Below are 143,814 nucleotides of genomic sequence, written 5' to 3' on the forward strand. Positions count from 1 at the left end.
GCAATAACCGTGGAGGAAAGCCTTCCCCCTCTCCCGATCGGGACAAGGAACGCAGCCCCGTTCCACCTTCTCCCGGCCCTCGGGCTCGGAGCGCCCAGACCTCGGTCCGCCCGAGAGGCCCGGGCAGTGGCAAGGGCCCGCGCCGTCCCTCAGTCCGCGCCTCCCCACGGTAGCCTGGAGCCCGTGCCCGTCCCCGTTAGAGAGGCTGGGGGCGCACGGACTGCCCGGCTCCCTCTGCCCTGGGCAGCGCCCGGGTTCCGGCGCCCCACCCACCGCTGCCCGGGACCCGCTGCGGCTGCGCGCGGGTGCTGATTGGCCAGAGCGCGGCCCCGGAGCGGTGATCCCTCCTTCCCATCGGCGCCCACGTTGCATCATCCTCTGTCCGGAGATCTCTGCGGCCAAGCTGGGAGCTCCAGCCCGCTCCCAGCGCCTCCCCTGGCCTCTCTCTCCACACCTGTGTGTGCGCCCAGCCCGGCGGTCTCCCGAGGGGGTGGTTCCCAGAACCAGACACAGCTAGTGGATTGCGCCAGCTCCGCCTGAGCGAGCCATTCATTGAGAGTTCCGTCTTTTACTAGAGCCCAAGTCCTTCGCTCTTCCCCAGCTCTGAGCTGCAGCAACGTCATGGAGAAGAGCAGTGACACCAACGGCTACCTGGACAGCGCCCCGGCGGGGCCTGGGGCGCCCGGGCCCCCCGCGGGGCGCGCGCGGCGCTGCGCCGGCTTCCTCCGGCGCCAGGCGCTGGTGCTGCTCACCGTGTCCGGGGTGGTGGCGGGCACCGGCCTGGGCGCGGCGCTGCGCGGGCTCGGGCTCAGCCGCACGCAGGTCGCCTACCTGGCCTTCCCCGGGGAGATGCTGCTGCGCATGCTGCGCATGATCATCCTGCCCCTGGTGGTCTGCAGCCTGGTGTCGGGCGCCGCCTCCCTGGACGCCAGCTCCCTGGGGCGCCTGGGCGGCATCGCCATCGCCTACTTCGGCCTCACCACGCTGAGCGCCTCTGCGCTCGCCGTCGCTCTGGCATTCATCATCAAGCCGGGGTCTGACGCGCAGATCCTGAAGTCCAGCGACCTTGGGCTGGAGGATTCGGGCTCCCCTCCGGTCCCCAAAGAGACGGTGGATTCCTTCCTCGACCTGGCCAGGTAAACGACAGATCCTCCCCACACACACCCTCCTCCTTGGAGACGCCGGCTCTTCATGGCACTCCAGTTCATTCATAAACACACACCTTCATATACTCTTTCTAAAGAGTTCATTTTAATTGGTTGCTAATATTTTTATTTTTATATATATTTTATTGATTTTTTTTTTTTACAGAGAGAAAGGTAGAGGAATAGAGAGTTAGAAACATCGATGAGAGAGAATCATCGATCAGCTGCCTCCTGCACACCTCCTACTGGGGACGTGCCCGCTACCAAGTTACATGCCCCTGATCGGAATGGAACCTGGGACCTTACAGTCCACAGGCTCCATCCACTGAGCCAAACCACTTTCAGCAATTGCTAATATTTTTAAATATCAAAGTAACGTCTGGAGCTGCATGCTGACCACCCTTTTCAAATATCTGTCTTAGTACACCAGACAGTCTGCAGGAGTAGGGCCAATTTTTTTTTTTTTTTTTTTTTTTTTTTTTTTTGCAAGAGCCAGTTGTGCCGCTAAGTGTGAGTGCGCAGTAGGGCAGAGGCAGCAGCCTCACCTGCACTTGACTTCTTATGCTCTCGGGCTAAGTTCTAACCACACCTGGATAGCTTCACCCTATTTTCTCCAAGGTCCCCGAAAGCTTCCGGGCGCATTGGCTAGATTTGGCCTGTTGAGCCATCCTGGCCTGTAATCGATGGCCTTCTCTGCTTCAGCCCTTTGGCTGGTGATTTTTTTTTTAAGAGTTGTCCATCCAGGATAACAAGGTGGGCTTAGTGGTGTGGGGCCCGTTGTCCAGACTAGCCCTCCTGGGGCTTGGAACAGAGGGTCCTCCAACCCATAATCAGGCCGGCTGTGGAGTCCTATGAGTTTCAAGGGGCTTTATTTGTGGGAAGAGGTGAGTTCTAAAGGAGAGGGAGAGAAGTGTCTTCACTGAGCTGTGCCTGCTTCCTGTGACTTGTACAAGTTGCCTTTCATCCTTTAAGACGCAGGGTAGTTTCTCTGGTTTACCCAAGCCCGCCGCCTCTCCTGCTTTCTCCATTAGCTCAGAGTTCACAGACGGAAAACTGCAGCCTGGAGGCGCTTACTGACCTGGCCAAGTGCAGCCGGGAGAGGAGCTCAGCTGGCTCCTGCTCCAGGTTTCTGATCGGGAGCCTTGGAGAGGTCTGGTGAGTCTTAAGTCACTGAGGCAAAGCTCCTCATTGCTAAGGCTGTGCAAAAACAGCAGGCCCCGGGCAAAGGGCCTGGGCTTCCTGCTGTTTCCGTTCCTCCCTCTGGAAAATGTGACAGCGGTCTGCCACTGAACAGAAAGAGCGTTCATTTGACAGGACAGCGGTGACAACCAAAATCAAAGTCCAAGGCATGGCATTGAAAAAATAAAAATCTCTGATGAGGTGGACGTGAAAGTTCATACCAAAATGTCTTACCTAAAAGGCAGGTGGAGGTAGCCTGTTAGGATGTGGATGGCATCAGGGCCTTTGCTTAGGGTCAGGCAGCTTGATAGTTGGAGTCTTGAGAAATCCTTAAAGTTTGGGAGGAGTCACTTTGGTGTTGAAAACAGTCTAATGAGGTTGAGAGTGCCTTTGGCTCTTCAGTTTATCTGTCATCTGTCCCAGGAGAGGAAGTGGATATTGGGGTTAAAGTAAGGTGACCAGACGTCTCGCTGTTGGCGGGACAGTCCCGATTTTTAACAATTTGTCCCGCATCTCACGGCGTTTTAAAAAAGTCCAAAAGATTTAAAAGAATCTTTCCAAAAATCGGGACATTTTTTTAAAATGCCACGCAACGCAGGACAAATTGTTAAAAATTAAGTCGTCTGGTCAACGTCAGGTTAGCACATGTGTCAAACACAAGGCCCGCGGGCCAAATCCGTCCCGCCAGGCCTTGCAATGTGGCCCGCACCGCGCTGTCATCACTGCACTCCGCTGCGTTTCCATCACAATGACAGTTTATGACTGTTCAGTAAACCATTCGGCCCGCAATTTAGGCTGGATTTTAGATTTTGGCCCCTTCTCTGATTGAGTTCGACACCCCTAGGTTAAAGGGTTCTTCTTTGCAAGGATCCGTGGTCCAGGGAGGGAGTGTGGGTGCGCAGTTCTGACCTGCTGGGGGTGCCCCCGTAGGAGGCTCAGTAGTATTCTCATCTCTAAGAGAGGGGCAGTGGCCAAAAAACAGGGGGTGGGGGTGGCCCGAGGCCTTACCGTATTACTACCAGCCCCAGAAGAAATCTTTTATTTTCTGTTCGTGGCTTGCTAGTTTTAGATCCACGCCGCTTTAGCTCCTGCTTTTGAAGTGAATGACCACCCAGTATCGTGGCATAACAGCCAGTGTCGGTGCAGGCTTTTCGGGGGCTTGGGATTGCAGATTCCGGGAACGGCTAAAAGAACCTGTGTCGTGGCTTGTTGGGGATAGGTTAGTGTTTTCCTATTGCGTTCAACAGCCAACTCATTTGACTCCGCAGCTCACGGATCAAGGTGGTATGGGGGCGTGATCCTGTTTTACAGCTGAGGAAATTGAGCTACCGAGAGATTAAGTGATTTGCTCAAGGTCATGGAGTAAATTGATCCAAAGAGGGATTATAAGAACCGTGGGACTCCGGACTCCACCGTTCAGGGCTCTCGTTTCCCACCCTCCCCGCCCCTCCCCCAAGTCAGCATGCCATAGTAAGGACACCACAGCCTAGTCCCACAGCCTCAGAGGTGTTCGCTCTGCGGCGAAGAGGAACCAGGTAAGGGGGTGGCCGGGTCGAGCGGCTTGTGGGAGGAAACAGTCCGGAGCCACGTGGGAATACTTCCTGGGTCTGGGAAGACTCTGGGTGAAAATTTTAAAACTGCTGCTTTTAAGGAATCCTTGCGTAAGGTGACCAGGCGATTTTTAACCGTTTGTCCCGCGTCCCGGGACAAATTGTTAGAAATCGGGACTGTGCCCCCAAAAGCAGGACGCCTGGTCACCTCACCGTACAGATGTCCATTTTAAGTGATTCCGGGCATGTTCCGCGGCAGAGGCCCTTCCTGCCTGTGGGCGTGTGAACGAACCGAGAATCTGCCAGGAAACACCTGCTGTGCACCCGGCCCTCACCCGGTCCCTGCCCACACGCAAAACACCTGGAAGGAGTGGGCACGGTCTCTGGGGACTTGGTGCCGTGCAGGCTTTGCTAAAGTCCTTTGCCTTTCCTGGTCGGAGGGTGGCCCCAGATCCCACAGGGTCCCTCTGCCACATTTCTAATTTTTAAAAAAATATATTTTATTGACTTTTTTTTTTTTTTTTTTAACAGAGAGGAAGAGAGAGGGATAGAGAAGAGAGTTAGAAACATCGATGAGAGAGAATTATCGACCAGCTGCCTCTTGCATACCCCCTACTGGGGATGTGCCCACAACCAAAGTACATGCCCTTGACCAGAATTGAACCTGGGACCTTTCAGTCGGCAGGCCGACGCTCTATACTAGGGGTGTCGAACTCAATCAGAGAAGGGGCCAAAATCTAAAATCCAGCCTAAATTGCGGGCCGAATGGTTTACTGAACAGTCATAAACTGTCATTGTGATGGAAACGCAGCGGAGTGCAGTGATGACAGCGCGGTGCGGGCCACATTGCAAGGCCTGGCGGGACGGATTTGGCCCGAGGGCCTTGTGTTTGACACATGTGCTCTATACACTGAGCCAAACCGGTTTCGGCTCTAATTTGTGTTTTGAAGCTATAAGTACAAGTCAAAAAGAAATGAAACCAATCCATATTCATCGTGCCTTTTACAAAATTCAGAATGCCATTGCCCAGTGGTTCGATTTCCTACCACACAATGGATTGGGAATAACAAAGTAGATGGGAGTGGGTGTGAGGTGTCTGCCTGCACTAGGAGCAGCCCCTCGAGAGCTGAGAAGGGACAGTGGACAGTGGACAGTAGCTCTCAGGTGGCAGAGTTGTAGACAGTTCCTTCCTGAGCAGCCTGCAGCTTTTTTTTTTTTAATTTTAAAATATTTTATTGATATTTTACAGAGAGGAAGGGAGAAGGATAGAGAGCTAGAAACATCGATAAGAGAAAAGCATCAGCCAGCTGCCTCCTGCAACCCCCCATCTCCACCCCACCGGGGATGCGCCCGCAACCAAGGTACATACCCTTGACCGGAATCGAACCTGGGACCCCTTCAGTCCGAAGACCGAAGCTCTATCCACTGAGCCAAACCGGTTTCCGCAGCCTGCAGCTTTTACGCCTGAGGTCCCGGAACAATACAGAACTCTCCACGCTGGGTGTGACCCACGTAACTGAGCCATGACATTTCATCCAACACGAAATGATTTTGGCACCAAAGACACAGAATTAGCTTATCAGGAACCCAGTCATTGTAGAAGTTCGTAGTCCCTAACAATGCTTATTCCAGAGTTCTAGGGCTGTGGTGGGCAAACTCATTAGTCAACAGAGCGGCACACCGCGGCTGGAGAGCCGCAATTTGCCGACCACTGCTCCTAGGGCACGCCCATAACTTCCTGTGCCCTGGCTTCCTCCTTTTCCTAATAGGGATCCTGACAGTACCTACCTCACAGGATTGCTTTGAGGATTAAATGAGTTATGTCTGGCCCAATATTTGTTTGCCCTTGTTATAAATGGAGCCATATGGGGTTTACTCAACTAATGGGGATGGCCCTGTTTTTAGAGTTTGAAATAAATGAGAGTAAATGGGGGTGGGGGGGGAGAATTTTGGGGGAACTCAAGATGCCTTGCAGCTAAGGCAGTCTTTAGGTCTATTGGGAACCACGTGGAGCCTGGAGAAAAGGAAGTGAACAGTGACTGACTGCTGTGGACTAATAGAATCAGCACTATGGGAAATTTGGAAAATGGAGGAGGAAAGTCAAAACTAAACACAGATTTCTGAAATGGGGCAGAAGTCCTCACCTATGCTCCATGATGTTCCAGTTTCTTTTCTGCCTGCATTACCTGTTACGGTCTCCAAAACTGACTCCAGCTGTAGTCACTGAGGCAGCTGTAGATGGAAAGCACTAAACCTTCATCTGGCTTCTATTATAAAACCAAACTTCGTAGTTTTCAAATGGGGAACCAAAGACTTATCTGCAAAGGAGGCAAGAAGGACAGCTCCTGGGCTGAGGCTCTGTGTGCTCTGGCAGAGAACCGCCCGGGGCCTTGTCTTTTGCAGAAGTATAGCAGGCGCTCCCTGGGCCTGGTAAAAGCACCATTGAGATTTTTGCCTGTCGCCCTTTATTCAGCAGTTAACGTTTTTTTCTTGTGCTCATTTTGTCAACAATGGTCTGTGCTATGAGCCTTTCCCTTCACTAAGGGAGGAAATGAGGGACTTAATTTCCTCCCTCAAGGACTGGTGTGAAGAGGATGCCTCTCAAGCCGCAAAGAACACACATCTCAGTAGGTGCAAAGACGCAGAGAAACCTATTGGGGACTGAGCTCTGATATTAGCCTCCACATCACAGTCAAAAGAGTGAATGGTGCATAATTTCTTTTAAATGTTGGCTATGCAGGTTGTTTGATCTATGTCTAAGTATCTCTATTGGCAAGATGAAGACTCTTAGCAAATCTAACAAGGAACCAAATTCATGGACGTTTTTTTGCCGGCACCGGTCTGGCTCAGTGGATAGAGCGTCGGCCTGCGGACTGAAAGGTCCCAGGTTCGATTCCAGTCAAGGGCATGTACCTTGGTTGCGGGCACATCCCCCATGGGGGTGTGCAAGAGGCAGCTGGTCGATGATTCTCTCTCATCGATGTTTCTAACTCTCTATCCCTCTCTCTTCTTCTCTGAAAAATCAATAAAATATATTAAAAAAAAACAAAACAAAACAAATTCATGGACGTTTTTCAGCCAAACTACTCACCAAAATAGTAGCTTGTAATTAAAAAAAAAAAAATAAGAAGAAGAAGAAGAAAGGTTTTAACTTGACACCATTTCTTCTACTCAGGAGACTACCCGAACAGTTCGAGTACAGAAAAGAACATGCACCCAGAGAGACAGTGTGGGTAGTGATGGTGAGCAGGCACTGAAGACAATTCCCTGGATTTGAATCCAGCTCTACCACTTACTAGCTGTGTGGACAAGTCATTTAGCCTCTTGGTGCCTCGGTTTCCTTCACTGTAAAATAAGGCTAATAATAGTATCTACTACCTAGACTTGTTATGAGGATAAATATTTGAGTGTCTTGCTAATAGTCTAGTGCAGTGGTCGGCAAACTCATTAGTCAAATATCAACAGTACAATGACTGAAATTTCTTTTGAGAGCCAAATTTATTAAAACTTAAATTTCTTCTAATGCCACTTTTTCAAAATAGACTCGCTCAAGCCGTGGTATTTTATAGAAGAGCCACACTCAAGGGGCCAAAGAGCCTCATGTGGCTCGTGAGCTACAGTTTACCGACCACGGTTCTAGTATATTCCAGCCTCTCAAGCTACTTGATACAGAGAATGAGTGCTGTTCTTAGCCTTAGTTTCTTTTTCTTTTTTAAATATATTTTATTGATTTTTTTTTACAGAGAGAAAGAGAGAGGGATAGAGAGTTAGAAACATCGATGAGAGAGAATCATGGATCAGCTGCCTCTTCACACCCCCCACTGGGGATGTGCCCGCAACCAAGGCACATGCCCTTGACCGGAATCGAACCTGGGACCCTTCAGTCTGCAGGCCGACACTATCCACTGAGCCAAACCGGTTTCGGCTGTTCTTAGCCTTAGTGTGAAAAATGCAGGGGCCCGGCATGAACCTTTCCAGCTGGCATTTAAAACTAGATGTGGGACTCCCCCAACCCCCACTGTCACAATAGTGAGCCCATCACCGCAGCCCTTCCTCCGCTCCCAACCTCCTCGGCAGGGGTACCAAGATCAGAAGGAGCACATCCTGTTTACTGGCTCTAAGGATAAACACCAGGGGTAAGAAGTATCAGATGTATATGGTGGGAGCCATATCCTGTTCTAAGGAGTCTTTGAAATGTTCATAAATAAGGAAAGGATTTTTTAACTTAAAGGGAGTACTCTGGAACAAAAATATATACCCAAGCAAAAGTAAATAGTTTAACATTCTTAAAAATTGACAATAGGATCAGAAGAATAAATAGTAATGGATGTGTAAAGAAGGAACACTGAAGTTTTTCATCCTGTGAGCTGCATGAGTCTGTACAGTACCGCTAACGAAAGCGTTACCAGATCCACTTCGGCTCATACCAGTTTTCTAAGTAGTGCATCTACAGATTCCCATAGCTCTGGAAAGCATGACCATTTGTTCTTTCCCAATTTGGTCTGATTTGACTTAGTAGTATGGTCTTGGCATTTTTGCAAATGTTCTTGATTTCCACCCACTAAAAGAAATACATTTTTAAATATATATATTTTATTGATTTTTTTACAGATAGGAAGAGAGAAGGATAGAGAGCTAGAAACGTCAATGAGAGAGAAACATCGATCAGCTGCCTCTTGCACACCCTCTTCTGGGGCTGTGCCCGCAACCAAGGTACATGCCCTTGACCGGGATCGATCCTTTATCTACTGAGCCAAACCGGTTTCGGCAGAAATTCTTTTTTTTTTAACCAAAATATTTTTTTCTGGCCAGTTTTAATAAAGAATATTTTTGCGTGATTTACTTTTTACAATTTACCAGTCTGTTCTAGCATGTTTCTAATGATGTCGGAAACGGGTCACTGACAGCCAGTGAGCATACTCTGTAGAATTTTCCACATGCTGTGCCCAGTCCAGTATTGCTGCCACGACAGTGATGGGCACCAATCTTGGCTAACGTGGCCTTGTACACTATTTCAGATTGCCAAGGCTGGACAGGTGCTGGCAAAGATGATCAGTTTCGCTTTGCCGTTCTCTGGTCACCTTCAGAATTTGCTTGTACCCCAGCATGCACTTTCCACTTTTCATAACAAGGTGGATCCTAGAGGGGATCGATTCCAGCAACATTTTTCTCTTCTCAGCCACCATCTTCCTGCCTTAGCTGCAGGAAGATGGAAGACCTTAGCTGCAGGACAGCCCCCAATCAAACGCAGCCATCGAGATGAATTTAAATATGCCGCTGAAACCGGTTTGGCTCAGTGGTAGAGCATCGGTCTGCGGACTAAAAGGTCCCAGGTTCGATTCCGGTCAAGGGCATGTACATTTGTTGCGGGCACATCCCCAGTAGGGGTTGTGCAAGAGGCAGCTGGTCAATGTTTCTCTCTCATCGACGTTTCTAGCTCTCTATCCCTCTCTCCTCCTCTCTGTAAAAAATCAATAAAAATATATTTTTAAAAACTTTAAATATGTCATTTAAATTTTCAATGTACACATTTAAAATTCAGATTCTCAGTAGCATTAACCATATTTCAAGTGCTCAGTAGCCATATTGGACAGCACAAATGTAGAAAGTTCTATTGGACAGGGCTGGTCTCTGAGCTGTGGTGTCACCATGAGCTAACAGCGTGGGGGAAGGGAGGGGAGAGGAGGGTTGAACATGGTCACCACTAAAATTCCTTCCGCTCCTTATTTTAAAAGCCCACAAAGTTATTGTGTGAATGTGAGGAGTTGGAGGAAAATGCCCAAGACAGAGCTCTGGGAAGCAAAACTGCTTGGATGACGAGCAGCTAGTCCTTGGACACAGGAGAGTCAGGAGTAAGAAAAATCCCGAGCTCTCAGCAGCATATGTGTTTGAAAGGAGAGGGGGTAAGAAGAGTGCAGAGATAACAGAGTTGTAGAACTGACACTACCCGCCTGACCCTAAGATTTGTGATAAAGCTACTGTAATCAAGACTGTGATTTTAGTGAAAGAATAGGCAAATAGATCAATGGAACAGAATAGAAAGCCAGAGATAGACTCTTATAAAGATGGTCAATGGATCTTTTACAAAGGAGTAAACAGTGGCACAAAGATCATCTTTCCAACAGATGGTGCCAGAACAGCTGGACATCCAAATGCAAAAAAAAAAAAAAAAAGAATTGGGACACAGATCCAGCACCCTTAACAAAAATGAACTTGAAATGGATCACAAATCTAAATGTAAAATGCACAAACGATACAACTGCCAGGAGATAGCACAGGAGAAGACTTAGGTATCTTTGAGTATGGCAATGACTTTTCAGATACAATACCAAAGACACTGTCAGAGATTTTCTTGACTAATCCACAGGCTCAGCTCTTTGCCCTTTTGTGTAGGCAGGAGGGGACCACTCCTCTTCTTGGTCTGTCGCAACCAGGGGGACCAAGGGAAAGGAGTATGATTTTGTGGGTTCGTTTGCTCCCAGGCAATCCCTCCCCAGGGATTACTGTCTGAGAGCTAAGCTGTATAAGCTAAAGAAAGTTCAGTCACTCCATTGAATGTAAGTTGTTGTTTTTTTGTTGTTATAAAATCTCCTTTGCAGTTAGCACTATATGTTGTTGTTGTTGTTTTAACTTTTAAAGCAATTTGACTGATTTATATACAATGAGAAACACACCTCTTTTAAGTGTGCATTTCAGTGAGTTTTTTACAAATAAAGAACTCACTTACCCATCCCCACAATCCAGACACTGAACATTTCTGTCGCTCATGAGCCGTCTCAGCAATGCCCACTCTCTGCCCCCGGCCCCAGGAAATTTCGGGTAGAAAGTTCTGCTTTCTGTCACTACAGATTAGTTTTGCTTTTACTTGAGTTTCATAATAATAGAATCATTCAGCATGTGCTTTTCTTTGTCTGGCTATGTTTGCCCAGCACAGTGTTATTGAGATTACCCAGTTGCATATATTAGTAGTTGATTTCTTTTTGTTGCCAGATAGGATTCCGTTGTGCAGATTTATCATAATCTGTACATTCACCTTTAGGTGAACATTTGGGTTTGGGGCTATGAAGATTAAGACTGTTAACCATACAGGCCCTTTTTGCAGACATATTTTCATTTCTCTTGTAAATATCCAGAAATGGAATTGCTGGGTCATATGGTAAGTGTATGTTTAACTTTGTAAGAAACTGCAGGAACATATTGTTTTCTTCTAAGAAAATTGATTTTTTGGGGGGGTGGGGGAAGGGAGGGACAGTTGTTTTGCCTCTAGTATTGTCTGCACCTCTGTTCCTGTTGGATTTTGTAGACTAGATACCATAGACTGTCTGACAACAGGTCGGTGTGTTGATGGCTGTTTGGTCTAGAAGTTCTGGGTTAGGGTCATGGTCTATCTGGATGAGACAGTATTGGATTATTGCTCATGCTAAGGAGACCAGACAGGCTAACCACAGCAAAGTTTAAACAAATAGTATGGGCTCTTTGGAAAAGAGTGTATTTCAAGGCTGTGGAGAAGGCTGTATTTGCACCAACTGAGGAAACTGCTAATCCTTAAGGATGCAAGGTGCGTCCAGCAGAAGTTGTTCCCCGTAGAGATTGATGGGGAGGCTTCTAACCCAGCTCAGTCCTTACCTTCCTTGTCCTCTTAGGGAGAGAACCTGATGGCCAGTTCAGTCCTGGAACTACCAAGAGTTGTCCTGCAGTGCGGGTAGAATAGGAAATCCTTGCCTCAGGGCCAACTTCCGCTTCTAAGTAGTATAGCATATGGAAATGAGATACCAAACCTAATCCGTAAGTTTGAAATATATAAGAAAGGTGCTTTGTACTGGAAATAATAGGCAAACGTAAGTTGCTATTCATCCATACATTAAGGAATAGTCGATCCACATTGCTAGTCTTTTCTACCTTTTTTTTTTTTTAAAGTAAATATGCTTATGATAGAACTCAAATTTCTGATCACACTTTATTCAACTGATGATCACATTTTGTGTGCTTAAATGCAGGTGTGTACGGGGTGGTGTTCTCTTAAATATATTCAAAGCAATTCTGGTTTCCCAGACAAGTAGATTTGGAAAATGCTGTGTTGCGGTCTCTACCTACTGGTTGTCTTGTGGAAGCACCCTAGTGTAATGAAATTTTCTATTCTGTTAACCCTGTTGGCGCATTATCTCACAGAATCTGTGGGGTAAGAATCCTGGCATGGCTTAGCGGAGTCTTCTGCGTCAGTCGCTTACAGAGCTGCAAGCAGGTGTCGGCCACAGCTGAGGTCTCCTCCAGAGGCCTGACTGGGGAAGTATTCAGTTCTGAGGTCACACAACTTTGGGCAGAATTTGGATCCTTGAAGGCTAGTCTGGGAGCCCCAGTTCCTCGTTGGCTGTTGGCCAGCGGCCACCCTCAGTTTCCTGCCCTGTGGGCCTGTCCAACACAGCAGCCTGTCTCATCAAACATGCAAGCCCAGAGGTCAGTCAAGAGAGTCTTCTCGCATGATGGGAGCTACGATTTTATGTAACCAAATCACGAAAGTGACATCCATCACCTTTACTTTATTCTTTTGGGTAAAAGAAAGTCATAGGCCCCCACTCAAGGAAGAGGATATTACCCAAAGGTGTGGCCTCCAGGGACCATCTGTTTGTAGGGGTGGGTTGCAGTCAGACCTGCCTCCCTCTGAAACCAAACATATTGCACATAGTTGCCTGGAGACACCAGTGCTAGGTAAACAACTCAACTATAGACGTAAAAATGAGTGCGTAAATTTGGCACATATTATAAGGATGATCCAGAGTTGTTGACTCTCCTAGACTTATTCTTATAGGAAGTGGGTAGAAAAGATGGACTGTCAGTGGGATTTTTCTGATATTTTAAGGACAGAATCTTGCACAGAGCCTGACCCGAAGGAGGCCCTCTGTAAAGCTGTTTGCACGAATAGACTTTGTTTTCAAAACACAGCTTAACGCGGCCCTATTGCCCTGCTTTTGTAAAAATATTTTATAGCCTTCATCTTGAAATGAAATTCATAAACAGGATTTACCTAGATGCACGATTCAAAACATTGATAGGACTTAACTGCAATGTAAAAGTAAAAACAGTGATTTATAATAAAAGGAATGGTTTTTAATATGTAAATGCTCCTAAGCGAAGTGCTTGCTTCTGAATTTAGAGTCACTATTCATGACACAGCTATAAATACAGCCTGAAACTTGGTACCACGTGTGCCGTTCAAGACTCAGATCTTAACCATTTGCCACGGGCAATGTGATTTTTCCAGAAAGATGGACGATTCTTGGAAACATTCCGAACAGAGCAAAAGAAGATTCGCCCCAGATATTATGCAGTCGTTGCTCTCCTAGGAAATTCAGAACAGATTCAAATTATGCAAAAACTGCCTTGTTTGGGGCTCAGTTTAGGCTCAGGTAAATTATAATTTCATCTGCAGGTCTAGGACCTTGGAAGGCATGAGGACCTTGGGACCATTTATTGTCCAGGACTTGACTGTATGTAGCAGAATGAATGGCCGGGACCCGGCACATTCCCTTACACACACACCCCCAATTCCAGGAATGCCCTGCAATTATTCCCACAATAAAAACCCCCGTGGATTCCATGTGGAGCAGCACCACTCCCCATTGAAAACCTCTGCAGCGGGGCTTACCCTCTCGGGGAAATGAGAGTGATGCAGTTCCTCTGGTTTGGCTGCGCATGAATATCAAACAGGAGAGGAAGTAAAAATTGGGGCACTCAAGTTTGTACTGTGGCCCAGCAGCCGAGGCATAGGTGGGTGTCTGGACAAGCAGAAGACCATAGTAATTGCTGGAGAGAGGATGTGAGGCTGTCAGGAATGGGCCTCTGAAAGCAGATGCTTTGAATGCTGAATTTTAAGAATACTGATGAAATGCTTCCTTTTCCAACAGAAACCTGTTTCCCTCAAATCTTGTGGTTGCCACTTTTAAAACGGTAAGGCTGGATGCTTTGCTAAAACTATGGACCTTGGATGGGGGTGGAGGTGGTATAAATTATTGCCATAGAATTAGGTAAGGTGTTAGCAAAACTTGGTAACATCGGTCCAAGTTTCATAGATGGGCCCCTGGAATCAAACACACAAAACAAAACTCAGTGTTTTTCTAAAATATCCCACTGGTTTCAACATCTTTCCACATCACCTGAGAAATACACTCCAATCACATTTTGAGGCTCTCTTGAATACTTTAGAATATCTTTCAATTTTATATTTTTTCGGGTTATAAGGGTAGTATATACTCATTGCAAAAAAAAAGAGTAAAAGTAAAGTACAAAAAAGTAGGAGAAAGTAAAATAATCATCCATATTCACCACCTAGAGCTACCCATGGACATTTTGATATACATCCTTCAGATCTGTTTTTTTCTATTATGCATGCTCGTTTTAAAAATAATCATACTAAATATGTTGTTTGTAAACTCTTTTTATAATTTTAAGATTTTTAAGGTTTTTCTTTTGTTGATTTGAGAGAGAGAGAGAGAAACATCAATTTGTTGTCCCACTTATTTATGCATTCATTGGTTGATTCTTGTATGTGCCTTGACCGGGGATCAAACTCACAACTTTGGTGTAGTACCGAGACAATGCTCTAACCAGCTGAGCTACTGGCCAGGACTCTAAACTCTTTCTCAAAGCAGATTTTCTCATGTCAGTGAATCATCCGCCTGCACATGTTATTGGTTGTATTCCACTCTCTGAGTGTCCCCTGATTTTACCCCATCGGCCTCTTGTTGATGGACGTTCGGGTTGTTTTCAATTTTTCCCTAATTTGAGCAATACTCTAAGTAACACCCCTGTAGCCATGGTTTACACAAAGAAGAAATATAAAGGTCTAGATTAGATGGACTAACCTGATTGCCCTTTATAACCAAAGACTTTTCTGTTTCTAATTATAGCCTCTCTCTTTAAAAAAAAAAATTTAAAAAAATAAAAACAAAACAAATCTGCATATAAGCACAGTGTTGGCTTCTGTCTATCACATGAGGTAGGAGGAAAATAATAGGTTTATGGGGTTTCAGGGCCTATCTCATGTGGAGTGAGTTTTGTTTTTCCTGCCATCCTGGTCACAGGACCACTGAACCACCTCCGTGCGTCTGAAAGCTTGATCAGTCAACGCTGCGAGAGGACCAGAGCTCCACAGAGGTCAGCACAAAGCAGGCCTCCGGGTCCGTGCCTCCTAACATGCTGCTCTGGAGTGTTCAGAAGCAGCTGTCCTCAGAACAGGCCGGGAAGGGTGTTTCATAACAGATTCCACTCGATCGCCATGCCGCCCCTGGGAGACCCCTGCGCAGAAATGTGTGCAGTCGGCCGTAGGCCAAAGCTGGAGAGGTGTTTCACCTCAGAGGAGTGGGTCTCCCAGGAGACTCAGCCAGGAAACACGGGCTTGCCTGGCATCCTTTGCTTTGGAGAGGGGAGGCTCAGGCCAGTTAGAAATAGATTCTGAAAAGCAGTCATAGTCAAACAAATTCTGGAACAAAGTGAAGCATAAATAAACGAGTAAACGTAAGTGGAGACTCATTGAAAAGTGAATTTGGGCATTATGAAATTAATACCAAGGTTCTCCAAATACTGTGAAAACCAGCTGTTTGAAATATCAAGCTCTCAGCATGCAGTTGGGTAGGCTGACCAACCCGTTGTCCAAGAGGTATAAGGAAATTCTCCCTGGGTCTCTATCTAACCCAGAGGCCTCTTGTAGTACATGCTGCCTTAATGTGAAGGTACTTTTGTGTGGTTCTCAGAGTCCCCTGTTAGGCCAACTAATTGAGCAATGTCCCCCGACACTCAAAGTGAACAATGACAGACTAGCAAGAGGCTCAGCTATTCGCTCCCATCTTCTCCTGTGCCCTGACAGTTATTTTTCTTTCTCTCACAGTATGCAACTGATTATAAAATGGCCCTCCACAATATGAGCAATGGAAACGTAACTCTTGAAAAGGTAAAGCTCTTTGTAAGATCACTTGAGATGAATACTTACCAAGTAAAAAATGCTTTTTAATTGCAGGAGCCCACACAATGCATCTTTCCCAAGCAGGGCTGAAAACTTAGGGGTTTGGGTGGGCTATTCAAAGCACCTGGACTTGGTTTGTTTCTTTGGTTATTTACCAACATGGCCAAAGGCTAGTGTGTGTAGCTTTGGCATCTTTAGTGGATCTACTTCATCAAATTGGGACTAACGTCTCCTCTCAAAATATCTATATATATAAAAGCCTGATATGCTAAGTGTCTGACCAATTGGTCAACCACCAGCAGACAGACCCTCCAACTGATAGGTTAGCTTGCTGCTGGGATCCGGCCAATCAGGACTGGTCAAGATGGGCTGGGCATGCCCTTGAGCCCTCCTACAGTCCCTCTCCTGCCGGCCAACCTCCATCGGTCCCTCCCCGGCCAGCCATCCCCCATCAGCCCTGATTGGCCCCAGTGATCACTGGCCAGGACGAGGGACCCACTGGTGCATGAATTCATGCACTGGGCCACTAGTATTTTATAACACCCTCTGTTATCCTGAAATATACCTAACTAAAGACCTGGTGAATGAAATTTGAGCATGGGCGGTGGGGAGGTGGGGGAGGGTCCCTCAGCCCGGCCTGCACCCTCTCCAATCCAGGACCCTTTGAGGGATGTCTGACTGCCTCACACAATCCAGGAGCACTAGCTCCTAACTACTTGCCTGCCTGTCTGATCACCTTAAACTGCCCCCCTGCTGGCCTGATTGCCCCTAACTGCCTCTGCCTCGCCCCGCACCTGGGACCCAGGATTTCCTCCTCCAGCCGGTTGTGGGCACCCAGGACCCAGGCTTCCCTCCTTTTGGCTGGCCACAGGCACCCAGGACCCAGGCCAGCTTCACCAGGCCTGCCACAGCCGCCAGGGACGGTGAGCGGGCGGCTTAGCCCGGGCCACAGCCATAGGTGCCTGGGACCACGGGGCGTGCAGCTTGTCCCTCTCCTGGGCTGCAGCCTGGCTGCGCCCCATTCCTCTCTCACGAGCTGATTTGTGCCTGGCTGGTCCCCACTCCCCTCTCCCCAGTATTTGATGTCTGAGTCATTAAGGTGTGAGGTCATGATGACCATTTGCATATTAGCTCTTTATTATATAGGACTAGGCACCTGTTGCAGGAATATTCCTGCAAGACTTCCTGCAGGATCCCCCTCGCCCTGCCCTGCCCCCCACACTGCCAGTGTTTTCCCTCCAGCAGCTATAGCCACCTTGCTTTCTACTTTCCCTCCCTCTTCTTTCTTTTTTTTTTTTTTTTAATATATTTTATTGATTTTTTACAGAGAGGAAAAATGAGGGATAGAGAGTTGGAAACATCGATGAGAGAGAAACATCGATCAGCTGCCTCCTGCACACCCCCCACTGGGGATGTGCCCGCAACCAAGGTACATGCCCTTGACCAGAATCGAACCCGGGACCTTTCAGTCTGCAGACCGACACTCTATCCACTGAGCCAAACCGGTTTCAGCTCCCTCTTCTATGCTGTCTTCAGCCTTCATTCCTCCCTCCCTCCGTGTATGCAAATTAACTGCCATCTTTGTTGGGTTAATTTGCATACCTGCTCTGATTGACTGGTGGGTGTGGCTTGTGTAGCAAAGTGATGGTTAATTTGCACATTATCCTATTATTAGGTTATATAGGTGATTTACCGTACCCCTACACATAGAACTTGTCTTAGGGGCTTAACTTACTCTAGCCATTATTCATTCATACATATATTTTGAGTACCTATTGTTTCCCAGACACTGAGCAGAAAGGGACAAGGGACCACAAAGATTATTCAGTGGGCAGCCCCAGAGCAGTCTAGGAAGAAACGGGTACTTTGCCTTTTTCCACATGTATACCTCCTCAGGGCTGAGGGCCTCCGTGTGCTGCCAGCCGTTCTGTGATTGAAGGAAAAGTTCCACCCAAAAGAAGAAAGTTGAAAGCTACGAATCGAATCCAATTCACGTCATCTTGCCGACGAAGAACCTGAAGCTCGGAGAAGTTATTTAATATCAGAGCTGGGACCAGAGTCCGACCAGAGCTCTGGTAAAAATGCGCTTTCTGTTTCTCACCATGCTGACTGGCAGGTTCCTGCTCAGAATTTCATGTGTTTGATGAAGTAAAATGCCTGCCTAATACATATTTGTAGCCGTGAGATTCAGCATTATTGAATTAAAGAGTACATTTTACCTAATCATTTAAAGTCAGTGATTCATGAACCACTATCCTGAAGAGATCCATGTTAATCCTGAAAAATCCTTTGGGAAATTTGTCAGCTCGGAGGCCATCCTAACAGCCTCGCAACAAAGAATTGTTGATGTTTAGGAGGCGACGGTACAAGAATCAAGATCGATTCTTGATCTGAAGGGACTTTTCAGCCACAAGCTCTTCTAAAAGCAGCCCTTTGAAGTGACTGTCCAACCTCTACCTGAATGTAACCAGTCCCTGGGAGCTCACTGCCTTCTGCTTCAATCCATGCCGTCTTCGAACAGCTTTTAGAGTTAGCAACTAGGTGAAATGTTTGCCGACTTTCTGCATCCTTACACTACATCTCCCCCTTGACTTGCCTACCCCTGGGTTTGTGAAATCACTTAAGGTTAAAGAAAATGCCAATCTTTCCTCATTCTGGGCATAGTGTTTCAGCCTGGTGGAGACACGAAGCAAATGCACCTTCACAATCACAGGTTGTAAACTTGGACCCTATGTCCACTGTCCTACAGATCCCGATTGGCACTGAGATCGAAGGGATGAACATTTTAGGATTGGTCCTCTTTGCCCTCGTGTTAGGAGTGGCCCTAAGGAAACTGGGCTCCGAAGGAGAAGAGCTCATCCGTTTCTTCAATGCCTTCAACGAGGTGACGATGGTGCTGGTGTCATGGATTATGTGGTGAGTACGGCTGCCCTCCCCCCAGCTGCCTGCCCTCCCTCTTATCTCTCCTCCATCCAGAACAGAACTCGACTCTGCTGTTCAAGGTCACCACTGGGTCACCACCTGGCCCAGGGCTCTGTACGTGGTTGGGGCACCCAGGTGGGTCCTGGTACAGGGTGTGATGGAGGTGGAGGCAGTGTCTCCTCCTGTCCAGGACCTCAGAGAATCATCCATGGGCATGGTTACCGGTTACTTCCTCTGCACTCACCGGGACTCGATATGGTTCTATCATCAGTGATCTATTTATGGGTTTCTACCATAGTCTCCTATTATATGTGATGCCCATAGCGTCTTGCGGAGCAATGAATTCCAGAAGTTTGCTATCTGCTCTGTGAAATAAGGCTTATGTTATCTTAAACTGATACCATAGATGGACCTAAAACTTCAGAGGGGGCCCTTACTATATCGTATATCAATACAAGGAGGACAGCTTCACGCATATGTAAACTTGAAATAGCCTTGTGTGTGTGTGTGTGTGTGTGTGTGTGTGTGTGTGTGTGTGTGGTTTTTTTTTACCTAAATGTTTCTGTAGGTAGTATCGATGAAAGTGTAATTGTTTAATACAAAATTATTACATTGGTTTTTGGCTAAAAGGTACAATTTTGACCTGATCCCTCAAATCATACCAATTCCAATGGTCATCCCTCGTCAGCTTCATCCTGCTGTTTCACTCAAACCAGATTTATGTGGATTTTAGCTTCTGTCCTCTCATTATCAGGAAACTAGTTTGTCCTTTCACACTCAAAGCCTTTTCCTAACTGTCAGTCCTTAACCATCCCAGAACTTCTCTCTCTCAGTGGCACTGGGGTGGCAGCTGAGCTGGCGTTAGGAGAGAATTTGGTGGGAAAGTTTGGAATTGGGTGGGAGGCCAAGTCCAGAGCCCCCGCGGATGGGGTTTCTTTTGCTCAACCCAATTCTCTTGCTCAACCAGCATTCCAGAGGCTGGGTCTTATGACACTTTGTTCAGATGACTGTTGTTCTGGGGAGAGAAACAGTTCCAGGAAGGAAAAGTGTTGTCATCACACAGGCCAGGTTCTTTTCCTGGGTTTTGTTTGTTTGTTTGTTTTGTTTTGTCTAAAATCTTCCCAAAGTTTGGATGAAAAAAGACATGGTCACCATAGTGACTAGTAACCACACTACACAGAGGTAGATCTCTGCCAGGATCTGCCCCCTAGCCTTCACTTTTCTTTTTTTCCTTATGAAGTATTACTTACAGAAAAGTACTTTGGAAAAGTACTTAAAACATGTGCACAACTTAATGAATTATCACAAAGGAAACACTCACCCAGAGGTCCCCCTCCCAACCGCTGCCCCTCTGTCCACCTGAAGGAGGGAACTGACCTGGCTTCTCACCCTGCAGACCTGAAAGGTCACAGGTTTGATTCCAGTAGGGGGCAGCCGATTGATGTTTGGTTCTTACATCAATGTTTCTCTCCCTCTCCCTCACTGTCTAAAAATCAATTTTTTAAAAATTTATTTTAAAAAAAAAGCCAATGGTTCTAAAATTCTTCCTCAATTGAGATTAAATTCAAAACAACTGACTTTGGTTCTTTGTAGCTCCCCTGGTTTACTACTTCCCGTCCTTCCGTCCATCCTGCCATTAAAAAAAAAATCTCCACGCTCCAGGAGTGTCCCTAGAGGGTCATTCATCGTTAATGACTTTCTCCTGCGGAATCATGTTTTCCAAATCACAAGGAATTTTAAACCTCACAAAAATCCCAGCCTCGTTTCAAGTCTACAAAACAGGTGTTAAGTCTTTTGTGTTTCGAAGTTTTCAGAACAAACCTAAGCAAAGCTAACAGTCAGACTGCATTCCCAGCGGCTCTGAGCTTGAGCAGTTCCTTGCCTTCCCCTTGGGAGTCCATGTGTTTGGTGACATCCGCCTGTTAAGAACATCATATATCCCAGGGGAAAGAAGCCTGGGTTCTGGTCCCAATTCCATTACCCATGGAGATGTGACATGATCATTTTACTCAGTCTCACAGTCTGTACAATGGGCACATCCCTTTCATTCTCAGAGTCATCGTAGGGCAGTGGTCTGCAAACTCATTAGTTTACAGAGCCAAATATCCACAGCACAACGATTGAAATTTCTTTTGAGAGCCAAATTTTTTCTTTAAATATATTTTATTGATTTTTTACAGAGAGGAAGGGAGAGGGATAGAGAGCTAGAAACATCTACCAGCTGCCTCCTGCACACCCCCCACCGGGGATGTGCCTGCAACCAATGTACATGCCCTTGACGAGAATCAAACCTGGGACCTTTCAGTCCACAGACTGACGCTCTATCCACTGAGCCAAACTGGTTTCGGCGAGAGCCAAATTTTTTTTAACTTAAACTACAATATATAGGTAGGTACATTGTTATTCACTTAATTAGGGTACTCCTAAGCTGGCCTTTGCAAAAAACTCAAGGGCCAAGGAGCCGCATGTGGCTCACGAGCCGCAGTTTGCCGTCCATTGTCCAAGGGGGAAATGACGACAGCCTAGTTGAAAGTCCTCGTGGTATGTGGGGAAGGGCCTGCGTCTCCCAGCCCCCATGTCACATCACTCTTTCTGATGGGTACCTTGTGCTCATGCCCTAGGTATGTCCCTGTGGGCATCATGTTCCTGGTTGGAAGCAAGATTGTGGAAATGAAGGACATTGTCACGCTGGTGACCAGGCTTGGGAAATACATCTTCACATCTATCTTGGGCCATTTTATTCACGGAGGAATTGTCCTGCCGCTTATTTATTTTGTTTTCACCCAAAAGAACCCATTCAAGTTCCTCCTGGGCCTCCTCACACCATTTGCGACAGCGTTTGCCACCTGCTCCAGGTGAGTGGGTTCCGGGTGCCCTTGGTGGCGCTGAGCTGTGTTGATAGGAAACCAGGGGAGCCCGATGGTAGAGGCACAACTGGCCTCTTAAAATACTTAATTATTGGAAAACTCTAAATGGGCCTTATCGGGCTAATCCAGGGGGAGACGGCTTTGGAAAGGGCAGTGCTATTCTCTGTGCGGGAGTGTTGCCACGGCCACGGAGAGCATCTGGAGACTGACATTCAGCCGAGACGTGGTGTTGAAATGAGTAAGAGAACAGCTGGACACAAAACCAATCAGCCCCACAGCTCTTAGGGAAATGGATTTCTGGGATTGCTGAAAGGAGGAATTGCCTTGTTGCTGCTGCTTCTGGCTCCTTGACAGTCAACCTGATCATTATTTGGGCCATAGGCACTGTGGGTCCTCACCCAAATTAGTAAGCCCTTTGCCTGAGGGAAAGAAAATGCATTGTAGGGAAGCTTCTAGAATGTTACCTGTCCAGTTCTCCCTCTGGATGCATGCCTTAGAAAATAAGACCATGGCATCATGGTGAGGGATGCCTGCTCAGCTCTCCAGGAGTATCTATTTTAGCATAAAAGATGTGCCTGTTGTTATTGGAAATAAAAAAAAAAAAAAATCGGGGGCTTTCAGAGTCCAGAGTGCTAACCATTACACCATGGAACCAACTTCGGGGGCTTTCTAAATAAATACATGAAAGAAAACTTTCCAAGGATGGCAGCACATTGTTTCCCTCTCATGTGTAGCCTTTGCCTTTCCACTGTATGCTTCCTCCCATCCCGAAGGGCTAGTCACATGGCCGGGGAGTGGCGGTGGAAAGGATGAGGGAGGTGAGGTTCTCTGGCTCAGACGGGAACAAGCCTGCTCCCCAGCTGCGCCAGCCGCCCTCCTCGATGCCCGCAGCGGCCGTCGGAGAGGACGGCTTCCGCTACCCAGACATCTGTGAACACAGTTACTCTCTCCACCTTCTCTGAGCCCAACAGAAAAAAAGAAATCACCGTGGTTTTTTTGGCCTTGTACTTTATTAATTTTTTTGTGGGGGGGGGATTCAAAAGAGGAGATGCACATATGGAGTCAACAGTTCTTTGTTCTCTTGAGAACCTTTTGTGCCACAAGGTACCGCGTGGTTCTTGAGACGTTTGGAGCGGGTGCATCTGGGTAAAGAACACAGCAGGTCCATGTGGGGAGTCTGGTTTTGAACGCTCTGGGAGCTGACAAAACCCTGTGCGGTGACAGAAACATTAAAACCGTCGTGCTTTTCCTTTTTTATCCCGGGAGAGGGAGCCAGCAGCCTGGGTGGTGCTTTGTGGCTCCCGTCCAGGGCCCGCGCCGAGCGATACGTGGCCCCTGGAAGCCCTGTTCTCACAGGGTCGGCCGTTTCCCCATCCCCAGCTCCGCCACCCTCCCCTCCATGATGAAGTGCATCGAGGAGAACAATGGCGTCGACAAGAGGATCAGCAGGTTCATCCTCCCCATCGGGGCCACCGTGAACATGGACGGCGCGGCCATCTTCCAGTGCGTGGCCGCCGTGTTCATCGCCCAGCTCAACAACTTCGAGCTGAAGGCGGGGCAGATCTTCACCATCCTGTGAGTCACCCCGCCCTCCTCACCCCACAGGCCTGGGTCAGAACCTGAGGGATTGCTTCTTTCTTCTTTTTAAATTTATTTTATTTTTTTTTATTTATTTTATTTTTTTGTTTTGTTTTGTTTTTTTACAGTGAGGGAGGGAGAGGGATAGAGAGTCAGAAACATCGGTGAGAGAGAATCATCGATCAGCTGATCAGCTGCCTCCTGCATACCCCCTACGGGGGATGTACCCGCAACCGAGGTATATGCCCTTGCCCGGAATCGAACCTGGGACCCTTCAGTCCACAGACCGATGCTCTATCCACTGAGCCAAACCGGTGAGGGCCTGAGGGATTTTCTGTGATTTCCTTGGGGAAATCCTGATAAGGACCAATCCCGCCCGCCCGCCAGCACAAGTCATCTCCGCTATGAAGTGAGCACAGCGGGAACCCACTACTTGGAGAGAGTGCGATGTCTCTCGCAGGCTCTGCCGGCAGGATGGCGGGCGGGTGACGTGGCTTTCCGTTGCCCCGCCGCGGCTGCCTGCCGCGTTCCGCCCCTCTCTGTGCCCCCTGCGGGCTCTGTGCTCGCGGTGACCCTGCTGTGCCATCCCTAGCGTGACGGCCACCGCGTCCAGCGTCGGAGCGGCGGGCGTGCCGGCCGGAGGCGTCCTCACCATCGCCATCATCCTGGAGGCCATCGGGCTGCCCACTCACGACCTCTCCCTGATCCTGGCCGTGGACTGGATCGTGTGAGTAGCAGGTCCTGAGGGCATCGAACCGAGGAGGGTCTGTATGGAGCTCCCCAGGGGCTCGGCACTCCGCTGGGCCTGAGGCGCGTGGAGACACTTCCCTGCCTTGGGAAGGAGCCCACGGTTGAGCTGGCAAGACAGCACTTAGCGCTGGGACAAGTAAACAACATGAGTCAGAGGCTCCTGGGTGACCAGGCAATGTTATTACCGAGAACTCGCTCAGAGCATCCCGGAAAGCATGGGTCTCGGGGTGGGGGTGGGAGCCACTAAGATCTGTGGGAGTTGTTGGTTCTGCGGGAGTCATAGCCGTGGGTGCAGGGAGCCTTTGGGAAGGACAATCCTTGGCCAGCAATGCCCCGAGGGTGGTTTCTGTGCGGAGAGGGAAGGTGAACGCAGTTCCCGGGAATGCCTGGGGCTCAGGGGGGAGGTGTGAGGAAGGAGATGTGCTTTGGACTGCCATCGGCAAAGCTCCTGTAGGTGGAGAACAGTTTCTGAGTGTGGATTCCTGGAGTGTTGCATGATACCCTTCTCAGGTAGGGACGATCCCTATGTTACAGGGAAGGTTAGCTAGAAGGACTAGTGTTGGACAGGAGAGCACGTGGATAAGAAAAGGAGCCTCCGAGTCCAGGGACCTGGGTTCCAGTCCCAGCGGTTGCCATGACTAGCCGTGTGACAGGACTGCCGGCTCACCTGTGGAACGGGAACAGTCGCAGAACCCGCACCGAGGCTGTGGCGGAGACTGGGCTGGCCGATGCACAGCGCACGGGAGAGTCCCAGGCCCGTGGGAAAGCAGGGCACTTCCTCTGAGCTCCAGGAGGGAGGATGGCTATCGGGCTAATCCAGGGGGAGACGGGCTTCCGGAAAGGGCGGTGCTAGTCTCTGTGCCGGGTGTTGCCCCAGCCACGAAGAGTATCTGGAGATGGACATTCAGCAGAGATGCAGTGTTGGAGTAGGAGAACTACTGGACACAAAACCATATCTACTCTATCGTCCATCTCGGCTCTAGGTACCTTAGAGCAGTGTTTCCCAACCTTCTCTCATGATGAGAATCACCTGGTGGAGTTGTTAAAACACAGATTCCCGGATCCCAACTAAGAAGTGCTAAACTAGAATTTTTGAGAACATATAGGTAAAATTGCATACTTAACTAGTGCTCTTAGACAGAATTTATATACAGAGCACTAAGTTAGGTATGCAATTTTACCTATATGTTCTCAAAAATTCTAGTTTAGCACTTCTTAGTTGGGATCCGGGAATCTGTGTTTTAACAACTCCACCAGGTGATTCTCATCATGAGAGAAGGTTGGGAAACACTGCCTTAGAGGATGGCATCTTTAGACCCACAATGCATGCGTAGAAAGAGACTGGAAGGAAACCATCAGAATGGCAGTACTGGCTCACTCAGACTTGTGACATGGGGGGTGACTTTTGTTTTCTACTTTATACTTATCTTCCCCACCCCCAAGTTTTTAGTTTTTATTTTTATTTTTTAAATATATTTTATTGATTTTTTTTTTACAGAAAGGAAGGGAAAGGAAAGAGATAGAGAACTAGAAACACCGATGAGAGAGAGACATCGACCAGCTGCCTCCTGCACACCCCGCACCAGGGATGTGCCCGCAACCAAGGTACATGTCCTTGACCGGAATCGAACCTGGGACCTTTCAGTCCGCAGGCTGACGCTCTATCCACTGAGCCAAACCGGTTTCGGCCACACGCCCCAAGTTTTCTACAATGAGTATCTATTACTTTCCTAAGAAAAGACAATTACAAGGAAGGCCGCTTAGAGTAGCGAAGCCTTAGGCCCTTAGCAGCGTGCACTCTGGGAAAGAGCAGGGCCCACAGGGTCACTGCTTCCCCATGGCCTTGGCCTCTGTAGTGGGGCCGCCCCCGGGTGGCTGCCAGTGGCATTGCCTTTCTCTTCCCACCAGGGACCGGACCACCACGGTGGTGAACGTGGAGGGCGACGCCCTGGGCGCGGGCATCCTCCACCACCTGAACCAGAAGGCGATGAAGAAGAAGGGGGCGCAGGAGCTGAGTGAGGTGAAGGTGGAAGCCGTCCCCAACTGCAAGTCAGAGGAGGAGACGTCGCCGCTGGTGACACACCAGAACCCGGCGGGCGGCCCCGCTGCTGCCTGCGCCGTGGAGCTGGAGTCCAAGGAGTCGGTCCTGTGACGGGGCTGGGCTCCCCGCTTGCCGGCCTGTGGCAGTGCCCACCACCCTCACCGACTTTAGCCTCCGGGCAATGCGCTGGCCCAGTCAGCGGTGTGAGGATCCCTTTCTCGGCACAGGCAATGGCTTTCCAGCCAGAACTGGCTCCTGAGGACTAAGGTCACGGACATTCAGCTTGATTCCCCCATCTAGATGCAACCATGTGCGTGCACCAGGGTCTGTCGGAAGCACGCCCTGGAGCGGCCAGGCTGGGGGAGACAACAGGCTGGCAGGGACCTGCCGGTCAAAGCGTGGGAAAATGCAGAGGTGCCCTTCAACTGCACCCCGCCACTGCTTTCCAGGCAAACGTAGGGGGTTTGCAGTCATCTGTCACATTGCCTTGCTTGCGAGCCTTCATGACTGGAACATTCCCAAGTTCTTTCGCCTTGAATGGAATTCGCTGAGCTGGGACTCCGGGTGTTACAGTTTGTGCTACAATTAGGTGCCGCTGGCTTCTGGTTCAAGGGTTGCTGGTGGACTGGCGGTGCTGCACGCTGTCAAGTTAGAAATACTCCAGACGGTGGTGGGACTGCTGGCTTCTCTGGTCAGAGGCATTGAGTCAACAGTGTGAACTCGGAGATCAAAGGAAGGAGCAGGAATGCAGCCTGCAGGGGGAAGGGAAGCAACATAACCATGACAGGATGCACACACACACACACACACACACACACACACACACACACGTCCCCTTTCTCCCCCCAGCCCTGGGGAAGTTTGCGGCTTCATGACCCGGGCCTCTGACAATGCTGTAACTTCCTCGTCATCCCCTCTGATGCAGGACCCCGGTTGGTTTCTCCATCTACTATTTTTTGTTGTTGTGAATCCTCTTAAGGATATTTCTCCTCTCCTGATTTTTTAGAGAGAGTAGAAGGGAGTGGGGAGACAGAGAGACACATCAGTTGGTTGCCTCCCACAAGCGCCCAACCAGGGCTGGGGATCGAGCTTGCAATTTGACTGGAATCAGACCTGGGCCCTTTTGGTCTATGGGCTGACATTCTTACCACTGAGCCAAACCGGCCTGAGATTTTTTTTTTTTTTTACCTAAGTGATACCTCTCTTCACGAAGCCCTTGGTCTTCAGGTGAAGACACCTTTACGACTGGGGCTTTGCTTTCTGTGCATTAGCCACTTCCTCACGCTCTTGTTCGCTCGTTCTCTGTGCAGTTAGTTCCTCAGCAGCAGCAGAGGCAGCCTCTCCTGATGTCCTCCAAGATCTTACGAATTAGCCATCTCACCTGTCATCGCATTTCCGGTACCGACTTCCCTGTGCGTCCCAGACCCAGGCACCGTTCCTGCCACCCCCCAACAGGCCATCAAAGCCCCCCAGCTTTCACCCTCAGCCATCGCCTTGTTTTCCCTGTGGCTGGGGTTTTGCTGTCACCCAGGCCCTGGGTGATCTATTTTGTGATGTGTGTCCCATTGCGATGAGGGTGGGTGGATGGGACAGAGACGGTCAAACTCCTCTATCATAAACGAGGCCGGAGCCTAAGCAGAAGTGATGGGGTGAGGAGGAGCCATGAGGCACTGAGCTAACCCAGCTCCCCAACATCTCTAAGCCAGCTAAGCCACGCCCCTTTCCTGTGAGGCCTGGAGTGACCAGGAACTGAACTGAGCTGAGGTGTCTCAGAATTACCCACTGGCTAGAGCTAGCTGATACCCTTCCGTTTTCAAAGGGGGAGACAATCACATGGATTACAAACTGCAAATGGACATTCACTGCTTCTCAGGCTTTAGTATAGTTTGTCTTTCCCTCTTCCACAGATTTATGGCTGTATTTTGTGTGTGTGTGCGCGCGCACTATAGTTTATGCAAGTTTGAGCTTGGATAGAGGTGAGCTAACTGCAAGTTGAATGGCTTTGACATCCCAATTTTCCTGTTTCTAATGGTGGGTTTCACAAAACAAGGACATTTGAGCTGCACAGTGAGACACGCTGTCTGTGCTGTGCCTGGAAATGCAGTACAGAGGGTGCCCATCCTGAAGCTGGGTTCTTCCCAACGGTGATCACGCCCCTTCCCCCCAGACGGAGTAGGTGCTGATCTCCTGTCTGTTTCTCTGTGCACAAGAGCAATCAGACCGGGAGTGACCTGGCCGGAAAAAATCCCACTCATTGTCTGAAGCTGTCTCCCCACCCCAATTCTCTTGTAACGCATCCTAAGTACTGTTCAAGTGCCGTTCATCTCTTCTGTCTGTGTGACATTTGCCTTAAACATAGCAGTCTTCAACAATGAACACACTTTCTACCAGGATCTGCGCCTTCCTTTCTTCCTGTCTTGTGTGTTGAACTGGCATGTCCGAAGGGGCGCTTCCTGGGGAAGGGCCTGTGGGTGACGGAGGTGATTGATGTTCTAGCTGTTGGCCAGCAGCACCCCTGAGGCAGCTAGGCCCGTTCCGATAGGCAAAGCCGCAGCCGGCCGGCACTGATTTGGCTTCCGGCTGGTGTTGACCAGCTGCTTCTGGGCGTCTCCCATTCAACACCAGCAGGGCTCCACAAAGTTAAGTTCTGTTAAGACCACGAGGTCAGCGGGCCTGGACTGAGCACTGCGGTGAGCCAAGCGCTAAGCTCCATAGAATTACTCTCTGGAGTCCCTGCATCAGGCAGTTCCCGAGCCTACACCATCATCCCCGCCACACCCAGCCCTTTCTTTTATATATAATCCCATCTCAAGTGACGCCACATTCCAGCACAATTAGGGAGTTTAGAAACCTCTACTAATGAGATGCTCCTACAAGCTCACACTAAAGGCCAGTTTCCACACCCTGGGGCTCCTGACGGGACGAGTCCTCATCTGGCCTGGACATTCCCAGCTCTTCGTATTGTATGGACAATGTGATTTTAATTTCTAGGTAAGGCCCAGAGGGATGAGGAGGGAGTTTGCCCAGATCGAGGACCTGATGGGGCTTGTTGCTAATGAGATGTAGGTACCCGCTATGGGGCACAGCTGCCCTGATTCTCTGTTCTGGAGCGTGTTTGAGGCTGAGATTAGTACGTGGTGGTTCCGCTCTCACAAAGCCATATCAAGAGGAGCAATCCTGGAAGCTGCCTCCCCCGGCTGGTGTTGACCAGCTGCTTCTGCGCAGTAAGCACTGACCTGTGGGGTCACCTGAGCCTGCTCAGAGAGACTTCCGATGACACCTGTGAATGGCATAAGCCATGTCCAGTCCCCGCTTTGCCACTTGCTTGCTTGTGACCCTGGGCACAATAGCCTCTCTGTGCCTCAGTCTCCTCGTCTTGAAATGGGAACATTAATTGTACCAATGGCATAGGCCATTGTGAGGAGGAAAGGAGTTCATGTAAAGTGTTCCGAAAGGCACCTGGTACGTGGCACGTACTCTGTCAGCCTTGGCTCTCCAGTCAGACACGGAGTGAGCGGCAGGAGAGTTTCCGAACCCGCCTGTGTCCCTTTGCGTACGGGCCCACGTGGCATGCTCCTGAAGAGACAGAAGATATGTTTCCACTCCTGGGCTCCTCTGCCCACCCAGGCCTGTGGAGTAGGGGAGTGGGCCCATTTTGGACCTGCGTTCTAAAAATATTTGGATGGCGGCTTAGCAGGAACTGGGCTTTATGAACAGTTGTCAGGATGCACGTGAATGCCCTCACTCTCAAAAGAAGCCCTCCACACGAGCCTGCCTCTCTTCAGCTACCTCCTCCCAAGTTGCAATCCAGGAAGCAGCACCTCCCAACAGTGCCCTGCCTTCTGGAGAGGAGTGAGCTCTCCTGGCCCAAGGTGGACCCCTATTTACCACACTCCGAGGTGGGGGGGCGGGACAAAGGCAGGCTGAAGTGCGGGGGCTGTGGTCTGTCTCCCAATGTCAGGACCCTCCACCTGCAGCCCCTTTACTTGGGGCTCAGTGAGAGAGTCTGCACAGGGAGAGGGAAGAGCTTCATTCATCTGAAAGCAAACGTCCGCCTCTTAATAAAGGAAAACAGCCATGCATCCTCACTGGTTTTTCAGCGTTTCAGAGTAGAGCTGAGAATCCTAAAATGTATCAAATCAGTCTCAAACCTGATTTTTCCCCCCCGAAATAATATATCTGTTGGGCGGGATTTTAGCCGATTTAGGATGATTTGGAGCAAGATCCGAGATGGAGATGACAGCTTGGGGGCTCTCAGGGTGGTTTGGAACAGATGAACGACCTCAGGTCTGAGGGCACAGCTGTCCCAGGCTCCGCCTTCAGGGAGAAAGACAATCATGCCTGGAGCTCAGAGTGTTCCTTCTTTACGAGGACAGTTCCAGGGGTGCCCTGAGGCCAATACAGAGCATCTCTTCACTTTTTTTTTTTTTAATAATAACTTTATTGAGAACTAATCCGCACACCATAAAATTCACCCTTTTGAATTGTATAATTCAATGGCTTTTAGTGTATCTAGAGTTGTGCAACCACCACCACCATCTACTTCCAGAAGCGTTTTGTCACCCCCAAAAGAATCCCGGGGCTACTGGGAACACTAATCTACTCTGCTTGTATGGATTTGCCTATTCTGGACATCTCACATATACACCGAGTGGCCAGATTATTCTGACCTCTGAATGCATAATAATCTGGCCACTCTGTATGTGTGTGTGTGTGTCTGCGTGTGTGTCTGTGTGTGTGTGTGTGTGTGTGTGTATTAGAGGCCCGGTGCATGAATTTGTGCATGGGTGGGGTCCGGCCAGCCTGGCCAAGGGGAGGGCTCATGGGCAGTTGGCCGGCCGGCCTGCTGGTTGAACTCCTGGTCAAGGAGTTTGCATGTTAGCCTTTTATTATATAGGATATACACTGAGTGGCCAGATTATTATGCGTTCAGAGATCATAATAATCTGGCCACTCAGTGTATATCTAGCTGTTTCCTTTTATAAATACATCCCAGATAAAGAGAATGGATGTTCAAAAAGTAATCACCGCCCACCTTCACTACACGCACTCTTCCCACACACACTCAAAGAAGATCCTATAAAATCTTCTTGATTGCCAAATACAGACTCAATCAATCTAGCTTGTTGAGCTAAAAGGATGTCTGATTATAGGGCTAACAAGAACACTTAAATAATTTGAGGAGCCTCCTCCCCAAACATGTACAAGCAATGAAGGTCTGTGTATCTAGACCACATGCTAAGTTGAAATGTGGTCTGGATCCAGGTGACTTTTTCTGCTCACATCCTGCTCAGGGCACTGTGCACTCCCACATGGCACCGTCCACACCGTGTTCTGTGTAAGGGATGCCCCTGGGGTTGGCACAGTGCACAGCCTTCCCCGCTGCCTGCGGCAGCCTGAACTCCGGAGGCGAGCTGCAGGTAAGAGACTTGACTCACACACACACACACACATGTTTGCCCCATAAATTAATTTCTCCCTTTTAATAGGTGGAGGCTAATGAGCCTCAGAGGCAATAGGATTGATTTGAGGTCAAGAGGAACCTCCTTCATCAATGCCACTGCTCAAGTTGGTTTTCCTGGTGTTAGTGTGCCTGTCAAGAGGGACCTCTGGAAGTGCTGGCCAGTGCTGTTTCTTGATTGGATGAGTGTTTGCTTCGTGATAATGCATTACATTGTGCACATGTTTTATATACTTTTCCACAGGTATATGGAAATTAGGGGGGAAAAAGGTGAGGGCCAGAGGGCAGGACCTGACAGGAGACCTACCTCTCTGTAGGGGTTGCCAGTCACGGGTGACCATGTCTTTTCTTAGGTGCCCCCCTCACCTCTAGCCACGCCCCTCTCAGCTAATTTCATCTTGGTCATCTAGAGCAGGGTCAGCTGGTCATAACCCACCCCTTGTTTTTGTGTGCCCTCGACACTGCTCCAAAAGACAGCATTGGAGCCAGGCCAGGATGGCCCCTCCACCTGTATCAGGGCTGACTTACCCCTTAAGCATGGTACGTACAGGCTTATGACCCCCAAAACTTTTAGGGACCCACAGAAATATTTTAAAATCAGAAGGATATAATCCAATCTGGATTATATTGGCCCATAGATCAACACAGTTATAGAATACTAGATGTCCAGTGCTCAAAATTAGTGCATGGGGGTAGGGGGGTCCCCTCATCCCAGCCTGCACCCTCTCCAACCTGAGACCTCTCGGGAGATGTCCAACTGCAGGTTTAGGCTCACTCTCATGGAACCGGCAGTTGGACATTCCTCTCACAGTTCGGGACCACTGGCTCCTAACTGCTCACCTTCCTGCCTGCCTGATCGCCCCTAACTGGCCCCCCTGATGGCCTGGTCACCCCCAACTGCCCCCCTCACCAGCCTGGACACCCCATGCAGCTGCGGCTCAGTTGTTTGGTTACCCCTCACTAACCCCCCGCTGGCCTGGTCACTCCACGCAGTCTATTTGATCGTCCATTCAGTTGCAATGGTCACTTAGGCTTTTATAGATAGATAGATAGATAGATAGATAGATAGATAGATAGATAGATAATCTTTACTATATCTTAATGGAGGAAGTAGAGGAAGGGCCCATGAAGGCAGAAGTACCAAGACCCCAGGAAAGTCACATGCAGCCCTGGCACCTGCTCTGCCTTCCACTCCCAGCGCCAGCCTCTCTGGTGAAGGGTCACATCTCTTCACCATGCTGGTCACCACAGACATGCTGGGGACTTTGCTATTGGCACGGCTGGGGACCAAGGCATGGAATCCCAGTTCAGGAGTCGGCAACTCGGAGAATTGCTCCGCTCTGGCCAGTGGCTGAGATGACTGGACTTGTGCTCCAGGGTCTAGCTGACACTGGCAGAGTGAAACTGACTGGTAGCCAACTGTCCCACCCCCGCACTGTCCATCAAGCTCACCCCCCAGTGGCTCTTTGTCTCCATCTGATGGCAACTGGCCATCTCGTTTGTCCACCACTGGGGATGGCCCACCCCAGGCGAATGGGGGGGGGGGGGGCAGGGCAGGGTTTTCTCTTCTGCTATATAAGAACCGACTTCATATCTTTTGATTTTTACCTCTTGTCCCAGAAAGCCTAAGTAACTTATGATCTGGTCCATTATGGAAAAGTTTTGCTAACTCCTGCTCTAAAGAAAACATATCCCACTCTCCTGACCCATTTGCCACTGGGTATTGTTGGATGGGACCTGGAAAGCCATGTAAACTGTGCTACAATGCTCAGCCCAGGAAAGAGGGCTCAGCCAGCTCAGGCCTAGGACAACAGCCAGCCTGAGGTGTGCTGGTTGGCTGGCTGGAATTTTTACTGGCTGGAGGACAAAGTAAGACTTATCTGAGGAACACTCCAAGATGGCCCTCAGCGATCCCTGACTGCTAGTGTTTGGAAGGGTTCAGAACAAGCCACCCCAAGATGGGCCTCAGTGATATGCAGATTACTTTGAGATAAAGGCAATTATAGCTTCAGGCTTAAAAGAAACTTTGGCTCCTCCCTATAACTACTTTCTTTAAGACAAGGCAAACTTCTACTTACTAAATGTCTGCTTTTAAATATATATATTTATATATATTGATTTCAGAGAGGAATGGAGAGGGAGGGAGTGATAGAAACATCAATGACGAGAGTCATTGATCAGCTGCCTCCTGCCCTGGGGATCAAGCCCACGACCTAGGCATGTGCCCTGACCGGGAATTGAACCCTAACCTCCTGGTTCATAGGTGGACCTTCAAACACTGAGCCCCATTAGCTAGGTAAGTGTGCTCTTTTTGTCATCCTGCAATGACCCTTTGAAGCCCCCAAGACCCCTTACCTCATCCCTAGCTCACATGCCTTTCTTATATTCCTCAATCCCCCCTTCTACCTCTGAGCCACCCTGCATGTGGGACTCTCTGAATCTCATGTATGTGGGGTTCCCATACATATGTATTAAATTTAGCTCTTTTCTCTTGTCTATTTGATTATTCAAACAACCGGAAGAACCTTGAGGATAGAGGAAAGTTTGTTCCTCCCCCGTATTTTCATACTCTTGTCCAGCTCCCACCCCTACCGTCCAGGCCTGATCTGTGTAAGAGATAGCCTTTGAACAGGAAGCTGGCCTCCAGCCACAACCGCTATTTGTTAGAAAAACCTGTGTGGCTGCTTCATCGTAAGTCCTCAGATGTCCACAGAGAGAGGAGAAAAGCCACATTCACAGGAGAAAGTAGGGCAAAGTGGGAAGCCCCGCCCAGTGGTTCTCAACCTCGATGGCTCGTCAGGATTCCCTGAGCTTAACTAAAATGCCAGAGTCCTACCCACGGAGACTCTGATTCCATCAGTCTGGTTTGGGACCTGGTTATTTACTTTTTTTTTTTTTTTTTTTTTTTTTACAAGTTTCAGGTGATTCTACTATGTGAACCACTGAGCTAGTACAATATTTATAAGAAATATGTATTTGGTCTTTGCCCACAGTTCCTGGTTCACAGTTCCTGGTTCACAACTCCCCCAAACCTCACAATTTCCTGAGCAATTAGAGCAAGGGAAGCATCTTTTTTTTTTTTTTTTTTAATATATTTTATTGATTTTTTTTTACAGAGAGGAAGAGAGAGAGATAGACAGTTAGAAACATCGATGAGAGAGAAACATCCATCAGCTGCTTCCTGCACACCCCGCAACCAAGGTACATGCCCCTACCGGAATCAAACCCAGGACCCTCCAGTCCCCAGGCCGACGCAACCAGCTCCTTTCAACCATGACTGAGTTTTATGTTAAGGAGGCAACTTGTACCCAAGGAGGGGGTTGGTTGTCAGGAGATTCCACAATGTGACTGGCTGAAGGTTGGAACTTTCAGTCCCACCCCTCACCTCCTGGGAGAGGGGCCAGAGGTAGAATTGATTGCCATGATTTCATCTATCCTGCCCAAGTAATGAAGCCTCTGTAAAACCCCAAAAGGACGAGGCTCCCAGAGTTAGCAGGTTGGTCAACACATGGAGGAGTGGGGAGAGTGACACTTGCAGAGAGAGCATGGGAGCTCCTTGCCCTGGTCGTGGGCATCCCTTCCATCTGTGGATTCTGAAATTATATACACTGAGTGGCCAGATTATTATGATCTCTGAACGCATAATAATCTGGCCACTTAGAGTATGTGTACGCATGTGTGTGTATGTGTGTGTGCGTGTGTGTGTGCATATATATATATATATATTGCCCAGTGCATGAATTTGTGCATGGGTGGGGTCCAGCCAGCCTGGCTTGGGGAGAGGACTGGACAGTTGGCTAGCCTACCTGCTGGTCGAACTATTGGTCGAGGGAACAAGTTGCATATTAGCCTTTTATTACATAGGATATACACTGAGTGGCCAGATTATTATGCATTCAGAGATCATCTTAATCTGGCCATTCAGTGTATATCCTTTTCTAGCAAACTAGTAATTTAGTGAGTAAACCGTTTCCTGAGTTCTGGGAGCCACTCTAGCTAACTGGTCAAATGTGAAAACACCTAATATATAGCCAGTTGGTGTCAGCCTGCCTGGGCTTGCAATTGGCATCTGAAGTGGAGGCAGTCTTGTAGGCCTGAGCCCTACCCTGTGGGGTCTGATGCTATAGCCAGGTGGCTAGTGTCAGAACTGAGCTGAATTGTAGGACACCCAGCTGGCGTAGAAGAATTGCTTGGTCCTGTTGGAGGTTTCCCACACACACAGTGGAATTTGGTATTGGAGTTGCAGTTAGCCACTGTCTGTCCTTTCTTAGCACAGGTGCCTTCTGTCACTGTCTAGCAGATATCTCTCTCTCTGTGGCTTTCCATGCCTATATTCCACTTTCCTGCCATCTGCCCTTTTGTGCAAGAGAAATACCCTAGCAATGTCATATTTAAAGCTGAGGGTGCCATTCACATGAGGGATTGCAATATTGAAGAATAGAGTGGACAGATTTTTCCCCCCTACAATACCTATTAGCCAGTGGTGGAGCATTATTGTGTGCCCTTGGCCGATGCGAGCTCTCCCGGCATGCCACGCTGTCAGCTCCGGATCAATGAGCACTTGTGGTTTGTTTGTCCGTTTTGAGTTACGCAAGTCCATGTGTTTACTTCCTCCTGGTGTTTGCGTTCTCATGGGATCGCTGTCAAAAAGCCGCCAAGGGACAGTGCCATGAGGCAGCCCTTTGTGAACAGAAACCTTCTGGTCCTACAAAAGTGCCAAGGATGACTGAGAGGCTGAATGTCAAAATAAACACCTTTAAGGAACTGGATGAGAAAATGGGGCAAAAACCAGACATCAAGAAGGGAGTGCCGGAACCGTGCTGACGGATAAACGTCAGAGCGCCTGGGAAGAAGAGATCAAACCTGTGAACAGTAACTAGAAGAGAATAAAACAAGAGACAGGTCCCAGCTTCAAGGAAGTCCAGGGAAGTGGTGGAAGAGAATAATGTCACACCAGATCTCCTTGAGCCCAGGCGGAAAGCCTTGATTTGGGTAATCTGGTAAGAATTCTCAAGTTGGAGAAGCAGAACCCTTGGTAGAACACTCTACCATAGTTACGAAAATCTTTGATTACAGGGTCTGAGTAAGAAGCAGACAGAATTTCTGGGGATAAGAGAACAGATGGGCTGCCAGTAGCCATGAACAATGAAGCTAAGAGTTCTGAGAAGAACGGCACTAAGAAGTCCCATTGTGCCGGAACCGGTTTGGCTCAGTGGATAGAGCGTCGGCCTGCGGACTGAAAGGTCCCAGGTTCGATTCCAGTCAAGGGCATGTACCTTGGTTGCGGGCACATCCCCAGTAGGGGGTGTGCAAGAGGCAGCTGGTCGATGATTCTCTCTCATCGATGTTTCTAACACTCTATCCCTCTCTCTTCCTTTCTGTAAAAAAATCAATAAAATATATTTTAAAAAAAGAAGAAGAAGAAGAAGTCCCATTGTTGCCAAGCCCACCACCCCACCCTGGGGACACTAGGGACCAGGCAGTGGGAACCCACCGCCCAGCTCCTGCAACCTGACCTCCCTGGGTAGCTCTCGCCTACATTTCTCACTTCCACCTTCCCAGCCTCACCTTGAGTTTCACACAGGTGCCTCTGTCTGGCAGGGCTTCAAGGAAGTCCAGGAAAGTGGTGTCTAGTTCCCCAGGCTTTCAGTAGCTCAGCGAGGTGGAGGAGTTAGAATGGGCATGGAGGGCCATCGGGCAGGGTGGGGCACAGCTTCCACCTACAGGACACATCCCCCTCTTCCAGGCAAGGGCTGGATTTCCCTAAGTGCCTGTCACATGACAAACGCAGACTTTGGTGGATGAGTGAATACTTCAAGCCCCTCTCACAATGATGCCCGCCAGCCAGTGGATCTGTTTCTGTGTCAACGTCTTAGTTCGGCAATACTTGTTTTATGGCTATTTGAGTGTTTTATTGCACTTGCCCTTGTTCTTTTTTTCTCTCAAATGAGAGTAATGATATTTGTGTTGAGATATAGGTCTCATAATCCTATATAATAAAAGGCTAATATGCAAATTTCCCTCTCTAGAGTTCTACCAACTGGAAGTTCAACAGCTTGCTATGACATGTGCGGCACCAAGGGGTGGCACAGAACGAAGGAAGGCCCTGGCTGGCAACTAGAAGACCCCGATCAGCCCTGATAGCCAGCCAGGTCTAGGGATCCTACCTGTGTATGAATTTCATGCACTGGGCCTCTAGTAAATGTAATAAAACTGAAACAGTTTAAAGATTATTAGTAGTACCCAACTCAATCAATCTACCACCTCAACAGGACTGTTATCGGGTAAAAAGAACAAGTGCCTGTTCCCATGTACGGAGCATACGTAAACTGCTGAAACTGTATTGTTGAAAAATATGTCTAGCTGAAACCGGTTTGGCTCTGTGGATAGAGCGTCGGCCTGTGGACTAAAAGGTCCCGGATTCGACTCCAGTCAAGGGCATGTACCTTGGTTGCGGGCACATCCCCAGTAGGGGGTGTGCAAGAGGCAGCTGATCAATGATTCTCTCTCATTGATGTTTCTAACTCTCTATCCCTCTCTCTTCCTCTCTGTGAAAAAAATCAATAAAATATATTAAAAAGAAAAAAAAGGAAAATGTGTCTAATGCACAGGGTATCAGCAGGAACATTATAGCCTTGTTTACCTTTCTGGGAGTGGAAACCCCCTTGCTATATGGAAGTCTATATTTCACTTATGCACATTCTCACTTGGACGCGTTCTCCAGACTCCATTGTTGTATAAATCTGTGTTTCACTCTACAAAGAAAGAGAAGCAAGAGAACAGGTGTGCCAGGGCGATAGGGAAGAGCCGTACATAGCGTCCACACAGGTTGCCTCCCTGCCCCCCAGTTCCTCAGCCCTCATGCCATTGGCCCGTCAGCTGCCAGCCCAGCTCCTCCTCAGGTGCCAAGGTCATGCCCAGGAAGGCGGTGCCCAGGTCCTCAGTCCTGTTCTTTTCTCCCACTCTTGCTGTGCCCCGGACCCCTTGTCCACCTGGGATTGAGGTGAAGAGGTCGGCGAAGGGCGGCCAGCACTTGAATAAAAGGCCCCTTTCTCCTCATCCACTAATAAGGGGTGTGGAGGGCGGTGAGGAGTGTCTGTTGTGTGCAGGCTGGCATGATAGACCCAGAGATGGACGTTTGTCCTGGGTACACTTTCTTCCTTCTTGGCCACGACGAAATCTCCCTTCAATCTTTCAGCTTTCAAGTCTCCTTTGCCCTGTGTCCTTTCCATCGGCGTGACGGCCATGACGTCTAACGGAACATAGAATCTCACATTGCTGACAAAGCCACCCACGTGTCCCGTGACAACCTTTTGTGAACAGCAAACTACCGGTCCTGCAGCTAAATTCACTTAAAAAAAAAAAAAAAAAGTTTGGAACTTCTCCAAGCCACAGCTGTTTTATTGGGGACCAGTGGAGCCTTTTCTGGAGCGAGGGGGCCACCCTGTGGCTAAGTGTCCAAAAACGAGGTTCAGGTGTTTAACCCCATTCATTTCTGCTCCTCAATCTTCTTCACCCAAAGAGCAGATAGGAACAGCAGGACAAAATTCGCCAAATTCCTGCTCAAAATGGTCAATTGGCCTTCCAGGCTGGAATATTTAGGCCAAAAATGCAAATATTTAGGCTCATTCCAGACCTACTGAACCAGAGCCTTTAGCTACCAGAACTCAAATCAACCATCTGAGCTTTAATAAGCCCTCCCAGGTAAAGGCTGAGAACCACCAGTTTCAAACAATTGGATAAAATAGCATCTCCCTGAGCTGGGCTAGCATAACAGTTTATACTAATTGTTCTTGATTATAATTATTATAGATCTCATTCATTCATTCATTCATTTATTCATACAGAAACTATTGTACTTCTTTTATTCAGCAAATATTTATTGTGTGTTTGCCAAAACTGGTTTGGGTCAGTGGATAGAGAGTCTGTCTGCAGACTCGGGTTGCTGGGGGGGGGGGGGGGGGGGTTCCCAGGTTCGATTCTGGTCAGTGGCATGTATATTGGTTGCGGGCGCATCCCCGGTTAAGGGTACGTGGGGGGCAGCTGGTCGATGTTTCTAGCTCTCTATCCCTCTCCTTTCCTCTCTGGAAAAAAAAATCAATTATATATATATATATAGTGTGTGTGTGTGTGTGTGTGTGTGTGTGTGTGTATGTGTGTGTGTGTGTGTGTTTAAAGAGCAGCAAGAAAACATAATTTGAGCAAAGTAGCTGCTGAGCGGGAGGGTGGAGGGAAGGTGTTCCAAGAGGCAGGCAGGGGCCAGGTTGGGTGGACAAGCACCAGTAGACCATGATGAGGACAGGTGTGTCATAGGAGCCACTGGGGCGTACTGAGCACGGAAGAGACATGATAAGACTGTCTTCTTACAATCAGCCCAGATACAGCATCATGAATAGACAGTGGTGGAAGTAGGAGACCAGGTGAGAAGCTCATACAGGCTAAGGAGAGGGCGCATGGTGATTTGGACTGGATGCAGCAGTGATATGCTGAGATGCCTGGATTCCGGATGGATTCTGAAGGTAATGCAAAGGTAACCAGTAGGATTTATGAATGGATTGAACGCCACATGACGAGATGGATGAGATTCTCAGTCGAGGCACATGCCCAGGTTGTGGGCTCAATTCCCACTAGGGTGGAGAGTGTGGGAGGCAGCGGATCAATGACATTTCTATCTCTCTATCCCTCTTCCTTCCTCTCTAAAAAGCAATAAAATTTTTAAAAAATATTTCTCATCTGCTTTTATAAAAATGTGTTTTAGCCCTGGCTGGGTAGCTCAGTTAGTCAAAGTGTCATACTATATATCAAAAGATTGCGGGTTTGATTCCCCATCAGGGCACATTCCTAGGTTGGGGATTCAATCCCCAGTTAGGGTGTATTCTGAGGCAACCTATCAATGTTTCTCTCTCTTCTCTCTCTCTCTCTCTCTCTCTCTCTCTCTCTCTCTCTCTCTCTCTCTCTTAAAAAAAAATCAGTGAACATATTCTTCGATGAAGATTTTTTAAAGTGTTTTGCTTTCAACAAATCCTTGGAATTTCACAGGTAATACTTTTATACACTGATATCTTACAATGAAGGTAGGGGTTGTACTTAAACTGATCAAGGGCTAATCTTCATAATGGAAGTAGTAACAGAACTCCTTTATCAATTTGCTACTTTTGTTCTTCCTGTGGTATAATTAGCAGCAAGTGTGTGTGCCTGCAAACATACCTGTTAGTATTTAATAAAGCCACAGCCCCCATTTAATTCAGCAGCCAGACTCCTGGCAGCCTCAGCTTTGGGAACTCGGGCATGAATTACCAAACTACGCTCAGCAGCTTAAGTGATGTGTCTACAATTAAGGTTAATGAGTTAATAAGCTTAATTATTTTATTTCCTCTGGCTACCTTCCATTCTTCCCAGGTTTAACCCAATTCACTAAATGGTTGTTGAGTGCTTACTGTGTCTGGGGCACCCTTTTAGACTGCGATGAAGATTGTAAAAGAATAGCAGTGAGCAGATTACAATTATGTATATGGAACTGGTTGGGGGTGGGGGTAAAGCCTATACAGGAATGGCAAAAAGAAGGAGGATGAAGGAAGATCACTAGGTAGAACAAAAGAATAAAAGTCTCAGTAAAGCAAAGATAACGGGCTTAAGGGAAGAAATTGGGGGGGGGGGGGGATGCCGCACGCTCTAGAGAGAGAGCAGGTACTGGATTCTTTGTGTTAAGGGGTTTTATCTATTTTCCAAAGGCAGGGATTTTAGCGGAGGTCTCAGGAGAGGATCTCAATAGAATGTTCATTCGCTTTCCAGGTGTGTCCCTTCAGGGTCCTGGTCTCTACTGATTGGTTGATGCTACTGTCGTTAGTATTTGCATCTGATCCTGATGTCAGCGATGGCAACTCGTCATCTGGGCTTTTCAGACCTAGAGCTGAAACACACTGAGGCCTAGTTGCTGTCTCTAGTGTGACCAAAACCCTGTCTCTGTGGTCAACAGGCCTGAGGCCTTGTCCCCAAGATTATTTGATGCTGATCATTGTCCTGGGATCTGAATGTTTAATTAAAGGATTTGGTTGTGCCGAAACTGGTTTGGCTCAATGGATAGACCGTCGGCTTGGGGACTGAAAGGTCCTGGGTTTGATTCCGGTCAAGGGCATGTACCTTGGTTGCGGGCATATCCCCTGTTGGGGGGTGTGCAAGAGGCAGCTGATCGATGACTCTCATCGATGTTTCTAACTCTGTCTCTCTCCCTTCCTCTCTATATAAAATCAATAAAATATATTAAAATAAATAAATAAATAAATAAAATGAATTAAAAAAAAAAAAGGATTTGGTCGTGCAAAAGCTTGTAGGGGAGTTCTGTAAGGCCGTTCTCCTCTGAGGGAGTCTAAACTGCATGACTAGTGACATGGTAGGGAGGAGGTGTGTGAGGTCCTTACCTAGAATCCTTGGGGGGTGAGGTCCTTGCCTAGAATCGTTGTTTTCTCTAGGTTTGCTCATTGCTAGGCGCCCGGAACATTCCGTCCTGGTGACATTTTGTCCTGTTGCTGCTGTTCTGCTCAGGCCTGTCTAAATGCCTGCTCTGTCACCTTCACATTCCTTTTTTAACCTTTTTTGTTATGGAAAACCTTAAGTACACACTAAAGTAAACCGAATAGCTTAAGGAACCTTTATGTATTCATCACACCCTGGCCATCCCATTTCATCTATACCCACTCACATCTTGCTCCTGCATTGTTTTGAAGCATATCCAAGACAGCATAGAGTTGTATTTACCCATATTTTAGTATATGCCTCTAACTGTTAGAGTCTAAAACAGATAAGAACTCCAGTTAGCCTGGCCAGCATGGCTCCGTGGTTGAGCACTGATCTATGAATCAGGAGGTTCAATTCCTGGCCAAGGGCATAGGCCCAGGCTAGATCCTCAGCGTGGGGCATGCAGGAGGCAGCTGATCAATGATTCTCATCATTGATGTTTTTCTCTCTCTACTTCTTCCTTCCTCTCTGAAATCAATAACATTTTATTTTTAAAAACTCAAAGTTATAACTTTTTAAAGGTTTATTTGAATTAGGATTGATATCTACTCCACATGGCAACTGACTGATATGTCTCTTCGCCCCTTTGTCCCCCGCCCCTACCCCATTAAGATTTTTTCATCGAAATTAATTTGCTGCATCCAGAAGAACATTTGGCCTGGAGGGTTTGCCCCAATCTGGATTTTGCTGACTACAACCCTATGATGGCGTCATTTGCATGTATTTCTCTTTCCTTTCCTTTGAATCTCTTATAATTTGGTTGTTGAGACTAGAGGTTCATTCAATTTCTTTGTAAGAACGCTTCCTGGGGAGCGGTGAGTTCCTCCGGCAGGAGGCTCTTCGTGTCTCCTTGTTTCTCATTTGCCATGACAGCAGGTGCTGGTATTGCACACCTCGATCCTTTAAAGCACGAGGGCTTATCCAACGGTGATCGTCTGATTCCATTACTCCTAGGTGGCACTGAAGCAAAGAGGATGGCTTCCACTTACTATTTGGCTACTTAGTGGTACAGCTTTTACAGAAATATCAAATGCTTGCTCTTTTTTGTTTGTTTGTTTACCAGCTTTCACAATACTGAGTTGATTGAAATATATCTGCTGGGCTTTGATCCACTGCAGTTTTTATTCTTATTGATGCTGAAATGATCCCATTTTTTGGCCAGCGGGAGGCTCCTCACATCGGCTCCTGAGCCCTCTCCGTAGGACCCACACCATCTCTGAAAGCTCCCTTAATCTCTACCATGACAACATCTTCTAGGCACATCTCCTATATTTCCCAGAGCCAACAACTTCTCTAAGAACGGCTGGCTCCTTTTAGTGGGACATGGCACTTAGAGATGTATTAATCATGTCATTCTCTGATGTTTTGACATCTTTTGGAGCCTTGCTGCCTGGGAGGAGACTGCCCCTCCCAGGCTTTGCTAATTCCTAAAATAATAACTTACCTGCCAACACACCTTTTATATGCAAGCCATCCAACCATGAGCTCAGACCTCCAACCACCTCTTTTATCTAATTCCCACATACCAAGCCAATGTTCCCATTGCCTTAAATGCAACCCAGATAGCAGAGAACTAGAACCCACCCCTCTGGGCCAGAGCCCACGGGCATTATTCAGACGACCCAGACCTAAGCTATTAACCCCGCCCAGCCTTGCCTTTCCCACAAAAACACGATAAAGAATCTGCACCTTGTCTCTCCTCACTCTTTCTGCTTCCCAAGGAAACCTGCTGCTCCCCGCCTGGCGTGGTGTGGAATTCTCCTTCTCCCAGGAAATGTAGGCACTACATCTTCTTCTATGCATTACTTCTCCACGTCATCACTCAGTCGCCTCCATGACTTCATATCCCGTGGGTACATGTTAATGCACTAGACCGCAATCTGGAGGCTAGGAATGCTCATTGCTACGTGGTTGGTCGTTATTTCTAGGCCTTTTCCATGGACAGAGCCAAGAAATACATTCTGAAATTCAGACGGAAAGTTCTCATTCAAAATCAGGACTATGGGAACTTTACTTGATCTCTTCTCTCTTACTTCTGTATCTCCTTTCTCCCACACTGAGAATTCTGGTTTTCGTTTACTTTGGGAATTTCCAGGATGACGATGTCATAATTTGTTTTGCTTTATCATGCCACAATAAACACACAACAATTTCAGCATAGCAATTCTGCCAGATTATTTTACACAGCGCAATGCTTTTATTTTGGTAGTTCCTTTTGTCTCCTCAGGGTATATGCGCCAGGGATGTATATTTACATGACTATTTTACAGTCACTTACAAGAGTTCCTTCTCTGGGTAGTTATCCCCAAAACTGTTTTTTTTATTTTATTTTTTTTATTTTTAGGGATGGCTTTACATTTTTTGAATGTTATTTTATAATTATGTAAACTACTTCCATGGTCAAATCTACAAATGAAGGTATGTTCAAAAAAGTTTTGTTCTCATCCCTGTCCTCATCATAAGTGTTTATATTTATAAATTAAATATTTATATTTAATATGGTTGCATACTCTAGCCACTGTTCTCTACCTTGTTTTCCTCCCTTCACAGAATATACTAAGATCACTCTATGGCAGCATTTAGAGATACACTTCATTCCTTTTACCTGGATAGCTGCCAATTGTGGTTGAGCACCTGGTTTACTGATGTGCCTGGCATTGTGCTAAGCGGTTTACACAGATAATCCCATTTAATCCTCTGAAAGCCCAGTGAATGTGGCACTGTTGTAATTGCCATTTTACAAGTGAGAAACGAAGGTTAATTAATTTATCCAAGCTCACCCAGCTGAAAAGCAGTGAATACTCTTTTGAGATAGAGGAAATGGATACATTTTATATCTATACTAGTGGCCTGGTGCATGAAATTCAAGCACATTAAAAGGAAATTAATTAGAAGAAATATTTTAATATTGCTATTTGCTCTTTCTCTATAATAGAAGTGTCTGGCTAGCCGCACCCCCATTGGGTGACACTAAGACCCAGCCAGCCCCTCTCCCATTAAGCCCCTCTGGGCAGGGGACGCAGCCTTATGTCCAGATGCCGGGGCAGGGGGCACAGCCTCAGTCCCCCATCCCCGGCCCGGTCCATGCAGTCTCGGGTCCCAGCTGATAGGTCCTTAAGGTGTCACGGCATTACAGCATCATGGTGTGACAACCATTTGCATATTAGCCTTTTACTATGGTGATTATCCATGTTACTTTTAACCTTTAGTTAGACAGAGAGCTAGAGAAACCACTTATGCCAGTTTATTAGTGGACATCAGGGTCCCAGATTACTCAGAAGCCATGTCCGGTTTGTAAACAAGGATTCATGGAGAAGTCTCTGTGAAGCAGAGAGCTAAACCAGCAGCAGGAAATGAAAATAGACACATAAAGTAACTTGAAACCATTTTTAAAATCTATTCTAGCCTGCCTGGCATGCCTCACTGGTTGAGCATTGTCCCATGCATGGAGAGGTCCATCAGTTTAATTCCGGTTTTTGGACTTGATCTTCATTAGGGGGCATTCAGGAGGCAGCTGATCGATGTTTCTCTCCCCAACCCTTTCATTGCTCTAAAACACATGTGTCAAACACAAGGCCCGCGGGCCAAATCCGTCCCGCCAGGCCTTGCAATGTGGCCCGCACCGCACTGTCATCACTGCACTCCGCTGCGTTTCCATCACAATGACAGTTTATGACTATTCAGTAAACCATTCGGCCCACGATTTAGGCTGGATTTTAGATTTTGGCCCCTTCTCTGATTGAGTTCGACACCCCTACTCTAAAATCAATAAAGACATTGGGGAGGGGGAGAAACTATTCTATCATGTGAAAAATATACTGTGTAGACTAACTATATAAATGATATAAAAGGTAACTTGGAATCAGTGAGAAATCAAAGTAGGTGTAACATCCCAAAATCATTTGGGGATTATGGATTCTTTCGACACAAAAGCAGAAATGTGTCTACTGAGATGCTCCATCTTTTTCTCCATTCTGTTGTTCATTGTTGGTTTGCTTTCCTCACAACAGAGTCTCTCTCTGCACCAGTGGCTGCTTGCCCCTTCCCAGGGCAGGTGGACAGGTGCTAGAGAAAGGGGAATGAATGGCTGGTGGGCTGGGATGACTCCCCAGATGATATCTATCTCAAGTCTTATAATGGTTTGCATTCTTGTATGCTTTTTATGTTACTTGTATGCTTGTTTACCTTTTTTTTTTTTTAAAGACTGTGACTTCATTTAACCTTTACTACTTTCTTACTCCAAATATAGTCACGCTGGGTGTTAGGGCCTCAACATATGGATTTGGGGAGGGGACACACACACATTCCATTTATACTAGTATAATGCTGATAACAGTGTAATTCCCGGTAATAAGAAATTTTGTTTTCTCTTGATGAAGGAGGTTTACTATGCCCCAACACTCTGCAGGGAAGATATCTGTGCCTGCAGCCAGATATTTCCTTTTCAACTGTTTCAATGTCCTCATTTTCTTTTAAGAGGCAGGTGGGGAAGAGATTTTACAATACATCACCAAGAAATCTTTTTTTAAATATATTTTTTATTGATTTCTTTACAGAGAGGAAGGGAGAGGGATAGAGAGTTAGAAACATCAATGAGAGAGAAACATCGATAAGCTACTGGGTACATGCCCTTGACTGGAATCGAACCTGAGACCCTTCAGTCAGCAGGTTGACGTTCTATCCATTAAGCCAAACCGGCCAGGGCCCAAGAAATCTTTTGAACTCTGTGAAATGTTCCGTTTTCTAAGTCCACTTTCAGAAATATAAAAACACTTGTAGCTCTCAGGAAACCCAGTGTGCACCTAGTCAGATGCCTCCGTGACCATTGGGAAGGAAAAATTCCCTGACCATGTGAAAGCCTAAAATCCTATGGTGGGAAAGAAACTGCCTGCCCTCCCCAAAGCTGCAGCCCCCACCACACAAGTCAGGGAACTCCTGGAAAGCAGAGTTGAGCACAGAAGGGATGCTCCCTGGATGTTTTGCAGAGAAATACTGCACCACCGTGGCAGTCAAGTCTGAGAAGCTATGGGATAAAATGGACTCCACCTTGTGGTCATGCTTGAAAACTGCAGCACTGCCCTCTGGTTGACTCCCAAGAGCAGGATCACCATCCTGTTTCCTACTCCTTCTCATGCCTCGAGGTCTCCTTACAAAGAGAAGTATGCAAAGATGAAGTCTACTGCATGCAATCTCTTGCAGGTATCTTAAACACAATTTATCTCAAACCACATATACTCTTTATTCCCCAAGTCTTTACATCTTATTCTATCAATAGGATCAGTTTTCTTTCATTTCTTTTTTTTTTTTTTTTAATTTTTAAAGAGAGGAAGGGGGAGGGAGGGAGGGAAAGAGAGAGAGACTGATTTTGTTGTTCCACTTTTTTATGCATTCATTGGTTCATTCTTATATGTGCCCTGACTGGGGATCGAACCCACAATGTTGGTATATTGGGACAATGCTCTAAACCACATGTGTCAAACACAAGGCCCGCGGGCCAAATCCGTCCCGCCAGGCCTTGCAATGTGGCCCGCACCGTGCTGTCATCACTGCACTCCGCTGCGTTTCCATCACAATGACAGTTTATGACTGTTCAGTAAACCATTCGGCCCGCGATTTAGGCTGGATTTTAGATTTTGGCCCCTTCTCTGATGGAGTTCGACACCCCTACTCTAAACAAATGAGCTACCCAACTGGAGCCTCTTTAACATCTTTAAAACCACAATAGGCCAAGTGCTTTAAAAACGTTTTCAGCCGAGACCAGTTTGGCTCAATGGGTAGAGCGTCGGCTTGGGGACTGAAAGGTCCCGGGTTCGATTCTGGTCACGGGCATGTAGTACTTGGTTGCGGGCATATCCCCAGTAGGGGGTGTGCAAGAGGCAGCTGGTCGATGACTCTCTCTCTCATTGATGTTTCTAGCTCTCTATCTCTCTCCTTTCCTCTATGTATAAAATCAATAAAATATATTTAAAAAGAAAATATACTTGTTTTAAAAGAAAATAAAAATAAAATAAAAACAAGTTACTATGGCCATTTCACAAATGAGTAATTCTAGGCAAATGAGCTCAGGGAGTTTCAACAACTCACACAGCGAATGAATTGGGAAGCAGAGGTTTCAACTCGATCAACTAGATCCACAAAACAGGTACATACCATCAAGCCACACTTCCTCTCGACTGATAGGTTCTCTCTCATCTACGCTGACTTTGAAGCCGGAAATGAGCAAGGTGTTCTTGATTGCTCTCTTCTTCACCCACATGGGGAGATGGCTTTCTGATACCGCTTCCTCAATAACACCGGAATTCCCGCCTTTCTTTCTCCCCACTGCCATACTCCTACTGGCCCTTCCTCACTTCCATATGAACTACTGCAATAGCCTCCTAACAGCTTTCCAATCGGCCCCCTCAACCCACCCCATGGAAGAGAGCCCTAGTTTGTTTGTCTTTTTTATTACATATTTTTATTGATTTTAGAGAGAAAGGGAGGAGAGAGAGAGAGAGAGAGAAACATCAATGATGTAAGAGAATCATTGATCGGCTGCCTCCTGCACGCCCCACACTGGGAATTGAGCCTGCAACCTGGGCATGTGCCCTGACCGGGAAGTGAACCGTGACCTCCTAGTTCTTAGGTTGATGCTCAACCACTGAGTCATTCCAGCCAGGCAACAGGTCCTAGTTTTGAAATACAAATCTGAAAAGGCACAACCCATCCAGAAGAGGAGATTTATGCCATGTATCAAGAGCCCTAATAATATTTATATTTTTTCAATTTGTAATTTTACTTCTGTGAATCTACCTTCAAAAAAAAAAAAAAAAAAACACCCTGTGTATAGTACAAAAAAGGCTAAATGCACAATGATGATCAGGGCAGTATTCATGATGTAATATATTCATCCCCTACAACTTTTAAAAACCTTTATTATGGAATAAATTATCTAAATCAAGTTAATTTCAACACCAAACCAACAGGAAATTCTGTTTCAAGTTATCCATGACCCTGGATAGACCCTGCAGTGTGGGGTCATCTTTGGTCTCCGTTTACCTGATTCCCTCAGTTCCAGTGGCCCACAAGCTTACATGCCGCCCTGCAGACATATGGATGGTTGGTGAGGCTGGGAACCCCTCACTGCTGCCAGGGCTCAGGGGTTGAAGGAACCTGGACCCCTTCCCCAGCCTGAGGAGGTTCGGGTTCCCCTCAGAGCCATTCCCTTGCTCCTCTACACTGTCATCTCAGAGGGTTAAACTTTTTAAAACAAAGCCCAAAAGGGAAGTGTTTTGCAGGCAACTTCTTCTTTCAGCTTTCCACAAACCTCCCCTGATGAAACTGAGCGCTGGAGGACAGGGGAGGAGGAAATACGAGGGAAAATATTACATTAGTATCACAAAATTAACCCTATGATCAGGCACTGTCAGAAAAAACAAATGTGAGACATGAAACATGTGGGCGGCACATAGATGTGGATGCAGAATGGACATCATACCATTTGCAAAACCTATTCACCTTTCTGTGCTAGATGCAGATTTCTGAAGTTCTGGTAAAATGGCTAAAATAATAAATGTTAATGACAGCAACTTTCCCTGGCTTTTCCAGCCTTACAATCCCTTCCATGCCTATGCAATCTCTGTCCTGACTGTAGTGAAGCTGAGGATCCTTAAGACTTCACACTTAGCTTTAAATCCCAATCTTACAAATCATCTCTCTCTCTCTCTCTAATCACATGTTCAGATGAAAACTAAAACAATAATTAATAAATAATAAAACAAGAATATGCCGAAACCGGTTTGGCTCAGTGGATAGAGCATCGGCCTGCAGACTGAAAGGTCCGGGGTTCGATTCCGGTCAAGAGCATGTACCTTGGTTGCGGGCACATCCCCAGTAGGGGGTGTGCAAGAGGCAGCTGATCCATGATTCTCTGTCATCGATGTTTCTAATTCTCTATCCCTCTCTCTTCCTCTGTAAAAAAATCAATAAAATATATTTAAAAATATATATATTAAAAAAAGAATAAAATCTGTTTCATACTCATAACAGTAAACCTACTTTGGCCCACCAGTGTATACATTCCCCTAAGATACCTACCCTTTCCCCAATTAATCAGCAACCCCCCAGGCAGAAGGAAACAGTAGCTCAGACTTGACTAATGGCCACATGGTCCAGACCTCTGAGCCTAAAGATAACATCCTGACTTAAATGATGCTTCAGTTCCTGAGCCCTAAGGTAAAATGACACCTGGGGCTGCTTTCTCACTAAACCAGACAGAGGGACCGTGGAACAGGCCCTGGAGCTGTCTGTCTTCAAGGCCGAAGAAATGATTTCTTACCCTTTCCTCATCTGCAACCAATCAGCTTCCAGCATGACCCCAACCTCCTAACTCACAGTACCCGTATGACCTATCTGACCTGTAACCTCCGTGCCATCAGGGCATTCGGGCTTTTGAGCAAGTAGCTTCCTTGTTCTCCTGGATGGTGCCATTCATCAATAAAATAACCATATTTCTCCACTGCAATCCTTTGTGCTCCGTGTTTGGCTCTGCTGGCACCAGTGGGAGAACTCGTTCTGTTCCATAACTGTAGCTTTAGCTGTAGCTGGGCTGTATGACTGACAATCTCATCTTCACCTCCAGCCCTGACTCCTCAACTTCAGCTCCATGTCTCCAACGGACTAGAAATCAGCACCATTGGAACACCCTGCTTTTTTTTTTTTTTTTTTTAAATATATTTTATTGAATTTTTACAGAGAGGAAGAGAGAGGGATAGAGAGTTAGAAACATCAATGAGAGAGAAGCATCGATCAGCTGCCCCTTGCACACCCCCCACCGGGATGTGCCTGCAACCAACGTACTTGCCCCTGACCGGAATCGAACCAGGGACCTTTCGGTCCGCAGGCCAACGCTCTATCCACTGAGCCAAACCGGTTTTGGCGGAACGCCCTGCTTTCATCTAAGTCCAAAATTGGTGTCATTGTCTTTACCCCAGGCAGCTTCCTCTGCACATGTCATTTCTGCCTGCAAGATGTGCATGTATAGGCCAAGCAAAGTTCCTTCCCCTACACTGGCCATTTTCTTTTCTTTAAAAAAAAAAAAAAAAAAAAAAAAAAAAAATATATATATATATATATATATATATATATATATATATATATATATATATATAATTGATTTTTTTACAGAGAGGAAGGGAGAGAGAGTCAGAAACATCAATGAGAAAGAAACATCATCAGTTGCCTCCTGCACACACCCCCACTGGGGGTGTGCCCGCAACCAAGGTACATGCCCTTGACCGGAATCGAACCTGGGACCTTTCAATCATAGGCTGATGCTCAGTCCACTGAGCCAAACTGGTTTGGGCTACACTGGCCATTTTCAACCAGTGTGCCGCGACATTTAAAACATGCAACATCTATTTAGTCAGGGGCCCTGACTTCCTTTCCCTCAGACTGTCCAATAAAAAATGACAACATCCAACACAACGATAGTCATCCAGTGTGAATGAATCAAAATCATACCTATTTTTTTTTTTATTTTTTTTTTGTCAGATCAGCAGAAGTCGACCGAGGTGGAATATGACACAAGCACCCCATCACTCTGTGGCAGAGATACAGGTTGGTGAAGAGGTACACCCAGGCAGGGCCCCCAAGGCCGACTCCTCAGGAGTGAACGTGTGGTTAACCCACCAGGTAAAGAATCCCGATCAGTTGAAGGTAAGGAGGACTGGAATGGATAGCGTTGAAGGGAAATTGTAAATACCAGTACAGATTCATTACCGGCAGTAACAACGAAGCTTGTAGCCTCTACGGGCGTTTCCTTCCTCGCTGTATCCTTTATAGACTTTTTAGCGACTGTCCTTTTCTTTTGTCTCCCTCCTCTTCATTATTGCGTTTAAAGTATATCAGTGAGGGTGAGCTTTAAAATGTACTTGACAACACTGAAATAGGATGATGATGATGAAACTTAGAGGAAAACTGCATCATCGCCTACACATCTGGACTTGGGCCAGATTCAATAACTGATGAAACTCTGAGCCGGAGTCCTCATTTGGGGAGGACATGAGTCCATTCTCATGGTTGCAGGAAGAGCGATGGTTGCATTATCTTGGGTGGGAGTGTTTTTATTTAAATCTGAAAGCACAGACCAGCACTCCACTCAGAAGCTGAAGAGGAGACCAGGCTGCCGCCCCACCAGTTCCCCACCGCCCGCCCCGCGTGCTGCAGGGCTCCCTCCAACAGCCTGTGAGCCATGGTGGGTTTCTATGAGGTTCTAGGCGTGCAGAGACATGCGTTGGCTGAGGACATCAAAAAGGCGTATCGGAAACTGGCATTGAAGTGGCACCCAGATAAAAATCCTGAGAATAAAGAAGAAGCGGAGAGGAAATTCAAACAAGTAGCTGAGGCGTACGAGGTGCTCTCCGATGCTAAGAAACGGGACGTCTATGACAGATGCGGCAAAGGAGGATTCAACGGCGGAGGTGGAGGTGGAAGTCACTTCGACAGACCGTCTGGGTTCGGCTTCACATTCCGGAAGCCGGATGACGTGTTCCGGGAATGTTTTGGTGGAAGGGACCCGTTTTCATTCTCGGAAGACCCACTTGATGACTTCTTTGGAGCTCGGCGGGGTCCGAGTGGGAGCAGGAGCCGGGGAGCCACCTCGTTCTTCTCCGCCTTCACGGGGTCCTCGGCTTTCGGTGGAAAGTCTCCATCTTCTGATGCAGGATCTTCTTCCTTCGGGCCCATCGGCCCTGGGCGTCTCAATTCATTCCCTTCCACGTCCTTTGGTGGCGGTGGCATGGGCAACTTCAAGTCCGTGTCAACTTCCACCAGAATTGTTAACGGGAGAAAAACCACCACAAAGAGGATTGTCGAGAACGGCCAAGAGAGGGTAGAAGTGGAAGAAGACGGCCAGCTGAAGTCCTTGAAGATAAATGGTAAGGAGCAGATTGGATAACAAGCAATTCAACGCACACACGCATGGAACAGAGATGTTAACTGTAACTAGCACCATTTGAGGACTAACAGGAACTTTTTTTTTTTTTTTTTTTTTAAGATTTAAGATGAATTCGACTTTCAGTATAACTGTCCCTAATCTAAAGTATTTATACACAGCTCATCGGAGCCTGTTGGTCAGACTGTTGAGTTATTGTTGGGACCTCACGAAAGGACCTTTTCTTTTTGGTCTTTGCAATTGTTGTAAATCTCTGTAATGCACTTTGCTTTTTATTAAATGTGACGCCATACACTAATACCAGCACCAACCTGCTTTCCGTTGTGTTTAAGCTGAGCCAAGCAGCGGTGGCCTGCTGTGAAGCTCGCGTTGCCAGGACTCGCCCCCCAGAGCAGTTTCAGTCTTTCCGTGTTGAGTAGTGAAAGGTACTAATGCATCCATGGTAATACATCTCTGGTTTAGTATAAATGGAGGATGTTTTCTAGTTGTGCATGAATGCTGGCAACTTAGTAAGTTTTGACAGTTGTTTAAATGTGTAATATTAAGCTTAGGTTTAAAAAGTAAAGCTGGTAAAATGGGTCTTTGTTATTTGCATTTGAAAATAAATGCAATGTGTTTGGTGCAAAAATAAAAATAAATTAATTAATTTGAGAGCACTAGGTAAAGCATGTCTGTGGCTGTTGGGCATTCCTTGGCTTAAGAAATGGACTAGAGTTCTTTTTGGCTACCCAGGATCTTTATAAGAGCCTTTGAAATTGGGGGGAGCCCACCCCACTCTGAGTCTCGGGCCCCCCTCTCACACTAGAAGCCAATGAGTCCAGTAGAAGACACAGCAGAAACCAGAACTCTCCTTGCCTCTCGGAACACAGGCACATGACCTACACTAGGCCAAGTCAGTGATCCTGACCACAAACATGAATCTTTTTTAAAATATATATATACATATTATTACTGATTTTTTACAGAGAGGAAGGAAGAGGGATAGTCAGAAACATCGATGAGAGAGAAACATCAATCAGCTAGCTGTCTCTTGCACACCCCCTACTGAGGATGTGCCCGCAACCAAGGTACATGCCCCTGACAGGAATCGATCCTGGACCGACGCTCTATCCACTGAGCCAAACCCGTTTCAGCCACAAACATGAATCTTGAGAGGATAGTTAATATCACAGAAGGGTTGAAAAGCAATTCATGGCAAGATGAGAAGTGCAGGCCGCACTCCAATCAGAGCTCTTGAGCAGCATGGCTTTCGCCGATCATCGCTGCCTGGCCTTCCTGCGTTCCTCCCATTTCGGGACCTGGTTCTCCAGCTCTTTACTGTAAGGATTATTCGCATACACAGGAAAAGAATGAGCCATTCTCTCCCAGCCTCCTCTCTGAAACCCCAGACAAGGGCTCATACCACCTCAGGTTGGGTCACACCGATGAGGACTAGAGGAGGGGGCGAGAGTTGGCCAGGCCTGAGCATCATGCCTCCCTTTCTTCCCTCCCTTCCTGACTTGGGAGCCCTTAAGAACCATCTGATCCAGGGGATTTTAGGCCATTCCTCAAAGAAAAAAATTACTTGTCAGGCAAAAACAAAAGATGCTTACGACACAAAATCACAGAATGTCAGAACTGAAAGGACCCTCAGGAGTCACCCACCCAATCCCCTCTTACAGGTGAGGACACCATGCGGGGTGGACAATGAAACAGGCCACGGGAAAGGAACACATGGTGTGCTGCAGAGTTCCAAGGAGGGAGCGTGCACATCTGATTGAGCTCAGGGTGGGCCTGATGAAGGTGGTAGGATTTGACACGGGACCAGACACACAGCCGGTCAGGGCTGTGCTGGGTCTTCTGCTAACTTCAGAATTACCTTTCCGCTCATAGTCTGCTATGTCAAATTTTACCCCTTAGAAGTCCCTTGGACTTTTTAAATCTTATCCATTCAGCCTTGATCCCTCTCCTCCCCGCCATGCCCCTTTCCCCGCAAGTTCCCTTCCGTTGAATTTGGTGCCCTGGTCCTCCACTGGACCTGTTCTCTTTCCAGCTGTATGTTCTGAGAAGACCAAGGGTCACAAACACAAATGCCTTCAGATGTCAGTCAGGTAACAAATGTATTATAGGCTGGCTGTTACTTAACGCACAAGTGCTGCTGTCCTTTGGGCTTAAATTCTGCTAAAAACAAACCAACAAAAACATCTGTGGGCTAGTTTCGGCTCTTGCTGTCAAAACTTTGTGACTCCTGGGCCAGACAAAATCTCTAACCTCCCAAGGGAGCTATGGGGGGGAGAAGGAGAAACAAATGTAATAATCTGAGCAATAAAGATTTATTTAAAAAAACAACAAAAAACAAAACTCTAACCTCCCTTCCCCTGCCCCCTCTCCAGCAGTGACACAGCTCTAGCGTTTACTGCCCAGCGGAATCCCGTTAGCGGCGCGCGGAGCATGGAGCAGTGCGCTCTGAGCAAAATGAATGAATGAGCGAAAGCAAACTAACCACGCGGCCTCCGCGCAGGGAAAGAGCGCCGCGGCACCCTCCGCCGCGCCGCCAGGCGCCGCGCCCTCGCACGACCCCACTGGGGGGCGCCGAACCAGCGAACGTGAGCCGCGCGCGCAGAAGGCGAGGGAGGGAGGGAGGGCGGACGGGCGGGAGCAGGCCCAGAGCCCGAAGAAGATCCGGCCTCCGCTGCGCCCCTACGTCACAAGGGGTGGGCCCTTCTTGCAGGAGCGGGACGCGCATTGGCCAATTCTCCGGGCCGAGGGCTACGATTGGCCGCGCTTCGCCAGAGGCTCCCTCCGCCCGGAGGCGGGCGGGTGCGAAGGGCGTACCCGGCACTGGCCCCGCCCCGAGCGTTGGGGCTCCCGCGCGAGGGCAGCGGTTTGCACCTGGAGCCCGGCCGCGGGGCTGCCGTCTGGGGCTGCCGGGGCCGCCGCAGGCCTGCTTGGGGCGTCCGGAGCGTCCGAGGCGCGGTAGGTGGTGCCCGCCCGGCGCGGTGTCGGGGAATTCGCGGGGCTGGAGGCGGCGGCCCCGGCAGTCCCCTCCCGCGCGACCCGGCCCCCTGTGCCCTTCGGTGTCTCCGGGTCTGGGAGACCAGGCGGGCTGCTGAGCCTCCCGTGTCTCTCCCCCCGCCCCTTCCCCCCCAATGGGAGGGCACGAAAGCTTTTTGGGCGTAGGGGCGCCTCGTGCCTTCGCCTCCATTTTGCGGACGGAACGGCGGGGGCGGGTCGCGGCCGGGGGTCGGGGCGCGGAGGCGGACTGGGGAAGCCTGAGTGCGGCGGAGGGTGGGGGGTGGGGTAGGGGATGCGTTGTCGCTCGAACTCGCAACTGGGGCGCCGGTGGGCCTCTGCCTCCCGGGAGCTCCCTGCCCCTCAGGGCTTAGCCCCTGGAGGGTGCTGTTTACCCCGCGCCCACGCCGAGGTGCCCCGGGGTGTAAGGGACTCGGACCCGGGCGCCCCAGCTCAGGGCCGTTCCCACGGGGAAGAGGAACGATGCTCCCCTGGGATGCAGCTGTTCGAGGGAACACGCACGGTATCTCCCATGCCTGGGAGGCCGCCCTTTCCAGCTGCCGTCGCTGGAACTGCTGTTTGCAGCCCAGGGGCACGCTGGCCAAAGCCTGTTTCAGGCCCTTCATTTAGGATTAAGAGGTTGAGTTCGGTGGGTGTATTGTTTGTCACATAAAAATGAGCGGAAACCTGCCAGAGCACATTGGACCAGTCACTGGGAGTTCACTGGGGAGTGGGGGGAGGTAGTGGGAAGATAGCTAGCCGTTGGTAAATACCCTAACAGTTTCAGGATATTGGGTGTGAAGAATGTTGTTAAAATGCTTGACAAAGTGTGTGATGTTAGAAATCAAGCCTAGCTGGTTGGCTCAGTACATAGAGCACGGGCCTGCGAGCAGAAGGGTTCAATTCTAGTCACAAGGGCACATGCCTGGGTTGCTGGCTTGATCCCCAGGAGGGGGCATGCAGGAGGCAGCTGATCAATGATTCTTTCTCATCATTGATGTTTCTCTCTCTCTCTCTCTGTCTCTCCCTCCCTCTTCCTCTCCTTTCCTTTCTGAAACCAATAAAAATGTATTTAAAAAGAAAGAAATCAAGGGTCTAGACTCTAGAGCTTGGTTAAAAGAAGTAGAAGTCACAACTTCTCATCCCTGCTTCTTCCTCCACTTGGGTCCATCAATACCGGGTCACTCGGTACAGGACTCAGGCATTCTTTGGGAATGCTTTCTAAAGCTTTTCCAAATCCTCCCCACCAACTAATAATCACTCCCTCCTGTAGGCTACCTTCTGTTGCTGTTGTGTGGTTTCCCCAGCCCCTAGCACAATGCTTGGAACACAAGTCATTCTGGCTGAAGGGAGCCAAAAAAAACAAAACACACACACACACACACACACACACACAAAAAAAGTCAGCTGCATGGCCCAAAAGTTTACAAAACAAAAACTGTACTCACATTAGCTTGTTAGACCAATTATTCTTACAGGGCAGGGAGGCCTCGACCTCTGGCACTCAAGTCAAATCAGACTTTAGCTCTTCCATGTTACTAACTCTAGACAAGTGATTAAACTTCTCTGGGTCTCAGTTTCCTCATCTGTAAAATGGGAGCTACTCCATGGGTTCTGAGGACTAAGTAATAGAAAGTGCTTAGCATAGCCCTTGGCACACCAGAAATGTTCAGTAGCTGTTAGTGGTTGTTATAAAAAATAAACAGGTACTTGAACACATTCAGGCCCTTTATATCTGCATTGTTTTTGACTCTTTAAGACTTGTCCTATGTGTTTCTTGATTTTAAAAAAATCCCTTAAACTTTTTCAGATCCCACTCCAACCTCCCTCAGTAAAAGTGCATATAGGCAAACTTCATTTTATTGTGTTGCACACATGTTGCATTTTATATAAATGGAAGGCAAGGCCCTTCAAGCAAAAATATAACTCATTTTATTGCCGTGCTTATTTTATTGCTTATTTTATTGCCGTTGTCTGGAACTGAACCCACGGTGTCTCAAGGTATGCCTCTATTCCATAGAAATTAGCTCTTCATGCTTTTAGTCTTGCGACCCACTAGTGACTAGAGAATGAAGTGCCAGATAACATTTTGGCAGGTATTCTGATGGTATTCTTACTCAAAATGAGCAGAGGAGTAAAAGGGTCCTGGGGTAGCTGACAGAAAATCTTTAGGATGGTTGGTTAGTTCAGCCAGAAAGAGGCAGAGCCTGGGGTCTCTCTCTCCTTACAACAAATCTGTTCTCAGGAAGAAACTGGTTCCTGTCTTGAAAGTTGTTCATAACGTGAAAAGTGGAAGAAATCTTCCTGTTGGTTCTAGACCTAGTGCCAGCCTTAGTGTTGCAGATATAACCCCCAGGGGAGAGTGCCTCACTTCCAGGTTTTCCTGTGCCACTTGCTGGCCGCAGGAAGCAGGCTAAGTTATACATTTCCTTCCAGCTGTAGGTTCCCTTTGCACACCAGTTTCTCTTAAATTATTTGGAGTTTCCAAAACAAAACCACTACTTGTGGAAAATTCCGATCTCTGATTCTGCTTTTACTGAAGCCACAGGGAATCTTAAATCCTTTCTGTGGAATGCTGTTCTTTCTGGGGATTCCCATCCAGCTGTGATATTCTATAATTAGCCATTACAAACCCGCCACAAGATGCGAGCTTTTCCTAGTGTCCTATTGGAAAGGCATTAAGGACAGGGCCATCAGTTTTCTTCTGTGTGTCCGGCATAAGATAGGCACTCAGTGAATGTGCACAAACCATTATAGTTCTGCCTCACAGTGCACAAATGGGTTCTAACCTGGTGTTCTGAAACAGTTTGCTTACCAGTCATCTGGACATCGTGCTCAAGTACAGATTCTGATTCCAAGTGTATTTCCAATACACTTGAATCTGTATTTCCAACCAACAAGCTCTATGGTGATGTAGATGCTGCTGGTCCGTGGACCACACACACACTTTGAATAGAAAGATACTACCCGTGTTTTCCCAAAAATAAGACATCCTCCGAAAATAAGACCTAGCGCATGGAAAAATAAGACATCCCCTGAAAATAAGATCTAGGGCATCTTTGGGAGCAAAAATTAATATGACACTGTCTTATTTTCGGGGAAACAGGGTAATAAGAGCATCTGCATTGTTTTTTAGAAGCACTGATAACAGGTTTTGTTCTCTGTGGTATTGTGATGAAATCTTGGATTTAGGAGCTTTCCCCCTGTCATTCTGTTTTTAACAGTTCCTCTTATCAATATTTTGTTCCAAAAAGTGATTTGAGGCATCTCTCCAGGATACTTTTAAGTGTAACAGGATTTTTAGTGAAAGTATTGAGACAGGATAAAAGAAGAGAGAAGTCAAGGGTAAGATCAGTACAAAAAATGACTGCCTCTTTGTTCTATATATTTTGCTTTGGTGGGACTACAGATCTGGTCCTGAGTTTCTTAGCAGCATAGCAAAGAGGAAATATTTTTTAAAATTCAGTTTCGCCATTAGCTATAAAATACTGGTAAAAACCAACTGGCTGCTCAGTGAATCAGCTGCTTCTCTTACTGAGACCAGAGAACCCCTGTCTCATGGGTTCTCTAATAGGACCCTTTGGTTTTGGTTGAGTAACATTCTTCATAGCCTCTCTTGAGAAGTTCACCAAGATTCTTACCAGTCTTCATTTGTGTAGCCCAGTGAGCTCACAGCAGACTGTCAGTACAGCAAAAGCAGTGGCTTATGGAACCGATCCAGGGCCAGCTTCCTGGGACAGTAGGAGCAATTTTTGTTTCTGAGAAGCTGTTTTTCTCCCTTGCTCTTTGGTGGGAACAGAGGGTACAGTTAATTGACATGTTCAGTCCTCCTCATCCTCACACTTTGAGCTTCGTGGGATGGGAACAGTCTGCTGACTGCTAAGGAGAGCTTGGGGTTGAGGGGAGGGGTGGCTGGGAGCTCAGTCCTAAGTTCCTTGTAGATGTGGCACTTGCGTCTCTAAATGTCACCCAAAGACTTCTCACGACAACTGAGAAGATTGGCCTGTTGTGAGGCTGTCCGGTGGTCCCTGTCAATCAGCCAGCGGTGAGTGGGTGGGTGAGAGAGGGAGAGAGAGAGAGAACGCGCGAGCGAGGGCGGCCTGGCAGCAGCCTTCCCACACATTGATCTGGAAGGACCCAATGGCTCCTCCTAGGGCCCAGAGGACCTTTTACTAAGCAAAAGGTGGGAAAGCAGCCCTGGGTGGGGGCGGGGGTGGCAGGGGCAGAGAAGGGGTTGCTGATGCCCAAGGATCCTGAGGATGGCATCAGCCCATTGGAGTCATATCTCCCCCTCTGCAGGTTTAAGCCTGGTCTTCCTCTTCACTTTGCTGTATTTCCACTTGCAAAGGAGGGGCCCCAGCACTTACGGTGACCTGCCTTACGGGGAAAACGGAACCAGTGTGGAGGACTGAGGGGCTTCAGGCTTCTCCAGCCAGGGAGGGAGCAGGTGGAACGGCAGTTGCTCTTGGCCATTGGCCTCCCTTTCTCAAACCTCTGGCCATTGTGTTGCTGGTGTCCACCCTGCTCTGAGGCAGGCCTGGGCCTCTTGTGACTGCCCCCTTTGTTGGCCTCCCCCACATATGTCTTTACCCCCTTTCATGCTGCCTCCCACACATAGATGAGCTTCTGCCTTAAAGCTTTTTCCCCCCATTAATCTAGTTCCCAGAAGCCTTCCAGCAACCTACAGCACTGGGTTCTCCCCCTCCCCTCCCCTCCCCTTTCCTGGGGGGCAGTTTCATGTTCTGTGAGAAAGAGCGGCACTGAGAGCCTCTTTGTCTGGTTCTCTGGTCAGTCTGCCCCTTTGTGTGCATGGCATTTGCCACGTACACCTGTGGCCTCCTGTGAAAACAACAAGGAGAGTTGGGGTTTGGCCCCTGAAGTGGTAGGGCTTGCTATGTCAAGAAGCACCTTGCCCTTGCTGGTGCAGGTGGCTGTCTGCACGCTCAGGTACAAAGACGGCCCTTCCCAGAAAAAGTTGGTGTAAATCAGATTGTTTCAAAGGGAGCTCATGATTTAAAGAATCCTGGGAAAGACCTTTTCTGATCAGAGGAGGATTTCTCCCTAGCTTATCATGTGCATATTTGAATGGTTTATCGAAAAGAGGAACTGCATCCTTACACACACACACACACACACACACACATACACACACACCCCTTCCCCTTTCCCCCTCGAACACCCTCCTCCCCCCCTCACAGTTCTCCTTCCTCCATCCGGGATAGGAGCAATGGGAGGAGGCCCTGGCAGCTGGGACAGGGCTGCACAAGGGTGATGCACCAGGCACCAGGAAGGGTCAGATGTCCAGGCTCATGGAGTTAGTGTTACCACATGCGTGATGTGTGAGCATATTTTTACTGTAGGGGAGGAGTAAGCCAAGCCAGCCTACATCACCCCTAATTATATCTGGTGGGTCATGCAGCCTCTGCAAGCCCTGGAAGCTAGTGGAGAATTTTAACAGCAAAGTGCAGGTGGTCCCCAGAATATCCTGAAGCTCGTGTGCCTTGTCTCTTGGTTTGGCGGATATGGTGTGTACAGACCCTTCTCAGATGGGAGGGTTGGATTCATTGTTCTTTGTCTGTGCTCTGAGGCCTCCAGTCGCTCAATGCAATCTACTGGTGCTTCCATTAGGCCAACTGAGGCCTCTGCCCGCCACGAGGCTGCTGGCCCCCGGAGCACTGTGAAATGTGTGAGCTAAGAGCAGGGAACCTCCACATAGAATACCGGGTTGTTTAAAACTACTAACCAGGGACAGTGTTGGTCCAGCCCAGCAAGTCATTTTTATCAGACTGAGCGTAGATCATTGGGTATTTTGAAAAGGAGTAAGCTGTCTCTCATTGGAAGAGTCCAAGCAGATCCACACCTCCACTCTCAAACCCGGATGGTCAGAAAGGATGATGTGTAAAATCTAGGATCTGTAAGTGAGGGCTGGACCTTCGTGCAGTATTACAGATGCCCACCTGGCGAGTGCAGACAGGGTAAAGCCCTGGAAATCCAAAACTGGGCATTTGCTAGGCCACTGTTTTCTTCAACATGATTGACATTTTTTAAATGGTCTGCCTTCAGCAGTCATTACTTCAAGGAGTTTTCCCTCATTATCTGTGCCCAGGTGACTTTCTCCCTTCTCTGTATTCTATAGTATCTTATATACAACTAGAGGCCCAGTGCCTGAAATTCACGTAAGAGGAGGCCTTCCTTCCCCTGGCTGCCGACACCAGCTTCCCTCTGGCACCCGGGACCCGGGCTTCCCTTGCAGCCTGAAGCCCTGCCTTCATTCGGTCTAATTAGCATAGTACCCTTTTATTATTATAGATTTTGAATGAACTCTCACGGGCTTCTTTTTATTCTTTTATATGTATCTGTGTTCTCATAATAAACTTGTGTAGCACAGGGAGCAAAGGATTTGTCAGACAGATAAGTGAGATTATGAAGGGACTGCTTATCCAGATGAGAAAATAACCACCTATGTAATCTGTCTTTTCAGAAGTACCATTTCCATGAAAGTCTTTGAATTTCAGATCTCCAACCTGGTTGCTAAAAGGCCTCTGGCGACCCTGATAACCTAGTTGAGGTTTGTGTGTATACTTGAAAATTACCAGAGGTGTCTCCTGAAGAGCTTATATTTCTAAATCACAACCCCCCAGGGATAAATGGACACCTTCTATTTTGGAATCCAGACAAGACAGAAAACAAAACATCAAAACAAAGACAGAGGGCATTCGTTTGCACCCCTCTTTTGCCCAGCATCTTCTTAATCCAGCCCCATCTCAAAACCACACGCTTTAGTGGAGGGGGGAAGTCAGGGCGTGAAAGGGAGATTAGCTGCCACCTGTCAGGGCCCAACACCAGCCAGTAAGGGAGTTTAGGGACGGAGCAAGAAGTAGAAGCTAGAGGACGGGTCAGGTTCAGCCATCACCCTGATTTTTCCTGCTCATGGACTCAGTCTGTCGCCCTCATTGTGAGAACAGTTTGCCTGTAAACCTCTTCATTGCAGTTTCTTAAGTAGCCACAAGGTGAGGATGTGGCTCCATGAAAACCTGTCCCGGCAGGACTTGGTCACTCATCTCTGTCCCTCTGCCAGTCTCTTCCCTCTTCCACTCTGTGTGCCTCTGCTTGGTGACTTGTTCCCTCATTGGTTCGAAAAGAGCTTAGTTCTGGGGTCACACAGCTCTGGAGTGGAATCTCTCTGAGCCTTGGTTTCTCCGTCTGTGAAATGAATAAGAGGACCTGCCTCCCATGGCCAACTGGCACTCTCACATGCTGCTGGTGGGAGTGTAAATCGATGCCATCCCATAGAGGGCACTTGACAGCATATGCCAAAGTACGAATGCAGGTACCGTTGGCCTCAGCAGTTCTACTTCTGGCTATTTATGCTGTGGGGGGGGGCTAGCATGCGTGCCAGTGATGTGTGTGTGTGTGGTCATTCACCTTAGCAGTTTGTAACAGCAAAAGATTGGAAATAACCCAATGTCCACTGGTAAGAGACCGGTGAAATGAACTAGTGTGCAGTCTTACAGTGGACTACAGTACTGGGCAGTGATACGAAGAACGAGGAAGCTCTGTGTAAGGCTAAGGAATGATCTCTTATGAGATTTTGTTTGATAGGAAAGAAAAACATGCTTTATACATTTTGCTATTTTTAAGTAAAAAAACAAAACGGGAGAATGATGAAATAGATTTTTGTGTTTGTCTGCATATGCATCAGATGATACACAAAATTAATGAGACTGTTTGCCTTTTGTGTGTGTGTGTGTAATTATCTAATAGTAAATATTTTGCTTGATTTATATGAAAAATAGATTGCTTTTTCTCCTTCTCTTGGACTTTGTTCCTTGTAACTTGTTACGCTGAATCTGGGTCGCACACGGCCCCCTTGATAGTGGTGGCATTGGCTGACACTGCCAGGCATTGTCGTGGTGCCCTGCATGCACTGGCTCGTTTTAGGGAGGAACAGGGACAAGAGCGGAGGGTACATTTAATTTTTCAGCCATATATTGAAATTGTCCAAAAAAAAAATAGTTTTCCTGATTAGTGTATGCCACATGTGGTGGTTGTGAGAAGCAGGAGTACATGTGACGTGTGTGCTCTTCCCTAGGGAGGCCCCTGAAGTGGCTCAGAGCCCCAAGTGCCCAGACAGGCAGGCAGGCAGGCAGGGTCCTCCTGTATGGATGGTCTCGGGATAGCTGTCCTCACATAGTTGTGTTTCCTGTGTGAGCTGAGCAGGGTAAGCCGACATGCACGGCTTCCTACACTTTCTCAGACTTCCCACCTCCTTGCTATCACTCACCTGGTCTCTGAAGAAACAAGGCTATTTGTGTTCAAGTTTTAGCTTTGGGGTTGGCCCACTGTACTTCAGGCAGCTGCTGAAATCCTGGGTGCTCAAGGATCCCTTGTTCCCCTTCGAAGTCCTCCCATAGTTGTGCTCCCAGCAGCAGCCCTTGCCTACACGCTTAGTCTCAGGGGGTCTCCTTCTGCTCCCAAAGCTCTTATAGCAACAGACCTGTTTTCAGATCCGCCTCCTACGTGTTCCTTCTTCCCTCCTTGCCTGCTGCCTTGTGTGTCTCTCTTTTCTCAACCTGGGGCATGGTTTCTGTGCTTTGAGAGGGTCCTGCCTTCTCTGCAGGGCAGAGTGGCACTGAGGGAGCACCCTGGGTTCAGCCGAGGCCTGGGTGTGCCCTGACTTGCTCTGCAGAGCAGAGCAGTCAGTGCCAAGTCAGAGCCACCTGCTGACATTTCAACAACAGACCCACAGCTGGGCTGGCACAGGCCAGGCCTCTTGCCCAGTGGGGCTGGGCTGAAGGGACAGGGACGAAAAGGTGACTTTAGTGAGGGCTAAGCCTTGACTCTGATTTGGACCTGCAGTGGCCCTCCTGGGACCTACTGCTGGAGCTGGCCACATAAAAGTAGAGGACAAATGTTGTGTTCCTGCCTTCTTCGGAAGGGTTTGGGACCAAGGGAACGCTGAACCTGGGCTTCTGTTCTTCTCTAAGGAAGTGGCCATCATTTATTTGTTTGTTTTCCTTTGGCCAAAAATAAAAAAGGTTTTCTTAATCATTAAAAAGCAAGGTTGTCTGGACACAGATGTAGAGAATTTACCTTTTTGTCTCCCTTTCCCACTTCATAGGCAGCCGAAGGCTTCAGGGAATCCAGACCTAGAGACGCACCAATGGCTCTGGGAGAAGAAAAGGCAGGCGTGGAGGCATCCCTGGACTCAGAGGCCCCGTCCTGTGGGCGCTGGAACTGCCGAGAGCAGGAGGGGGACACCCCAGGGCCTGTGAGTGGGGAGCAGCCACCACGACTGGAAGCTGAGGGAGGGTCTGCCTCCCCTGTGTGGGAGACAGAGGGCCCCCCTGCCCCTGTCTGCTGCCCCTCTGGAGCCTGCCAGTCACAGGCCAGCAACACCAGCAGGGAGCCAGTAGCTGGTGCATCTCAGCCTGCTCTCAGTGGCCTGCCTCCTCCTGCCAATGTGGGGCCAGGAGATCTGCATTCTGTGGGAAGCCAGGTAGCTACTAAGGTCAGTGGCACTGTACAGTTGCCTAATGCTGTCTTTTGGGAGTGTATTCCAGCATTTTGTCACCATTTTACATGCTTCCCCAGTCCCTGTACAAGGTGGAGCATTGGGGAAGTCTGGCTATAAAATGGTGATTTCTGTTATACAGGTTCATCTGGAGAATTGGGCCTTGGGACCAGCAGGGGGCTCTGTCCACAGCATCTCCTGTTCCTTAAGAGACTAATGACCCAGAGGGTAGGGCCAGGAGTGCTCTCAATAGGGGAGCCCTGTCCTGTTTCTGACGTGGTGATCTAAGGCCTCAGGGGGGCCCTGAGAAGACATGAGGAAGGAGGGCCCAGAGCTGTGGTCTCCTGAGGGCTCTATGTCCTTGGAACCCAGGGAACCTCACAAAGCTGCCCTGTGATGGCAGCACTGTTGCTGGGCAAGGAAATTTGTTTTGCGCCTCCGAGTGCAGGGCAGTCTTGCCTATAGGAATCACATGGAGCAAGGAGCCCTGCCTGCCTCTGTGACCTCAGGCAAATCACCGCATCTTTCAGGCCCTCAGAATAATTGGAAGGTGACTTGTGTGACCTGTCCCTCCCAGCTCTGACATCCTATTATGCTCTGCTTGCCAAGCCCTTTCATGGGAATGACTTTGATCTCTTTGCTGTCATTATGGCCTTGGCTGTTGCATGCTGCCCCTATGGAGCCTCACTCTGCGAGGAGCCTCTGAGCGTGACTGTGGGAGAAAACAGAGGCTGGGCCCACCTGTGTGGGAGCCAGGGCGGTGGGAGGCTCAGGGAACCTCTGAGTCAGAGATTCAGGGAGGCAGGACATAAGCCGACTGGGCTGTTTCATGATGTGAGTCTGTTGCTTATTGTGTGTTGAGCTCTCACCCTGTGCTTTTCATACATGAGCTCATATAACCCTCATGTCCTGAGAAAGTGGTGCTATTACTATCCCCCCTTTACAGGTGTGGGAAGCAAGGCTCAAAGTTATACATCTGGGAGGTGGCAGTTAGGTCTGTCTGTTCCAAAGCCCATGGCTGTAACTATGCTGCCTGCCTCCCTCAGGGTAAGTTCTTCATCAAGCAGATAAAAAATTCAGAGTAAAGAGGCTGAGACGAATGATCATTTTGCCAGTGTTCATTACCACTGGCATCTGAGCTGAGCTGCGTGTTTGGATGTGTCTCTGTCAGTGACAGAATGACTGAGGCTTCAGCTATCCTTTTCTAAAAGGCTAGTCAGTGTGTTCCAGCTTCTGCATGCTAACGCGCTCGAGTTCTCGCAGGCAGAGTGTCTGTGGAGGAAGAACTTTTTTTTTCTTTTTAATTTTATTTTTTACAGAGAGGAAGGGAGAGGGAGAGAGAGATAGAAACATTGATGAGAGAGAAACATCAATCAGCTGCCTCCTGCACACCTCCCACTGGGCATGTGCCCACAACCAAGGAACATGCCCTTGACCAGAATCGAACCTGGGACCCTTGAGTCCGAAGGTCGACGCTCAATCCCTGAGCCAAACCGGTTAGGGCGAGGAAGAACTCTTGAAAGGACTGAGGGTGGGATCAGTTTGGGGAAGTCTCACGCTGCCACTAGCAGCACTCTATCTGATTCTTGCATTGGGTAGCAGACTCATGTCAAAACCTCTCCTGAATGTCGTCTGGGCTCTCCAAAGAAAACTCCCGGTTTATCACCTAAGAAAGAAATGTAGCCCAGCTCGCATGGCTCAGTGGTTGAGCATCAGCCTGGGAACCTGGAGGTCGTAGGTTCAGTTCCTGGTCAGGGAACATGCCTGGGTTGCGGGCTCGATCTCCAGTAGGGATGTGCAGGAGGCGGCCAATCAGTGATATTCTTCTCTCATCCATCTTTCTATCTCTCTACCCCTCTCTCTCAATAAAATATATACATACTATATTTTAGAAAAGAAATAAAACTATGATGCATCTGTGTTTAAAAAAAAAAAAAGTGTAGCTTACTTATCACCTTTTCTTCCCTCTTCTCATTGCAGATGGAGGACACCAGGCTTTCTGCCTCAGAAGAGCTACCTCAGACTACAACTGCTCCCAGAGCCACAGCCCTTTGCTCAGGACATGATGCTGATACCGAAGATGACCCATCCCCCGTGGAGTCACCGCGGGTGCTGGCCCTCAGCCGACAGCCTCACATCTCAGGTTTCCCTTTCTCGTCAAAGTGGAGGTCCATGGTGAGCCCAGGTGCCACTGCTCCGTTTTCCAGCCGCAGTGTCTCTGCCTCACCCCCTGGCAGCAGTTCCCAAGGACACCAAGAGAAGACAGAGCCTCAAAGTTGCTCTCTTGCCAAGGTCTCCCCCTCCCTGGAGCTGGTTGGCTCCCAGTCGGCCCCCTCCATGGTGGGACCAGGGCCTCAGCTCCAGTGGTCTCCACAGCCTGTGTCCTCTGGGGGTGATGCCCCTGGGCTGCGCAGGAGGCATCTATCCTTCCAAGCCGAGTACTGGGCCTGCGTACTGCCAGATTCCCTGCCGCCTTCCCCCGACCGCCGCTCCCCTCTGTGGAACCCGAACAAAGAGTATGAAGAGCTGCTGGACTATACCTACCCACTTAGGCCCAGGCCTCGGCTCCCGAGGCATCTTGACAGCCACATGCTGGCTGACCCTGTCCTGCAGGATTCAGGTGTAGACCTGGATAGTTTTTCTGTCTCCCCAGCAAGCACTCTGAAGTCACCCACTAATGTCTCCCACAGTTGCCCACCAGCGGAAGCCAGTGCCCTGCCATCCTCTGGGCCCAGAGAGCCAAGCTTTAAACGGTCGCACTCTGGAGGACCCCAGGAGCAGGGCAGCCGGCTCACATCTACTCCCAGGGCTGCAGGCAGCAAGGACACTGTTTGGGAAAGGAGAGAGCCAGCCCTGAGGGGTGTGAAGGACTGGCGGACCGTGGGCAAGCACCTCGAGGTGGGCTCTCCCCAACTGAGGACATGGGACAGAGGATGGCCTTCATCCGGGCCAGGGAGAGAGGAGGGGGCTGGCCAAGGTGTCCAGCGCCCTGCCTGCGTGGAGTCTGGATGGAAGCCAGAAGAGGACTCGGAGAGTGATGACGAGTATCTTGCCCTGCCCGCTCGGCTGACACAGGTTTCTAGCTTGGTTTCGTATCTGGGTTCTGTTCCTACTTTGGTGACCCTGCCCGCTGGAGCTGCCGAAGGGCAGAGCTCCCTGGATGTGTCGAACAGTGATGGGCCCACTTCCTTCCCATCGGATTCCAGCCAAAGCCAGCTTCCCTCTGTCTCCAGAGGGCCCGGGGGGCTTGAGGAGCAGAACCACTGTTTGCTCCGCTCCTTTCTCCGTGCGAGAGACTCCGCAGGGGACGGCAGCCTGGTGCGCAGCCAGGCGCTGGGGGTCTCCTGTGGGCCTCTGAGAACACGCTCCTCTTTACCAGTCATTGTGGACCAGCAGACATTCTCGGACCCAGACCGTAAAGGGCAGTCTCCCAGGAGAGGACGAGAGCAGGGAAAAGAATCACTCATGCACTGTGTGAAGGTAAACGACATTAAGAGGCTTGTGCAAAGGTGCCCCATTTCTTCCCCCTGCCCACTGATTTTAATAACAAAACTTAGTAACACTGATCACACTTCATGTGCCAGGCACTGTATTGTACCTTATCCTATTTAATCCTCACAACTCACTACCCAATAAGGACTGTTCTCATTTTTCAGAGAAAATGGTGGTGAAGGGTTAAGCAACCTGCCCACTTTCGGTTAGCTAGCAAGGGCTGGAGCCGGAGATCTTGACTGCTACCCCAAGCTGCTTCCCCAGGCTCTTGACCTTGAAGATCAAGAGGTGCTCTGCACAAGTGCTCTCGTGACTGCAGGCCTTCTCAGAGCTTCAACGTAATAAAGTGCAGAATTAGGGGCTATTAGCTAAACCGTTTCCTCAGCTGGTTGGCCACTGACCCTCTCATGGACCTCCCCAGAATATCTGGAGATAGAATGAATTACAGGGATGTCAGCATCAGGCTGAGCTGAATTTGAATCATGGCACTGCTATCTTTGGAATTCAGCTCAATCTCTTGAGTTGCTTTTTAAAAACGAGATTTGACACTTCAGGGTGTTGTGTGGATTAAATGAAATAATTCGTGTTGAGAGAGGGTGGGATCTGCATAGTCCTGACACAGGTATGTTCAGAAATGTGGCTCTGCACGCACACTGGGAGAGCCCCAGGTGAGCACGTGAATGCCCACATCTGCACCGCAGCAAGGTGGCCAGCCAGAGGGCCGTGCACCCAGGAGATGGTTCCTAGAACTGGAGTTGTGCAATAACCATGCATGATTTCATCTGAACTGTAAGCAGGTAGGAGAAATGTTAGCATGTATTCTCCTTTGTGATAAATATGATGAGGTAAAGTGCTTGGTTCACAGCCTTCCCAGGGCGAGTCGCTGGCAGGATTCTAGGGGCCCTACTCCCTGAGCAGTGTAGAGGCACAACGGGCGTGCATTGTCAGTTGTCAGCCGAACATTCAGGTGAGTCATGACCAGTCATTTACGTCCACATTTTCCCCAGGAACAGGCCGATAGTGGTGCTGAGCCAGCAACTGGTTTCTGTGGCAGGCATACCTCTCCTGTGCTGTTTCCCATCCCTGCCCTCACCTCTGCTCTGTCCCCATGCAGGGCTGGCTTTTCTGCGTCTCATTTTTGTGTCACATCAGGCTGAGGGGAGACGGAACCAAGGTGGGCTATTCCTGTTGCCCTGGCAGAGGTCTGGAGTCACGGGGTGCGGACAGGCAGGGAGGACAAGAGACCAAAGCTTCAAGGGAAGGAATGCTCTGGACTGGTGCACAGTCCAGCTCAGAATCCCCTGGATATTTTTAGCCTTTTGAAAATGTAAACAGCATGTGTCTTTTATTTGTCCACACAGACATTTTGCTGTCAGCTAGACGAGCTGATCCACTGGCTGTATGACATAGCTGATGTTACCGACCACTGGACTCCACCAAAGTCCAGCCTTACGGGTCTCAAGTCTTCTCTGCAGCTTTACCGGGTAATACTCATGAGAGGGGGCTAAGTCACTTGATTACAAAGTAAAAGCTTAAATAGCATGCTCTGTATGTTGTGGCTCAGTTGACTTTTACCTGAAAACTAGTCATAGGTCCTTTTCAAATTCTTAATGCCAAAAAACTAAAATATATCAGTTATTTCCTAAGCCAAATAGAGTTTGGAGAAAATTCATTTATCCTCAATCAAAAATACTTAAGGGTGACTTCCAGTATAATTTTCCAAATATCTCAGGGATTGAGAAGCATACATGTGTACTCTTTGGAATCTCTAGGCACATATGGCTATTTAAAATGAAAAATCCAAATTTCTCAGTTGCAATAGCCACATTCCAAGAGTTCAGTCAGAATTCATCTAGGGACTACAGTGCAGGTAAAACGTTCCCATCACCACAGATCTTTTGGATAGCACTGACTGATACGTAATTGTTTAAGCTGAATTTGTATTGACTCCAGGACAAACCCAGGGCATTTTGATGGTGTTTATACAAAGATTCAGCTCTATTTGCTTCTTTGCCTCTCTAAAAAAAACTGAGGTTTTAATTTTAAAAACCTCTTTAATGGTGGTTCTGAGTACAACTTCGGATCAAAATATTTAGGTGAGTTTGTGCCTGCTGTTCTGGCATACTTATCAATAGCTTCCCCTTCATCCGCAGTGTTCTAAATTGGATGATAAATTATACAGTTACCCGAAACATAACATTAACCTTGACTGACCTACCCATGACTTCTGGCATGGCTGGTTGGCCAAATCTTGATAACCTCTAATGAAGGAGGTGGGTGTTTGTGGTCTCAGCCTGATGCTAGTCTAGAAAGGGTTTTCCTGGAACAGTTCTTTGCATTTCTCCCACATAATAACCTGACCGACTGCCTTCAGCAAAAGAGGTCGTGATTTCCTGAGCCAGGGCCACACCAGCCTGGGCTGAGCCAGAGCTCCCACCACGCCCAGCCAGGATGGAGGGCCTTTGTTTTCCAGCTTGGGGCCAAGTCAAACTTAAGGGAGGAGTCTCATCTGGGTGGGCCAGCTGCTCTACATTAGTGGGAATGCTGTTTCCTGTTATGTAGAGAGCTCCTTGCCTAGAATACACTAAGCAAAGCTGAGTATGAGAGTCCTCCATGTGCTGGGCCACCTCTCAGAGGCACAAGAGCAGTATCATTGTGGGAAGAGGAAACTATCCTTGTTAGACTTACCTGGTGGCCTTTCCAAAGTGCCTCAGCCCCACCCCATCAGAGTAGGTACCAGTGAAACAACTCCATTCCCTCTATTGTGTCCCTCAGTCAGTCCTGCATCAACTTCCAGGCCAACCAGAGCAACATTCTTGCTTTGTGGGTAGAACAGATCTGAGCTGGGAGTTATTCCTACAGGACAGTGAAGCCTAGCCCTTATGTCACACACACAACTGAGACCGTCAGCCAATTCCCCATTTACAAGCTACTCTGACCCATGTTACCTACCTAATATGAGCATGAGTGTGGGTATCTATACTGATAAAAGGGTAACATGCTAATTAGGCCAGACAGACCAGATGTCCTTCCTGACAAAGCAGGGGGCATGGCCGGCCTGCAAACTGCTCGTGGCCCCTCACCCAGGCCACTCCCACCCCCCACCAGCCAGCTCCCACCCATGTACCAGGCCTCTATCCTATATAATAAAAGGGTAATATGCCAATTGACCCTAAAGGTAGAACAACCGCTGGACCAGTCACTGTGAGGCACACTGACCATCTCTTGGTCCTTTTCCCCGGCCAGCAGGCTCTGATTGCCTGGTGGCCACCCATGGCAGGGGCGGGGCTGGCAAACAGGCAGGAACAGCTGATCTCTCGGTTCCTCCCCCCCCCCCCCCAATCAGGCACTGATCACCCAATGGTGAACAGGGAACCGGGGGTGGGTGGTGGCAGGGGGCAGGGCCAGCTGCGGGCAGCTGGGGAAGATGGCCTTGATCGCAGGCCAGGCCTAGGGACTGTACCTGTGCACCAATTTCGTACACCAGGCCTCTAGTGCATTCAAATATTTTAACTGGACTCTGTCTCACATACTTTGTCTTAATAGCAATGGGTTTGTGGCAGCATATAGACTATCAAGAGTACTAAAGAATAAAAATAATAAGCATAGATATTAGGGCCGAAGACAGGAATATAGTAAATCCAGGAGGAAAATTATAACCAGAATGTGAAACACATTCTGCACCCTATACTAGAAGTGGTCATGGATTTGACTCTTACACCTAGGGGCTAAAGGTGCACCAAAAACAACTGAAGACAAGGCGCGGTACCTGTGAGGGGGAAACAGATGGGCTCCTTTGGAGACTCGGCTTCCTTGATGCCTTCCCTAGGCCTGAAGTCCACACAGAACGTGACCACAGGCAGCAGTCACTGTGGTCACATTAACAACACCTCTTACTTGCCAGTTCCATTACAATAGAGACTTTTTAAGAATCCCACGGCCTGTGAATATAAAGAATGAGGTGTGGCACAAGAAGGAAGCTCTGACTCCATGCTGTTGATAAGCCAGGCTCCACCTAGGGGGAAAACTATTGTCAAACTCGCAACAGAAAAAAAAAGATTGCCTCTGTATTTACCTTGGGCTCCAAAGAGGTGGTTCAACTTGACACTGTTTACTTGGGGAGTCCTGAAGACCAGTGGGTGTATATTACAGGTTAGAGGGAAATCAAGCTACCCTACAAGGGATCATTTTGAATAACTTTTATAAAATGAGAGTAACGAAGCTTTTTCTTTTCTTTTTTTTTTTCTGATATACTTTAAGCAATTTAAGAAAGACATAGATGAACACCAGTCCCTGGCGGAGAATGTCTTACAGGAAGGGGAGATTCTTCTTCAGTGCCTGTTGGATAACACCCCAGGTGAGATGCTTGAGGCTTTGAATTTAGCCTGCCTGTCAGCGCAGTCCAGGGCCCCACATACTCACTGGTAAGGAGCCATAGTGCCGAAGCCCCTCCCACATGCACCCATTGCCCTGGATTCCCATGGCTGCCAGCCCCTCACAGCACCCCTGCCCCGCAACCACACCAATTGGCCGGCAGTCACAAAGGTAAGCCGAGTAGAAGTCGTGTCAAGCTTTTAAGAGCCACACTTGCTTCTGCTTTCATCTTTTCCGAGTGTCCTGAGTGGGAATGCTGGTTGGTTTTTGGCTAGGCGGCTTCCTCTCCTTTCCCAGTGCAGGCGACACCCCTCTAGTTATCTGCTTTCAGGAAGAATTTCTTTCAGGATTCAAGAGCAGTCAATCTATTCTGAGCGAATAGACTGAAGAAGTGGACTGAGAAAGGGGACGGGGGGACAGTGGTGCACAAACGAAGCTCAAGACTGTTTTGTAGGGTGGATTTCCAAGATAGGAAAATGTGAAAATCACAAACGAGTAAAGCATTCATGGTGCAAGGATTTACGATGGTATTACCCTTGCTGGAGGTGGATGTGAATGGAGGATGCGGCAGGAGAATGCTAGGTTAAAGCAATGAAGTGATGGGTCCCTAAAAGCAGCCCCTAGTTTCCTATGAGACCAACATCCAAGTGCTAAAAAGCCATCTGTATTGTGCCTCAGATTTGGAGATGGTGTCTATGCTAGAAGCAAATAGTATAAGCAAAGCTGGGCAGGACCTGCAGGCTTGAGAGGCATTGAGGCTGCCCTTTTCTGACCGGAAGTAGTGGGCAGGTGCATATTAAGAGGTGTATACTATAGCAGTTTCTCTCAACCTCAGCACTACCAATATTTTGGGCCACATACTTCTTTCAGAGTGGTGTCCTGTGCATGGTAAGCTGTTGAGCAGCATTTCTGTCCTCTACCCATTAGTTGCCAGTAGCACCCCTCCCCAGTTATGACAACCTAATGTATCGCCAGCATTGCCAAATGTCCCCTGGGAAGAGGAATCAACAGGGTTGAAAACTGAAGGAGCCATGGAGACACTGCAGGGATTTCCAAAGGGTAGTGCTTATCCAATGACATATGAGACCTTTGCAATCCCCAGCCCTTCGGAGGCAGTTGTTTTGGCTCTTCTGGTATTCTCTTGTATAGGGTTTTCTGGTTTTGATTGGGGCAGAAATTAAGTATGCCAACCTCCTTTGCTACCTATAATCACTCCAGTACTTTTCTGAACACTGTGTGCCAGACACTGCTGAAGCAGTTCACTTTTTCCCCATTTAATCACAGCCCTGTGAGATGGACACTATTACTACTGTCATCTCCGCAGAGTAATGGATTTGCCTTGGTCACACAAGGAATGGCAGCCTGGCTCAGCCCCTGCTATTGTAGTATGTGCTGGCTCCTATGCTGCTGTCAGCGTGGGGGGGTGCAGGCAGGGGCTGAGCAGGAAGGGAAGGAGCTCAATACCAGGAAACTCTTCCCAGAGGCCATATGTAACAATAGGGCCTCCTAAAGGCCACAGGTTCTTTGACCATTTAAAAAACAATTCAGAAAACTTCTCAGTGCTTAGTTTGTAATAAAAATGTCCCACTTTGCCTTTCTCTCAAAGGAGTCTAGAGGTATTTACTGTCAAAATAAGAGGCTTTTGGGGTTTCTGTAGTTTTCAGGCTCTGTGCATCCGGGCTCTTTCAGATTGACACACTGCCCCTCCCCATCCTGTTTGGCACACCCAGGAACCTGACTGCTCTATGGAAATCACAAGTTCCCCTTGATTCACAGGGTTTGTCCAGCTAGGTGTTCTCCAGAGCAGTGGTCCGTGAGGTCTGAAACGTTGGTGACCACTGCTCCGGGACACGCAGTAAGAGTTCAAGCACAGACACTCCTCCCCAGCCTCTGCCACAGCATAAGCTTGGAGATGAGAAGCCGGATGAACTCCCCCTCAAAATGTCCTGATCTCAGCCTCCTGTCAAAGGCCTCTCCACAGAAATCTGGCAGGTTTTCATTACAGTCCTATCTCAACAAATGCTTTATAATACTGGATCAAATGGCTGGAACCTATTGGCATCAAACTGAAACAGGCCACTATAAATAATCTATAATAAAAGCATAATATGCTAATTAGACCAGACATTCTTCCAGACGAAGCCGTTTCCGGGTCCCAAGTACCAGAGGGAAGCTGGTGCCAGCGCAGGGAGGAGGGGGCCTACTCTTGCACGAATTTCCTGTATCGGGCCTCTAGTTAAAACATAAGATCTCACTGGGAAATATTTCATTCCTGTTCCCAGCTTTCCTTTTATTTGACTCCAATCTAAAAATATAAAGGTCCCCTGAACTCCACTGATAGCACACAGGGGACCGGGCAAAGGTCTGGTGGACGTGGAGGGAGAGCCCGTCCCCGGTGAGCTGTACTGTGCACCTGGCTGCGTTGCTCGGCCAGGCCTTGCCCTCACAGCTCTCATGAGCTGTCAGGACAGCACTTTGCCCTGGTGACTGTGCACTGATATGGTGCCCTTGGGGTTGATCTCAACACAGCCAGCCTGTACTTCTGCCCATCCATCAGCATCCTCTGCAGATACACAGCTTCCCCTTTCCCTTCCACTGCTGGCAGATGTTGCAGCTGAGGCAGGAAATGGGAGAGTGTTAACACAGCTGATAAAAGCACAGGAAACTAAAGCAGCCTTTCTGTTTTAACAAAGGAAATAACGTTTTTAAGAAAAAAACAAGCTTGCTATATGAGATGCACTTTGAACCTAGCCCATCCCCTTCTCAAATGAACAGTTAATGTGTAGAAGGGAATCTTGGCCTTACTGTCCTTTTTAAATATATCTTTTTATTGATTTCAGAGGTAAAGGGAGGGAAAGAGAAACATCAATGAGAGAGAATCAGTTATTAGCTGCCTCCTTGCATACCCTACACTGGGAATTGAGCTTGCAACCTGGGCATGTGCCACTGAACCATGACATTCATAGCCAGCGCTCAACCACCAAGCAATGCCGGCCTGGCTAACCATCTTGTCTTTGCCTGCTTTTGGGTATTTTCTTTTGAAATCTATTTTAGAACTCAAAAAGGGGTCCACAGGGATCCCCAAATGTTACCAGACTACCTGTGCACAGGCTAACTGACAGTCCCCAGCCAACAGAAGCTATTAGGACCTGGTAGTAAGACCAGGAGCCCTAATCCTGGCTTTTTTCATTTAAGCCTTTGCACCACATGATCTGGGTGTGCCCTGAGTCTTATTTCTCAAAGTCAGATAATACCAGTCACCACAGAACCATGTCTGCTTTTTTATGAATTATGTAATTCAAAAGTAGAGCCAGAGAAATTCTTGCCTCACTTTAGTCATAAATTAAAAGACCCACCAGTGCAATAGTATTTCCTGGAGGGTCACTGTTAAGAGTGGACATTCTGAAACTATTGTGTAAAATGCTACACCTTGTATGTTCTTTTGAAAATAACTTGCATTATTATTATTTTTTTTTTTTTGGTCTAATTGTTTTGTTAGTGTTAAAGGATGTCCTCAGGCGGATCTCAAAGCAGCCCAGCGAGCTGGAGAGCCGTGCAGATCGCCTGTATGACACAATCTTAGCTTCTGTGGACATGCTGGCTGGCTGCACCCTCATCCCTGAAGACACACCAGTGGCACACAGTAGTGCTGATGTGACTGGGATGAGCCTGGTAAGTAGAAAAATCCAAGAGAACATCCCTCCTCAGACCCCTGTGCTGGATTAGGGTACAGAGCTCCTGCTCTGACATTTGCTTGTTTCTTAGAAACTTGAGCCAAGAGCTATTAAAACAAATAAGATGTTTCTCTGGCCGGTGTAGCATCCTCCCATACACCAAAAGATGGTGGATTGAATTCCCATTTAGGGCACATACCTAGGTTGCAGGTTCATTCCCAATTGAGGCACTGCAGGAGGCAATTAACTGATGCATCTCTCTCACATTCTCTCTTCCATTTTCTAAAAAGTTTCAATGGAAACATTCCTTGGGTGAGGCTAAAAAAAAAAAAAAAAAATTGACATGCTAGGAGGAGATGCTACCATTGCCAGGAAGAAGCGAGGGCAGGCCGGCGGGGTGTGTGTGGGGTCTTCCCATGAGGACAAAGGCTCACTGCTGTTTTACATTACCGTTTCACCCATGCTGCCTGCTGAGGACTAGGAAGTCATGCTCCCATTTCTATGGCAGTCCCTTCACCAGCACCCAAATGCAACAGCAGCAAAACTTATCTATACCTACTTTGCTCCTCACCCAACTCATACTTTCTCCAAGCAACTACTGACGGCACTCAGTGCCTGCAGACCCAGTTACTGATAACTCTCCACACCTCCCTTTCCCACAAAAGGCTAGGAGGGGATAGTTGGGGATAACATGCCTGGAAACTTAATAGTACAACTTTCCTCTGCTCTCTAGAAAGGTCCAACTGAATGATAGGAGAGGCAGGCTGAGAGAGTTGGTACCCACTTTGGGACAACTGGACCATACTATCTCTGAAATTGCCTCCAATCAAAATGTGGTGCCTAACTCAGGTTTTCCAGATTAGATCTGACAAAATAAGGTAAAGGATAAAATCCAGGTATGTCAAGAGCAAAGAGTCCATTATTTGTATCAGAAATTTAGCAAGTTGTTTTGGTTGTAAAATGTTTGTTGTATATCCCTCTCCAACATTCTGCCTGTAACAAATGCTTCTCTTTCTCTTTCAGGCATCTTCTCAGGCAGAGATGTAATCTGTCTCCCAAAACCTGGCTGGTGGGAAACTTTCAGGAAGAAAGTAAGAGCCATTTAACACTGATAATCAAAGGGGAAACTTAAACCTAATGTATTAGCTTTAAAATGCCTTTATCTTCCCGAGATAAGGGACTACTGAATTACTATTTTTATTTAAAACAAATACTTCCAAACTAAGGTGTTCCTTTGGTGCTTCTCTGCAAAGAGCATGTGGCTTTGCAGTCTTTTGGTAAAATAACGTTAATAGTCTTATAGGTCTTTCTTCCCCTCTGCCCAGTTAAAAAGAGCAGACAAAACTCTCAAACTAGTCCACGCACTGAGATCATTTAAAGAAGGCTGGTATGAGAAATAAGGTACCAAATACTCAGTACTCTCAGGCATACAAGATTGGTTGGTTGGTCAGGAATTTGGGTCTTTTCATGAAATTAAGCTTGGGTTTGTAAGTCCTACTTAGAAGACTTTAGAAGAGACTTTAACTCTCTAAATTCATAGAAGATTCCTCTACAAATTACTTTGGGGGTTAGACCTTTTGTCATTTTCAGGGCTTAGGGCTCCATCTGCCTCGCTAACAAATATCTTAAAGGACAGTGTGTTGGGGCATTGGGAATTGCCATTGAGCTTCAGCAAGGCTATGGACTAATGAGCCATCTTAAAGGTACCTCCTAGGAGGAGGCTCCCCTCCATTCCCACTCTCCTGTGGAAGAGTAAAGAGTAGTCCAAGGTCAGGGAAGGGCATGGATAGGATCATACAGCCTGGTTAACTACAGAAACTAAGGCCGAAAATAGTGAAGTGGAAGGAAGGAATTTTTTGTTGCTTGGGAGTTGACCTGTAAGTACAGATCAACCATTTAAAATATCGATTCTGTAACCTTTAAAGCAAAGTAATCATCCATTACCGGTAACCACAGATAATGCAAAAACAAAATCAGTTAGTTTCTGTTGGGCTATGAATTAACGTGGAATGAGAAAAGTACATTTCCCTCCATATAATTTTAGTATTATAGTGGGCTAAGATTTAAGCAAAGGGTTCTTCATACTTAAAGATCTTTTTTCAAACTCCTTCCAGATTCTCATTTGAGGAAAGTGCTTTAAAAAGGAAGATCTTTTAAGTTTGTAAAGAATGAACAAGTCATCTTGAATCAAAAGATGATGATGATAGAACAATTACTCTCACAAGCAAACTTCTGATATCCCTCAGAACAAAACATTTAATACCAAGTTACTTTTTTAAAAAGAAATTTAGGATTTTAGTTTAGGGGGCTGAGCCACATAACATTCAACACCATCTCACCCACATCCATATGAACTAAAGTCCTATTATAAATGTAACTTTTTCTGCTTTAAAATTTCAGACTGCATAGTCACTGGGAAATGATATAAAATTTCAATAGCAGCTATATAAAATTCAGTATTCAAGTGCCTGCTCCTACTATGGTATGATTTACCATAATACTTAGTTTAAGGGCATGATCAGAATTAAACCGTGTATGAAGATTCTGCCTGTATTATGATTCTCCATATTAATCTTGATTCCATACATAAATTTTAATAGCCTAGAACTGGTTAAAAAGGCACATATGTCTAATAGCCTCTGTTTTTATATTGTTATATATCACCTTCCCTTTGATGTGGCTATAAAATGGCATATACCTTTACACTACTTTCCATTGAGTATGTTACAGGGTAGCCATTAGGAGTTCAACCCAGTTATTTACTACTATTTGTTAGGCATGAAAATAAGTCTACAGGTCAGGGGGGAAAAAAATTTGAAGATGACAACCCTCTAGAAACAAACTGGCTAGGGTTACAGTAATTGAATGCTGCATATGCCATTCTACTCCAACTCAACCTAATAATTATAAGGTACTTTATTTCAAAGTACTGTTTCCCAAGAAAGTACTACTTTACCTAGAGATGAACTCAAGAAGGTTTTTGTTCATCTCCTTTGAAATACGGTGTGACAGAAGGGTGCTCATTCTAGACCTCTGAGAATGCCACTGAGTAGTATCAGCACAGTGGCTAATTACATCTTCAGCAGTGCTATAAAAAGTTGAAGACCTCCCTTAAAATTGAAGCTGAAATTGTTTCAGCCTTAAGAGGATGCTAGCAACATTTCCATGAGCCAATGTGGCTGGGTTACAGTTCAAGTGGCCTGGCTGGCCAGTGCACAGCGGCACACATTAGCCTTAAGGACAGTAGTGGCCTATGGTGGCATAAGTGTGATTTTGAAATCCCAAATTTACCTCTAGGAAAATTTCCTTGTAGTCCCTTTGAATTAGTAAAAGTTAATTCTACAGGGAGGTGGCAGAACTAAGAACTATATTGCTAGTTTCAGGACATAGGTTCTTGTTGCAGCTCCATGGCTGAGCTCATATGCAAATCAAATACAGTGTCAACAACACAGGGCTGTTTTAAAGCTTAAATGGGAATGTAAAGAAGGGTTGATGTAAAAATATGCTGCAATGTCAACATGTATGCTATTTCAATCCAAGGTCAAAAAATAGGAAGTTACTGCTTAGACCAAAATAGCTGTCATTCTCCAAGGGTTTCCCAAAGACTGCACTGCTTAGATTTAGCTTACTCTTACATAAACTAATTCATGATAGCCACTTTAACAGTTTATAGTCCAACAGATAACTAGATAAAAGCCCATAGTAGCTTGAAATGTGTGTACTTGAAAAGGGGGTAGGAATGGGATTTTTTTTTTTTTCCAAGACTGCGTTTATTGGCATATTCATAAAAGCAAACAATGGAGCATGCTGAAACATCTTGCTTAGGTACTCTCCGCTCCAGTCTTGACTGTCATGGGGGAAAGAACACTAAAATTTTCAAAACTAAGTATGTAAATATGCTTACATCTTAGAACAAGATGACAGTTTGAACAACTTGCTGTATAAAACTGAAGTGTATGGTGTCACACTAACATTTGTATCTTTTATCTACTTTAGAAGATATCCTGTTTCTGAATTATTTCCCCCTTTATACCATATTGTAAAGCAAAAAAAACCTTTTGAAGCATTTTTTAAAAAAATCTTCACCCAAATAACAATTTGAGTTCAGATGCCTTATGTGAGGATGAATAGATCCAACAAGCACATCTATAATACAAAGTAAAACTATGATTTTATTGTGAAATTCTCATAGAAGGAAAATTAAGTGGAATATTCTGTCCATTTTATTTTACAATAATCTTACCACTTATTTTTGTACCATGTATTTCAATTGTCTGTTTAGTGAAAATAAAAATAAAAACCTTTAGTTTTTGGCTTGTTTTTAATTTAGATTTTATCATTGAATTCAAAATCCCACCATAAAATATGTTGCCAACAACCATATCCCAAGCCCCTAAGTAAAGAATATTTGGCGGCTACCTTCAAGCCCCAGGAAAACAGCCTTTGATTTACATTACCTTAAAATGCCAGTGTTAGCAAAAGACTGTTTTCCACAATAAAAAACAAACCCTAAAATCTTTAAGGTCCTATTTAACAAAATTTTCACATGTGCAAAATCCCACGGAAATAAATATTTCTCTTACTTATTCCCATCTAACGTTCATGTTTTCAGATAATTTTTAGGGAAATAATTTCTAAAATTAGGGCAATCAAATAGTAAAATTTCCCTTCTTTCTACTTTTTAATGCTTTACCTATCCTCCAACCTAAGTTACACAATTGTGGAGGATAAAATAGTTGGCATCTGACCCCGAGCATTGAAGAAATATTAGCACATGTATTGGTCTGATCATTTGACAATTAAGGGAAGGTGATGCTTTCCACCTTTACCACACAAAAAAATTAAAGTATTGATTAATGAAGCCATTTCAGATGGTTTTAGAGAAGGATCAGAGATAACAAGCTATATAGCATAGACTTCTTTACCATACAATTTAATCTCCCTGAACCACTAAGCTTGGCTAAAATCCTACCCAGCAGAAAGCTTCCCTAGGTCATTTATTAGGTGTATTATCTGGAAAGCATAATGAATGCTGCTCTAAGATAGGTCTACACTGCCCTGGTTGCACACACAAATGGATGTTTTAGGAATAATGCAAGGCTCTCTTTCCCTTTAACCATAAGAATTAAAACAATACTTATCACCATTTGGTTGGATATTACTTCCAATAAGTACAATATTTATTAAACATATCTTCAGTTGTTTTGTTACATAGTGTGCAACAAATTACAATATTCTGCAGCCACAAATTATATGCAGAGTATGAAGAAACTATTAATCAGATAGTGTAATCTTTCCGTTTATAACTCTACAAGGAAGAACTAGCAAATCAGATCTTACATATAACATCTCACTAAACTTTATGCATGGAAAGTGACAGACACTGGTTGTGCTGTTTGATACAAAATGGCTGAACTTCATCTTCAGAAGACTAAACCTGACATCTAAACATGCCAATATAAACATCAAAACAAAATATATTCTAACCAACCACGGGAAACAGTCTGGTATCAGGAAAGCAACAAGGATTACACACATTATTTTATAAACCAGCACACAAAGGTTTAAAACAGTTCTGAAAATGAAGTTAGCTGTCTTGAGTCAAGGGAATAAAAAAAAAGTCAGTATTGACCATGTACAATCTCTGACCTTTGTGGAGACGGTAAGAATCTGTTGTAGTGCAGCTACATACAGTACAATTCAGGCAATTTTGTTTTTTCACTTGGGTTCAGATTGCAAATTCATTGCTGTGAGAAAAAGACGGAGGCAAATTTTAGCAGCAACCTCCACCTGACTGCTTGACCGGAGTGCTCTGAATTTTAACATTGGACTTCTCTGCACCACCAGCTGTCGCTCCAGGACCCATCCGCTTTTTAATCTCAGCTGCCATTGTCATGAAAGACTGTTCTACATTCGTTGCATTCTTAGCACTGGTTTCCAAAAATGGAATTCCAAGGGAATCAGCAAATTCCTAAGAGAATAATAAAGCACAATTAACATTGAGAAGATTTTTCTTTTTTAAAAAAATATATTTTTATTGATTTTTTACAGAGATGAAGGGAGAGGGAGGGTTAGAAACATAGATCAGCTGCCTCCTGCACACCTCCCACTGAGGATGTGCCCGCAATCAAGGTACATGCTCTTGACCGGAATCAAACCTGGGACCTTTCGGTCTGCAGGACGATGTTCTATCCACTGAGCCAAACCAATCAAGGCTGAAAAAATCTTTGTCACTTTTAGTGCATTTCTGTCTAAAATGGGCAGTGAGGAAAGACTAAGTTCACTGAATCCAAACAGACACCATTAAAAAAAGACATTTTAAAGTATTTTAGTGCACATTTTAAAAGCAAAAGGTGGTTGTGATCATTTTATGACTCCCTACTACATAATTCAAATTCAATTTGAAAATCAACTTTAAACATACCTTTGCTGTTGTGTAGTCTACTACTTTCTTTGTGGTCAGATCACATTTGTTCCCTACCAACAATTTGTTGACGTTTTCACTGGCATAACGATCTATTTCCTGCAGCCACTGTTTAACATTATTGAAGGATTCCTAAGAAGACAGACATTTTTAAGGATGATAATATAGCTTTATTCTATAACAACTGTTCTAATGAAGCGAGAGATGAAGAGTTAATGAAGAAACTCTAGCTACAAGATAATTACTATAATGCTGGTTAAGAAATAAACTGATAATATTACAATGACTATTCATACCTAAATAAATTAGAATTTGAAGGCTTGAGGATAAAAATACCTTATTTGACAGAGAAATACAGCTCAGCATCAAACTAGCTCAAGCAAATTTGACAAATTTGAACTGAAATTTGATTATTTTGGTTTATGAATAGATAGCTTAAGTGTTACTACTAGAGATTAAAAAAAAAAATTAAATAAATGGGTCCAAAGATGCTTGTTTTTTTAGCACAATCATACTGAGAAAAATTTTAAGTATTTCACGGTAATGACATGAGATTTGAAATTAGCGCTATTTTCTGTTGTGTCACCCAATATGCATTGAATCTAAAGTCTTATTATTCCAGTTATCTCTTAATTAGCTATATCATAGTTGAAGTGACATTTAACATTTGTTATAAGAAAAATAAGTTCTAAACATTTATCTTTATTCTTTGATAGGGAAAAAAAACTTGAAATTTTCTGTCAACAATTCTTTCGGTCTTTGGACTACATTCTTTACGCTATCCCTGTACCTCCACCACCACCTTGCAAAAACTAATCTTCAGATATTCTCCGTTCTCCTAAAATCTTCCTCTAGCTCAACCTATCGAGAATATCTTCCACAGGCAGACTCATAATCTTGTTTTTGACAATTCTGACAACTCTGTTAGGCAAATTAGTTAATATTTAACACCCAAAAAATGGTATAAGCCAAATAACCTACAGTTCCCTATAAACTCTTTGTCAAAACAGTTTTTTAGTTGATAATAAATATAACCAGAGTCCCTAAAAGCAAATGTAAAACCAAATACTAAACATTCTTTTTACTTAAGGAAAATAATATGACATTTTGGCTGACCAATTCATTAAGTGCCCAAATAATGTTTGTGTGATTCACTTATTTGGAAGTAAAGTTTTTGTCCATATAAATAAAATGGATGGCTATTTATCAAATAGTAATATCCTATTTGGTCAATGTAACACAATTTCCTTCTGGAACTTACCTGATCTGTCACATCATACACAACTATGATGCCATGGGCTCCTCTGTAATAACTGGAGGTGATTGTTCGAAATCTTTCTTGGCCTGCTGTGTCCCACTATTATAAAATAATCAAGAAATCCAAACAGTTCCATTAAGATAGAGTTGGGGAAAGGGGCAGGAGGAGGGGGAACAATTTAGTTTACATGTGTACAGGATTTGAAATGGAAACATTAGCCCTCAGTGCTTAACTACTAAATGCATGATAACTGCTAAATACCTGAAGGTCCAGAAAAGCAGCTAGTGCCTACAATTTAGCTTATGGTTATGCTACCAATATTACACCAGCTCTTTGAGATTAGGAAGTATGTCATACTTTTCATATTCCCTTCCATTCTTAGAACTGTGCAAGACATTCAGAATGACTGCATAAACAGGTTGACTTAATTAGGAAGGCTACTGTCCTTACGCCCCTTTAACACTCACACGTAAGACAATATTTGCTAGCATGTTTTAGCATCATGGAATGCGCTGAAAGGCTCTGATTAAGGTAAATACCAGTCAAGATAGCACTTTAACCATCTCTGGAAAGTATTATCTTAATCCTAGGGAAAACAATGTAAGGAAGATGATTCAAAATACTTTCATAAAATTCATTTTAAAAGCAATTTTCCACACTTCACCATTTAGACTTAAACACCAAAAACAAATCTCACTTAAATTACTATATTAAAATTCTGGGTTTAATAAAAAACTGAAAGGAAACTCAATTGTTAGATTTTAAAAGCATTGGTATTAACAAGGACACTGAGAATTTGGTTTAAATTGCTCTTAGACAATGGTTTCTTTAAAAATTTGTATAGTTAGAATAGCTACCTACCCCACTGGTAAAAGGTAACATCTTGATTAATGGAGAAATAACAGAATAGTACTGTAAAAATAAATGGACCTGAAGTCCAAGACAAGTGAAGATCAAGATGCAGTACCCTTTATCAGGAGGGGATTACAAAGTTCTGGAGTCTGTGAACTTGGCATTGATCCTCCCCAATGTTTTAAATGGGAAAATTTAAAAAAAACACAAAACTGCTTCAGGAGCACTCGGTGAAATCACCGTCTTTTCTAGAAGACAAGGTGCTGTTAAATTCAAATTGGGGGGGAATTTTAACACAGACAGGATATTAGATAATATTGAGGCCTTAGTGTCAATTTTGCTAGATATGATAATGTTTACATAGGAAAATAGAGATGCATACCAACCTATGCTTGGAATAAAATATAATGCCTGTAATTTAACATACTCCAGGGGAATAGTTAATGAATCAAATAAAGTTAACACCATTCATCTAAAACCAATAAAAACAAGTCACTACGGCTTCATTTTTTGTTTTGTTTTGTTCAAAATATTGGCCTGAAAGCCCAAAGGACTTTAGTTCTGTATTAGTAAAGAGAGTTCAAGTCACCCTAGCCGGTTTGGCTCAGTGGTTGGAGCGTCAGCCTGTGGACTGAAGGGTCCCTGGTTTGATTCCAGTCAAGGACACATGCCTAGATTGCGGGCTCGATCCCCAAGAGGAGGAGGCAGCCAGTCAATGATTCAGTGTCATCATTGATTTTTCTCTCTCACCCTCTCCCTTCCTCTTTGAGATTACATATATGTGTCAAAGTCTTTCAGGATTCCTTAGAGAAGCCTAAGCTTTGGAGTCAAGCCAATCTGACTTCAAAACATAAATTCCAGGCTCCTGGTTATTTAATACTGGGGACAGTCAATTAACAGTTTCCTCATCTATAAATCTTTGGTGTAACTCAACTTAGGGATTGTTAAATGGGTTTAAATTAAAGCTAGTAAAATGCCTAGCAGAATGCCTAACTGTAGAAGCTGCTCAATAAAATATTATGAAAATCCTTACACTACACCAGGCACGTAGATTCAAGATCAGAGAGAGGAACAAAACAGCGCTCACAGGATATCTCATTTAAATGGGAGAGACAAACATGAGAAATCCAATTACTCTGTGAGGGGTAATAGGATTATATAAAGAAGAAAGTTCTTCCCTCCCTTCTCCACACACCACTCCCTGCACAAAGATAGCACAAAGAAGAAACTGTTTATGCATAAATGTTAAAGAATTTAACTGATTAAACTTTCCGATGTCTCCTGTCCCCTTGCCAGTCTGAAAACTCCTGATTCTACATAATAGTACCTTCCTCTGTAATTGATCACCCTTTGTATATAATTCTCATTACCTCCTAATCACAGGGTTACTGACTTTCCCATATTTGTCAGCCCCACTCCAATGGGATCTCTCCTTCTAAGAGGCTATGTTAATAATCTCTCTGTAACCTCGAACCTCTTGGGGGGTTTTTGGTATAACATAAGCATGTCCATAAATGTGTCATCAGTGAACAATCACAGAAGGATGCCTGCATGCTGTGGGTCTGGATCCCATAGCTGCCCTACCTTACTGAATGTTTTGTAATCACTAATTCTGAGGAAGACCCAAAGGGCACACTTGAAAAGGAAAAGCTGAAAGGATAATAAAATATAGATCAACATAATGATTTTGAAAGACCCAGAAAACTTAGAAGGATAATTCAAGCCTTACAAAATGAAATAAAATGGGGTTAAAAGTAAAATCTGCCCAGCCAGAATGGCTCAGTGGTTGAACATCAGGAGGTCACCATTTGATTCCAGTCAAGGCACATACCTGGTTTTAGGCTTGATCCCCAGTGTGGGGTGAGGCAGACAACCAATGATTCATCAGATTTTTTTAAATAAAATATGTTTTATTGATTTTTTACAGAGAGGAAGGGAGAGGAATAGAGAGTTAGAAACATCAATCAGCTGCCTCCTGCACACCCCCCCACTGAGGATTTGCCCACAACCAAGGTACATGCCCTTGACTGGAATCAAACCTGGGACCCTTCAGTCCGCAGGCCAACCACTCTATCCACTGAGCCAAACTGGTTTTTGGCTCATTATTGATGTTTTTACCTCTCCCTTTCCCTTCCCTCTGAAATCTATACAAGTATATATATTTTTTAATACTAAAAGTAAAATCTAGCATTCAGATTAAAAAGCTATAGTCACAAAGTATAAGACTTTCTAAAAAGTTAACCTAAATCCAGGTGCTTTTTCTTTCTTTCTTGAATAGATTAATGATAGAAAAGGCCATGAATCCCTGTCATCCAAGAGGGGAAAATAAATATATATATATATATATATATATATATATATATATATATATATATATACATACACACACACACACACACACACACACACACCATATTTTTCAGACCATAAGACGTACTTTTTTCCCCCCAGAAGTGGGGGGGAAAAGTCCCTGCGTCTTATGGTCCAAATATAGCCTACACATACTTTAAAAAAAAAGTTTTTTTACTTGCCGGGCTCTGTGTGGTCTCTGTGTGCTTGCCTGGCTCTAAAATGGTTCTAAATGCTGCTGTTTACAGGGTTGATTACATGTGTTTATGACTGTGATGTTGGGTTTTAATGCACATAAAATATTTTAGGACACTATTTGTTTCAGAATCTTTTTTTCTTCATTTCCCTTCTCTAAAAACTGGTGCGTCTTATGGTCCGAAAAATACGGGTGTGTGTGTGTGTGTGTGTGTGTGTGTGTGTGTGTGTATACACATATCTATATATATATACATATATATTCAGATCCAAATTAAGGGAGGATTTACCTCATATAGTCCACACTAGCTAGATTATATATCGTACTTTATTTCAGGAATCCATCTTAAAAAGCACTTATAAAATGTAAGATTCTGAAAACATGATTCCAGAAACTCTAATTTCAGATGTAGAGATTGTGATAAGATCAACACAAAAAGTAAGCTAGGCAGTACTGACACCTTCCCACAACCACTTCAAAATTACAACTAAACTACAGAACAACCATCATTCAGAACCACCTGAAATACAGAAGTCCCAACTAAGGATATAAAGAAGCCACATCAACACTGATAGGAGAGATGGAGACACCGAAAGGGCTGGGCTGGTCCAACACGCACATGTGGCACAGAAAAATCACGACGGATACCTTGGTTGCCAAGGTTTCCCCGAGGAGCAAGGGATACCAGCCCCACACCAGGCCCCCCCAACCCAGGGTTCCAGTGCCAGGAAGAGAAATTGCTGTAAAAACCAGAAGGAATTGTGTCTGAGTGAAACAAGACTGCTAGAATCCCAGGCAACTTTTTTTTTTTTAATACATTTTTATTGATTTCAAAGAGGGAGAAAGAAACATCAATGAGGAGAGAAAATCATTAATCCGCTGCATCCTGCACCCCACCCCCTCTACTGGGATTGAGCCTATAACTCAGGCATGTGTCCTGACCAGATATTGAACTGTGACCTCCATAGATCAATGCTCAACCACTGAGCCACACCAGCCGGGCCTAGGCAGTTCCTAATAAAGGGCCCAAGCACGGACTTATTCTGACTCACTTGCTCTGAGCTCCAGCACTGGGGCAGCAGCTTGAAAGGCTCCAGGGATATACAAGGAGGAAATGAATTGTCTGGCATCAGAGTGAAAGCTAGAGGGATAGCTTTCTTCCAGACAGAAGTGCTGGCAAAGGCCATTTTTTCCTTTGCTTAGCTCTCCCTGCACAGAGATGTCAGATAGGTGCCATATTTGAGTCTCCTTCAACCTGGCTATTACTGTCTTCGTCTCATGATTCCCTGAGACTTTTCCCACCCAACTTACAGGCCCACTCAAGCTGTTTCCAGTGACTTTTCCATAAGAATGGCATATCTTGGCTCATGCTTCAGGCTTTCCTAAAATTTTTTAAAGCAGCAGCATCTGGCCTCAACATGATTCATACCTCTTGCTAAGTAGCCCCAAGCCCAATACCAGTGGCAGCAGCTGGGTTTCTCCTGAGCATTTCTAAGACCCGCACAAGCAGCAGTCATCTACAGGTATTTTGTAGCTCATACCAGGTGGCACTGGACAGAACATAGGTGGCAACTGACATTGGCCTGCACCTCCCATGAAGAGGCACCCGTGAACAGCTTTAGATCACATTGAAGCACTACCCAACTACCCCCACAGTGACACACTCAACGGGCAGACTTAGCAGCATTGGAAGTAAATCCTCCATAAGGTGGACTCCTGCACAGCTATCCTCCATGTTAAGTAGTCACAGCCGGTCCTTATAGCCAATAAGCCCATGAGTAAATCCCTCCACTGACAAGCCAATAGCAATCAAGGCTCAACTACAAGAGGGTGTAACAGCCCACACAAGGGGTTCACTTGGATGCCACTGGACTCTATAGGACACGAACTACATTAAGCCATTCTATCAAGCTTGGGAGACCCAGCAGCCCTACCTAATACACAGAAACAGGGGGAAGGAGAGTTTGCCAAAATGAGAAGAAACATGTTCCAAATGAAAGAATAAAAACTCCAGAAAAACAACTAAACAAAATGGAGACAAGCAATCTATTAGATGCAGAATTAAAAACACTGGTTATAAGAATACTCAATGAACTTAGAGGAAAAAAATAGATGAACTTAGAACATAAAAAAAACATGGAAACAATAAAAAAAAAAATACTAATTAAAATGCAGAATGTACAGGGTATCAACAGTAAAGTAGATGTAGCCAAGAATCAAATCAGTGATTTGGAATAAAAGAAGCAAAACAACAAAAACAAAGAAACTCACAAAAACACACCAAATCAGAAGAACACAAAGAAAAAAGTGTAAGGAGCCTCTGAACAAGTTCAAAGATACCAACATTCACATTGTGGGAGTACTGGAAGGAGGAGAGGGGGAGAGAGAGAGGGAAGGAGGGAGGGAGGGGGGAGAGAAAGTAATTGAAAACCTATTTGAAAACACAATGACAGAATATTTCCCTAATCTGGTGAAGGGAATAGATACAAATCCAGGAAGTACAGAAGTCCCAAACAAGATGAACCCAAAGAGGCCCATACCAAGACACATAACTAAAATACAAAATGTAATCTTAAAAGCAGGAAGAAAAGTCCAACTGGTGTGGCTCTGTGGGACCTGTGAACCTGGAGGTCACGTTTGATTCTCATTCAGGGCACATGCTCAGGTTGTGGGCTTGATCACCAGTAGGGGATGCAGGAGGCAGCCAATAATTCTCTTACATCACTGATGTCTCTCTCTCTCTCCCTCTTCTTTGCTCTCTGAATTCAATAAAAAGATAGCAAGAAAAAACAGGTAAGTGCAAGGGAGCTCCCATAAGAATATCTGCTGGTTTCTCAACAGAAACTTTCAAGCCAGAAGGGATTAGCAAGAAATACTCAAAGTGATGAAGGACCTACAACCAAGATTACTCTACCCAGAAAAGCTACCATTGAAAATCAAAGGATAAAGGGCATCCCAGACAAGAAAAAGTTATACATGAAATGTTAAAGGATCTTCTTTAAAAGAAAGAAAAAAGATAAAAAATATGAATAAAATGGCAATAAATATGTATCTGTCAACATCTAAAAGACAAAATAAACAAGCGGAGCAGAAATAGACTCATAGACAAAATATTTTGATGTTTGCCAGATGGGAGGAGGGTTAGGCAGATGTGTCAAAAAGGGGAAGGGATTATTAGGAAGTACAAATTGGTAGTTAAGAATAGTCATGAGGATGTAAAGTACAGCAAAAAGGATATAATCCTATATAATAGAGAGTTAATATGCAAATGGCCATCACACCCTCAGGCCTCAGACACTCAACACTGGGGAGAGAGGAAGGGGGACCAGCTAGGCACAAATGAGCTCCCAAGAGAGAAATGGGGGAGGGACAGGCCACCCACCCCGTGGTTCCAGACGCCAGAGGCTGTGCCTGCGCCTGCAGCCTGGGAGAGGAACAAGCTGCAGGCCCCATGGGCCCAGGTGCCAGGGGCTGCACCTGAGGCCGTGGCCCAGTCCGGGAGACAAGCCGCCCTCCCTGCGGTCCCAGGTGCCAGCAACTGTGTCTGCACCTGTAACCCATCCTGGGAGAGGGACAAGCCATACGCCCCGTAGACCCGGGTGCCTGCTGCTGGGACCCAAGCAAAGCCGCGCAACCACAGTCCTTTGCGACTGCAGCCAGCCCAGGTGAAGCCAGCCCAGATCCTGTGTGCCTTCAGCCAGCCAGAGGGAGGGAATCCTGGGTCCCAGGTTAGGGGCAATCAGACCAGCAGGGGAGCAATTAGGAGTGATCAGGCCAATAGGGGAGCAGTTAGGGGTGATCAGGCAGGCAGGCAGGCAGAGAGGTGAGAGGTGATCAGGCAGGCAGGCAGGCAGGCACACAGCCAGTGGTCCCAGATTGCGAGAGGGCAGTCAGACATCCCCCGAGGGGTCCTGGATTGGAGAGGGTGCATAGTATGTCTAATCACTGGTTGTACACCTCAAACTAATATAATAAACTGTATGTCAAATATAACTTAAAAATTAAAAGTAATTTTAAAAAATAAAGATTACAAAATAAAAATAAAGGGCAGGTGTCAACAGAAAAAAAATTAATCTCATTCAGGAAGCTCCAAAAGGCAGAGAAATAAGAGCTAGAAGTGAATGGAAACTAGCTTCAGCTCAATATGAAGACACAACTATTAGAGGTTATTTACAAATGGAACTAGCTTTGAAAAACTGGTGAGCTTCCCAAAAATGTTCAAATGGGGAAAGGAAATTACTACCAAACACAAAAAGGAAGACTCAAAGAATGACCTATTATGAACCATTCCAGTCACAAGAATGTTTCACAAATATATTTTCAAACCTTATGGAAACCAATAATCACACATGTAATCATTTCATATCAGTAGTTAAGAGGCTTGAGTGCAGCTTTCTGAAACATGCCTCTCACTTTAGATGGTGCCAAATATAAAGTTCTACATATAATGGGAGGAAGGAAGGATCAATTTGGAAGGCTGGTTTAAAGTATTTCACACTCTCTCAGAAAATTATATCCTTGCAAGTCCTATTTTGGAATGCCAAGTGTGTTAACCTATAGCAAAACCAACTGTTGTTTTTTAATGTACCTTTTCTCCCCCTCATCAGAGTCATATAAGGGAGGAAAAAAATATTACCTCTCTGGAGAATGTCATGTCATCAGTAACATTTGTATACAATAGTCCCTCCTTATCCATGGTTTCAAATACCAGTAGACAACCGTGGTTAAAAAAACTTTTAATGGAAATTCCAGAAATAATTTCTAAGTTTTAAATTGCATGCTGTTCTGAGCTGTGCCAGAAATCTTGCATCATTATACTCAGTCCTACCCCTGACCTGAATCATCCCCTTCATTCAGCATATCTAACTCACTTCATCACATTGGCACTGTATCATCTTGAGAGATCACATTCTCTTATCTCTTACTTTAGTACACTAGAGGCCCAATGCACAAAATTTGTGCAAGAGTAGGCCTTCCTTCCCTCAGCTGCCGGCACCGTCTTCCCTTTGGCCACTGGCAGGCACCAGGGACCTGTGCTTCCCCTGCAGCTCCAGCTTTGCCTGGAAGGTCGCCGGGAAGGACATCTGGTCTAATTAGCATATTACACTTTTATTATTATAGACTGCTAATATACTGTGCCTTATTTATAAATTGAACTTTATCATAGGTGTGTATATAGCATAGGGAATCAACAGTATATGTAGGGTACTGTGCCATCTGTGGTTTCAGGCATCCCCTGGGGGTCTTAGAATAAGGGGGGGGGGGGGGGGACGGACGACACACTATTGTACTGCCCAAAAGTTTACAAAGGGCTTTCATATACATACACAAAGCTACCAGATTTGGTTCTCACGACTACCTTATGAGTTCATAAATCAAGTATTTTCACATTCATTTTGGATATAAAAAACAGTCTCGGGAAAAAGGCTAAAGTTAAACCCATAACTCTATAACTAGTAAATACCAGAATGAAGATATCAAATCCAAGTTTTCTGACTCCAAATTCACAATTCCCAGTTCAGTGTATTATCAATTCCATAAAAAAGAACAGTCACTAGTTTTCTATGTTACTTAATACTAATAGCCAGCTCTAAAAGATACCCAAGAGATTATTTTTAAAAACCATAGATATGCCTACATTAGTCATCCCAGACCCATATTGAAGTGATAACAACTGAACTACTACAATTACCTACTTTTAATTTGGGGTTGGGTTGTAAGGATAGATAAGGGGACAAGGATGGCACAGGGACACAAAATATTGAAGGCAGAACTATGGGCCACTTGGTTGTGCTAAGAACGATAGGCAAATAACATCAATTTGAGCTATACAACAAATTAGAAAAGTTAAGTTCCTTTCCGATAAAATTCTAAGAGTTGGTAAATACTACGAAATAAAACAGAAATTTTTAAAAAATATATAGGTAACCCTTGAATAACACGGAGAGGTTAGAGGTGCCAACCATCAGCACAATCAAAAATTAGCAAATAACTTAAGTCTGTTCTCCACACGTGTGGATTCCCAACCACCCGATGACCCTTGAACAATCTGGGTTTGAACTGCCTACTAGGTCAAATGAACTACATGAGTCAACTGGGAAAAAAATCAGTGTGTAAGTGGGTCTGCACAGTTAAAACTCACATTGTTCAAGGGTCAACTGTACTCAAGCCACATATGAAGAACTTCTCCCTCGGTTTCTTTTCATGTTCCATAGTACTCAACACAGTAAAAGACATAGAGAAAATGCTCAACATACTTTTGCTATAAGACAAGGTAAAGTTCAGCTTATACCCCACTGATAAAAGCACAAGAAAAAGAACAAGTTTGATTTAAAACATGTATTTCTCTGCTTTATGAATAGAAAATTCAATAAGGAAGATAATCTTAGATAAGTCATTTTTAATCTGAACAATTCTTATTCTACCACTCTATCATGGATGCATGATCCTTAAAATACTTCAAATTCAATTTTGTTAAATATTAAAAACTAAATAAATAATACATCCTAAATTTATCAAAATAATTTTTTTAAAACCTTCTAGTTAAAAAACTACTTACTATTTGAAGTTTGATCGTTTTCCCATCTAACTCTATAGTTCTTATTTTGAAATCCACACCAATAGTGCTGATGTAACTTTCTGTATACGTATCATCCTGAAAAGAAACAGTTCATGATTAAAATTAATGTTCAATACTAGAGTAAGTAAGAAAACAGTGCTAACTTTTACATATAAAGCTGATAAAGCTAAAAGGTCTAACTGTCAATACAGTGAAAAAGGCAAATCTTTTTTTTTTTTTTTTTTTTTTTAGTACTAAGTAATTATTTATTTAGTAAATCCTAACAGCCTAGTATTATTAAGATAATAGTTTCGATCTCATGGACAACCCACTGAGAGAGTCTTGATAATCCCCAAGGGCCTTTAGTCCACACTCTGAGAACCAAAGATCTAGACAGTGAGATGGAAAACATGCTAAATTTGAAGGCAGTTGATAAACACTATAAAGAAGACTGTGAATTCATTAGATTGAAAAGTCTTTTACCTGCTTATAAGTCTCAGCATATAGAGCACCATTGTCAAAATTTGCCAGGCCCTACTTTTTCTTTTCTTTTTGTGAAACTTTTACTTGAAAATTTGTTTTCCATCAAGTCGCTTTCAACACAGGCCAACTGTTTTCCCCTTAACTTACTACCCATGTTGGAAATTAAACATTGTCTGACCTCTACCAAGACTATCACTCTGACTCTATAAAACACACTTTGCTGAATTTCTTTTAAGAATAACAGCATTTCTTTTATTTAAGACTCAAAGGTATCACTAGGGGTGTATTCTTGGAGACCTTAATATGTAAATTCTGGAAGACTTAATTTATTGTGAATGAAACAGCTTAATCTTTTGTCTACTAGAAAATGTACACAACATTAATTTCTTTAAAGGCATTTCAATTTCAACTTACTGCAAACCTAAGAAGGAGGCAAGACTTTCCAACTCCAGAGTCTCCAATCAGAAGCAACTTGAATAAGTAATCACTGCAAAAAGAAAACAAAAATCAGATTAATAAATAGCATATTATATTATAAAAATTGCAACAAAAATATACCAAGAACAATTAACAGCTCACTGAAGAAGACTACAGCTCTTGAAAAGACTATGAATAGCTTCAGAGAAGCCAAATTTGCAACCAACAGCAGAAGCTCTTTTGATGAATCACTACACAGGACGGAATTATCTAAAAGTAAAATAAGTAATGCCACCAATGATCTGAGATCAGTGAATTACTTCCAAGGAAAGAATGAAATAAAATCTAAGTGATATGCCTTCTTGGAGAGCCCATAAAACTATTAGATAAATCCCACTCCCTTTATAATATTAGGATACAGAGTTAACTTTCCATTGCTCTTGCCAATAAAATAAATCTCTCCTCCTAATTCCAAGATCAGTGCTCGCTTCGGCAGCACATATATACTAATTCCAAGATCAAATAATTTTTTCATAGCAATTTTCCAAGGGGCTTTTATGATCCTTCTCTAGCATCTACCTGGAAGTTCTCCCTTAAAAAAAAAAGGGGGGGGGGGTGTCATTTAACTTCTGGTAACCCTATATGATAAATATTTTAAACTAAAGATGTGGTAAAATCAAAGACTGTTTGGCTGGCTGGCATGGCTCAGTGGTTGAGCATAAACTTATGAATCAGGAGGTTTGGGGTTAGATTCCTGGTCAGGACAGATGCCTGGGTTTCAGGCTCGATCCCCAGTAGGGGACATGCAGGAGGCAGCCAATTCTCTCTCCTCCCTTCCTCTCTGAAATCAATAAAAATATATTTAAAAAGGCTATTTTATGAAAACACACAACATGACAAACATTCTAAGTTTGTATTAAAGCATTCTTCACAAAACACTGAAAGCTAGGCTCTGTTTATGTACACTGACCATTGCCAGGCCTGACTCAAGGACCATCCCCAGAGATTCCTTTATGGGCCTAACGACAACAGACTATCTGCTCATGGTTTCCAAAGGATTCCTTCACAAATCCTTCCAAATTCTGACCAATTCTATATGTTCTTTTAAGTAATTTCAAAAGGTTAAAATGATCCAGAATTTACAGTATATTATTTTAGAAGACAGACGAGTTTCAATTTTGTTCTTTGTGATTTTGTTTTGAAAAAATGCTACCTATGTAAGGTGAAACCCAAATATCATTCACAATTTAAATTTAGATTACAATTATCATATTTACATGTAAGCAAGATGTGAAACTTTTAACAGTAATTATCTTTTTGAATCTTCATTATTACCCAGTCTTAACTGTAATATGTGTTACTTAAAACATCTTTTTGGTTATACCAAGTTACCAAAGTACACTTATTGTCCTTAATTATACCTCAAGGAAAGGGAAGGGGGGAATCCAAAGTGCTCTAATCAGTAGCAAAATAAAGTTCACAAAAAGAAATAAGCAGCTTTTAAACAAGTAATTAAGAATGGAATTGAAGCACAGGATGAACTAAATAATAGCCTTTTCAATTTGATGTTCTAATAAAAAAAGGGGGGGAGAGCTAATGATTGTAAAACTTTACCCTTAATAAAACATTAATACATAATACTATACAACTTTTATTGGGCAGTACAGTTTCTGACTCACTTTAGCATTACTGATAGCTTCCTTTTTAATTAGATTCTTAAGAATGCTGACCATCAGCAATGAGTAGGTACGCGTTCTACATTTCAGACCTGGCTGGCGAGGCTCAGTGGTTGAGGGTCTACCTATGAACCAAAAGGTCACAATTCGATTCCCTGCCAGGATACATGCCCAGGTTGTAGAACTGATGCCCAGTGTGGGCTGTGCAGAAGGCTGCCAATTAATGATTCTCTCTCAACACTGATGTTTCTCTCTCTCTCTCTCTCTCCCTTACTCTCTCTGAAATCAATAAAAACGTATTTTTTAAAAAAGAATTTACATTTCGGTTAGCAAGAATAATCGCACCATTGATACCACTATAATTACTTAGTTTTTAACAGAAATTTCAACACAACAGATGCTCTGAATTTGTCACTCTCCCTCAGCACAGTGCCAGGCATCCAGCAGACATTCAATTAACATCCCTCGAATCAGCTGTACTGGAGCCTGTTACAATAAAGGACAGCCTTGAGCCACAGATGTTGCCCAAGGTAGCATCATTACCTACACAAGACTCTAGTTAACACAGGTTTGAACTGCACAGGTCCATTTTTACATGGGTTTTTTAAATCCACATTGTCCATGGGTCAACAGCTGAGAATTTGCATACGCAGAGGATCCACTTAAGTTATATGCAGATTTCATACTGTGCCATTGGTTCAAAGGTCAACAGTATTTTGTTCTCTCCCAAACCATTACTAACGTGACAAGAGGCATGGTGAAAGGCAAACAAAGTCAAACCCACAAACTTCTTTCCTTTATTGAATATACACACCAAGAGAATGTTTCTTGTATTGGGACATTTTAAATAACCATTTTTTAAAAAATATTATGTACACACATAAAACATTTGGGGGAAAATGACACTTCTAAGTTATAGTATTATAATTGATTAATATTTTTCTTTATATTTTTTAACAGTCTGCAGTAAGCCTGTGTTACTTTTATTTTTTTAAAATATATTTTATTGATTTTTTACAGAGAGGAAGGGAGAGATATAGAGAGCTAGAAACATCAATGAGAGAGAAACATCGACCAGCTGCCTCTTGCACACCCCCTGCCGAGGATGTGCCCGCAACCAACATACATGCCACTGACCGGAATCGAACCTGGGACCTATCAGTCCGCAGACCGACACTCTACCACTGAGCCAAACCGGTTTCGGCAAGCCTGTGTTACTTTTATAACCAGAAAAGATGTTGAGGGGAGAAAACATTTTTTTTTATTAAATATATATTTTATTGATTTTGTACAGAGAGGAAGGGAGAGAGATAGAAAGCTAGAAACATCGATGAGAGAGTCATCGATCAGCTGCCTCTTGCACACCCCCTACTGGGGATATGCCCGCAACCAAGGTACATGCCCTTGACCGGAATCGAACCCAGGTCCCTTCAGTTCCCAAGCCGACGCTCTATCCATTGAGCCAAACCGGTCTCGGCGATAAAACATTTTTTTAATGAAAAGGTTTGTTCAATGACTTAACACCCTTACAAGTTCATTCAGCTCACCTGCCATAACACAAGTGATTTCTAGGTAGGTAAAGTAGGTCAAGGTTGTAAGCAAATAGCATTGGCACATTTGCAATATAGTCACAACTATAACTTTTTGGATTAAATGAGAATTCTTTTTCTTATTTTATGCAATAAAATTTGGATTATTAGACATAATTCACAGGTCAGTGAATATTTTACAAGAGAAAGTTGACGGGCATTAACACAACTTTCAAAATTCCACCCAGTGGATAGACCATCAGCTTGTGGACTGAAGGGTCCTGAGTTCGATTCCAGTCAAGGGTTATAGGCTCAATCCCCAGTGTGGGATTTACAGGAGGCAGCCATTTCCACCCTTTGAAAAGATACACCAAGAAAAGATAGTCCAGCCAGTGTGGCTCAGTGTTGAGCATCACCTTATGAACCAGGAGGTCACGGTTCAATTCTCAGACAGGGCACATACCTGGGGTGTGGCTCAATCCCCAGTGTGTGTGTGTGTATGTGTGTGTGTGTGTGTGTACAAGGCAGCCAATCAATGATTCTCATCATTGATGTTTCTCTCTCTCTCTCCCTCTCCCTTACAATAAATCCTATATAATAATCATATATAATAAAGAGCTGATATGCTAATTAGACCAACAACAGAATGACTGTCCAGACAAAGCCAGGGCTGTTAGGGCCGTATGAGGCAGCTGGGACTGTGAGGGCTGAGCCCTTGCACAAATTTTGTGCATCGGGCCTCTAGTTTATTATAATGAAACAACACAAAAAAGACAAAAATAAAACAGAAGATGACTATAAATAATGTCTAGTCATCTAATCAAACACTAGCCCAAAAATACAAATTTTCTACTATCAGTTATAAGTATACCTTTAAGGGTCTAGCCAGTTTGGCTCAGTGGATAGAGCATCAGCCTGTGGACTGAAGGGTCCTGGGTTTGATTCCAGTCAAGGGTTGCAGGCTCAATCCCCAGTGTGGGATATACAGGAGGCAGCCAATTAATGATTCTCATCATTGATTTTTCTCTCTCTCTTCTTCTCTAAATAAAAAAGAAATATTTTTTTAAAAAGAGCCTGCTATTTTTAATAGTTCAATGAAAACTAAAATTTGTTCTCTTTCATCTAGAACTAATTTACCTGCATGATAGGAACCATGTTATTTTACCTTTTATTAATGTCCTACTTGGAAACAGCCTAAAAACTAGATTCACATCAAATTTAAAACAAAATCATGTTTATGGTATTAATGTATAGTGGCCAAATAAACTTTAATTCACTATTAAACTACACACTATTTTATTAGCCTTTGGGGTATGGAATAACTAATAAAAATTGCAGTAATTGTGTCTAACATAAACTTTCCTTTTTCACTCACTTTATCCTCTGCAGAACACAATCCAAAATTAACCATCAGGAGAGAGGAGAGGCAAGAACTTTTAGTTACTTCATATGTTTTTATATTATCTGAATTTTACAGAACACATATTAGTTTTATGGTTAAGTAAAAGTAAATAAAACTTCAGCTATGGACAAAAGCAGCCTGTTAATCAAAATAAATAGTAAGAATAATCAATTGCCAAGTTTAAGGAAAGAGCCAAACAATTTTTAAAAAACTATTCCTATAATCAACCTCTATAACTACCGTATTTTTCGGACCATAAGACGCACTTTTTCCCCCCCAGAAGTGGGGGGGAAAAGTCCCTGCGTCTTATGGTCCAAATACAGTATAGCCTACATATATACTTTAAAAAAAAAAAGGTTTTTTACTTGCCCGGCTTTGTGTGGTCTGTGTGTGCTTGCCCGGCTCTAAAATGGTGTTCTAAATGCTGCTGTTTACTTTACAGGGTTGATTACATGTGTTTATGACTGTGACGTTGGGTTTTAATGCACATAAAATATTTTAGGACGCTATTTGTTTCAGAATCTTTTTTTCTTCATTTCCCTTCTCTAAAAACTGGTGCGTCTTATGGTCCGGTGCGTCTTATGGTCCGAAAAATATGGTACATGGTTTTTCTTTGATATTTGGAGACAATGGATTAATTCTCCAGGTTTCATTTTATTTTATTTTTTTTAATATTTTATTGATTTTGTACAGAGAAGAAGGGAGAGAGATAGAAAGCTAGAAATATCGATGAGAGAGAGTCATCGATCAGCTGCCTCTTGCACACCCCCTACTGGGGATATGCCCGCAACCAAGGTACATGCCCTTGACTGGAATTGAACCCGGGTCCCTTCAGTCCCCACGCCAACGCTCTATCCATTGAGCCAAACCGGTCTCGGCTCCAGATTCCATTTTAGCTATTTAGAACAGTGTTCCAAAAATTAAAAATGGGACTCCGAAAATGAGGGTAATTTTGATAGTACTGAAAGAAGTTGCAAGTCATGCAAAAAGACAATAACTAGATGGTCTCACAACCAAATACTTGCTGAGAAACATACCAAGGAAGATGTGTAAATGTCCTCTACCTCTTGACCATTCAAATCCTGCACGGTTTTAAAGTTGAAAAGACCTGCATTTGAATTCAAGTACCATTGCATACTAGCCATGATTGAGGTAAGGTACTCACCAATTTCCTCATCTGTGAAAAGATTCTATTAGAACACTCTACCACCCAATTGGGCTTCTTGTAAGGATTAGAAATACTAATGCATCGAAAACCTCTAGCACAGTGCGTGGCACATTATAGGAGCATGATAAGTGGTAATTACTATTCACTTTCCTTCCTCCATCCAAACCACAAGGAAACTTAATGAATGCTGTAAGAGATATGGACAAAAACTTTGAAGCTATTCATCTTCTGTTCAGAAGATGGATGACAAAGTATCACAACTTACCAACTAATAGTTACAGGTACTATGATCATACTGGTCATGACTCCCAAGATCTAGAAACACTATAGTAGCATGCTCTGCAGCAAATGTGCCCTTTCCAGCAAAAAAAAGGCAGTTCTCTGCTTTACTCACATAAAGACAATCATGACTTCTAAGGCCCCAAATAAACATATTTAAAGATAGTCACGCCAAAACCAGTTTGGCTCAATGGATAGAGCGTCGGCCTGCGGACTGAAAGGTCCCAGGTTCGATTCCGGTCAAGGGCATGTACCTTGGTTGCTAGCACATCCCCAGTAAGGGTTGTACAAGAGGCAGCTGATCGATGATTCTCTCTCATCGATGTTTCTAACTCTCTATCCCTCTCTCTTCCTCTCTGTAAAAAATCAATAAAATATATTTAAAAAAAAAAAAAGATAGTCATGAGACAGAAAAACTGAGGATAAAATAATTAACTTCAAGTCTAAAGAAGTTTTAAATATCAACCCAAAACAAGATATGAATAACAAAATCAAAGGTCCATTTATAATGTGTTAACTCACAAACCGTTTTTAACATTTTAAAAAGACCTCTCTGATCATGAATTTTAAAAGTAATTGACTACAAAAATGTTAGTTTCCTAATTAGCTTAAATTTTAAATTCTCAGAAGTTAAGCACACAGTGTAAAACTGGAAACAGCATATCTGGACTGTGAATTTACAGGTCTTTGAGTTAAAATTTCAATTCTGTTTACTCAGAATGCCCTTAAAGCAAGCCATTTAATTATTCCTTTTTCCTCATCCGTAAAACTAGGGCACTATTTCTTCATGGAATTAAGGGAAATAATGTACATACATAATTTTCTGACTGCTGGTAGGAACTCAAATTGTTAGTTGTTGACCTCATGCTAGAACTAGTTAGCATCAAGGGTCTGGACAGTCCTCCTCAGTGCTCTATTCCTTTCCAACTAAATCAAACATAACTAAAACTTTGTTAAAAAAAAAAAAATCATAAGCCCCTCCAAATCTTTTGCACTGTCTATCCTGCCATCATAATTCTTTAAAAGTACAAGATTTCATTTGTGTCAATACTGATATATTGATTATTCCTGTTTGAACATGAATCATCTTCTTAACTGGCAAACACCTAGGAGCAGAGTTCATTTTTCATAATTAAAAAACAAAAACATAAAAACCCCTCAACTCCTAGCATACTCTAACTGATGACAGAGAAAGAAAGGGCTGTTTTCTTTATCAAGCCTTTTTTCAAGATGAAATTAGCTGTGTGTGTGTACACATATGTATGTATACATATACTTTCACTGGAAGGTTTTACAAGTCTGTACTGAAAAAACTGTTAAAGCAGACAAGATCATAGAACTACCTGCTTTTACACATATTCTAACATCTATCCCTTTCTAGAATGAACATGTCAAATAATGTCTGTATAGTACTGTACAGTTTACTCTTGAGAATCAGAACTGAGGTAGAACTAATCACATTTTATAATGGAACAGGCTCAAAGGCATACATGACTTGTATGAGGTAAGTGGCAGTCTGAACTTAATCCCAGGGTTTACAACTCCAAATGGTATATTCTTTTATCATACTGTATTCCATCAACGACATATTTTATATACTACTGAGATTATAAAAATGTAATATATTAAGTCCTATATGTAAGACCTATCAGAATGATCAAAGCATCTATGAACTAGCATGTTGGACTTGACCAAATATAAAGAAAAGTATGGCCCAGTCAGCATGGCTTAGTGGTTTAGCTTTGACCTATGAACCAAGAGGTCATGGTTCGATTCCCGGCCAGAGCACATCCCTGGGTTGTGGGTTCAATCCCCAGTTGGAGACATTGACATTTTTCTCACATTGACATTTTTCTCTCTCCCTTCCTTTCTCTATAAGATCATTAAAAGCATACTTTTTAAAAAGTTAACTTAGAACATCTGTGTTAGTAAATAATTTAGCTCAACTCAAAAGATCATAGTAAATTTTGGAGTTCAGACTTCATTAGCTTTAGTAAGCAATGAACACAAATGTTATTCATGAGGACAAGTGCTAGCCAACAATCTACATGATTTCACAAAGTTGCCTCAAATGTCCTTTTATAAATCTAGCTGTTTAATTATTTTTATGAGTTCCACCTAATCCACATAAGACTATATTACACGTGGCTAGGCATTTATCTTAACTACAATCATATGAACTTTAAAGTAGTAAAGATATTAGAGATGACCTATAGTTCTTAATGTGAAAGCTAATGTTCTGTGAATTCAGTGTGACTTTGTTTCAAGACCCTTAGAACACTTTATTTATTAGTAACTTAACAAGGAACATAAAGGTAAGCATTAAAAAAAAAAAGGGGGGGGGGGGGGGAGAAGAATCGAGGTCAAGGTTCAATTCCCAGTCATGGCACATGCACAGGTTGTGGCTGGTTCCCCAGTAGGGGACATGCAGGAGGCAGCCGATCAGTGATTCTCTTCATTGATATTTCTCTCTCTCTCCTTCTCCTTTCCTACCTGAAATAAATAAAACTTTTTAAAAATAAAATTTTAACTTTTTTAAAAGGAAAGGAAAAGAAAAGCATAGACTAGGTCATCAAAAGAAAGCCATGCCCAAACAAGTCTCACATTTTAAAACTAGTTACTTCAGAATACCAGATTTAAAGTAAAACTTTTGTCACTCAGGTCTCCATATTTTAAAAGAATGGTGGTAAACATTCTTTTTTCTATTTCCAATCTCCTTTATCAGGCATTCGTAACTTGAGGTTCATGAATAGGCTCAGTCAGTGTGAACAGATTGCAACTTTATGCAAAATATTATGAGTATGTATGCATATAGGCAGCAGGCCCACAGGGTACATCCTAAGAGTACATGACCAGCCCTAACTGGTTTGGCTCAGTGGATAGAGCGTCAGCCTGCGGACTGAAGGGTCCTAGGTTCAATTTTGGTCAAGGGCACATGCCCAGGTTACAGGCTCAGTCTCCAGTGTGTGGCAGGCAAGAGGCAGCCAATCAATGATACTCTCTCATCATTGATGTTTCTTTCTCTCTCTTCTCTCTTCCTCTCTGAAATCAATAAAAAATATATTTAAATATATGTATTTAAAACAATTTTAAAAATTACTCAGAAAGCAAAATTCTCTTTAAAAGCCAACCAGAGAGTTGGCAAAAGAACACTTGATCCTCAAGTTCGTCCATCTTTAATATATTTTTATTTTTTTAATATATTTTTAAATTATTTATTTGCTGGAATATGTAAGAAACTGTCAACATCTCGTTTTAACTTAATTATGATGAAAAGGAACAGAAAATTTTTCATAGCAAAGTTTCAGATCTTTAAATTATCCTTCAATGCCCTAGCTGGTTTGGCCCAGTGGATAGAGCATCAGCCTGCACACTAAAAGGTCTCAGGTTCGATTCCAGTCAAGGGCAATGCCCAGGTTGCAGGCTTGATCCCCAATTCAGGGGCGTGCAGAAGGCAGCCGATCAATGTTTCTCTCATCATTGATGTTTCTCTCTCTCCCCCTCTCCCTTCTTCTCTGAAATCAATAAAAATATATTAAAATAAATAAATTATCCTACAAGATCATCCACTGACACAAAACTCTTAGGATGTATTTTGTCCATTGAGCCAAATCAGTTTCAGCCTTAGGATGTATTTTGTGAAGATTCTATATAGCTATTGGAAACTTACATTACCCAAAGAATTACATATGTTGATTCTCTCTACAGACATTAAGAAATCATACTGATAGTGAAAATACTGGTTATTTTTCTTCTCTAAACTTTTCTGAATTCCTGAAACTTCTACCAACACTACCAAAAGTCAAGACAACCAACAAAATAACCACTTACTTTTAGGTTTTCAGCTTTTCTAATAAAAAAAATTCTAAAAATTATATGAAAACCAGTAATGATATATACCGGTACTCATTAGTGAAAAATACTGTTAGATAGATAAAAGACCTAATTAACCTGCTTTTGTTTTAAATCCTTAACTTAAAGGATAGATTTATTCAGCCCAGCTGGTGTGGCTCAATGGTTGAGCTTTGATCCATGAACCAAGAGGTCGAAGGTCAGGCCATATACCAGGGGTTGCAGCTCATTCCTCAGGACGGGCTTGCAGGAGGCAGCCAATTGATGTTTCTCTCTCGTCAATGTTTCTATCTCTCTCCCCTCTTCTCTATAAAATCAATTAAAAATATGTATTTAAAAAAAGATTTATTTAAAGCATAATGCTGACAACAAAAAAAAAGTCTTGTTTCTTGAGTCTTCCATGACAGATGAACAACACTTGAAAGAATGATTAAATCTTGAGTCATGATCTCAATATCATCTGGAGTCATTTTAAAAAGCAAGTGAAAACTAAAATCAAGGTAATTACTATAAACATTTTTCTGCAATTAACTGGTATATTCATGACAGGTACTTTATTCTTAACACATTCCTTATAGATGAAGTAGCCAAAATGATTTTCTTGACACTAAAAAGCCCACTAGAAACTAATGGATTAGGAAAAATGTTTCTGGCATGACAATAATGTTAAATATTTCTTAACCAGTGTGCTGAAATAATCACTGCCTGCTTCACTACCTAGCTCAGGAAATCAAAATCTTTCTTCAGATCTCAAAAAAAAAAAAAAAAAAAAAAGAAAGCCCTGTCACTTTCCATCTACTTTCCCACTGTTCAGATTCCACTTCCAGTTGCTTTTTGTTTTGTTTGTACTTGAAATTCAAGTGAGTCAGTTGTTACCCTTAATTTCTACCACAAAGATAACTCAGGGTTGTCAATGCTCCCAAACCAGACAAATAACATGGAAAGGAGTCAAAGGCACAGCTTAAAATTTAATCAGTGATTGATATAGTTTATTCTTACTCTAAAACCAAGAACTTACAACTTGAAAATTATGAAATAAAAGCACTCAGTAATAAAACTTTATCAACAAGTAATCTTATGTCAACCAACACAAATCTTAATTTAAGAAAAAAATGTAAGACTTTAAAAATTTAGAACAAAGTGTTTAAGTAAATGGACCTGGGTGGAGGTGATAAATGGATTGTTTCATTTTTTTCTCTATTTGCCATTTTTTTCTTATCACTTTTATAACAAATTTCATTAAAGACAAAGGAAACTGCTCAAGTCAGATTGCTAAAAATCTGCCTGCTAGTTGCCTTTGTGATCCTTCATAACAAAATATCCATCACTTTCTCTCACCTCAAGTAATTTTTACTGATGCTGTTCCAAAGGTTTTCCAAAAACTCCTAGATTATTTTACTAGATACAATATAGAATATAAATACAGTAGGCCAGGTTTTAGCACACTTGATGCCAGAAAAATATACATGGTGTCTGGGTTTGGTTCTGTTGAGGCCATTAATCCAGAGAATGAAAAGGAAGGATAATTTGGCACCATATTTAAGAATTACAATCCTTGCTGTTTATTCTCCTTATCCCTTGAAAATCCTCTGCTTCTCCAAAACAATTGCTAATAATTCCTGAACAGGTCTCTTTCCTACAAAGCCTTCCTGAACCCAACGAGCCAACCACAGCCCTCTAACCTCCTCTGAAATGCTGTTGTTCGAATCCAACCTGCTATATCTATGGGCATTTGCCATACATACAACCTATTCTCTATATGCCATTATTAGCTCCTTGGGAGTAAGGATTACATTCCTAAATCCTAGAACTACTAGAATGTCTTACATGATAGTGATGTACACCACTCAGTGTGCTCTTAGTTTTCCAATTTCTTTTATATGCATTCAAACCCACAGCTATTCCTATTACCCTATTTTTAAGGAGAAACAAATTCAGAGGCTAAATAACTTGTCATGTTCTATTAAATTAATCTTCAAAATCTACTTACAGTAAATATATGTAGCAAATATAAGAAACCTCCTGAACACAAGAGGTTTACAAACCTCCAGAAAGTGGCAAATCCATGTACTTTATTGTTGCCAGGAAAACTACTAACTAACCTCAAGTTCAACTCTGCCCAACTATGCAAAACAAACTTTGTCCCTGGAGCCCTTTATAAAGATATCTAAAAACTGCCAACATGGCAACTATGGCACTATGAGAGCACTATCCTCAACTTCTTAAAAGTTTATAGTATTTTAATAAAATACTATGGCTTCTGTTTAGTACAAAAAAAAGGGGACATTTCAGCATCAAACCACAATATTACAAAACTTGAAGTCAGAATGCATTTTGCAAGAACCATGTGACACACATATGACAGTCAGCTAAACTGATGGGTGGACCTTGAAGGGGAAATGTCTAATTGACCAAAGCGGCAAATAAACTCAACTTCTAGAACAAATACTGACTTTTGCTTTAAAAACAAAAACAAAAAAAGTTCTCCGTCTCTCCAAAGCCTTCTGACACTGAAGAGGAATACCAATTAAATCTCCTCCAATTACTCATTAACTTATATATACAAACCGGAGGAGGATTTTGTTAGGGGCCATTAGGAGAGCCCAAACAAAGTTTTCCCAAGGAAAGTGAGCAGCAGCAGTTCCTAGGAAAAGTGCCAGGTGTGTCACATCTGCTGTGGTGACTTCTTGAGTAAGCAAGAAAAAGAAATGCATTAACTTTTCATGACACGTCATGGAACCTCATTCCCTATCTGCAAACATTCAAGTAGGTAATCCAAAACCTCCTGATCTAGCCTAGGACCCATTCAGCTTCTCTTCCAACTTCCCAGCAAAGTCATCCTTTAATTAATTTGGTAATATCACAATACATGTTCCTAAGATGAGTCTTTCTCTTTCTTGACCTCCACAATACAAAATGACTTTAAGTGTCCTCTAAAAAAAAAAAAAAAAAAAAAAAAAAAAATCACAAATGCCTAGGCTTTTTAGGAAGGCAGTGGTGAATTCTTAAAGAACTCCAAGAAATAACTAAAAATAAATTTTAAAAAGAAAACTAAAAATTTTAAAAACGCTTCTCACCATCCACCCCACTTAGCCCTGAAAAAAACAAAAACAAAAACAAAATCCACATTTCCACCGGCAATCTGGCTGAGAAGGTGGGAAAGAGAGCCAACAAACTCGAGATTTTTACAAGTAAACCGGTCCCCACCCAGGCGGTTCTGACAGCTCCGCGGGGAGCGGGCCCCGGGGCTGACAGGGCCCCCGCCGGCGGCGCGCTCCCACCGCCCTCTCCCCCGAGAAACACACCTGGAAAGTCACAGCCTCCAGAAGTTACCCCTGCCCACCGCCCCGCCGCCCCACCCCTCCCTCTCAGCCCACGGCGCCTCCGCACCAGCCCCACACCCCGGGCCTCCGCCCGGACCCGGCCCAGGCCCAGGCCCGGGCGGCTCGCCCCTCCGGTCCGACCCCTCCCCGAGGCCGCCCCTCCTCCGTCAGACAATGGGGCCCGGCTCCCCGCCGCCAGCCTCTCCCCGCGCCCCGTCACCCTCGCCTCACCCCGGCCGAGGCCCTCCGGCCCCTCCCCGGCCCCCCTCGCCCCCCTCCAAGAAGCCTTCCGGAGCTAGCCCCCCCGGCCCGGCCGGCCGGCGCTCCCCTGCACTCACTATTCGGGATTCATGCTGGACATGTCACTGCAGCTGCCGCCGCCGCCACCGCCGCCCTTGCTGCTGCAGCCGCCGACCCGACTCTCCGCGCCGCCCCGGGTAGTCGGAGAGGAATGAGATAGGCTGTTCCGGGAGATCAAACGTCTTCCCCCCCTTACTCCGTCCCCTTTAGAACACAACCAGCAGCCGCCGCCACTCAGCTATCGCTTCCACCCAAAATGGCCGCCGGCGAACCAGGAAATAGGGAAGCCTGAGACGGAGGGGCTTTTACATAGCCCAGAGGCGGCCGCGCCGCGCGGCATGCCGGGAGAGCGTGTCGCTAGCCCTTCCGTGGGCGCTGGAGGCGGACGGAGCGGCTGGGGGGCCGGGACTCGCCTTCCCGCCAAGCCCCGCGCGCTCGGCGCATGCGTCCTTGCGGGGCTGTCTCCCGCCCCATTCCCCGCTCCCTCACCGCCGCCCTCCGCTCCTCCCCGCGCCCCTCCCCGCTGACTCGCTGGCTAGGACTTTGCTCGGACTCCCCCTAGCGGATTGGCTGAGGCCGAGCGGCCCTGGTGATGTCATCAGTGAGACGTGGCAGCCGGGAAAGTCAGCACCCCAGAAGGGAGGAGGGGAGGGGAGGGGAGGGGACGGGGTGAGGGGGAAGGGAGGGGAGGGGCAGGAGGCGGTGCTGGCGGCGGGAGGTGGGGGGGAGAAAGAGAGAGGGGTGGGAACCCGAGGGAGGGCTGGAGTGCGGAGGCGGGGAGGGGAGGGGAGGAAAGGAGGGCCTGCGTCCCGTGCGCCTTTTGCTGGCTTCATCCTTCATGCTGGTCCGAGGACGTCCCTCTAAGGACGAAGAAGGAATCAGGGGGCCTCTGCTGAAAACGGCGTCTCTGGGAAACACGAAGCCATTCTTCCAGTTTCCCTCCTCACTCACGTTACTGGCACTGTTGTTGTTTTTCTCATTTCTCACTATTCCCTTTGATCCCTGCTCTGATCTCCGCAGCCTGGACACTGCAGTCACCTCCAAGTAGCCGGGCTACTTCTGTCTTCTCTGCCCCAGGCCGTCTCCACACGCACAGCCAGATTGATCCTCCTGGAACAGCGCTCCCATCAGACTCCACAACTTTTAATGGCTTCACAGGCCGTGGACGGGACACGGAACTGACAAAAATCGCAAGATGTTCCTGTCCCGGCCTCAGCCTTCAAATTGAGTTGTACTTATTTTTAGTTGAAACTCCAGGAGTAGGACTAACACGTATTTTGATCTTAACAGCTCTCTTTGATCAGCTCGGGAATTTAAATCACTAAACTTTAACATACTATCTTGGGTTATTTCATTACAAAGGGCATAGTACAATATATTGTCCAAAGTTTATCTTCCAACTTGTTCTAAGAACCAAGGAAATGATATCCCAAGAGTGATTGCAAAATAACTTTAAATTCCTGTGACGCCAAAATAAGGAAAGAAGGCTGTTCTTATTTTTACCCATTTACCAACTACACTCCTTAACCCTAAATTCCACCAGAAGCACCCTGAATGGATCAATGATAGACTTCAAAAAGTGTTGATTACCCCAGTCTCCTGTCCTTTCTTATATATTGTACTTTCACAAATGGAACACTCAGAAAAATCTCTGAAGAACTCATCCTGACCCCAAAATACAATTTTTAACCTGCCCCTCCCCTTGGAGGTATACCCCTAAATTTCCTTTAATTGTCTATTTCCTTTCCCAACAAAGAAATACCTCCTAATAACTTTTAACTTACCTGAGAATGTAGTTGTAAGAATTAGATTAAAACAAGATCAGAGCAGGGATCAAAGGGAATAATAAAGCATATCACACAAAGGCTGTGGGGGCACTTGGTAAAAGAATTACTTTTCCCTTCCCTTAACTTCCCTGAAACTTCTAAGTGTACTTGCTGCATACTAAGGATAGAACACCTCAGACCTTACAGTGTTGTCATATGCAAAGAGATCAATGGCAGCTTAAGTCTAGATCACATGTGTCAAACACAAGGCCCGCGGGCCAAATCCGTCCCGCCAGGCCTTGCAATGTGGCCCGCACCATGCTGTCATCACTGCACTCCGCTGCGTTTCCATCACAATGACAGTTTATGACTGTTCAGTAAACCATTCGGCCCGCAATTTAGGCTGGATTTTAGATTTTGGCCCCTTCCCTGATTGAGTTCGACACCCCTAGTCTAGATGTTTGAGTAGCTACTTTTATACTTCAGATTAATAACTCAGAATCATTCATTAAACTAGCATGAGCCCTGTTGGTTGCCCTATTGGTGAACAAGAACTCTTTAGAGCGATGTTCATTTGTTCTTGGGGTCATTCTTTTCTTCCTTTCTTCTTTCCTTTTCATTTGTCCATTTGTTCTTGGGTCTTCCTTTCTTCTTTCCTTTTCATTTTATTCCCTTTTTCTTTTATCAAATAGCTACAACCTGACACATGTAGGAAGTGGTTATAAGGTTAAGCCTCGGACTGACCTGCTGGCAAAGTTGCAAACAAGTCCCAGCTTGGAGGGCACAGTCCTCTCAGCATAATTAAGCTTGATCTTGTGACTGCTCCCTAGATTTTTTCTGAGTAGCTAGTGGGCTGTGGAAGGGGCAGCAGGTGCTACCAAAACAAGTGAAACTTACAAGAACACTGTAAATTACCTTGTTTGTCCCTGACAATAAAGCATCAGCTTTGCAGTCTGGATCTGTTCTGTGGCCTCAGCAAGGCACAGAAGATCAAGTTACGTAAATCCTGCTTTTTCTCTTTGTCATCATTTCTCCATCCTTCGTCCCCCCTCCGGCTCAGGCTCCCGGAACCTTGGCTGTGCTGGTGCGGCAGAGACACATAATAAATGTGTTTGGAACTTGTGCTTGGAACCATGAGGAATACAAGGGTGAAGAACTAATAAAAAAAATTAGATTAAATTATATGAGGTGTGTAGGGACAGAAATTAAATCCATAATTGCCATGAACTAGAAGTGGGAGGAAGGAACTATCTACAAAGAGACAGAAAGGAACTTTGTGTGATGGAAATACAGTAACTACACAAATTTTGCATTGCACTGGCACCTCTAACTGCCATGTTGTTCAAGGGTTAATTGTACTCTGTATTATCATTGTGGTGATAGTTATACCTGTTATGAAAATGATATAAGGTGAAAATACAAAGGAGGGAAATAATTCCAACTCAAATTATTGGGAATGCTTTTATTAAGGAAATGATATTTGAATTAGGCCTTGAAAAAGATTAATAGTTTGATCATTGGCAAAATGGAGAAGAGGGAGCCACACCAGTTTTTGTCTTTTAGAATGACAAAAGAAAATGAGCATAACCCTAAAAGTGTAAAGATACACGTGAGTTTAAGGAATAGTTCCATGGAAGACGAGGTAGAAGAAATTGAGGTTAAGATGAGAGCATGGGGCGCCCTACTGGTTTGGCTCAGTGGATAGAGTGTGAGCCTGCGGATTGAAGGGTCCTTGGTTCGATTCTGGTCAAGGGTACATGCCTAGGTTGCAGGCTCGATCCCCCCGTAGGGGGCGTGCAAGAGGCAGCCGATCAATGATACTCTCTCATCATTGATGTTTCTATCTCTCTCCCTTTCCCTCTCTGAAATCAATAAAAATAATTATTAAAAAAAAAAAAAAAAAAAGATGAGAGCAAAGGGGAACCCCAAATGCCTGCTGAGAAGTTTTACCTTTATTCAGTGGGCAATAGAGTCAGAAGTTCTGAGACGAGTGAGGTAGTCAGCTCAGTGTTTTAAAAGTACCATTTCCCCAAAAATAAGACAGTGTCTTATATTAATTTTTGCTCCCAAAGATGTGCTAGGTTTTATTTTCAGGGGATGTCTTATTTTTCCATGAAGAAAAATACGGTACACATTTATTGTTAAATGAAAATAAAGAAAATTTATTACCTGTATATGATACAGTAGTACGGTAGTTGTCAACACAAACCAGACAAACTGAATCCTGCAGTATCAAGAATTTACTGATTTATTCAATGACAATCATGTCATCATCTTCTGGAACATCATCATAACAATCCAATTCCTGAATTTCCTGGTGAATTTCTTGTGACTCCATTTCTTTCAGAATCAGTGGACCAAATCTCTCATGTTTAGCCTGGGGGGGCTTATTTTCGGGGGATGCCTTATATTTCACTCAGAAGGAAACCTGTAAGTAGGTCTTATTTTCGGAGGATGTCTTATTTTCGGGGGAACATGGTAGCACTTTGGAGGTAGGGAGATTAGTTAAAAGATAATTAGATTCATTTAGGCAAGAAATGATGAGTCCTGACCTAGAGCAATTGCATCAAGAATGGAAAGGAGCTGAAACCGGTTTGGCTCAGTGGTAGAGCGTCGGTCTGCGGACTGAAAGGTTCCAGGTTGGATTCCGGTCAAGGGCATGTACATTGGTTGCAGGCACATCCCCAGTAGGGGTTGTGCAGGAGGCAGCTGGTCGATGTTTCTCTCTCATCGATGTTTCTAGCTCTCTATCCCTCTCTTCTCCTCTCTGTAAAAAATCAATAAAATATATTTTATAAAAAATAAAAATAAAAAAGAATGGAAAGGAGAGGAGATTCCAGGGAGGAGGAGATAGAATTTGAAGGTGTGGGGAGGGAGGTACTAAAAGTGACTCAGAGATACTGTCTCCTGTTTACCTATTGGCTTGGGAACCAAGGCCCCAACCAAGTCAGAGAACAGGGGAGGAGGGAAGTGAAATGGGGTAAAATGGAGGAAGACTGGCAATGCCATGCAGTTCAAAGTCAGGGTTAAAGCTGCCCTGGTGTGGAAGTACTAGAGTATAGCCATGCTTAACAAAGGGATATGTTCTGAGAAATGTTGTCTTTAGGTGATTTTATCATTGCATAAACATCATAGAGAGTGCTCTTACACAAACCTAGATGGTAGGTCCTACTACACACTTGGCTGTATGGCATGGCCCATTATTACTCCTAGGCTACAAGTCTGCACAGTTCATTACTACACGAAGCAACATGAGAGTAAATCAAACATAAGCAAAAAGGATCCAATCAAGAGACACGTCAACCAAGATGTATGAGGCTACTGCTAACGTAACAGCATACTGTTTTATAAAACTCTAAATAGCCAAAGTATAATGTAATAAATGCACAAACCAGCCATAGTCATTCATCATCATTATCAAGTTGTATGTACTGTTTAAGACAGGACTGGTGGGGGAAGAAAGGTGTTATGTACTGTATGTAACTTTATATGCTATACTTTTATACGACTGGCAGCTCCGTAGGATTGTTTACACCAGCATCACCACAAACAAGTGAGTAATGTGTTGCACCATGACTTTACAATGGCTACGGCATCACTACACCATAGGAATTTTTCAGCTCCAGTATGATCTTATTAGAGGCCTGGTGCACAGATTTGTGTACCTGTGAGGTCCCTTGGCCTGGCCTGTGCCCTCTCGCAAAACGGGACCCCTTGGGGGATGTTGGGCTGCTGGTTTCGGCCAAATCCCTGCAGGCCAGACTGAGGGACCCCCCCCCCCCCGTGCATGAATTCATGCACCAGCCTCTAGTACTCATACAAGATCTTTGGTTAATCTCTTCCTGCTCTCTCCCCTCTCCCCTTCCCTCTGAGATTCATTAGTCTGTCCCATGTTTCCATGCCTGTGTGTTGAGCATCATAGCTACCAATCAAATGGTTTAACAGTCAAATGGTTACTTAGGCTATATAATATATATATATATATATATATATATATATATATATAGAGAGAGAGAGAGAGAGAGAGAGAGAGAGAGAGAGAGAGACTAGAGGCCCAGTGCATTGGGTCGGGAGGTCTCTCAGCCCAGCCTGTGCCCTCTCTGTGCCCTCTCACTGTCCAGGACCCTTGGGGGATGTCCACCTGCTGGCTTAGGTGGACATCTCCTGAGAGGTCCTTGTCATTGCTGCAGAGGCAGGAGATGCTCCCGCCACCACCACTGTGCTTGCCAGCTGTGAGCCCGGCTTCTGATTAAGCAGCATTCCCCCTGTGGAAGTGCACAGACTACCAGAAGGCAGCTCCTGCATTGAGTGTCTGCCCCCTGGTGATCAGTGCACACCATAGCAACCCGTCATTTTGCCGTTTGGTCTTGCATATTAGGGTTTTATTATATAGGATTGGACCACCATCATATATATAGTCTATCATTGAATACCGTATTTTCTAAGTCATTAAGTAGCTCATGACTGTACCTGAAATTGTCCCCTTTTTTAAAAAACAAAACAAAACACTATTTATTGTTGATAGTACTACAGACATCTCCATCTGCCCTTTAACCCTCTTCCACCTCCCTCTGCCCAGCCCCTACCCAACCTCCACCCTCCCACCCATCCACCCAGGTCTTCACCTCCCTATTGCTGGTGTCCATGGGCTTTGCATATAAGTGTGTAAGTTCTCTTCACTGCCTTCCCCTCTCCCCTTTCTGAATCAACACACAACACAGAAGACTGTCAATGACAGAGAAAACCAGGAGTTAGTTAAAACAGTAAGAACAATTTATTCAGTAATGACTATTACAATAGGGGAAAGGGCCTGATGTGAACTGAATTTAACATCACTGAAACAAAAGGCAGGCTTTGTAAAAGCTGGGGTGTGCTAAGGAGAAGCCTCTGAAGAGTGTTAAGGGGGTTGGTTGGTCCATGTGATGAGGCCATCTGGGTTTGTTAATTGGCATTTAACTGGGAGACAAGCTTTTTACTTTTTTTTAGAGCAACTCATCACAGGCTCTTTTTGCATCTTTATGACAGGAGGCAGTGATGCAAGTAAGAGCCATGGGATGGGAATGAGTTATCTCCTGAATGTTTGCATTTCAAAAAGAAAGCAGCAAAAGATTTATAATTGCAAGCTTTCGAAAGTAACTGCTCAAAGAGGAGGTGCTGGGGGGGCCTATCTTCCTAACACCAAGTTTTGGCTGGAACAAACAGAAATTTCTCCAGGCAGCACTGAGCTTTCCCAGGCAGGCATTTGAAGGGGGGGTGGGGTGGGGTGGGGTGGGGGGGACCTGGGGTGATCCTAAGGATGTGGCCTTGAGCTGTTAGACACTACAGTGGGACCTCGGTTCTCAAACTTAATTCATTCCAGAAGCCTGTTTGAGAAGCGATTTGTTATAATATATAATATTATTATGTAATAATATAAATTGAATTAATCTGTTCCAGGCTCCCAAATGATTCCCCGTTTGAACCTTTTTTATATACTGCACATGTCTAATACACTGCTTAACCTATAAATAAACACTTCTTTTTTTAAATTAAAGAACCATCTCCTACTAGCCCTAAATCAGTGGTCCGCAAACGCTGGCTCACCAGCTACGTGCGGCTCTTTGGCCCCTTGAGTGTTCGAACACCACTTCTTCCAAATAGACTCGCCCAGGCCGAAAACTGACTTCTGCGCATGGGCCACGAAGTTTCAATCGCACTGTACGAGCTCGCCACATGGTATTTTGTGGAAGAGCCATACTCAAGGGGCCAAAAGCCAATGTGGCTCTCAAGCTGCGATTTGCCGACCACTGCCCTAAATGAATCACTTTCAGCACCTGGTCAGCACTCATTCCAGGGGTGTCTTTCAAGAGGTCAGCTGCAACAGCCTCGCTTTTTCACATAACATTGCCTCCAAAATGCTATCACCAGCTAACTGCTTTCTGTTTATCCAAATCAGCATTTTTTCTAGCTCTTCAGTTGCCTGAGATTGTTGTTTCATGAGCACTTTCACCCCCTTAGACACATCAGCATTCTTTTCATTGTTGTTGTTAATCCTCACCTGAGGATATTTTTCCATTGATTTTTAGAGATCCATGTGAGAGAGACACATGGATTGGTTGACTCCTGCACGCACCCTGACTGGGGTCCAGGATCGAACCTGAAACCCAGGTATGTGGCCTTGACCAGGAATGGAACCCAAAAGTCTTCGATACATGGGCAGATATTCTAACCACTGAGGAACACTGGCAAGGGCCACATCAGTTTGCTTTGTGTGTGTGTGTTTTTATATATATATATTTCAAAGAAGGAGAGAGAAAGAAACATCAATGATGGGAGAGAATCATTGATTGGCTGCCTCCTGTACATCCCACACTGGGGATCAAGTCAGCAACCTGGGCATGTGCCCTGAGCCTGGTCAACTGGGCCACATCAGCATTCTTGATGGCCTCTTTATGTTTTAAAATTGTGCTAATCATTCATTTTTCCAGCAATAAAAGTGTGCGTGCGCATGCGCACGCGCACACACACACACACACACACACACACACCAAAAAAAAAAAACAAAAAAAAAAACCCACAAAAGTATTCACAGCACAATTTCCTGAGATGTTAACAACACAAGGTTTAGTGGTAAACTGACTCATACTCGTGCATTCTCTCCTTTGTTTGTGGCCTGAGAGACACTTTTTTTTAAATTTTTTTTATCATGTTGTGGTATCAGCATGAAAGTGTTGTCAGGTCAAGAACTGAAGTTTTATTGGACAACCACAACATGTTCTCCATGAACAACTTGTTCAAGAACAAAATTGTTCAAGATCAGAGAGATAGTCGAGAACCAAGATTTGAGTGTGTATCCTGGTATTTCTTCAGATCTCTTTGTTTATGGGAGGTGGGTTGGAAAAATCATTTGTGCTAAGAATCTATAGTTCTTTATAGGCCAAGTTTAAGACTTAGTTGAGAATAAGGCTCAAAGAAGCCTGAATAGATCTTGATAAAAGGAGAACTTTTGTCAAACAGAACTCTGGATTTAAGAAGTCCAATGACTGTGAGAAATATCCCATTATTTCAGAGGCTTTAAGCACCATATGTGATAGTAGGCTGCAGTGGGAAATTGTACGGTTGGAAAAGTTTTCAGGACTTGAACTTCCTGGTCATCACTACCCTCTTCCTCTAGGCATTCACTCTCCATACCTAACCTTATCCCAAGTACTCTCAACATACCTTAAATTCATCCCCACTTCAGTTTAATCTATTTTCCAATTCTATTCTATTGTATCTTTCCTCACCCCTCTCAACCTATAGAAAACCCCTATTGCCTTAGGGGTGAGAGACCCTTTAGAAGTGAGCTTACCCACTCCTTCACATCTGCTTTTCTCCCTCCAAGACAGGAGAGTAAAAAGGGTGTAGACTCTTAATATTCCTGTACCCCTTACCCCCACCCCAGTGAGTTCCCTTTTTCACCTTGCATAGGATTTTAAGGTGGATAACATTGGCTACACCATCCTACTCCACTAAAATGTGATGGGAATCAGAACACAGGCATAAAACAGAACCCCGATTCTTTTTAGACAAGGAAACTAAGCCCTATGTGTGAGTTAATGACACAGCAGGAGTAGAACCCATGTCTTCTGACTCCCATTTTTGTGCTCTTCCCATTGCCCTTAAGATTATTTGCTCAGGCCCTAGCTGGTTTGGTTCAGTAAATAGAACGTTGGCCCAGGAATGAAGGGTCCTGGGTTCCATTCCAGTCAAGGGCACATGCCCGGGTTGTGGACTCAATCTCCATTGTGGGGCGTGCAAGAGGCAGCCCATCATTAATTCTCTCTCATCATTGATGTTTCTCTCTTTCTCTCCCTTTCCCTCCCTCTCTGAAATTAATAAAAATATATTTTTAAAAACCTTTTTTTTTTTTTTAAATTATTTGCTCAGGCCCCTGAAAAGCAAGGGGCAGAGACCACTGAAGAGAGATAATTGCCTCATCAAACTACCATCTTTTCTTTTCTTTTTCTTATAAATATGTGGATTTGTTTTGTTGTGTGTCTCCCCCCTCCCCCCCCCCGCCCCCCCAGAGAGGAGGGGAGAGGGAGACAGAGATAGAACATCAATGATGAGAGAGAATCTTCAATCAGCACGCACACTACTGGGGATCAAGCCTGCAACTGGGGCATGTGCCCTAACATCTTTCAATACAGTAGACGACAGGAAAAGCAGAAGAGGACTCTACTCTGTTTAATATTTACTCTCTGGTACCCCCAATAGTGTTCTGAAAATTCGCAAAAGCTGGTACCATCTATTTTTACTTCCTTATCATAATCCTACATATTCCTAAGGCCCCAACTCTAATTACACCCCTTCCTGGAAGCCTTCCCTGTCCACATCAGCCTGAAATGGGTGATCATTGTCCTCTCAAAGCTGTTCAGTTCAGAAGCCATGACCACATATCGCTATTTAAATTAATTAAACTTGTTAAAAATTCAGTTCATTTCCTCAGTTGCACCATCCACATTTCGCGTGCCCAACAGCCACATGTGGCTAGTGGCTACTGTATTAGGTATGAACATTATAGAATATCTCCATCATTGCATTGCAGAAAGATCTACTGGATAGCACTACATGCTATTATAATTCTTATGTATGTTTTATTTTTGCAGCTAGACTCTAAGCTCTTTGAGAGCAGAGACTACACTTTATCAAGCCCTGTATCCTTTTCCGCCACTACTTTGCACACAGCTTTATATCTAAGAAATATCCAACATTTTCATTGACTGGGTCCTCAGGAAAAAACTGCCTTATTAGTAAGCTCCGGAGAGCTTACTAATTACTTGAATTTTTTTGTGTTTTCCTCACCCATAAATAAAACTCAGTCCATCCTCCCAGAAAGAGGAACAATGTGTTGAAGCCTAACAGATAAACTCCTGTCCATCCAGTCATGGCCAGCAGGAAGAAAGGAAGGAATTGGCTAAAGTATTCTTTGCCTGCTATAGATATCCAATTCCAGGTCTTCAATCCTCTAAAAAGAACTTCTGTCTGAATGCCTAGTTGCCTGACTTCCACTTCCCAAGGAGTTGTCCCCGATTTGAAATATTCCTATGAGGTCAGGGAGCTGCCAGGGCACCTGGTGTGCAGGGAACACAGGTATGTCCCATAAAATCAGACTGAAATTTTCTACATAGGTTTCAGAACCCTCTGGCTCCCCTGGGCTCAGAGTGACAAAGGGCTAGACTGGCCAACCTGGGCCTGTGTCAGAGTGCACCTCTCTCTCTGCTACAGCTTGACCCTCCCCAGCTCTCACCTCCTTCCCTGATCTCTATTAGGAGAGCTTTTGGACTCAGTTACTGAAGCCTAATCTCTCCCAGAAATCCACGAGGGCAGGGCAAACTTCTCATTTCTAAACATCTGCTCTTGACCCTTTGAAGCCTCCAAGGCACTTTACCACATCCTTAGTTCAGAATGTCATGTAGAGCTCAGTTTTACTTTCTATTCTGAAACCTCTACTGCATGTGAGGCTCTCTCACTCTCTCATGTATGCAAGGTTCCCATGCATATGTAGTATTAAATTTGGTTATTTTATCTTGTTAATCTTTTTATTTAATATATCTCTATTGATTTCAGAGAGGAAGGGAGAGGGAGAGAGATAGAAACATAAATGATGAGAGAGAATCATCGATCAGCTGCCTCTTGTGTGCCCCACAACCCAGGCATGTGTCATTGACTGGAATTGAACCCGAACTCTTCTGTCCTCAGGCTGATGCTCTATTCACTGAGCCAAACCAGAAAGGGCTATTTATTAAACTTTAAAAGTCTGCTTTAAGGTAGGTCTTTTCACTGAGAAAAGAGAAAAGTCTTAGTCAGAATTGGGTAAGAATCATGATATTATAGTTTAGGATTGGCACAGCAATTGAGGCAAGGAGTCAAAGAATGTTGGAGTATAAATTGTCATTTAACACTTTATTTTAAAGAATTAATGCGTCTTTAAAAAAGATCCTCGAGCCAAGGCCGGTTTGGCTCAGTGGATGGAGCATCTGCCTGCGGACTGGGGGGTCCTGGGTTCAGTTCCAGCCAAGGGTATGTGTGTTGGTTGTGGGCACATTCCGGTTGTGCAGGAGGCAGCTGCTCAATGTTTCTCTCTCATTGATGCTTCTGGCTCTCTGTTCCTCTCCCTTCCTCTCTGTAAGAGAATCAATAGAATATATTATTTTTTAAAAAAAACATCTCTGATCTGACACAGGTCTAAGTATCCTTTCATTGATGTTTTTATTTTATTTTTTTATTTTATTGATCTTTTACAGAGAGGAAAGGAGAGGGATAGAGAGTTAGAAACATCTATGAGAGAGAATCATCCATCAGCTGCCTCTTGCACACCTCCTACTGGGGATGTGCCCGCAACCCAGGTACATGCCCTTGACCGGAATCGAACCCGGGACCTTTCAGTCCACAGGCTGACGCTCTATCCACTGAGCCAAACTGGTTTCGGCATATTAAATAAATTTTTAAAAAGATCCTAGAATCAACAATAAAGATGTAACTTTTATCTTCCTGGTCACGAGTTTCCTGGAGTGGTAGTTACGTGGACGGCAGCTGTAGAATAGTAGTCATGTCAATGCATTCAGCAAGCTATGTAGATTGTTCATAAACATGTAATAAGTTATATGTCCTTAGGAGAAATAAAGTAACTACACAACTAAAGATATGTAATTATAATTGCAAAATATGCTGTGATATCATTGGAGCATACAACTGGGGAACCACACTACTCTGAAGCGTTCAGAAATAGCATCTTTGAAGAAGTTGTGTTTGAACTGAGGTAAAATGACAGTTTGGCTAGATGAAGAAATGGAGAGGCAGGGTGGGACGATAAGATAGCATGTGCAAAAAGGTCCCACAGCAGGAAAGAACATGGTTTATTTGAGGACGTGAAAGACCAGCAAGGTAGGAGCACAAGTTGTGAAAGGAAAGAAGTACTGTGTAGGCTAATTGGCTGGGGGAGTTGGGAGGAAATACTGTTCACTGCTATACATCAGAGTAATTTCTTTTTGAGACAAAAAACACTTCATGCTCTGAGAACTGAAGATTGTATCTCCAGATCTTTATTATTATTGTTGTTGTTGTTGTTGTTTAAAGTATTACAAATAGTAATACATATGTCTCCTTCCCCCCCCACCATTGACCTTCCCCCAGGCTCCCCTAGCCCCCCGCACATGACCTCACCCCCCTCCCAGTGTTTTATGTCCATTGGTTATGCTTATATGCATGCATATTAGTCCTTCGGTTGATCTCTTACCTACCACCTAACCCTCTCTAGCCTTCCTGCTATAGTTTGACAGTCTCTTTGATGCTTCTCTACCTCTATATCTATTTTTGTTCATCAATTTATAATGTTTTTTATTATACATAAATGAGTGAGATCATGTGGTATTTTTCTTTCACTGATTGGCTTGTTTCACTTAGCATAATGCTCTCCAGTTCCATCCATGCTGTTGCAAATGGTAAGAATTCCTTCTTTTTTATAGCAGCATAGTATTCCATTGTGTCGATGTACCACAGTTTTCCAATCCATCCATCTGATGGGTTATTAGCTATTGTAAATTGTAAATTGTGCTGCTATGAACAAAGAGGTGCATACATCTCTTCTGATTGGTGTTTCTGATTTGTTGGGATATACTCCTAGGAGTGGTATTACTGGTTCCAATGGCAGTTCCATTTTTAATTTAAAAAATATATATATATATTTTATTGATTTTTCACAGAGAGGAAGGGAGAGAGATAGAGAGCTAGAAACATCAATGAGAGGGAACCATCGACCAGCTGCTTCTTGCACACCATACCGTTTTCCAGTGGCTGCACCGGTCTGCATTCCCACCAGCAGTGAAGGAGGGTTCCTTTTTCTCCACATCCTCTCCAGCACATGTCAGTTTGTTGATTTGTTAATGATATCCATTCTGACAGATGTGAAGTGGTACCTCATTGTTGTTTTGATTTGCATCTCTCAGATGATTAGTGACTTTGAACATGTTTTCATAGGTCTCTTGGCTTTCTGAATGACCTCTTTCAAAAAGTGTCTATTTAGGTCCTTTGCCCATTTTTAAAAAATATATTTTATTGATTTTTCACAGAGAGGAAGGGAGAGAGATAGAGAGCCAGAAATGTCGATGAGAGAGAAACATCGACCAGCTGCCTCTTGCACACCCCCTACTGGGGATGTGCCTGCAACCAAGGTACATGCCCTTGACCGGAATCGAACCTGGACCTTTCAGTCCGCAGACCGACGCTCTACCACTGAGCCAAACCGGCTTTGGCCCTTTGCCCATTTTTGATTAGGTTGTTTATCTTCCTTTTGTTAAGTTGTATGAGTTTCCTTTAAATGTTGGAGATTAAACCCTTATTGGAGATAACATTGGCAAATATGTTCTCCCATGCAGTGGGCTTTCTTGTTGTTTTGCTGATGGTTTCTTTTACTGTGCATGTATCCCTGGATCTTGACCTAACATTCTCAAAGCTTTAAAAATGGTGATGAATGAGCCTCCATGCAAAGCTACCATAATAATATCAGATTAAAATTGTTGCCCAACAATAGCAAAACCAGTTCTAGAATATCCTCCTACCTTAGCTCAGACTTGTAATCAAACAGGTTATCTTGCTTCTGGCCTGTATATCTGGCCATGCCCAAGAAGTCAGGTAAACTTATTAAGAAAGAAGAATTATTTCCACGTGTTTGATTTATAGATGACCAAATCAATTTTTAAAAAATCTGGGATTAACATCCCTACTTTATAGTGATTTTTTATTTTATACACAATCATTTAGTAATTTATAAAATTACTTCAATAATGTCTACTAGATACAAGCTGTCACACTTGAAACTGAGTAAAACTCACTTCCTGTTTTTAAGGATGCTAAATGGTTGAGGGAGGGTTTAGAACTATGCCATTAACTGAAATTCTTTATTCATGAACCTCTTTGTTTTGGTTCTCTATGTTTATGTTATAAACTACTCCCAAATAACAACTTAGTATTATCTCTCAGGTTTTGCAGGTTGACTGGGTTCAGCTCAGCAGTTCTTGTTTGGTGTCTCGTGCAATCAACTGAGACAGCAATCATCTGAAAGCTCAACTAGGTTAGAAATCCAAAATGACTCACTTACCTGGCTGGCAGTTGATGCTGAATGCTGGTCAGGAGCACAGCTGGGCTGTCACCCAGAGCCACCTACATGTGGCTTCTCCATTGTGTCCTGGGCCCAGGAGCAAGTGTTCCAAGAGGCAGGATCAGAAGCTGCTGGGCCAGCAAAGGACTATGCCTGGAACTTCCCCATTATTACTTCCGCCATATTCTACTGGTCAGAGAGTCATGGGGCCTTCCCAGACTAAGGAGATGGAGAAAGAGACTCCACCTCTTGACAGAAAATGACAGGGTCAATATTGCACAGGAGCAATGTGTTTGTGTGGGAGATGCCACTGCAGTGATCTTTGCAAAGTACAACCTACCATATTGGAATAATGATAGTGTCTGGATAGAAGCTTGTATCAAGCCTTATAAGAAGGGGGGCAGAAGGGATGCAAAAGAAGAGCATGCGTGGACCTTGCCTTTGAGGTGATTGCTGGCAATGCTAAGCTTACCCTTGTGGGAATGAGTTAAGGTAGTTCCAAAACCAAATACCTGAAAGAATGGACAAAAGCACAGGCACCTCCCACTCACTGTCAGAAAAGCTCTTCTAAAAAGTAGGAACTGTGTGTGAAAACCCATTGTGTGTGGAAGCTAATTTTGTATTATTTAAAGGGGAAAAGCATAATTTTACAATTTCCTAAGTCATAACTAAAACACCCTAAGCACCTATACATGTGACAATCAATTATATTAGGATATAAAATGTTTAAAACATTTGTTCCCTGATCACCAAACAAGTAATATGAATGTTTATAAATAGATGCTCTGTATTGAGAACTGTGAAAGATTTGAGATTTTTATTCTACTTGCAAGCTAACAGGTTAGTTGGCACAGTTTTGTGGATACTTACCAAAGACAAATATCCTTAGATAATAACAAAGGACAAATCTCCTTGGTTAGCCAAAACTGGTTTGGCTCAGTCGATAGAGCCTCGGCCTGCGGACTGGAAGGTCTCGGGTTCGATTCCGGTCAAGGGCATGTACCTTGGTTGTGGGCACATCCCCAGTAGGGTGTGTGCGGGAGGCAGCTGATCAATGATTCTCTCTCATCGATGTTTCTAGCTCTCTATCCCTCTCTCTTCCTCTCTGTGAAAAAATCAATAAAATATATATATTAGTGATAGTTTATTACTCACAGCAATAGCAATATCAAGAGACTATCATTTTCTTGCATCGACTCCCCAGCTCCAGTTCCTGGAGGTAATGGCTGTGCATATGGTGGATTTTATTCCAGGAGAAGAATCTCATGCTTAGGAAACTCTAATTTTGTATAATGGGGAGTCGGCAAACTCAATGTTTGCCCTACAATGAGACATTATCTTTATTATAAATCAAATATTCCACTTTCTGTTCTGTAGGGAGATACTTTCTTCATCTTCCCAAGCTATACTATCCTTGAAAAAATTGTATAATCCTGGCCAATGTGTTTGGTGGTTAGAGTGTTAGCTCCCAAAATCAAAGGCTTATGGGATTGATTCCCAGTCAAGGGCACATTGCATACCTTGAGCCAGTAAATTTTGGAGCAGTTTGTAATGCAGCAGTAAATAGTTGATACAATGTTTTATAAGTTTTTATTAAAATAAATAAAATAGTGCTCAGCCAAAGTGGCTCCATTGGTTGAGCATTGTCCTGTGCCAGTTTGGTTCCCAGTCAGGCCATATGCCTGGATTTCAGGCTTAACTCCAGTTATGGAAGGCAACCTATCAATGTTTCTCTCTCATTTTCTTCCTCTCTCTAAGCATGCCCTTGGATGAGGATTAAGAATAAATAAATAACCCAGCCTGTGTGGCTCAATGGTTGAGTGTTGACCTTTGAACCAAGAGGTCACGGCTCCATTCCCAGTCAGCAAACATGCCTGAGTTGTAGGCTGGATCCCCCTGAGTGGGCCATGTAGGAGGCAGCCAATCAAATATATTTTTATCATTGATGCTTCTATCTTTCTCCCTCTCCCTTCCTCTTTGAAATTAATAAAAATATTTAAAATAAATAAATAGTAAAATTATAAAAACAGAGACAGCAAGTGTACCTGACAACTTCAAGATAGCAAATACATCAGAAGATTGAGCCTGGAAAGAACTTAGTATGTTAGTTCTTTAAATACAAACAAAACCTATCCAGAAAAAAAGAGAAAATTTGCATTTGTTAATTCTGGGTCTGAATTTTTTTTTTTATTAAATTTTTTTTTTTTTTAAATATATCTTATTGATTTTTTACAGAGAGGGAAAGGGACAGAGAGTTAGAAACACTGATCAGCTGCCTCCTGCACGCCCTCTACTGGGGATGTGCCCACAACCAAGGTACATGTCCTTGACTGAAATTGAACCCGAGACCCTTCAGTCCTCAGGCCGAGACCCTAGAGTCCTTTGGCTCTATCCACTGAGCCAAATCGGTTTTGGCTGGGTCTGAAATTTTTTTAATGAAAAAAATTTGTCCAGCACTGGCCAGATAGCTCAGTTGGTTAGAGTGTTGTCCTGATATGCAAAGGTTGTGGGTTTGATTTCTGGTCACAGCACATATAAGAAGCAACTAATGAATACTTAAATAAGAAAACAACAAATTGATGTTTCTCTCTCTCTAAATCTCTCTCTCCCTAAAACCAATCAATAAAATTCTTTTTAAAAATTGTTATCCAGCCGAAACCGGTTTGGCTCAGTGGATAGAGCAGGGGTGTCGAACTCAATCAGAGAAGGGGCCAAAATCTAAAATCCAGCCTAAATCGCGGGCCGAATGGTTTACTGAACAGTCATAAACTGTCATTGTGATGGAAATGCAGCGGAGTGCAGTGATGACAGCGTGGTGCGGGCCACATTGCAAGGCCTGGCGGGACGGATTTGGCCCGAGGGCCTTGTGTTTGACACATGTGGGATAGAGCGTCGGCTTGGGAACTGGAAGGTCCCGGGTTCGATTCCGGTCAAGGGCATGTACCTTGGTTGCGGGCATATCCCCAGTAGGGGGTGTGCAAGAGGCAGCTGATCGATGACTCTCTCTCATCGATGATTCTAACTCTCTATCTCTCTCCCTTCCTCTTTGTACAAAATCAATAAAATATATTTTTAAAAAATTGTTATCCAGCTCTCCCATTCCCCAATGCATATATTCCTCCAAAAGGTGTACATATGTATACAAAAAGAACTTTAAACCATTCAGGTTTAATTAGATGCTATGTTGCCTGCCAGAAGAGCCCTGAAGCCTGGAGAGGCTCTCATATGTGCTTGTGAGGGTAGAGAAGGTCAACTCGGGCCAGGAGAATAAGCAAAGAGGCCAGGAGGGTACCTCAGTCACAATCTAGGGCTGACTAAGAAGAAGGAAGGTCACCTCATATCCTATTACAGGTTACCTCACATCTCAGCTGACCTAACTTATCTCTGATGCAAGCATGATAACACACCAGGTCTTCCTAGAATGGGAGGGAGAAAAGTGGAGGCACCAGAGAAAGAGACATTTCTTAGCACCCAGCAAAACACAGGGGCCCAGCCAAAGTCTCACAGCATCTCACAAAGGGCATGCTTTTTCAAATTGATTTCAGAGAGAGGGAGGGAGAGGGGGATAGAGATAGAAACATCAATGATGACAGAGAACAACATTGACCAGCTGCCTCCAGCTCGCCCCCCACCTGGACATGTGCCCCAACTGGAATGGAACCCTGACCTCCTAGTGTATGGGATGACACTCAACCAACTGAACCACACCAGCTAGGCCAAAGGGCATACTTTTGATATTGCATAAGACCTGAAAGGAAATGAGTTTTATTTGGGAAGAACTAAGAAGACTAGAGGGCAAAAGAAATGGAAGCTCGTTCTCCACCAGAGAGCTGTATTTGCAGGTAAAAACACTGATTGTTATGTGTCTTCACACTTTGAAGCAGAGCAGCTAAGAAGGACTGAACAATATCATTCTCTTGCCTAAGAAACTTCTATGAGAACAGTCATCCTTGGGGAAGGTAGTTTAGTGCCGAAAGAATCCTCTACAGTAGCATTTCCCAAACTATCTCAGGGCCAGATTTTTTTCAATTCCAATCCTACATGAACTGACCCTTCTGTCAAAGGAAATGAAAATCAAGTCCATACTAGAAAAGTAATCACATACTTAGATTGCTGTAAAACTTCTCAACGCTTACTCTCAATTTCTGTGCCTTTGTTGTCATAAAGGAGTAACAAGCTATGCTGACTGGTGCCAGTCAGTGGATCCCATCTTAAGTAGTACTGCTGTTTTAGGAAGGCAAACATGACATTGTCCAATTTTGTTATAAATAGGTCTCTTGTATAATAAATGCACCACTATACATGGTGGGAATCCTTATTACATTCTTTATTACTTAAAAAATCATTCCATTCCTCTGGTTTATTTTTTATTGCTGCATCACATGCAGTTGGCTTATTCTATTGTAGTAGATATATTTCAAATGGTTTTGGTAGAAGATATTAAGACAGGCATACATTTTGTAAAACCCCATCTCAAGCCATTTAAATATAGAATAAGACAGACTGTCTGGAATCTTACAAGCTATGCTACTTTTCCTATATGGAAATTTTTATTAATTGAATCACCAGTTAAGAAAAAAAAGAGGAGGGAAACCTTAATAATTAATGTAGATCATGGTTTGTCAAAATCAAAGAGCATAAATTTTCACTGCTCTTGAGACATTGCACACCTGCCTACCTCTGAGCCAGGTGCACCTGTTTCCCAAGACAGCCTCAAAAATAATTCACCCAGTCAGGCTGGCAAGAAAAGAAATGAGGTTTATGAAAGACATGCATTTGGGGTTTAATGAGGCACACAGGATTATTATAACACAATCAACACATGCAATTTATGAAGTGATTAAATTTTGTCCCAGCAGAGCTCACATGGATCCATGCCATGATGACCCAATTACTTAAAATATTTTTTTTTCTTTTCTGTCATAATTTGCTCTCCTGTGATAAAAAAAAAAAGAAAAGAAAAAAAGAAAAGATTTGAAGTTCTCTGAGATCAAATTCAAGGTCATAATAGCCTTTCGTTTTCTCCAGATTAAATGGTAACAGAAACAAAGACTTAGTTTAAAAATCAAAGCAAATTAAAAAGAACCTCAGCCTGAACCTCCAAATCGGGCCATGCAAGATTTGACCTTTTGGTTGTCATCCTTGGTATTTTTCACTCCTTAGGACCTTACATGTAGTATATGGTTGCTATTCTTTGAATGTGTCTTCAGTTGATTTACAGGATCCTTCTAAACCTTTCTATAGTGTTTACAGCCATTTTCTGTGGTGATGGTAGAAATATTTGGGTTAGGCATCAACCAGTTCAACTGAAGCATGAACCAATTAGAAGTGATGCTGGCAGACAACTCCAAGTATAGCCAGAGCAGAGCCCACAAGGAGAATTGTTCCTACCCATTTGTGAGAGAAGAAAGTGAATGGTTAGGAAAACTATGCCCGTGGTCAGTATTTTCTGCTTCAAGGTAGTAGTATTGGTTCCAGGTTTCTGACTTCCAATATGAACTCCCTCCTCCCCCATCATATTTCTTACCACTTTAAAATAATGCTGAGCCAAAACCGGTTTGGCTCAGTGGTAGAGCATCGGTCTGCACACTGAAGGGTCCCGGGTTCGATTCCCGTCAGGGGCATGTGCATTAGTTGTGGGCACACCCCCGGTCGGGGGTGTGCAGGAGGCGGCTGGTCAGTGTTTCTCTCTCATTGACGTTTCTAGCTCTCTATCTCTCTCCCTTCCTCCCTGAAAAAAAAATCAATAAAATATATTTTTTTAAACTTTTAAAATAATGCTGAAACTCCAAAATGAGTTGAGAAGATGGAAGATAAGTTTCTATCATGTCACTATGAAAAAGAAGGAAGGAAGAAAGAAAGGAAAGAAGGAAGGAAGGAAGGAAGGAAGGAAGGAAGGAAGGAAGGAAGGGAGGAAGAGAGGGAGGAAGAAAGAAGGGTGAAGGGAAAGAGACAGAGAAAGGAAATATCAGGGCCCTATAATTAGCCTCGTTGTAATCAGTTGTTTTCAAAAATAAATTTTGGCCAAAACCAGTTTGGCTCAGTGGTAGAGCATCGGCCTGCGGACTGAAAGGTCCCAGGTTCGATTCCGGTCAAGGGCATGTACCTTGGTTGCGGGCACATTCCCAGTCGGGGGTGGGCAAGAGGCAGCTGGTCGATGTTTCTCTGTCATCAACGTTTCTAACTCTCTATCCCTCTCAATTCCTCTCTGTGTAAAATCAATAAAAAAATATATTTTAAAAAAAATTTTGTTTGGATTGATTGTAATTGTTTAGTATACTTTTGGTGCCAAGTTTCTCAAGAACGGCACTGTTGACATTTGGGGCCACGTAATTATTTTTTTGTGGGGGCTGCCTGTGCATCCTGGTCTCTACCTACTAGATGCCAATGGCACACCCCCATCCCCACACTGAGTGGTGACAACCAAAGCTGTCTTCAGACATTGCCAGGTATCTAAGACAGTTCTCCAGCTGAGAAACACTGGTTTAGTGTGTTTGCTCTAAATGGATTTTCAGAGTCAATTCAGTTTGTACCTGAAGGTCAAAAGTTGTAGTTGAGAACTGGAATTGGTATAGACAAGATTTTTCTATTAAGGTAACTCTATTCTGTGATTAAAAAAAAAAAATTCCCCTATACTCCTCCTCTGACTGAATTTTTAATATAAATGAAATTATTAAATCAGGCAGACAGCCAAGAGCAGATACCTATTTTTGAACTGCAAGGTTCACAGACCTAACAACAGATTTGTATTCTTCTGCCCATTCTCATACACAGGGTGTCATTTCTTGACATTTTTCTATATTTCCTATAATTTCTTATAGTTGTTTTAGATTCATAACAGATTTTCTTTTGTTGTTTTCTTAAGTATAATAACTTCATTACTTGTGGAATTTATGTAAATTCTTTTGAATTTGCTCATGAAAGAGTTTCATATATTCTAACTTTGAAATAACTAAAAAGTGCCTCATGAGTAATCAAGGCACTTTTCAGCGTGCCTTCCATCAGTGTTCACATTAGCATTACTCACAATAGCCAAAAGGCAAAATCAATCTAAATGCCCATCAACACGTGGACAAAATGGAGCAACAAAATGTGGTAGATACATGCAAAGAAATATTATTCAACCTTAACAAGTAAAGAGTCCTCACCAGTTTGGCTCAATGGATAGAGCACCGGCCTGTGAACTGAAGGGTCCTGGGTTCGATTCCAGTCAAGGGCACATGCTTGGGTTGTGGGCTTGATGCCCAGTAGGGTGCATGCAAGAGGCAGCTGATCAATGATTCTGTCATCATTGATGTTTCTCTCTCCCTCTCCCTTTCTGAAATCAATTAAAAAAAAAAAATTTTTTTAAAGTAAAGAAATATTGGCACATGCTATAACAGGAATGAACTCGACATTATGCTAAGTGAAATAAGCCAATTACAGAAGGACAATTAATTCAGCAAAGATACAGGATAGAAGATCAACACACAAAAGTTAGTTGGATTGCCCTAGCTATTGATAGTTTAGTTCAGTGGATAAAGTGTCAGCCTGTGAACTGAGGGTCCCAGGTTCAATTCTGGTCAAGGGCATACACCCAAGTTGTGGGATCATGTGCCAGTTATGGGTTGCCACTCACACAAATTACTACAGGCTAAATGCCCACAATAGATATGGGATTTTGCTGTTGTTTGTTTTGGCTTGGAGAATTATATTTTGGAAAAAAATTTAAGAAAGTGATGTTTTAGGGTTATGGAAGTTTGGAGGTAGGAGTAACTCTAGATGTCATCTAGCCTTGCTTTTTCATATCAAATATGTGGAAAAACTATATTAGCTGGTGACTGCCCTGAGATTAGAACTCAAGTAGGCTAGCTTCAAGTTCACTGCAATTTCTGCATCATAAAACTATTGGAAGTAGAAATAGCAATAGCATCCATGCCTGCATATAATTACTTTAAAACCAGGAAACAGTAACTGGGTCATCCACTTCAACCACAGAATAGAATGGAAATGAGGACAGAAACACACGACTTTGTCCCCAAACTGGAGTGCTGATGGAAAAGAAAGATGAGATCTTCTACCCTGTTTCCCCGAAAATAAGACAGTGTCTTATATTAATTTTCGCTCCCAAAGATGCGCTAGGTCTTATTTTCAGGGGATGTCTTATTTTTCCATGAAGAAGAATACGGTACACATTTATTGTTAAATGAAAATAAAGGAAATTTATAACCTGTATACGGTACGGTAGTACGGTAGTTGTTAACACAAACCAGACAAACCGTGAATCCTACAGTATCAAGAATTTATTCATTTATTCAATGACAATCATGTCATCATCTTCTGGAATATCATCATAACAATCCAATTCCTGGTGAATTTCTTGTGACTCCATTTCTTTCAGAATCAGTGGACCAAATCTCTCATGTTTAGCTTGGGGGGGCCTTATTTTCGGGGGATGCCTTATGTTTCACTCAGAAGGAAACCTGTAAGTAGGTCTTATTTTTGGAGGATGTCTTATTTTTGGGGAAACACGGTAGTTTAACTTTTTCTACATATAACCACCAAGGTTTTATTGAAGAGCTACAAAATACATAATGATGAATAAAGCTGTGGAAAAATTGAGTGAAGCACAACAGAATGCTATGCACCAGCTAGCTGACTTGTGCGACATTAAGTACGCTATTAAACATCATTTAGTGCAACATTCATTAATTTCAATAACTAACTTAGGAGTGTTACATATGAAGTTGAATTCCTCCCACAATTAAGCCAGTTAAACATTGTCTTTTTGTGTGGCAATATCTTTTTTAGAGTCAGTAAGCTGAGAAATCACAGGTAGGTGAAATGGAACTAAGGTCTAGCCCAGTGTTTTTCAACCTTTTTTGGGCAAAGGCACACTTGTTTCATGAAAAAAATCACGAGGCACACCACCATTAGAAAATGTTAAAAAATTTAACTCTGTGCCTATATTGACTATATATAAAGTAATTCTCTTGAATAGGAATCAAATAAACACAAAGAAAGTATTTTATAATTACTTTATTATGAAATATTAAGTAAACAAAATAGTGAAAAATTATAAAATTCTTGTCTTGTCTGCACCTGGTCTAGTCTATCGAAGTAAAAATTGTATTTTCTGCTGTTTCTAAAACAACCTCTTATATTACAAAAATAGTAAAATGAAGATAAACAAAAATGAAAAACAGAGACAATCATATTAGTGATATTCTAAATCGTTATCTTGGTAATTTAAACCAAAAGTAGATTATGTTGTGCATGATGCTTGGCTGTCTGCTTCTACCCCCTGCCCCATGGTCTCTGCCTTTCCATTTTAGTAAATTTTATCTCAACTAAAATATACAGATGCGACACTCTCAGCGTCATCTGGTTGATCAATAATATTTAGTCCAGGATTTCCATTATGTCTATTTCTTTTGTCTCTTAAACCTCTTTTAATCCAGCCACTCTATGGAAGCATGACTCTGACCTTGTGAGGACACTCAACCAGTTGTGTGTCACATCTGATTTGTCTGAGTGCTTGCTTGTATCTATTAGGCCAATCCTCTATACTTTGCATTTATTTTTGTTGTTGTTGTTAATCCTCACCCAATGATAATTTTCCATTAATTTTTAGAGAGTGGAAGGGAAGTGGGGAGGTGGGGGGAGCGGGTGAGAGAGAGAGAAAGAGAGAAAGAGAGAGAGAAAGAGAGAAACACCCATGTGAGAAAGACATATTGATTGGTTGCCTCATACATGCACCCCAGTCATACCCTGACCGGGGCTGGGGATTGAGCCTTCAATCAAAGTATAAGGAACGTGTCCTTGACCAGAAACAAAACCAAGACCCTTCAGTTCACCAGGCCAATGCTCTATCCACTGAACCAAGCTGGCAGGGCTCTTGTATTTTATGCAAACTGTCAGGAAATAAAACTGAACCGAATCAATTTGGGGATCTAATTGGCTTTATTGAGTGATTAATGAATCAGGCAGCACCCCAGCTAACACCTGTAAGGGTGCTCCAATGGAGTTATACAAAATGGAAGGCTTTACAGAAATAAGGGAACTATCAGCAAAAGAAACGAAGGAATTTTTAGGAGGTGGGGTCATCTTTGTCTGGTGGGGAAGAGAAGGGGAGGAGTTGCTGTCTGTAAAGTTTGGGTGGGATTCCCAGGGAGGAGTGATTGGGATGTTTGTGAAAGTCAGGGAGAAAGAGTAATTATTTAACCCTAGCTGGTTTGGCTCAGTGGATAGAGCCTGCAGACAAAAGGGTCTCAGGTTCCATTCCAGTCAAGGGCACATTCCTGGGTTGTGGGCTCAATCCCCAGTGGGGGTGGGGGGGCATGCAGGAGGCAGCCAATCAATGATTCTCTCTCATCATTGATGTTTCTCTCTCCCTTCCTCTCTGAAATCAATAAAATAAAATAAAAAAGAAATTTTTTAAGAGTAATTATTTAGAAAACAAGATAAAATAATGCCACAGGCTCTGATAGGGCTCAATTTGCAACAATAACTTCCCTATTGGTCTTCCCGCCATCAGCCTCATCCACATGGTAGGACATGTTTTGATCTTTCTGCACTGGAGCTTTATAAAACCTAATTGAATTGTGTTTAAAAATCTCCGCAGGCTCTATTTAATCTGTTACAGGATACTATGCAAACTCTCCAGGCATGGGATACAAAGCCTTTCAATCTGCCCCGCCTTACCAGTACATCCGTCCCCACCCTGCCCCCACACCTCATGCGGCCCTAGTAGGCTTACCACTGCTAAAAAACAAAACTCAACCCGGCCAATGTGAAGAAGCTCTAATTGGTTTCATTGCGTGACTCATGAATAAATTGGGCAGCAGTCAATCGGGCAACTAGAAGGGCATTCCCAGGGGTGTACAACATGGGAGCTATTTTTTTGTTTGTTATTTTTTAGTTTTTCTTATTTTATTTTATTTTTCCATACCAAGGGCTGTTTTCATAGGAAGAAGAGTGAGACAAGGGAGCTATTAACAAAAGAAAAGAATAAAGGATTATTTTGGACCGAACACCTTTTCTTTGGGGGGGGGGGGGGGGGGAGAACAAGAAGGTTTTTTCCCTGCAGATTACCCTTTTCCTGTGAGGGCCCGTGTGTCATATTACCTTACCGGTGCTGGACCAGAAAATCCCATACTGCTTGGACAATTTTATGTTTCTGGGAGAGGCTGAAACTGAAGTTAGGTCAGGTATTAAATTTGGTATCAAGGGCTTTTAGCATGAGTGACACACATCATTTGGGGCCTGTGATGTCACCTCCATCTCCTAAACATGCTATGTCCCTTTACAGTTTTGTCTTAGGATATAATGATTTCTTATGTCTGCACTATCATCTCCCACTTTTGGTTTAACAAACGAATTAACTTTCTAGACCCGAACAAATAGCCCTCTTATGTAAAGTGTTGTTGACTCTCCTGCATTAGATACTCTTTGGGGCTAATATCACCCTCCCTCTCTCTCTCTTTTTTAATTTTTAAAATTAAAAGTTTCCTAGGGCAAACTATTTTCCTATTTTTAATTTTTATTAATTTATTTTTAAATATATTTTATTGATCTTTTACAGAGAGGAAGGGAGAAGGATAAATAGTTAGAAACATCAATGAGAGAGAATCATCAACCAGCTGCCTCCTGCACACCTGATACTGGGGATGTGCCTGCAACCAAGGTACATGCCCTTAACTGGAATCGAACCTGGGACCCTTGAGTTCCCAGGCTGATGCTCTATCTAGGGAGCCAAACCAGATATCTCTCTTTATTGTGATCATTTTTTTTTTTTTTTTAATCCTCACCTGAAGATATTTTTCCATTGATTTTTAGGGGGAGTGGAAGAAAGAGGGAAAGACAGAGAGAAATATAGATGTAAGAGAAACACGTTGTTTGTTTGCCTACTGCATGAGCCCGACCAGGGTCCAGGCCGGGGAGGAACCTTTAACCAAGGTATGTGCCCTTGACCAGACTCGAACCCAGTACCCTTTGGTCTTCAGGCTGACCCTCTATTCACTGAGCCAAACCGGTTGGGCTCTTTATTGCCATCTTGTAGCCCCTAGCACCACACGTTTAATCTACCTGGAACCAGTAGGCTGAGCAAACACGCTTAGATTTGATTGTGACCCAACTTCAACTTTCTTCCACTTTCCTTTTTCTTTAATGTTATGAAATGGGAAATTTCAACAAATATAAAGTGGGGAAAAAGTAAAATAAAATATAAGTGAAGAGAATAGTATAATAATCTTCATGTTCCCATCCCTCAGCTTTAACAATGGCCAACTCATGGCCAAAACTGCTCATCTGTGCTGAACCCATTTCCACCCTGCCACGGTGTTATGCAGAAGCAAATACCAGCCTTCAGATCATTTCATGTTCGGATATCTCAGGGTGGATCTCTAAATGATAAATCTTTTTTAAAAAAACATAATAACGATAGATGCTGTTGTCACTCTTTAAAAATTAACCCTACTTCCTTGATAGATCAATATCCATAAAATGCTGTCATTTTTTATTCATTGGCGTTTCTCTTCTGGCATTAGTTGCAAGTCCAATTGGCCTGTGAGGCCTCTGCTCAGTCTTCCAAAATAGTCTTATGCTTGAGACAGGCTGGGAAGCAGGGCCAGTGGAATAGGCAGACTGAGACCGATAGGTCAAGGGCCAAGCAGCTTGTAGCCATCTAGTCAATGGCCAAAGCCTATCTTCCCTAACCAAGGAAGAGAAAGAGAAAATGGTTTACATTTCTAAATCACCCTATTCAGGAAGATTGAGAGCAGAAATCCAATCAATGCCATTTGTGCCAACCACACCCGATGACAGATGAAATTAAGGGAATAAATCTCATTTTGCCACATCCACACCAGCATAAAGCTGATGGATATTCTATTGAGATTCTCCCCTAAACTTCCAGACTTTAAAAAGTTCAAGATGCCCTAACTGGTTCGGCTCAGTGGATAGAGCATCGGCCTGCGGACCGAAGGGTCCCAGGTTCAATTCTGATCAAGGGCATGTACCCCGTATGGGGTGTGCAGAAGGCAGCTGATCGGTGTTTCTCTTTCATTGGTATTTCTATCCCTCTCCCTTCCTCTCTGTAAATAAATAAATAGGTAAATAAATAAATAAGTAAATAAATAAATAAATATTTCAAGATGAAGGACCCACGGTGCACTCTCCCTCCTGGTAGTACGCCCACGCTTTTCTCTCCTCTCTGGCATACATCATCTAAGGGTCCCCACGAGATTTTCAAACAGGGGAGTAATGGGCAGTGGCCGCTTACCCTGGGCTAATGCTATGACCGTATCTCTAAAGGTCCCCTTTTCTCTGACTTCCCAGTGAGCTAAAGCAGTCATGCCTAGGTCACTCCTGTTGCTTCTTCTAACCTAAGTCCTTCCTTGTTTCATTGTCCCCAGTTTTAATAAATGTACTCTCAACGCCCCCTAAACAAATGTTGTGAAATCTTTCCTGCATGAAGAACCCACATACTACCAGTCAGCCCAGTTCCTGTCCAGTAACATGCTCACTTTCCCTCCAATCAATGTAAGTAGCAAATACACTCTCAGTTAATAAATCAGAATGTGCCAAACCGGTTTGGCTCAGTAGATAGAGCCTTGGCCTGTGGACTGAAGGGTCCTGGGTTCGATTCCGGTCAAGAGCATGTGCTTTGGTTGTGGGCGCATCCCCAGTAGGGGGGGTGTAAGAGGCGGCTGATCAATGATTCTCATTGATGTTTCTGATTCTCTATCCCTTTCTCTTCCTCTCTGTGAAAAATCAATTAATATATATATATATATATATATATATATATATATATATATATATGAAATCAGAATGTCCACTTTCCTGTAATAATTAACACTCAGAGCCTGACTTGGGGTACAACCCCCAGCAGTGGAACAGAAAACTTAGGTCTTTCTGCTTTCTCCTCACTCCCTTCCTTTCCTACTGCTGCCGAAGTCAGGGCCTGGGGAAAGGTGAATGGTCCCTTTCTCGCCATTCCCCTGCACAGCAGGATGTGCGGCTATTCCACTGATAACTATTTGCTGGCACTTCAGTGGAAGCTGAGACAGACTAGCTCCACTTTATTATCTTGTGACATTTATTTACATTTCTCTCTCCTCCCAGACCGTGAACAATAAGGGAACAAGAGCCACATGTTATTTATCTTTATGTACCTCCAGCAATTATTAGCTTAACACATTGTGATGCTTTATTTGCTAACATTTAGCTCAAAGGGATCAAGCCTTTTTTTTTTAATATACCTTTATTGATTTCAAAGAGGAAGGGGGGAAAGAGGGGGAGAGAGAGAGAGAGAGAGAGAGAGAGAGAGAGAGAGAGAGAGAGAGAGAGAAACATCAAGGATGAGAGAGAATCATTGATCAGCTGCCTGCTGCATGCCTCCTACTGGGGACTGAGCCTGCAACCCAGGCATGTGCCCTTGACCGGAATCAAACCCAGGACCCTTCAGTCCACAGGCCAATGCTCTCTAACCACTGAGTCAAACCAGCTATGGCTCAAGCCTTTTCTTAACTCTTTATTTCGAAATAACTTCAAACTAAGAGAAAAGCTCCAAGAATTGTGCAAAAACTCCCCAATATCCTTTGCCCCAGTTCACCAATTATTAACATTTTGCCACATTAACTTTGTCATTCTCTCAAGGGTTTGTTTTTTTTTTTTAAAAAACCTCTGCTTAACTTACTTCTGTAAAATTCATTTTCAGTGCCTCATGTCAGCTGTCTTTTCTCTCTGAATTCGCCAGTTTCCATGTCCTAATAGAAAAAAAAAAAAAAAAAAAAAAGAATGGAGTAAAAAGGATAGGATGAACTTAATCTACTAAGTAACCGTTGGGTTTTCATTCATTTAAAACTATGAGATTTATTTTGAGAAACTAAGAAAGGCATTTAACTTGCCTGTGAATATGGTTAAGCTAGGGGGGAAATGGGCCCACCTTGTTAAGAAATGATTTTCAGTGGAATTACTTTAGAAAAAAAAGTGTTGCATTATATAAATTGCTCTTCCTGGGAGCATAATGACAACTGCTTCTACTAGTTAAGGAATCAGCCAAGAAAGATGGGAGAAACTTACTGTTATTTTATTATTATTATTTATTATTATTATTGTCCAATGGGTGAGTTTTAGGGAGAATGAATATCAATAGTGCATATCCCATGGACACTTCATTGTCAATTATTCTGACTTTAACCCACACTGATCCTCGCATATTAAGTAATGCCATTTCGTTTTAAGGAAGTGAAATCAATGAAACAGCTGAATTGATAAAGTTCCAAGAATTGCAACATACAGAATAAGAAGAACAATGAAATCATTCAGAGAAGAGGCCATTCACAGAAAGCTTAGTACCGCCGTAGTAAGACAGTAAAGGACAAACTGGAATGAAAAGGAAGTGAAGCTCAGGATTTTGGCTTAAAAACTTCTTTAAAATTAAGTTTAACTTTATGGCCCATTAAAAATCCCACTACAGGTTCTTTGCTCAATCCATTCAATTCACTCATTCCACAGATGTTTACTGCGTGCTATGCCCCACACTGGGTCAAGCGCAGTTGTAGATATGGCCTGTAACAGCAAGCAAATCCTCCCTGTCCTCACCTAGCTGACAGTCAGGTGGAAGAGACAGATGATGAACAGAATATGTAAATAAATTAGTGTGTCAGTAAATCAGTGGGCTACAGGGAAATAAGAGCAAGGTTAGATGAAGCCAGTGACTGGAAGGAGCAAGATCCACCATCAGGGTAGACCTTGCTGAGAGGTAACTTTAAAAAGACTTGGAAGAGGAGCAAATGTTTGGGGGAGGAGCCATGGTTAGTATGCAATTCCAAAAAGGGGCAGCTGGAGCATCTTGGTTCATTTCAGAAACAACGGGGAGGCCAGAGTGGCTGAAGCTTAATGGGCCAAGAGTTGGTCTGACCTGGGCTACTGATGAATGTCAGTTTCCACTCTTAGTTTACTCGGATGAACTCAGTTTGAGTTCATTTTAAAAGGGTCTTATGGGCTTCTATGTTGAGAATAGACTGAGGAAAAGCAGCAGACACAGGGGACCACTGGGTAGAGGACTCCAATGATCTAAGGGCTAAGAGTGGTTTAGACCAGGGTGCAGAGTGGCCACAGTCAAAGTGGCCATGCTGTGCCCTGCAGACAGAACCAGCAGGATTTCCTGAGGATGAAATGTGTCTGGGAGAGAAAGAAGACTCCAAGTCCCTCCAAAGGTTTTGCCCGGAACAACTATAAAAAAATGCACTTGTGATTAACTGTGGTGGGGAAACTGCTGATGGAGTAGGCTTGTGGGGAGGAGAGCAGATCAGGAGTTCCGTTTTGGGTTTGTTATTCGGACAACTACAATAAATGGGGGAGTCAGTAAGGGGTTGGATACGTGAGTCAAATTCAGGAGAGAGGTCTGGGACACAATTTGGGAGTTGTTGGTATATAGATGATATTTTTAAACTTATTTGCATTCTTTTAACATGTATATAAATTGAATATATATACCTTCTATCTCCTTTCAAAAACTGTGAACATTTTACCATATTTGCTTTACATTTCCCTATTTATAAGTGCTTTTGCTTTGTTTAATGCCGGAAACAAATCAGTTTCACTAAAAGAGAGATGTTGACAGGAAGCCAGGAAGGCTGGTCAACAACCTCAACTGCTCTAACCACTCACCCTTTAGTTGAGACATTGTTAGCTTGAAGCAGCCTCCACCTTGTTTGTCCCGTGTAAGTTTCTGTTATTTCCTGCCAAAGGGCTACATGTAAATTTCCATTTATCTTGCCTAAGATGTTTTCCCCAAAGCCTCAATAAAAGGGGATGGCAGGGCCAGAGCAGGAGTAGTTCTCCACTAGAGTTGGACTACCGCTTGGCCCCCCCCCCCCCCCCCCCCCCCCCCCCCCATATTGCCAAATTGAATTTCTTCAATTCTCTTTTCATTTGTGTGCGGCCATTCCTTAGAACTCAAACCCTGAATCGGAACCCTTTCCACGCAGGACGTGAAAGAGATTCCTACAGTTTGATAAGGGAATCACTTGAGAATTGGAGGTGTAGGGGAAGAACAAACTTACCTCTACACTCAAGGTTCTCCCAGCTCTTCTATTTATTGATTTTAGAGAGAGAAAGGAAGAGGGGTGGGGTGGAGAGTAACACTGATTTTTTTTTTTTTTTGATCCGTTATTTATGCCTTCCTTGGTTGATCCTTGTAGGTGCACTGGCCAGGGATCTAACATGCAACCTTGGTGTATCAGGACGATGCTCGAACCAACTAAACTACCTGGCCCACCTGGCTCTTCTAATAATCAAATAGACATGAGACAGATCAGCAAGAGAAAAATAACCAAACTTAATACAAATATGTATGGGAACTCCAAATACATGAGAGGGTCACAGGTCCCGCATGCAAGAGAGGTTCAGAGGCAGAAAGGTACATGGCTGTATAAGACATCCTGAGCTAGGGATGAAAGGACAATTGTAGGGTGGGCCCATCGTCCTTTCTCTGCTAATGTCTGTCTAGCTGCCTACCTCAAAACCACATAGAATGGTCTGAAATTAAAACTTCCTAATAGCTACCCTGTTTCCCCAAAAATAAGACAGTGTCTTATATTAATTTTTGCTCCCAAAGATGCGCTAGGTCTTATTTTCAGGGGATGTCTTATTTTTCCATGAAGAAGAATACGGTACACATTTATTGTTAAATGAAAATAAAGGAAATTTATAACCTGTATACGGTACGGTAGTACGGTAGTTGTCAACACAAACCAGACAAACTGTGAATCCTACAGTATCAAGAATTTACTCATTTATTCAATGACAATCATGTCATCATCTTCTGGAACATCATAACAATCCAATTCCTGAATTTCCTGGTGAATTTCTTGTGACTCCATTTCTTTCAGAATCAGTGGACCAAATCTCTCATGTTTAGCCTGGGGGGGGGGGCTAATTTTGGGGGGAATGCCTTATATTTCACTCAGAAGGAAACCTGTAAGTAGGTCTTATTTTCAGAGGATGTCTTATTTTCAGGGAAACACGGTAGTCATGGCAGGCAGTCATGCCTTAGGTTGATACAGAGATCAATCTTTACCTTAACTGAGATTGTCTACTGTCTTTTTGCCTCAATGATAACATATCTTTGGAATGTTAGAGCAACCCCCTTTTTTCCAGACTCCTCAGAGCACAATCTCCCACCAGAGCAGACCATAGAACCCCACATTATTATCCTGTTCTCCGAATACCATCTGTAAGTGTTCCTTGTTAGCTATCCTATACTCACCAATGTCAAAAAAAAGTATCTAATATGTGTCAAGCCATTTTACTTTTTATCCAATCTCAGAGATTTTCCAGCTTTGCTTTCTCCTGTCTTCCTAATCTACCACTAATGGATTTCATGAACCCTCTACATCTTATCCGTTGATTCTAAGGTGTAAAATAAGTGGTAAAACTGCCATTTTCCAAAGCATTTTCTCAATTTGTTGAGATTTTGCTTCTTGGCAATTACTGTTAGTTTGGCTGAAATAAACTCACAAATATTCTTACAGGTTTGAACATTTCTTACATAGACAAAACCAATCAATCAAATTCCGAAACTAATTTAGAAAATAAAGAACATGAATGATGACTTGATATTTTTTTGTTTGAATCACACAGCTAAAACTTTTTTTTAAAAAAGGTGTTAGTCATATCTACCTACACAAAATAAGCTGATTAAAACCAAAAATGTTTTTTTTCCCTTGAAATATTGTCAGAGTCTAACCTCAACTGGGATAAATAGCGTATCTGTAAATTAAGAACAAATTCCCATCCTGGTCCTGGTCCCTAAACATAACTCTGAAAAAGATTCATTTTTAGATAGAGGTTGCTAAGCAGTCAAGCAAATCTCATCCATTCTTGGGCTTCCTCAACATTGGAACCCCTCCCTTCATGACTCAGGAAATAACAACCAACAAAGTAAATCACATGTGGATCCAAGATCAGACAGGAACTTTACAATAAATAATAAAGAAAGAGAGTTGATGTCAGCTACAGCCTGGAGCCCAGAGATAAAAGGCACTGGATTGAAGACATTGGGTCCAGCATCTTGCATTAGAAGTATAAGAAAAATGAAAGCTGGTTTGCTCTCCCTCCCAGGAGCACATCCACGCCTCCCCCCACCCTCCCCTTTCCCACATGCATCTCCTAAGCTCTAAGGGACCCCACAAGGCTTGTAACCAGGGCAGCAATGCGCAGTGGCAGCCCATCCCAGGCAAACCCCCTGAACCTGTCCCCAAGGCCCCCTTTTCTCTGCCTTAGTGAGCCACAGCAGCCCCTCCTAGGCTCATTTCCTCAGCCTGTCCTGGTTTCACTGCTCCCAGCTTTATTAAACGCTCTCTAAAATTCAAAAAAAAAAGAAAAAGAAAAAAATAATCTGGAAACCTGGCCACTCCTGGAAAGCTGAAGAGTAACTGCTGTAGAAATGAACCAATCAGTTCAGGGAATTTGTCTTCCCTGGAGTTGCTTCTCTTACCAGCTCCAGTTCTTCACCCAAACCTCCTCCTCTCTCCTTAGAATAAAAAAAAAAAAATAAAATAAAAAATTATATATATAGCCAAAACCGGTTTGGGTCAGTGGATAGGGTGTCAGCCTGCGGACTGAGGGGTCCCAGGTTCGATTCCGAGCAGGGGCATGTGCGTTGGTTGCGGGCACATCCCCATTGGGTTGTGTGCAGGAGGCAACTGATCAATGTTTCTCTCTCATCCATGTTTCTAGCTCTCTATCCCTCTCTCTTCCTCTTTGTGGGAAAAAAAAAAATCAATAAAATTATATATATAATTGACCTCAAAAAGGAAAGGAGAGATAGGAACATCAGTGAGGAGAGAGAATAATTGATCAGCTGCTTCCTGCTTACCCTCTACTGGAAATTGAGCCTGCAACCTAGGCTTGTGCCCTGACCAGGA

At 44.3% G+C, this 143,814-nt stretch overlaps 4 protein-coding genes, 1 long non-coding RNA gene and 1 pseudogene across 9 annotated transcripts; 4 read left to right on the plus strand and 2 right to left on the minus strand.

Moving 5' to 3' along the window:
• Positions 1-364: 364 nt before the first annotated feature.
• SLC1A4 (solute carrier family 1 member 4) lies at positions 365-28,381 on the plus strand. The gene is made up of 8 exons (XM_036435526.2): positions 365-1,136; positions 13,777-13,819; positions 15,756-15,818; positions 18,580-18,746; positions 21,374-21,607; positions 23,000-23,194; positions 23,790-23,924; positions 25,856-28,381. The coding sequence occupies exons 1-8, from the start codon at positions 622-624 to the stop codon at positions 26,097-26,099; spliced, it is 1,596 nt and encodes a 531-aa protein (XP_036291419.1). The 5' UTR covers positions 365-621; the 3' UTR covers positions 26,100-28,381.
• Positions 8,721-9,085, minus strand: LOC118717723 (annotated as a pseudogene).
• Positions 28,382-52,180: 23,799 nt separating the features above from the next.
• Positions 52,181-52,915, plus strand: LOC118717768 (dnaJ homolog subfamily B member 6-like). Its single transcript, XM_036436119.2, has one exon. The coding sequence runs from the start codon at positions 52,196-52,198 to the stop codon at positions 52,898-52,900; it is 705 nt and encodes a 234-aa protein (XP_036292012.1). The 5' UTR covers positions 52,181-52,195; the 3' UTR covers positions 52,901-52,915.
• A 2,793-nt stretch (positions 52,916-55,708) lies between these two features.
• CEP68 (centrosomal protein 68) lies at positions 55,709-81,010 on the plus strand. Of its 4 annotated transcripts, XM_036435529.2 has the most exons (8): positions 55,709-55,852; positions 65,010-65,399; positions 67,383-68,882; positions 70,256-70,378; positions 73,155-73,251; positions 76,768-76,940; positions 77,966-78,033; positions 79,057-81,010. In XM_036435529.2, the coding sequence occupies exons 2-7, from the start codon at positions 65,052-65,054 to the stop codon at positions 77,987-77,989; spliced, it is 2,265 nt and encodes a 754-aa protein (XP_036291422.1). In that variant the 5' UTR covers positions 55,709-55,852; positions 65,010-65,051; the 3' UTR covers positions 77,990-78,033; positions 79,057-81,010. The 4 variants fall into 4 exon arrangements, with proteins under 4 accessions (XP_036291422.1, XP_036291421.1, XP_045436780.1 ...); XM_036435528.2 differs by having other exon boundaries at positions 77,966-81,010; XM_045580824.1 differs by lacking the exon at positions 70,256-70,378 and having other exon boundaries at positions 77,966-81,010.
• A 1,083-nt stretch (positions 81,011-82,093) lies between these two features.
• On the minus strand, positions 82,094-109,327 carry RAB1A (RAB1A, member RAS oncogene family). Of its 2 annotated transcripts, XM_036435530.2 has the most exons (6): positions 109,048-109,308; positions 95,478-95,550; positions 94,581-94,676; positions 84,628-84,723; positions 83,367-83,498; positions 82,094-82,913 (listed from the first exon to the last, which is right to left on the minus strand). In XM_036435530.2, the coding sequence occupies exons 1-6, from the start codon at positions 109,068-109,070 to the stop codon at positions 82,716-82,718; spliced, it is 618 nt and encodes a 205-aa protein (XP_036291423.1). In that variant the 5' UTR covers positions 109,071-109,308; the 3' UTR covers positions 82,094-82,715. The 2 variants fall into 2 exon arrangements, with proteins under 2 accessions (XP_036291423.1, XP_036291424.1); XM_036435531.2 differs by lacking the exon at positions 84,628-84,723 and having other exon boundaries at positions 109,048-109,327.
• On the plus strand, positions 84,715-85,672 carry LOC118717438. Its single transcript, XR_004987475.2, has 2 exons — positions 84,715-85,377; positions 85,535-85,672. It is a non-coding gene; the product is annotated as an uncharacterized LOC118717438 (long non-coding RNA).
• Positions 109,328-143,814: the final 34,487 nt, after the last annotated feature.

The sequence above is a fragment of the Pipistrellus kuhlii genome, unplaced genomic scaffold (genome assembly GCF_014108245.1).
Source record: "Pipistrellus kuhlii isolate mPipKuh1 unplaced genomic scaffold, mPipKuh1.p scaffold_m20_p_13, whole genome shotgun sequence".
Classification (NCBI taxonomy): domain Eukaryota; kingdom Metazoa; phylum Chordata; class Mammalia; order Chiroptera; family Vespertilionidae; genus Pipistrellus; species Pipistrellus kuhlii.

Excerpts from the sequence above, each read along its gene's own strand:
- SLC1A4 (XM_036435526.2), top strand. The coding sequence starts at position 622 with ATGGAGAAGAGCAGTGACACCAACGGCTACCTGGACAGCGCCCCGGCG. Across the intron at positions 1,137-13,776 it reads TCCTTCCTCGACCTGGCCAG|AAACCTGTTTCCCTCAAATC; the intron begins GTAAACGACAGA and ends CTTTTCCAACAG. Across the intron at positions 18,747-21,373 it reads CTGGTGTCATGGATTATGTG|GTATGTCCCTGTGGGCATCA; the intron begins GTGAGTACGGCT and ends CTCATGCCCTAG.
- CEP68 (XM_045580823.1), top strand. The coding sequence starts at position 65,052 with ATGGCTCTGGGAGAAGAAAAGGCAGGCGTGGAGGCATCCCTGGACTCA. Across the intron at positions 68,883-70,255 it reads CACTCATGCACTGTGTGAAG|ACATTTTGCTGTCAGCTAGA; the intron begins GTAAACGACATT and ends TTGTCCACACAG. Across the intron at positions 73,252-76,767 it reads CCTGTTGGATAACACCCCAG|TGTTAAAGGATGTCCTCAGG; the intron begins GTGAGATGCTTG and ends TTGTTTTGTTAG.
- LOC118717768 (XM_036436119.2), top strand. The coding sequence starts at position 52,196 with ATGGTGGGTTTCTATGAGGTTCTAGGCGTGCAGAGACATGCGTTGGCT.
- RAB1A (XM_036435530.2), bottom strand. The coding sequence starts at position 109,070 with ATGTCCAGCATGAATCCCGAATA. Across the intron at positions 95,551-109,047 it reads TCCAGCATGAATCCCGAATA|TGATTACTTATTCAAGTTGC; the intron begins GTGAGTGCAGGG and ends TTCTTTTTGCAG. Across the intron at positions 83,499-84,627 it reads TGTATGATGTGACAGATCAG|GAATCCTTCAATAATGTTAA; the intron begins GTAAGTTCCAGA and ends CTGTCTTCTTAG.